Consider the following 142994-nt stretch of genomic DNA (forward strand, 5'->3'; position numbering starts at 1 on the left):
GGGGCAGGGGGCTGCCCCCAGGGGTCCTGAGTCAGGGCTGGGCTGAGATGGGGGCTCCGGGGGATTGCTCTCTAGGGGCCCTAAATAATCTGGGAAATGGACAATTTCGGAAGAATAAGTCCTTCCCCAACACTCCCCATGGACAGAGCACTGGTGGGGGTCAGCATCATGGAAACCCGGCTTCTCCCCCGGCGCCCCCGCCCCACGTGAGCCCCCACATCGTGCATCTACTCCCCACTCACCTGGGCCTGCCTAAGCCCCCTCAAAACCGCTGGTTCTGTGACCTGCAATTCTCTCCTCCATCCCCTCCAGCACTTGCCAGGAAGCCTCGATCTCCCCTCCCTGAGCCCAGCCTGGCTGCCCCTTCCCCAGGGGTCTCCACCGTCTCCACCTCCCTCTAACCCGGCCAGTGTCAGGGGCTTCTGTCCCCCTGCCTCCCCTTCCACCAGACCCACCCACCCTTACTGACCCCAGGTGAAGGTCTGGGGGCATCACGCTAGACTCTGGACCCCTCCGGGGTTAGGATCAGGCTGGGGGGTGGGAGAAGAGGGAGAGGATGTTCCCTGGTCACTTTCAGGACTCCTTAATTCTCCAGACTGAGCCCACCCGCTTCCCCCAGGTGGTTTCCATGCTGTAGCCTTCCCGTGATGGGGTCTGTTCCCAAAGCAGCAAAGACCCTAACCTACCTTCTCTGATTCTGAGGCTAGGACCCCTGGCTGTTCGAGTGCTCCTTCTCTAGGCAGCCAGCAGTCTGCAAATGTACATGAAGTGCCCACTGTGTGCATCTGCACAAATGCAGGTAGTGCATACTGTGTGCATCCACAAAACTGCATGAAGAGCCTATTGTGTGTTGGTACAGGGCTAGCTAGAGTGGTGCGAAAAAGGTTGAAAGATTGATAGGGCCCAGGAGCTCCTATCCTAACAGGGGACACCTCATTGAAATGGTGTGTGTGTGTGTGTGTGTGTGTGTGTCCAGATAGAGAGAGCTGGAGGTTGTGGGAGGGGGCATCAATAGCCAGGGTGACTGGGAAAGACCTCCTGGATGATGGGGATCTTAGCTGATTGATCACTGCAAATTCCTCATCCTTCTTTCCCTCTCTGCAGCCTATGACTGTCTGTCTATCTCCCTCCTCACTCTCAGTTCTTCTCCCTGTCTGACCGACCCTTCTCCAGGTCCTGTGCCAGATTTTCATCCAGGTCACACCCACTCACTCTGTAACCAGGGATGCCCCACTCAGCTCTGCTTTGGGTCCCCTTTTCCTTCTTCTTCAGTTGGGGATCTCCTCCCCTCCCATGGATCACTGATCAAGTCTGTGCTCTTCCCTCCCTGCTGACCTCCTGTCTCAATCTCTTGGGGGCCTCTTAGACATCACCAACTGGATGTCCTAGAGCCATCTTAAACTCAACATTTCCAAGACTGAACTCATCATCTTTATCCCCCCCCTCCTCAGCAACCCTCCTCTCTTCTGAACTTCCCTACTACCACTCACACCCCCCTGTCCTCCAGGCTCACAGTCTAGGTGTCCTGCTTGACTCCTCACTCACTTATCTTTGCTGTTCCCCATACCCTGCCAACATCCAAGCTGTTGTCCCAACCTGGTGACTTCACCTCAGCAGCTTCTCTCTAAAATCCCTTTCTCTCCTCTGACTCAGGCCCCACCCTGGTACAGACCCTTATCATCTCATATCTGGACCATGGCAATAGCTGCTGGGAATGATTTCCTAAAACACAGATCTGACCATGTCAATCCCTACTTAACAAAATGCACTGGGCCCCTATTGCCTCCAGGAGCAAATACAAAATCTTCTGTTGGGCATCCAAAGCCAATTTTAGCCCCATCCACCTTTCCAGTCCTGTTACACTGCTTATACCACCCCATAATGTAGTTTGTGGTCCAGTGCTACTGGGCTCCTGGTTGCCCCTTACACAACATCCTCCATCTCCCAACTCCGGGCATTCCCTCTGGCCATCCCCCCTGTCTACTCTCCTCTTCATCCCCCATGCCTGGCTCTCCTCTTCATCCTCATACCTCCTGCCATCCCTGGTTTCTTTCAAGTCTCATCTAAAATCCCACCTTCTCCAGGAAGCCCTTCCCTGTCCCCCTTAATTCTAGGGCCTTTCTTATGTGGGTTATCCTGGGCTACAGCAAATGTTACATCAGAAATGCACAATAAAATCACTACATCCAAGACAGAGAATGCCCTCAAAATTGGCAAAAATGATGGAAGAGTTAACTATTGATACCTGATATTTTATTTTAAAATTCACAACCATAAAATAAGATGAGCTCATTCTGTTAAGTTTATAACATTTACTATTAAATATAATACATGCAATGTGCATATCCCCACTGAACACAGTCATAGCTTTTCTCCACTATGAATCATCTGATATAGAGAGATGATCTGTGAAGGTTTTCCCACTTTGAGTCAATATAGAACTTGTCCCAAGAATGAATTTTCTGATGTCTAATGAGCTCTGTACTCCATTTAAATGCCTTTCCTCATTCAGGACAGAGATGATATTTCCATCTATTATGAATTCCTGATGGGAAATAAGGAATGACTGTTGTTAGAAGGCTTTACCATACTGATTGCCTTCATAATGTTTCTCTCCAGTGTGGACTCTCTGATGTTTCGTAAGGCTCCAGCTCTGTGTAAAAGCCTTTCCACAATGATTACATTTATAAAGTTTTTCTCCAGTGTGAACTTCCTGGTATACAGAAAAATTGTAGGTATTTGTTAAAATCTTTCCACATGGATTACATTCATAGTTTCTCTTCAGTGTGGATTTTCTGATGATTAGCAAGATAGGAGCTGATTCTGAAAGCTTTTCCACACTGATTACATTCATAAGGTTTCTTTCCAGTGTGGATTTTCCGATGTCGAGCAAGATTGGAGCTGATTCTGAAAGCTTTTCCACACTGATTACATTCATAAGATTTGTCACTAGTGTGTATTTTCTGATGATTAGCAAAACTTGACCTGTATGTGAAGCTCTTTCCACATTGATTACATTCATAAGGTTTCTCTCCTGTGTGGATTCTCTGATGTGCAGCCAGACTGCTTCTGTATCTGAAAGGCTTTCCACATTTATCACATTCATAAGGTTTCTCTCCAGTGTGGATTTTCTGATGCTCAGCAATTCTTGACCTCTCTGTGAAGCTCTTTCCACACTGATTACATTTATAAGGTTTCTCTCCAGTGTGGATTTTCTGATGTGCAGCTAGATAGCATCTGCGTCTGAAAGCCTTTCCACATTTATCACATTCATAAGGTTTCTCTCCAGTGTGGATTTTCTGATGCTCAACAAGACTTGACCTCAGTGTGAAGCTCCTTCCACACTGATTACATTCATAAGGTTTCTCTCCGGTGTGGATTATCCGATGTCGAGCAAGATTGCACCTGTATCTGAAAGCCTTTCCACATTGATCACATTCATAAGGTTTCTCTCCACTGTGCATTTTCTGATGATTAGCAAGAGTTGACCTCCGTCTGAACCTCTTTCCACACTGATTACATTCATAAGGTTTCTCTCCAGTGTGGATTGTCTGATGTTCAGCTAGATCGCATCTGTGTCTGAAAGCCTTTCCACACTTATCACATTCACAAGGTTTCTCTCCATTGTTGATTTTCTGATGCTCAGCAATTCTTGATCTCTCTGTGAACCTCTTTCCACACTGATTACATTCATAAGGTTTCTCTCCAGTGTGGATTATCTGATGTTGAGCAAGATTGCATTTGTATCTTAAAGCCTTTCCACATTGATCACATTCATAAGGTTTCTCTCCAGTGTGGATTTTCTGATGATTAGCAAGAGTTGACCTCCGTCTGAACCTCTTTCCACACTGATTACATTCGTAAGGTTTCTCTCCAGTGTGGACTGTCTGATGTGCAGCTAGATTGCATCTGTGTCTGAAAGCCTTTCCACATTTAACACATTCATAAGGTTTCTCTCCAGTGTGGATTTTCTGATGATTAGCAAGAATTGACCTCTGTCTGAAGCTCTTTCCACACTGATTGCATTCATAAGGTTTCTCTCCACTGTGGATTCTCTGATGTGCAGCAAGACTGGACTTTTGTGTGAAAGTTTTTCTGCAATGGCTACATTCATAAAGTTTTTTTCCAGTACATCTTCTCTGATGTAAATCAAGGGTTGAGTTTTCACTGAAAGTTTTACCACATTCATGACACTCACAAGAATTCTCTCTAGTGTGAATTCTCTGAAGGCAAACAAGGGATGAGTGTTGCTTAAAGGCGTTACCACATTTACTACATCCATAACGTTGCTTTCCATTTAGAATTTTCTGGTGGTCAGTGAGCTTTGAATTATGACTCAAGGCCTTCTCACCCTCATTACAGATACCAAGCATTTCTCCAGCATGACTTTTCTGAGATCTAATTAGTTCTGAATTCAAGCTGAAGGTCTTCTCACATCCATAAGTTTGCACTTTAGGAAGCTTCTCATGAGACTCAACCACCTCTACTGGTTCAGTAAAGCACTCCCTATATTTATGATCCCGTGAACAGCAGTTCCCTGAGGTCATTTTCTTACACTGAATTAGGGCTGAACATTGTCTAAAACTCTTTCCATCTTGATCAAATGCACAGTGACTCTTTTGTTTTTTCTCCATCATGATATCAGAGCCCCAGACACCATTTTTCATGAATCTTTGCTGTCGTGATTCTTCTGAAGAAATGTTCAACTTGGCAGTAGCCTTCCTCATTTCAAGCCTTGTCTCTCCATCTGAAGCAAACAAAGAAATATATATAGTGACACATGCTCATATACACAAATACATCCTCTTCCCTCCATTGACACAAAGTAACTGATCTGTAATCTGTTTCCCTAGGGAAAAAGAAGTCCTCAGTCATTTGAAAGTGCTGTTAGTTCACATGCCCAGGATGATTTAATTGACAAAGAGCTTCACACACAATAATATTGGATACTCACAACAAGCCTGCCACACAGGCAGGACCAGCATGCTTATGACATTCCCAACTCAAGCCAAGAGCTCATGATGACAGAGTGGCCTGACCAACATCCCTGCAGCTGAGAACAAAACTCAAATCCTGTGATGGCGCATGCTCTGTTCACTGTTCTAGAAACTACTTTGTTATTGAATGTATACTTGTTTGCATTTATGACTGTGTGTACCAACCATGGTGTAAACAGCAGGGCCCAGTGGAAGCAGAGCGGCTGGCATGTCTGTAATACCATTTTAGAGATATTGCTGCACAAATACGAGTTAATGAACAGTATGAGAAATGTTCTGGCAACAGTTAATTTGTTGAGAGTAAAGACATTTTTGAAATGCAAATTTGGTTGGATTTTCTAAAGCTTTAATTCTTGCCACATTCTGGAGTTAATTTCATTGTGCTTAATAAAAATGGTGATGACCCGTTTACACTCAGCTGTTAGAAGAATGGTTCCTTTGGGAAGGCATCCCTAAGCTCCCTGATTGGAGGGAGTGGACCAGTATCTCACCCTGGAATAGAAGGCCACCATTACTAAGCACTAGACTAGGCAATGTTCCCCGATGCAGTCAGTGCCACCCTAGTCTCCTGGCAAGTATTTCTCTTCTTAACGACTGTTATCCCTCTATGCGATTGCCCTTCAGTAGCTGTGTCAGCATAGTTTGGGGATTCCCAGAGGTTAAGATTCTGGTTCTCTACATTGATGGTAGGAGCCATACTTTTGGTGCAAAGATGCCTTTAAGTACAGAAGTCTTAGATCTTTGCCTGAGGCTCAGACGAGGTACACAGCTCCTAGGAGCCAGTGGTAGGATTTGAATGCATGTCTTCTCCCAATCATGTCCAGTACTCTTCACACTCAGACAAGCAGCCTAAGTTTGGGGTGTGGAGCCCAGCCACGGGCACAGACGCTGCATAGTCAGCAGTGGGAGCCTCCAGCTCTGCAGGACACTGTGGGGAGGGGCCAGGAAATCTCTGGGGATGGTTCCTGAGACTCCTGTCTTCTCTCCCTGGTGGCTGTTACCTGCGGGTCTCCATGGGAACACCACCAATCAGCAAAGATCCTCTACTTCTGGAGACCTCCCAGAAGTAAGAACCCCACATTCCCAAGAGGCATGTGACTCCACAACCGCCCAGCCTCTTTGCAGGACCCCCACTGCATTTCCAATCCTTTCTTCAGGTGCCACTTGTTGACTACAGTTTTTTATTAGGTGATGGCTCCTCCTGTTCTTCTTTACTGACCAGTTCTGAGGCATTATCACACTCATTCTCTATAAATTTCATATGCGAAACTGGCAATAGTTCTGTTGCTATGTAGCAATTTTCAATATTATATCCAACATGTTGCATTCTGATCCATAGATTTGCCATTACTAGAATCCATACCAAATATTCATAGTATTTCATTACCTATCATGTCCATAGGCACAGTTTAATTTCCGCGGTGATCCCTTTCCCTTTTTCTATTCTCATGTCTAAGACCACCATGAATGCGAATTTTTCCTTTCATCTGTGGCATGCTATATTCCATGCTGGCCTATCACTCTTTTAGGATAACCATTATCTATTTTTTTAAATTTATCTTTGAATGCTTCTGCTCCTTGTAATAAATACAATTTTTAAAAAGTCTAAACCTTTCTAACCAAAAGCAGTAACTGCTGTACAGGGCCTTGGGTCTGTCATCCTCCTTTCAGGAAGTGGACACCATGCTTCACTATTCGTCCTATTGTAGCCTTAGCCCTTTGGTGGCTTATAAACCCTTTGGGGTTTCGGGTTGAAAATTCTTTCATGGAACATTTTTAGAGAAAATAATTGCCCAATATTGCTATAAATATTATGAGATAAAAATAGAAGACATTTTCCTCTTGTACAACAGGCATATTTATGTTTAAGTATGATAGTTTTCTTTCTGCAGTGATTCCAAACTATAGTGATCAGGCATCCAGTGACTGCACCAAACCCTGACCACTTCTAAGTGCAACATGTTCCTTCAGATTCTCAATCCAACAGCAAATTGTTTCCTAACACCCAGAAAGGTCTGAAATTCAAGTGCAAATGGATTCCCAGTGGATGGTCCCAGGCATGCACTTGTGGTCATTTGATTGCTGTCCCTACACTACAGTAGCCATTCCCAGGTTACCTTGTTTACCTTGATCTGGTGATGACCCTGCTGATAAGCTGAGTTTAAGCCAAGAGGTTGGCAGATCTCTTGATAACAGCCAAACATCCTTCCATAAGTGAGCCACCCACCCCCAGTCCCCCACTAGGTAAGCTTCCTTCCAAGCCAACTTCCTCTCTCAAGGCAATATAAATCTCTCTTAATATATATAGTTTTTCCCTGATAGGTTCTATGTGACTCAACATGGAATGTATCACAAGTGACAACTGGGCCAGAGTTCAAGACAGCAAGACATCCATGACTGAAATACCTGTGTACTTTTAGACTTGGGAACATGCCCCATTCCAAGGAAAAAAAAGGAACACATGTGGTCACATGGAGCTATTAATGGACAGGGAAGATCTTATATTCCTTTAACACTTCACACGGCTTAACACGTAGACGAGGTCATCTACACTAGGGGGTCTCCAACTCTTTTACTCTTACTTGCTACAAAATTCTGCATTCTGGATCTCAACTTCACTGGTCAATTGAAACACCTTTTTCCAAAGTGGCCACTGATCTCCTAATTGCTAAACCAAAGGCCCTTTTCTCAGTCCTCATCCTTCTTGACCTCTCAGCAGCTTCTGTCACCATCACTCACCCTCTTTCCCTCGATACTCCCTTTCTTCTAGCTTTTCGTGACACTCCTCTCTTTGGGTTCTCCTTCCACCATGAGCCAAACTAACCTCATTATCTTTCCCCCAACCCTCCCATCTTCCTACTTTCCTAACACTATCCAGGTCACCCTATCCATTGTCCAGACAAATAAAAGAGATGTCATCCACTGCTCACCATCTCTTGTGCTCATACCATCACCCTCCCTCCATCTTCAATCTCTTGGAAAGTCCTGTCGATCCCACCTTGGTATCATCTCTTACATACTTCTCCCCTTCTCTCCCAACACTGCCACGTTCTAGATTCAGACCCCAATTACCTCATACCTACAGTGTTGAAAAACCTCCCTGTTTGGTCTCACTGTCTTGAATCTCCCCCTCTCTCGAATCTGCCCCTCTCCTCCCTTTCCGGTCTTGTTTCATCTCATGTCCACTCCATATATACTATAATCTAGGAGCAAAGGCCTTCTTTTTATGCTTTGAACAGGACAAACCATTCCCAGTCTCCATGGGCTTTCCCTGGCTGCCTCTCATGCCTGCAATGCTCCCCTGGCTCCTCTGAAGCCTCATCTCAAGCCCACCCTCCACAATAAGGCTTTTCCAACCCTCCTCAGTCTAAGTGCCTTCACTCCCTTGACCAGCAAATTAACCTGTATATAGCCCTGTATAGGCCTCTGTCCATTGTCTTCCCCACTTGCCTGGGAGCTCTTTGAAAATAGGAGATGTCCCTTGCCTTGGTTTAAATCCTTGGAACTAACAGGAGGCCTGGCACATAGTAGGCACTTGATGGATGTTTGGTGACTTGAAAGTTTAGGAAACAGCCTGTAACAGATACTTTGTGGACACTTTCAGGAGAGCACCATGACCCAAAGTTCAAACAATGGATCTTATGGGATCATAGTTTTATCACTGGAATGGCCATGAAAGTGAAAGGCCATGGTATCCAACCCCTTCATTCACATATGGGAAAACTGAGGTTCAGTGACTTTATCAGTATCTTAATGCTAAAAAGTGTCTGAAAAAGAACTGCAAGCCAGGTCTTCCTGCCCCCAAGTCTAGCACTCCCTTCACTGTGACATGGAGCTACTCCTGATGACAGGCCTCACACACCTGCTTTCCTCTCACTCACCTGGACAAGAGGTTCTGGGGACTTCTTGCTCCAGCATCCATGGCGTATCCCCTTGTCCAAAATGGGAGATGAATCCTTCTCTGGGAGCTGAAAGTCCTGGGCATGGGATAAGGAAGGGAGGAGGATGGAGAGACACTGGTACCTTTGCTCTCTAGGGAAAGGGGACAGGAAGGGAGGGTCACAGGAGGTTCTCAGGACGTCACAGGAACCTCTGCCTTGATAGTTTCTGTTGGGAGCCATGGTTGGGGAGGGGAAGGAGGCCAATTTGGAAGCAGGAAATTCAGTTTTCTCTACTTCCTTCATAGAAGGAGGGCTGAACCCACAGATTCCATTATCTAGAAGTTAAGAGGCAGCTGGCAGTGCAGTGCAGAGAGGCTTTGTCCTGGATTCAAGAAGCTCTGAGTTCAAATTTAGTCTCCAACACTTATTAGCAAAGTTCCCAAGGCAAGTCACTTAACCTCTGCTTGCCTCAGTTTTCTCAACTCTGAAATGGGGATGATAATAGCATCTAAATCACAGGCTTGTTATGATGATCAAATTGAAATAATTTTTGGCACAATGCTGGCACATAGTAGGTATTCATAAATGCTTATATTCCCTTCCCTTCCCATAATTTGTGCTGGAATTCTGAAGATTTAGGAAAGAAACCCAAGGACACCTTTGCAATACCAGGCATCTGATGGTAAGGCCAGGAGCTGTGAGGCCCAAATTTATGTTTGTCAACAAGAAGAACCTTCCAAAGACCAGACCCAACCCAAAGGGGAAGAGGTTGCTTTGGGAGGAAGGGGCTTCCCTTCACTGTCCCTCTCCAAGGAAAAGCTGCCTCAGTAGAGATTAAGCAGACCTAATCCATGTTCAGGGAGAGGTCAGCCTAGGTAGAACCTCTCACTTCACTTCCAAGTCTGAGATTCTTCAACACTGGCTTGATCTTTGACCTCAGGCTGCCTAGAACCAGTAAGAACCAGTAACCTTCAAGGGCAAGAAGGAAACCCTCAGTTCCCTGCTACACACTGCTAAGACCTTTTATAGGAAACCAGGCAGCAGGAGGACCCTGTTGGCCTTTCAATCACTGAAAAATGCTCCAAACCCTGAACACTAGGGAGACCAGGAAGGCAGTTCCTTTGATGGTCAATTCATAGCTCCAGGGGAAGTGTCCTTACCCAGGGACAGCAGGTTCTGGGCATTCTCCACCATGACCTCCTTGTACAGCTCTTTCTGAGAAGGGTCCAAGAGGCCCCACTCCTCTGGGGTGAAGTCCACAGCCACATCCTGGAATGTCACCAACTCCTAAACCATCAAAAGCAACAGGACTTAGAGCTGAGAGACACTTCAGAATTGATCTAGTCCAACTGCCTGAATGCCTGAAGTAAGGTCTCATCCAGATGAAAGCAGAGAAACACCAATCACAATCTGGACTAAACTTAGCAGCATGAGACTGTTGCCAGCCAAGGGGAAAACAGCCATCAGTTGTTGTATGGAGGCTTGAGGTGGCTCTGGGTATGACATGTCAGGGCCAAAGCATCTCCTGCCTTTGCTGGATGGTTGCTTTCATTTATTAATGGCATATATTCATTCATTGTGGTATTTAGCGATAAAGAAATCAGTGACCAGGAAGGGTAAAGGAGGTTTTCTTCACTTATTATGAAGGTGATATTTTATTAACCAAGGTTAATAAGAAATGAGAAAGACACTGCCAGTTTCCTTATGAAAAATGAAGGGTGTCAAAAGACCCCTAAAACTCTGGAATTTGGGAGAACAAGAGTCAAGAGAATGGATCAGAGCAGACTGATAAACAGCACACAGGACAGCTTGGCCAGATCTGAAAATACTCCAACACATGGGATAGCTCATCCTTTTTCCAACATCTTCAATGTAGAACATGTGTTGGGCCAATGTGCTAGGAATCTCATACTCTTCCATCTCGTTTTCTTCCACTTCCATTATGCAGTGACCTGACTCACCTTTCTGGAGTTTCTATTATTTTGGCTAATTCTGTATCATGTAGATAAAATTCTTTTTACTTTTTTTTTCATCATTTTGCTATGTTCTTTAAAGCAACAGATTTATGCTTCATTTGGAATCTATATTTCACTTTTAACTTTCTTTACTTCCATTATGTGTTGGTGGAACAATTAGGGAATTTACAGACATTTCCCACTTTTGGAGATTCCTAAAAATTTCCTTTTCTCTATTCTCTTCAGTCCCTGCTCTTCCCCTCACAACATTTATTCCCATTGGGAGCTCTCACTGGAGGATGGCTGGGTTTTCCTGTTTGATAACTGGGTCCCTAACTCACTCCCAACAGAAACTTCCAAGCTTCTTTTCCTGCTTTTCCCAACTCCTTCCTTCTCCACCCTCTCATACTCATCCTTTACCACTGTGGGGTGGGGCCATGAACTTTCACTTAAGGAGAGAGCCCAGCTGGCCCATTTCATTTCTGACATGGCTACACCACTTTGGGACTTAATCAGACTGGCTTCCCCACAGGGCCCCAGTGTCTCGTACCTTCTCTCATCCCTTAGACTTTTCAGCTTCCTTTTCATGTTGTCTTCCCTCACTAGATTATAAGCTCCTTGAAGGCAGGGACTGTCTTTCACTTTCTAAATTTCATTTCTCAGACCTGAGCACTAGGCATGGCACACAGTTGGTGCTTAATAAATGGTGAATGCCTATTGACCACCCAACCACTCCCATTTCAGCCCTCCCTCCTTACTGTCCTTTCCCAACCAAAGCCATCCAAGCTGACCTCGCTCTGCTCCCACCTGCCTTTCCCACCTGTGAATTGTACCTTGCAACATCTCTCAAATGCACCCCCTTCTCTCCTCTGGTACTGCAGCCACCTGGGTACTGGCTCTCATGGGATCACCCTTGGACTGTTGCTATGGCCTGCTGCTGGTCAGCTAGTCTCAAGACTCTCCCAACTCCAATGCATCCCCCATTTGGTCAACAAAGGAATTTTCCTAAAACAGGTCTGATCCTGTGACTCCTCTACCAATAACCTCCAATGGCTCCCTACCACCTCCAGGATCAAGTACAAAATCTCCTGCATTCTAAGCCCACCATGACCTAGACATCATCTGGTATTCTAGTCTTCTGAAAGCTTTATTTCCTGCCACCTCCTCAGTGACCCAATGACACTGACCTCCTTGCCACTCCAGAACAAGACACTCCATCTGTCAGTTCAGAGCATTTTCTCTGGCTGTCTGGAGTTAGGAAGAAATGAGTCCAGATGCTGCCTCAGACACTAGGCCAGTGTAGAGCCTTCCCTCTCAGGATGCCCACCATCCACACTGCAGAGAGCTAGTTTGGACAAAGCTGCTGACATGTTGTCTCCCCCATTACATTGGGAGCTGCCTGAGGCCAGGGACTGGTTTTTCCTTCCTTCGTATCCACAGTAGTTTAGCACAGTGACCCTGGCCTTTCTAAATGCTTGTGTGCTTCACCCAAGAACAGGTAAATGGGAAGGATTCAGAGAGTCCTGGGAACATGTGTGTGAATGAAGCAGGAGGACATGAGCAGCACCAGGAGGACAATCTCTGCTCTGCTGACAGCACTGCCAAGGACCGGGGCTGGGGGAGCCTCCAGGGCTGTGCTCCAGGCCTGGCCAGGCAGGACTCAGGGTCAAGGGCTTTCCTGGATCTTCAGGGGCTACAAGGGAGAGGTGGGTTAAAAGAAACAAAGAGGAGGAGGAGAAGGGGTGTGTGTGTGTGTGTGTGTGTGTGTGTGTGTCCGTGTGTATGTGTACGTGTATGTGAGGCCTACGAAAAGAGAGCAAAGATACTGTGTCAAAGCAATAGAGACTAAAGAGTGAAGTGGACATCCCTATGGTGACTCAGTTGTAATAAAGATGAGCTTAAAATACAAACACAGGAAGGCAGCAATGTGGTGGTGGGGGGGGAAATCAATGTTCAAGATGCCAAAGGGCCAATGAATCAGATTAAAACACAGGAGAGAGCAGGGCAGGGTTGTTACTTCTGCATTCACCTTCATACCTACTTTGGTAAAGAAACAATCCGTAGGTGAGGTATTACCAGCCTCACAGACAATCCTCTGGGTCTCTGGAAATGGCCTCTTTGGCTGATGTTGGCCAAGTCTGAGGACAGAGTGCACTCACCTGGGCTGGGGGTCTGCAGCTCCCAGGGGCCATTCCCTCTGGTTCCAGGCTCCCTGCTTGGGCCAGGCCTTGGTCTTCTGCAGGTTGAGCTGGGGATGCTGAAGGATTCCAGGCAAGGTGAGGTCTTCCCTTTCTTGGCAGGATCCTGGCCCACAGGGATGTACAGAGGGTGGAGTCCTACAGGAATTACAAAAACTCTGTGCCTGCCCTCAGGAGACAGGCACCAACACAAGGAGGGGGAGAGGGAGAGAAGGGTCAGGTTTGGGAATCAAGATGGTCTAAACAGGAAGACTACTCCCCTGACATTCTCCTACCAGGAACCAAGAGGCAGAAGGGGCTTTTGGATCCCAGGTGGGAGGACCGCAGCCAAGAGCCTCAGTGGCCCCTAACCCACAGCTCTCCGTCCAACTGCTCCTCTGCCCTCCTGCCTCCCCTCTTCCCAACAAACACACAAACAGAATCTAAATTCTCCCTCAGTACAACTTCATGAATCTGATAACAGCTTCACTCATTCATCTGCATTGCCTAGGGGTCCTGTCTTGGCTTTTTCTCTGGGATGGAGCTGCCAGGAATGACCAGGGCAAGCCTGAGGTGGAAGACACAATCCTGTCTGGAATTCATTCACCTGGCAGGGTACCAGGACAGGGAAGGCTCTGGGACGCAGGATACTGTAACAAAGCTGGGAGGAGGAGAGGGGACATCTGAGGGACAGAAGGGTTCCAGGAGGGCAGCTGAGAATGGGAAAGAAGAATGACTGTGTCCTGGGTCTACTTGGGAGCTGGGGAGAGCTCCTGGACCCCCTTTGGAGCTTAGGCTTGGAGGCTGCTCATCTGGGTCCCTGGAGGGAAACTGGGGGCAGGGAACCAATGCCTAGGATCTCATAGGAAGCCAGCAGGAGAGCCCAGGTTCAGGTGAGGGAGGCCAGGCAGGAGCTTTGGTGCCTGGGTCCTAGGGAGGTCCTGGGGGATAGGAGGCAGGACTCCTGGGTGCTTACAGGGAGACACGGCTGCTGGGGGCACAACCGAATCTCTGAACAGGAGCTGGGGGCAGGGCGACAGGACACTGGGGTCCTGATAGGGAGACTGAAGGAGGTTCTCATGGGTCCCTATGGGAGAGGTCTAAAGGTCAGGCAAGTGTGACTCAGTGGTAAAGCTGGGGAAGGTGCCCAGGATGTTTGGGATGGGCTGGGGAGCCTGGACAGGAGGCAGAGGCTGGGAGCTTGCCAGGGAGCCGGCTTTGGGAGAGAGAAGGGCTCCTAGGAACCCTGGAGGACCCTGAGCTCGAGGTCACAAGGCGAGGAAAGGGCAGCCAGCAGAAGCCAAGGGCTGCATACCTTCCTGGCTCAGACTTACCTGGAGCCGCAGGCACAGAGCTGACTTCCGGTGGGCACAGGGACCTCAACTCCAAGGGAAGTAGGCAGTGAAGTCATAGATCCAAAGAAAGAAAGCAGCTCCATCTCAGCTCAACCAGCTCCTGTTTCCAGCCAGCCCACTCTGGGTGGGTCCTCACAGTCCCAGAGCCCCACCCCACCCTATCCTGCTGAGACCCCAGGATCTTCCTTTTCTTCCAGGCCCTCAGACCCTGCCTGCCTCTCCTCCCCAAGCCCTGCCCCCCATCACATGGAATGCTTTGGCCACTGCAATAACTTCTTTCCAGTCTAGACCCCTCCCAAGCCTCCACACTCCTCCCCAGGGCTCAAATTCCACCTGAGCCTCCACTCACCCAGCTGGTCCTCTGGGAGAGTCCCCCTCCTACAACCTACCTCTCTCCCCCTGCTCTGGTACTCAGACCCTCCTCCTTCTGAACAGAATCTCCTGCTCTTCTTCCAACTATTCTTCCAACTCTCTACCCCACCCCGACGGGCCGCTCGAGCGCGCGCGCGCGCGCACACACACACACACACACACACACACACACACACACACACACTCATCTTTTTCCAAACTGGGACACCCACACCCTCCCTCCTTCCTGACTCTCCCAACCATTCCCCTCCCCCACTAGGCAGTTGTCTCTTTCCTCCCTGCAGTCTGGACCCCAGTCTTGCCCACCTCGATTTAACAGTCTTCCCCAGCCTGGGAACATTTTGGATAGCCAGGGGGACCTTTCCCTCTGACTTGTTATTCTTCCCTAGGGGACATTCTCTTACTGAAAGACTTATGGATCCTGTGAGAGAGCTGAGGCCAGAAAGTCAGGGCCCCTGGGTCCCAGAGCAGGTATTACAGGTGCTTGTAAAATGGGCCCTTCTGCCTCTTCATATAAGCAGAGAGACATGTAAAAGCAGGAAAACAAAACCATTGCTTAAAGTTTATTCACCACTTATTAAAGCAATTGTATATGAAAAAGCATTAATCCAATGTTGAGATTTATAGACAATTATTAAAACATAAAGCCTGTATATCCTAGGTAAAAATAAAATAAAATAAAATAAATTCATCTCCGTATATTTATTGGACCTTCAGGAAGTTCAGGCCTTTGGGCTGCTTTTTAGTCTCGTGCTTTATTACCTTCAGGATCAAAGGTAAAGGGAGGTAGATATCACTCGGCAACTTGATGTTTACTTGACCTCGTGTCCCTAGTCCCAAAGAAACATCTGGAAGCCAATCTCATATATCCAGTTCTCAGGGAAAACAGTCTAATCCTGTTGCTTTTCTCAATGTGAAGTTTACTACTTCATTAAAATTGGAAGCAAAATTTTTACCTCAAATTGAAAACTTTTACATATTTATCCTATCACATCTTTGTCCTAGGCCTCCCACCCCACTCTCAGCCTTGTCCAGGGCAGATCTAGAGACATACATGTCCATATTTATGTATCTCATCAGATCATCTAGAAAAGAAGTGACGTTGTTCAGACCTGACGCTACACATAATGACATATATTTCAACGAGGCACTGGATGGCAAGCCTACTGACTCACTTTGCTAGTTGTTTAGGTTGGGAAATTGAAAGAAATGGTGACCACCGATTCAGAATAGTAAAATCAAAATAATAAGGCCTTGCATCACATTACAGCAACTCAGAGACATTTAAGTATTGCAACAATAAGACTCATTATTAAAAGAAACCAAAACATCTTTCCAATTCACCTGCCCTGGTTTTAGAAACTGAGCACGAAAGGAAGAGGGAGGAACGTGGCCGTAACAATGTCGACTGTCCCTTCAAGGGCACAAACTGATCTGAAGAGGATAGCGCTTCCTTAGCTCTGGTCACTTTGCAGGTAGATTTAACTTTATGAAGTAGCTAATCATGTAGAAAAGTTCCACACTATTCACAGGGCATCATTGAGAGACTCAGGATTAAGGAGATGGGAAAGATTCCTGTTCACAAGGGAAATAGCACAGTGGGGAGATGAGTCAAAACACCTCCTCCATTCTTTGTAAGGCTGTCTTCTCAACCTTCCCAGGTATAGAAAGAAACCTGTAGCAATTCTCAGATCATACTCACTTTGAGCAGCTTATTGTATTTCCTTTGAATGGTAGTTTACTGGTATGATGCTAATTCAGACAATTATACCTGAATTTAGAACTCAAAACTATACCAAATTATATAGTCCCAAGGAGTTTTTCCTCAAATAGTCAGTTTTACTAATCACGTGACGGCAAGGTACAGTGATGAATTTCTTTTCATTTTCTTGTAGTAGCACTTAATGAGGAAAACATTACTCTTGAGTCTTTAGTAAGTATATTCAAGATCTTAACTTTGCTCTTTCTTTCTAGTTTGTATCCAGCCTGGGGCAAATATCAATCCATAGAAGAGGGAAAAAAAACCCACTTTCTATAGTTACACACATGCCATGAATGCATGATTGCTCACTCAAAACCCAGAAAATCACAGGTCATTGAGTCTCCAGGGTATAGGTATACATATCTTAAGGTATTGCATATTAACCCCTAAAGCCAACATCTGGGGTATGTTGGAAATAAGGTGGCTCAAAGGTATAAGTTCAATACATATTATGCCAGTTTTAATTTTATGATTTTCATAATTAGTGGCCAAAGCAATCATCATCAAAATCACTTCTTTATTCTTAAGAAACTTCTTAGCCACTCCCAGCCCAATCCCCTCCACCTTCTCCAGAAATGGTTTCTACATGTAGTGAAGGTGAGAAGGCCTTCTTCACCCAGTGCTCAAAGCTCATTGGACATCAGAAAATTCACACTGGAAAGAAACTTTATGGATGGAATCAAAGTAATAAAGTCTTTGGGCAACAGTCATCCTTCATTGGTCATCAGAGAATTCATATTAGATTGAGCTCTTATCACTGCAATAAATGAAGAAAGGCATTCAAACGGATTACAGAGCTTCTTGTTGTGGTCAGTATGGCTCACTCTTTGTAATCACATTCGGAGTTTTCTTGGCAAAGAAACTGGAATGGTTTGCCCTTTCTTTCTCCAGCTCATTTTACAGATGAGGAAACTGAGGCAAATAGGGTCACATTGCTAGTAAATGCCTGAAGCTAGATTGGAACTCAGGTCTTCCTGACTCCAGGCTTGGCTCTCTATCTACTCTGTCACCCAGCTGCCCCACAGAGCTTGTTAGACAACAGAAAATTCGCTCTGGACACAATCTCTACATGGACTCAATGTGGGAAGGCCCTTAGCCAGAGATCATCTATTATCTACATCAGAACATTTATATTCATGAATGGGATTGTTGGGAACATGCCTTTTGCTGGAAGGAGGAGGTCACTGGACATTAGAATATTCATACTGGAAAGAGACCAGGTGAATGATAGACAAAAGAAAATGAGTATAAGAACCTTGATTCAACAAATCCAAAGACTTCAACTGGGAAGCCAGCATTTAGTAATCACTACAAAGTACTGAAAAAACTGGAAAGCAATCAGGCTGAAAGTAGGTATAGACCAGCATCTCACATAGACCAAGATCAGCTCTATCTGAATACATGCCTTAGACTGAGAAGCTCACCTCAAAGAGATGAGAGGAACCATGAAGAAGATACATTGTGCAATTATGGGGAAGGGAAGAGTTCATCCCCAAACAAAGGATAGAGGAGATCACAGAATATAAAATTAGGAATTTTGATCATATAAACATACCAATGCATCCAAAACTGAAAATAAAAATATGCCTTAGAGTCTGTCACTTCTCTCGCTAGAGGTGGGTAGCATTTTTCATCATGAGTACTTCATAAATGCCATTAACCTTTCTATTTATTTAAGTAGCTGAGGTTTTCATGGTTGATTCTTGTTGCAATATTGCTGTTACTGTGGATAATGTTCTCCTAGTTTTGTTTACTTCCTTTGCATCAGTACATATAAGTCTTCCTAGGTTCTTCTGAAACCATCCTGACTGTCCTTTCTTACAGCTGTAAAATTGAAAACTGAGTTTTAATTTTATTTTTAAGAGTTAAGCTGGCATGGCTTTAATAGTCTCCCACACATGTATAAGTCCAAACTCCTCGGCTTTGTAGCACTGTAATGCCAATCGTGGTAGCACACCCTAGGACTGCTGCTGTGAATAATTTTAAGGGTCTAATCGCATAGTATAATGAACTTTCTATTTATTCAGATACTAAACATTGTTTAATAAACCAAAGCATAACATTCATAGCAACATCCTTAAGCAAAACATATCATTTTCACTTTCTTTACACACACACACACACACACACACACACATTTATATGTGTATATTGTAACTCAGCAGATCATATGGCACATAGCATATAACATTGCTTTCTGTAACATTTCCCAAAATACCTGTTCATACTATCAGGGGGTCCTAGGCCAGGGTCTTCCCTAGCACAACAAATCCTTAAGGGGTAGCAGAAAATACCACACCATCCACCCCTAGGTCACAGTGACAACAATCTTCTTAATCAATACCAAGTGTCAAAGTAAAGTCCTGTTTCATCTTAACTCAAGGTTGACTTCCCAGTCTCATGGCTCTTCCTCTGTGGGCTGACCACTCCCAACTCTCCTCCGTATTCACATGTAGGCAGCTCTCTGCTCCTGCTCCTGCTCCATGTCTCAGCTCACAGGGACTACTCCACTCCAACCTCTCCCTGCTCCCGTCCAACAACAGGCGAAGCTTCTGCCTCTGGGAAAACAAAGCTTAACAGGGCAACATTCTACCAGCTCACTTTCCAAGTCCAGAGGTTCTATAACAGCTCAGTTCACTTTAACAGTTCTTAAAAGGAGCTTAAGCTAAGCCTGCTTCCTGTGGGCAGATTTCTGCCCACAGCTCTATTTGTTTTCAAAGTTCTGATGCTACTTCAGCTCTAATGGTGTATGCGTATTCCTATGTTACCCTATCCCATCGAGCATTTGTCCTTTTCCTTTTCTGTCATGTTAGCTGATCTGATGGGTATGAGGTGGCGACTCAGAATTGCCGTCATTTGCCGTTCTCTAATTCTTAGTGATTTAGAGCATTTTTTCATATGAGTATTGATGGTATTGATACCTTTGTAGTTTTCAAAGGAAGAAAGCCAAGTTATCAACAACCACATGAAAAAAAGTTGCATAATCACTAATCCAAGTCACTGATAATTAGAAAGATGATCAGATTGGCAAAGATGAGAGGAAAAGAAGAATGACAAATGTTGGCAGGCCTGGGGACTCTTAGCTATATTGATACTGTTAACGGAACAGTGAACTGGCCCCATCATTACTGTAAAAACAATCTGGTGCTATGCACAAATTCCTCAATTGTTCATAGTACTTGACCCAGGCACGCCTCTATTAAGCCTATGTGCAAGAAGATCAAAAAACCAAGTGTTCAATAATATTTTCAGTGGTTCTTTTTGTTGTAGCAAAGAACTGGAAAAAGGAGATATGATCTATGGCCATGATGGCTGAAGATTTTTTGAAATATTAATGGAATGGAATAGAATTTTACAAGAAGAAATTCTGATAAGGACAAGATAGAGAACCTTATTAAAATTCATATGGATTGAAGAGTGAACTGAGGAGAACCAGCAGAAGACAACATTGACTGGTAACATTACAAACACAAACAACTTCAACAACTGAAGAACTCAGACAAATAATGCAGTAGCCAATGAGGAGAGGTGCTTCCCACCCCCTGCAGAGAGGTGATAGGCTTCCTGCATACTCAGGTAGGCCTTCTTGGACATAGACACCTGGAAAATTTATTTTGTTGACTGTATATCTGTTACAAGGGTTTGGTATTATTATTTTTTTCATTTTCACCCAAGGGAAGCCAGGTCAGAAAGAGAAAATAACTTTGTTAATTTAAAAAGAAAATTAAGTTAAAAAAAACAAGTTCGAGAAAAACATGCTTCAAATCATAATTAGAAAAATGGAAAAGAACAACTTTAAGGTTCTGCTTGAAATGCTTGCAAACTGGCAAAAATGACAAGAAAAAATTAACAAGAATTAGAGGCTCTTTGGGGAAATAGGCACATTAATCCACTGTGGGGGAAGCTGGGAAACCCATTCAGTAAATGGTGACTCGGCGACAGCAATAGTGGGCACATTCCTCTAACGAACTCAAAGAAAGAGGAAAAAGACTCAACTATATGAAAATATTAAGAACAGCTCTTTTTGTTATGGTAAAGTACTGGAAACTGAGGCACGAGGTCCTTCAATAGGGGAATGACTGAATTAATGTTGATAAATGAATGGAATGGAGCATTAATGTGCCAGAAACAACAGGCAATCACAGTGAAACATGGGAAGATGTATGTGAACTGATGCAGAGTGAAGTGAGTAGAGGCAAAGAAGTAAGTGATAACAATACAGTGTAAAGACCAACAACCAGAAAGACATCACAACTCTGATTACTGTAATGGCCAAACATTCTCCCAGAGGACGTATCTGTGCTGTCTGCCTTCCTAAAAAGAGGTGATAGATTCAAGATGTAGAATAAAAAATACATTCAGGGGCATGAATAATGTGGTGGGGTTTTTTTGGGCTTGACAGTATTTCCTTTATGAAAATTTCATTTTTTTCTATTCCTTTCTGAGGAAGATTGGTGTTAGGGTGACTAGGAATAGAATTGCCCCTCTTCCCCAAAGCAAAAAAGAAAAGAAAGAAATTGATGGATATATAAATACAGGGTGTTTCTAAAATCTGGACACATAAGGCAAAAATGCATTTTTTCAAGAAATGAAATGATTGAATTTTTAACAACTTTTTATTTAATTGGAATATTAACAAATAACATCTTTAACTTCAAACAACATCACATGATTTCATATTCATATTCCAAGAGTGAATGTGCTAAAATCGATGGCAACGTGGAGTTATTGAGTTCTTGCATCGAGTTCACGCGAATCTTGCAGAGCGCATTAACCTTTGCAACACAAATGATGAAAATCATATTGAAGATACTATTTGTTAATATTTCAATTAAATAAAATGTTGAAAACTTCATTCCTTTCATTTTCATTCGTTTTAGGAACACCCTGTGAAACCCATTCAGTAAACTGTGACTCAGTGACAGCGATAATGGGCACATTCCTCTAAAGAACTCAAAGAAAGAGGAAAAAGACTCAACTATATGAACACATATGTGCACACATATGTATTGTGAGTGCACACACATATAAGCATACACACAGGTATACACTGTGTGTGCAGATACATATATACATATACGTACACACACATAAATGTAAACACACACAAACATACACACAGATTAGAAGAGAAGAGGATGGCCAAAGGAATCACCTCTGGAACAGAGGACAACTATGAAAGTGCCACATTGTTGGGGGTTTCTAGTTATCTAAAAATAAAAATCAAGCTATCCACGATGAAAATTGTTTCACGGGTAGTCCTTTCTGTTGCATTGTGTATATAGTGTTCTTTTGTTTATGTATTTCAAATTTTAAAAAATAAAATCTCGATGGCTTTCTTTTTGTAATTTTTGCCAATCTTCAAGGCCTGACCAGAAAGGTCAAAATTCTTTTAATATCCCTTTCTCTATTGCTTCTCTGGAACTTGTTTTCACATGTATTGGCAATGGCTCTCCATGCACATTGGTGTCAGTTCTCTCTAGATCTTGGATATAAATGACTTTCATTGATCTCATCTGACAATCATTTGATAGATTCTCCACTCTACAACTTCTTTTCCTATTTGATTTTCACTTATTTCATTCAAACCTTTTAACTTGTACATAGTTAGCATTATCTATTAACTAAAAAAAAAAAACCAAAACTTTGGATCAAGAATTCTCGCAGCCACAGCTGTGAAATACCTAAATGTGTTTTCTTCTCACACTGAAATGATTTTGTAAAATCGGCAAACGTCGCCCCTCCACTTCCCACCTGCCTCCAAGTGAGAAAGGAAAACCAAAGCCCAGGTATACACATTGTGAAACATTTTATACCATTTTATATCCAGGACCTGGGCTTCTTTGTTCTCTAAAGTTTGCTCAGGAAATACCCTTACCTCTGGCAACAAGGCCAGATTAGACTGACCTAAGGACATTCTTACCTCTGTTAGCCATTAAAGGGTGAGACCCTAACCCCAAGAGAGACTGCCTCGTTTAATATTCTACAGGTATATACTATGTTATGGAATACAGATGCTGGGCTGTAGTTTTAACTGACCTTTGTCAACATTCTTTACAATCCTATTTCATTAAGGGAAATCCTTGTCTTGTGTTTAAACATACATGGGGATCATAAAATTGAGTAACATGCTGAATTGTGATTGTTCTAAAAAAATATAAAAACCTGTTCACGTTTCTGTACAAGTCAGTCAGACTCTGGCTCACTCCACAATCATGTATGTCTGCTATGTTTAAAGGGAATGAAGGGATAAATAAATAATATGAATTTTTCTATCACCTAGCTCCGTTGTTTCCTTCAACCAAATTTTCAGGTTTAACAACATGGATGACCAAGGATGACCTTCCTGAGTCCTTCATCCCTACTGGGAGGTGGGTCCTCTACTAGGTCATTCCTCTCCTGGAGTCCTCACTGGTCACAGAGCTCCTCTGCCTTCCCGAGTCCTTCAGAAGCCTTTCTCATTCCCTATCATTGCCACTGTAGAAATTGTCCTGGTTCTGCTCACTTCTCTTTGCATCAGTTCAGAGGAATCTTCCCAGGATTCTCAGAACCGTCCCCTTCCTCCTTCCTTCTGAGTGGTATGGTGAAGCCCTCTCACGGAATCTGGATCTCTTTTCTGTGAGTTGAGTGGAATGAATGGGGGGTGCAGTCCTTTTGGCATGGCTCAGGGCTTCTGATTGACAGCTAAGCCTAAGTTTTGAGTTCCGTCCTGGCCAAATAAGGATAACAGTGGCTTTAAGAGTTTGGCGTTGGCTAGATTGTACCTGGGGTGGTAGACTTCCGCGTTTAGAGTGTAAGCCTGAACTCCACCAATGAGAGTAAAAGGCCAGGAATGGGGGCGGGGCTGTTTACCTTCGGGTATAAAGCCAAAGTTCTGCGCTCTGGCCTCTGCCTCTCCATGCCCGTTCTCTCCGGGTTTGGAGACCGCCCTTTCCCCGCGGGATCAGAATAAAATCACTTTCTACTTTCTATTTGAGTGTCTCTGGGTTCAATTTTAGGGGTTTAGTTTTTGTTCCACATACGCCCAACAGCACAATCGCGGTCCATCCTCGGTTCCACTATCTCTGCGCCACGTGGCTCCTCTTCCCCTTCTCCGGGCTCTGGGGGGGATGGCCCTCGGGGAGCTCAGGCCGGTTAAAGGTCACAGTCACAGGCCCTGGGCGCAGTGGTCTCCCCGAAGGCCCTCGGACGATGACGTCTCTGCTTCTTGACCCTTCCTTGGGGGGAGGAGGCTGTCTCCGGGGATCGGGAGCCGGAGCTGGGCTGAGGCGGGGGCTCCCCGTTATTGCTCCCCAGGGGGTCCTGAATAATCTGGGAAATGGACAATTTTGGAAGGAGACGTCCCCTCCCCCAACCGCCCCATCCCCTGGACAATCAGGCCCCTGAGGGGCAGGGAGGGGTGTGTGGGGGGAAGGCGTAGGGGATGACCTGGGGTCTCCAGGGAGCGCACCATGGAAGGGAGGCAGCTCTGGTAGCTTGGGGTCCAGAGGAGAAGGGGGCAGGGCTGGGCGGGGCGTGGCAACTCCCATCCAGGAACTTTCTGATGGCCCCGCCCTTTCCTCGCACAGCTTCCGCTTCTGGGCCTGCGCAGCCTCTGGACTACATTTCCCAGAAGGCCACGCAAGGCGCCACTTCCGCTTCCTCTGAATCCTCGCGCGAGGCCGCCTCTTGCTTTACTACTTGCTAACCCTCCGCAGCCTCTGGATCCTGGAGCCTTGAACCCCATCTCTTCCCCCCCGCACTCCCTGGTACTGGGAGTCCTAAGGCCCCCTCCCCCGCTTGCCCCTTGAACTTGGCCAACCAAGCTGCCTCCCCGACCCTGGGCCCCCTGGGAACCCTGGGAACCCTGTGGTTAAACCCCACCCCACCCCCCCCGACACCCTCAGCCACTCCGCGACCCTCCCTAACCTGCTTCGCCTTTCTGGAACCCAGGTGCCCCGCACCCCCCCGCCCCAATTTCCCCTCCCCTCAATTTCCAGTTGGGAGCCCCCGTCCCCTCCCCCACCCAGAGGACACGCCCTGCCTCTCCCCGCCCCCCCACCTACGGCTAGACAGTGGCAGTCCTGGCCCAACGTGAGCCCCCACATCGTGCCTCCCTTTCCCCCCTCGCCTGGCCCTGATTCAGCCCCCTCAAAGCCACTGGCTCTGCGACCCCCAGTTCTCTCCTCCAGCACCAGCGAGGAAGCCTTGATGTTCCCTCCCAGAGCCCGGCCTGGCTGCCCCTTCCCCAGGGATGGGGGCTGTTCCCATGGCCGCAGAGACCCCCACCTGCACTCTCTGATTAAGAGGCTGGGACCCCTGGCTGCTCACGTGCTCCTGCTGTAGGCAGTCAGCGGTCTGCAAAGGTGCGTCCGCAAAAGTGTATGTAGTGCCTACTGTGTGCTGGAGCGATGCCAAGAAGGCCAAAAGACTGCCCGGGCCCCGGAGCTCGCATTCTAACGGGACGCCTCATGGAAGTGGCGTGTGTGTCTGTGACTGCGGGGGCGGGTCATCGATAGCTGAAGTGACGGAAAGACCTCCCGGCGGGGGACCTGAGCTGAACCTACAGGGGGCCGAGGGGGGCAGGGCATTTTGGGGCTCTGCTCTCCCAGTCGCTAAGGGCTCATCGCTGCCTTTTCCTCATCCTTCTTGCCCTCTCTGCAGCCTGTGACCGTCTGTCCCCCTCCTCTCTCCGGTGTCTGACCCATCCTTCTCCAGGTCACACCCACTCACTCTTCGACCAGGGATGCCCCACCCTGCTCTGTTCTGGGTCTCCTTCTCCTCTTCTACTTCACCTGGGGATCTCATCATTAGTGTTATGGAGACAGACCACAGAATTAGGTGGTGAAGTCTAGGCCTGAAAATGACTCAAGGAGTTAAATTCACATTTATAGCTCTTACTCAAGTACAGTGTGCCAAAGCTGGCTTTATTTGTTTTTTTGGGGGGGGGCAGGGCAATTGGGGTTAAGTGACTTGCCCAAGGTCACACAGCTAGTACATGTGTCAAGTGTCTGAGACTGCATTTGAATTTAGGTCCTCCTGACTCCAGGGTCAGTGCTCTATTCACTGCGCCACCTAGCTGCCCCAAAGCTGTCTTTATTTGTAAAAGCTCAGTGGCTATTTTATGTATGTGTGAAAAGATGGACAACAGCATCCCAAACTAATTAGAGCTCTTATTTCAGAAGCCTACTGGGTCATAAGAAAAGGACCTGGAAAAAAAAGACTCAGATTGCTTTTAAAATGCATCAGTTGTGTGAATCTCCATGAGTTAATTATTGCATAAAGCTAACATTAGGTACCAGTGTGCCTCAATTATGCTACCAAGATCCATGATCTATTTTGCTGTCATTTGGCCAAAATAAAATATATAGGAAATCCAATGAATAACACCTTTGATCATAATAACCTATATTTCTATGTGGAAAAAAATCATAGAGGATATGGGTCCTTTCATTGTTAAGCAGTAAATAACATTTGCAGGTAGTTTAAAAAAAGAAAGAAAAACTATTGCCGAATGAAGTAGCAATTTAAACACAATCAGAATATGTTATGTTAATATGTGCTGAGGATTCTCAGATGTCCTATCCAGCTCTTCCCTCCCTGCTCACCTCCTGTCTCTATCTCTTGGGAGCCTCTTGGACATCTCCAACTGGATGTCCTGCAGCCACCTGAAACTCAACATGTCCAAGACTGAACTCATCATCTTTACCACTAACCCTCTTCTCTTTTGAACTTCCCTGTTAACACTACGCCACCCCCCAGTTCCCCCAGGCTCACAACTTAGGTGTCTTGCTTTACTCCTAGCTCACTTATCGTTGGCTGTTCCCACACCCCACCGACATCCAAACTGCTGTCCACACATGTTGACTCCACCTCAGCAGCATCTGTCTAATAGCAGCATCTGTCTAATATCCCCTGCTTTCCTCTGACTCACCTCCCGCCCTGGTGTAGACCCTCATCACCTCACAAATGGACCAGGGCAATAGCTGCTGGGAGATCCGCCTGCCTCCAGTCTCTCCCCGCTCCAGCCCATCCTCCATTCAGCTGCCAAAATGAATTTCTAAAAAGAAGATCTAACAATGTCACTCTACTACTCAGAAAGCTCCAGTGTCCCTCATTCCTTCCAGGAGCAAATACAAAATCTGTATGGCATTCAAAGCCCATTTTAGCCCCATCCACCTTTCTAGTCCTGTTGCACCTTACACTGCTCCATAATGTAGTTTTTGATCCAGTGAGACTGGGCTCCTGGCTGTTCCTCCTCACATAACATCCTCCATCTCCCACCTCCAGGAATTCCCTTTGGCCATCCCCCCTGCCTGGCTTTCCTCTTCATCCTCACATCTCCTGTCTTCTCTGGCTTCCTTCAAGGCTCAGCTAAAATCCCACCTTCTCCAGGAAACCCTTCCCTGTCCCCCTTAACTCTAGGACATTTCTTGTGTCGGTTATACTCAGTTATAGCAAATGTTACATCAGAAATGAACAATAAAACCATTATACTCAAAAGAGAGAGGATGCTTTCAAAATTGGCAAAAATGACAAAGATGAAACATTCATAAGATTTTTATTTCCAAATGTTTTTTCCCTCCTTCCCTCTTTCCCCTCCACCTTCCGCAAGACAGCATGCAATATTGATGGAGTCCCTGGGTGTCTGTGCTTGGACCCCAGTTCCAAAATCACATCTTTTCCTAGCCTCAAAATACTGTCCCTGGTAGTTTCTTTCTAGCAAAACAAGACAGCATGCCCCAGCAAAACAACTCACCTCTCTTCCTGATACAGTGGCCAGCTGCACCTATAGAATTTATTAATTCGAAGCAGCTGTGTACTGGCTGAACTGGCTGTATACTGGATCATAGAGATATTTACTACTCACTGACCTATCATATGCCTGCTAGACCTAGACATGTGTATGCTCCCTTACATTTATCTTGTCTGATAAGACATTGATGGGAGCAGCCTGGGTATTTCCCAGTTAGCCCTGACCAATTGACTTAGTGAAGTTTCAGGCCTAAAACCATGCTTCCATGTAGCCCCACTTTGGGCTATTTCCCAGTGAACCCTGGGTAAGATACCTGTGCAGTAGATACAAAAAGTTCATGTTCCTTTAAGAACTGACCACCCCTTAACCACTCCCTAATCCCACCCCAAAACAATTAATGTATTTGGCACATGTTTTACTAAAGAATAAACTATATAAACTTTACCTGCACCCCTGTAAAGTTGCAGGTTCCTTAAGAACTCTTTCCTGCTGAAAAGTGTAATAAATGTTTGCTACCTTCACTTAAAGAATGCTTGAGTTCACAAATTCATTCCAGATGGCCCCGACCCTCTTGTAACAACAGTTTGGCTAACAACTGCCGTAGGGATGTAAGACCCAACAAGACCAGCAACAAGAGCTGCCAGCAAAGGTTCTTTTGATCTGCTTTGCTAAGGAAAGAAACTTTAAGGGGTTAACAATCTCACTTAAATCCAACATACAAATATCATTCACTTAGTACAGGAGGAAAAGGCTGCATCCTGAACTTCAGAGCAAATACAAATTACAGAGACAATATAAACAGACCAAATCACAATTCAGTTACCAGAGAAGAACCAGTGGGTTTGGGTTAGCAAAGCTGGGGGGCAGTTACAACGGCTGGCCCAGAGTCACACACCACTCTTCCAGGGAGTGAGAGCCCCAAAGGAAAAACACCCACCTCTGAGTTTATGTACCCTGTTCAGGGTCAAAGGGCATCATAACATGCGATTCAAACCCATGTAAACTATGCTTTCCCTTGAGGTAAGGAGGTCATCAAAGACTCCTGATTTAATCAAAGAAACAAAGGCCAGACTCATCAAGGGATTTGATTAAATGAGTGCTCCAAAAGAGAAAACAATAAAAAAGCCCCACCTTAATTACTGTAACACCTCTCCAGTACTCAGGTACTTGAGGGGTACCCCCCCTCAACAACCCTGTCTGGAACTCCAGTCTTGGGGTTCCTGAACTTTGTCTTACTCTCGACAATATGATATAGGCTATATATGTACAATAATATTAAGCATATTTCCACATTAGTCGTGTGGAGAAAGAAGAATCAGAACAAAAGGGAAAAATCATGAGAAAGAAAATCTTATGAAAGTGAATATTGAAAACAATCTCCATGTAATTGAAAAAAATACTATTAAGAGGGAAAAAAAATTACATGTGTTTTCCTTTTCATGTAGGGAAGATCAGAAGGGGAGAAAATGAATGTTAATTTAATGTTAATTTAAAATTTAAATTTGACAAAATTTGGCTTTTTGAGGGACACTATTAATAGTGTAAAGACCAACAACTTAAAGATATTCCGACTCTGACTATTGTAATGACCAACCATTATCCCAGAGGAGTTATAAAGATCTGTGCTACCTGCTTTCCTAAAAAGAGGTGATAGATTCAAGATGTAGAATAAAAGTCCATTTGGGGACTTGAATAATGTTTTGGGGTTTGGTTCTTTTTTGGCTTGACTGTGTTTCTGATGGAATCCTAATAAAGCTGCCCCCAGCGCCAGTATTCTAACTTCCTTATGGGCCCCACTGAACAGCAGGCATGTCTTGATCTTACCACAAAATCTGGCTTTAACCACACCACTGGCCCCCAGACTCAATACAGCCACTGCCCCCAGATCCAATTCACATATTTGTACAGGTGTGTCCTTTTACTCAACCACAATCACATCATCATCAAAGAATTCAGAGTGAGACCATCTCTAATCCAAGTATAGGCATTTATTGAAATTGATGCCTCTCATGAAGTAGGCAAGTTGTTAAGACAATCCAGGCAATTTTATTGTGTAATGATGCTGATTATTAATTAGGATTATAGTTACTTCACTCTATACCAATGGCCTCTCTCAATGCCCAAAGACCCTGAGTAAGACCTCATAGGATCTTTCATAGTAAGATGACAGAGCAAAATCTCCAGCTCTGTTGAGTGTGTCTTCTTCTGATTGGCCAGATATTACATCATTACTATTCAGTTTGGTAGACATTTCAACAAGGAGTCTTGTTAAAAATCACTTTAGCTCCTCCTCATTACTTCCTGCTGGAGAGATTGGTGTAATCCTTCATGGGAGGATTAGTCTGAAGTCTTGGCTGTACTCTGTAATGAAAGTTTGGTTTGAATCCATTTGAATTTCAGGTAAATGGGTAGTGAGTGAGCTTACAAAGATAGACAACACAAGGGCAAAGATTCCATTCACAGTAGAATTGAGTTCTGAGTGAAGGTAAATACAAGGCAAAAGCTTGGCCTTTAGGCAAAATCTCTCCCTGAATGTTGTTATCATCTTTGTTTGTCATTCCTTTTCAAAGAGGACCAATGACATCACAGAGTGACTTAGAGACTCCTGTGTGGTTTGCATTGAAGTAAGGCAGAGCTGCACAGAGTTATCAGCCTCACTCTCCCAGAGTCGTCAAAGTCCAGTGCCAAGACAAAAGTCAAGATGACTGGCCATGGTCCTGGATGCAGTGGATGACCTTGGTGATTTTGATATCTGACCAAACTCTAACCACTCCACAGTACTTGCTTCAGCCACCTTCAGGACCAGTGGGACAATTTGTTCTTATCCATCCACTCCATGGGAGAAGTCTTCATGGGCTTGGGGTAATATCCCCTTAACTCAGCAACAGTTTGAGACCTGTCGGTTACCCTCAACATGGTTTAGTCCATCTGCCAAGATGATTTACCAGGGTGTGCCCTCTGCACATGCTACAGCTTCCTAAAGCCACAGGTGAGAGTTGAGTGTGAGGTAGATACCAAAGGTGAATAAACAGCCCTGAAAGGGGCTTGCTCACTCTCACACTAGGGGTGCTAGTCCTCCTTGAATACCCCATATATGCCTCCCAGAATATAGAGGAAGGTTAGCGCTACAACACTAGGAGTTTGGACTTACACAGGCTTGGGAGAATATTAATCCCATGCCGGCTTAAGTCTTAAAAGTGGAATGAAAATCTATTTTCAATTTTATTTTTGGAAGAAGTGCCATGAGCTTCTCAAAGTGAGCATGACCCAAGAATTGCTACAGGTTGCTGCCTGTACCTGGGAAGGCTGAGAAGACAGCCTTACAAAGGTAATGGAAGAATTGTTTTGACTCAGTTTCCCCATTGTGCTATTTCCCTTGTGAATAGGAATGTTTCCTATCTCATTCATCCTGAGTCAAGCAATGATACCCTGTGAACAATGTGGAATTTATCTACATGATTTGCTATTCCATAAAGTTAACCATGACTTGACTGGAATTGACCAGAGCTCAGGATGTTTTATCCTCTTCAGGTCAGTTTGTACTTTTGAAGGGACAGTCTTGATCTTGTTATAACCATCTCCATCCGTCTTCCTTTCATAACAAATTTCTAAAATCAGGGCAGCTGAATTGTAGAGGTGTTGTTTTTTTTTTTTAATGAGTCTCATTGTTGTAATACTTAAATATCTCTGAGTTGCTGTAATGTGATGTAAGTGTGAAAGATTTTATTGGTTTTATTTTACTATTCTGAATCGGTGGTCACCATTTCCTTCAATTTTGCAACCTAAGCAACTAGAAAAATGAGCCAGTAGCCCTGCCATCCAGCCCCTTATTGAGAGATAGGCCATTATGTGTAGCATTGTATCTGAACAGTCACCTCCTTTCTAGATGACCTGATGAGATACATAAATATAGACATCTATTTCTCGAGATCTGACCTCAATGAGGTTGAGGGTGGGGTGGGAGGCCTAGGACAAAGATGTAATAGAATAAATATGTAAAAGTTTTAAATTTTAGGTAAAAAGTTTAGTTTCCAATTTTAATGAAGTAGTAAACTTGACTTTGAGAAAAACAACAAGATTAGACTGTGTACCCAGACAATTGAATATATGAGATTGGCTTCCAGATGTTTCTGTTGACAATAGCTGCACATGGTCAAGTAAACATCAATTTCCTGAATGATATATGCTTACATTTTCTTTTGATCCTGAAGGCAACAAAGTACAAGACTATAAAGTAGACCGAAGTGCTGAACTTCCTGAATGACTATACAGAGATGAATGACGTTTTTGTAAATTTACTTATTTCTTTTTACCTGGGAGATACAGGTTTTGTTTATGTTTTTTTTTTCCTTTTTTTTTGGAGGGGGGAAGGTAAGGCAATTGAGGTTAAGTGACTTGCCCAAGGTCACATAGTTAGTAAGTGTTAAGTGTCTAAGGCTGGATTTGAACTCAGTTCCTCCTGACTCCAGGGCCAGTGCTCTATTCACTGCACCACCTAGCTGTCCCCTCCTTTATGTTTTAATAATTATCTATAAATTATCTATAAAATCTCAATGATAGCTTATCCACCTCGAAGAAGGAAGCATTTAATTCATCAAAAGTAAAGTACAAGCAAAGCTTAGAGAGATGCAGAATTCTTGGCTTGGTAAGAAGGCAGATGAAATTCAGTTTTAGGCACTTTTATGATGTCCTGCAGGCTATCGATAGGCCAAAGACCTATTGGAGCCACATTGATTAGTGATAAGGACATGATCCTAGAGAGATGGGATAAATACTTCCATAGTGTTCTCAACAGAGCTTCATTAATCAATGCTGAGGCCACTGACTGTTTACCTCAGGTTGAAGTTAATCCCTCCCTAGCTGAAGCTCCAAATGAAGAGGTTTTGAATGCCATTAGGCTCCCACTCTTGACAAAGCACCTGGTGCTGATTCTATTCCAGCTGAGATTTACAAGATTGCTCATACAAAAGCTGACTGATATTTTCCTGGTTATATGGCAAGAGGAGGTTATCCCCCAGGAGTTCAAGGATGCCTCCATTGTCCATCTCTATAAAGGTAAAGGAAAGAGATTGTCCTGTGACAATGACAGGGGGGTCTCTATGTTATTCATTGCTGGCAAGATTCTTGCCAGAGTCCTCCTTAATAGGCTGATCCTTCATGGTCATCTACCTGAGAGCCAGTGTGGCTTCAGAAAGGGCGGAGGAACAGTTGATACAGTGTTTGCTGCCCAGCTACTCTAGGAGAAATGCCAGGAGCGGAAGAAAGGTCTGTATACAACGTTCGTAGAGCTGACCAAGGCCTTTGATATTGTTAGTCATGAGGGCTTATGGAAAATTACGTCAATATTTGGTTGCCCAGAGAAGTTCACCAGCATTGTATGTCAATTTCATGATGGCGTGCTCGCCCAGGTTCCAGATAATGGACAGTCCCCTGGTGCCTGCCCATCACTGGTGGAGGGTAACAAGACTGTGTGCTCGCTCCCATGCTTTTTAACATGATGTTTTCAGCCATGTCGTCAAATGCCTTCAATGAGGATAAGCATGGCCTCAAGGTCAGCTACCACAGCGATGGTAAATTCTTCACCTTGAAAAGGCTACAAGCCAAGACCAAAGTGGAGAGACTGTTGGTGAATGATTTTCTGTTTGCAGATGATTGTGGACTCAATGCAGCCTCTGAAGCTGAGATGCAACAAAGTATGGATCGATTCTCTACTGCTTGTGCTAATTTTAGCCTAACAATTAACACCAAGAAAACACAGGTGCTCCGTCAGCCACCACCACACCATCCATACCTGGAACCATCAGTTACAGCAAATGGAGAAGTTTTAAATGCTGTGGATAAGTTCACTTACCTTGGTAGTGTACTCTCCAGGGATGCACACATGGATAATGAGGTTGATGCACACATTGCCAGAGCTAGCTCAGTGTTTGGGAGGCTCCAAAAGAAAGTATGGGAGAGAAGAGGTATTAGACTGACTACCAAAGTGAAGGTCCACAGAGCTGTGGTGCTGACCTCATTGTTGTATGCCTGTGAAACCTGGACAGTCTACCAGCGCCGTGCCAGGAAACTGAATCACTTCCATCTGAATTGTCTTAGGAAGATTCTGAAGATCACCTAGGGCAGGATAAGGTGCCAGGCACTGAGGTCCCCACTTGAACTAAACTTCCAAGCATTCAAACTCTGCTTCAGAGAGCACAACTCCGATGGGCTGGCCACATTGTTCGGCTTGACAAACAAGGCTATTTTATGGAGAACCCACACAGGGCAAGCGTTCACATTGTGGTCAGAAGAAGAGATACAAGGACACTCTCAAGGTCTCTCTCAAGAACTTTAGAATGGATTGTGTGACATGGGAGACATAGGCACAGGACCGCTCAGCATGGCATGCCCACATCAGAGAAGGTGCTCAAAGGAAACTCAGGATGGGCAAGTTTGGAGTATCCACCCCAAATGTTCACATGGACTATTTGTGCCCGACCTGTGGCAGAGTATTCTGAGCTAGTATTGGCCTGATCAGCCACAGTCCAACACACTAAATCTTGACTCAAGCATAGTGATGTCATTTGGTCCTCTTTGAGAATGAAAGACAACAACCAACCCACCATAAAATCTCAAATTGGATTAAGGCTTTTTTTCATATAAAATTGCTTTAATAAGTTGTGAATAAACTTTTAAATGATATTTTTTCCTACTTTAAAATGTCCCTCTGATAATGTGAAGAGACAGAAGGGGTCATTTTACAAGTACCTGTAATACCTGCTCTGGGACCCAGGTGTCCTGACTTCCCAGCCCTAGCTCTCCCAGAGGATCCAGTGAGAGGATGTCCCTTAGGGAAGATTAGGAAGGTAGAGGGAAAGGCCCCCCGGGCTGTGCAAATGTTTCCAGGTTGGAGGGCAAGTCTGGGGTCCAGACTGCAGGGAGGACAGGAACACCTGCCTGGTGGGGGAGGGAAATGGTTGGGAGAGTCATCTCTCTCATTGGGAGAGTCAGGGAGGGAGGGTCTGGGTGTCCCAGTGTAGCAGGGGAACAGCTGGAAGAAAACCAGGAGATTCTGCTCAGAAGGAGGAGGGTCTGAGGCCCCTAGCAGGGGGATGGAGGGAGATTGTGGGAAGGGGACTCTCCCAGACGACCAGCTGGGTGGGTGGAAGCCCAGGTGGAATTTGAGCCCTGGGGTGCAGTATGGAGGCTTGGGAGGAGTGCAGGGCTGTCCAAAATGCGGCAAGCGCATGCGGCCTGCAGTGTGATTTATGCCACCCGCCTACAAGCATAGAAATTTACATAAATGCTTTAGTAAACAAAGCCAAGCTATGGCAGAGCTCTCGCTGAAATGGCAAATCAAAATGTATTGTCTATTGTTTCAACAAAAACCGAAAAGGAGTTATTGCAGTGGCCAAAACATTCCATGTGATGGAGGGCAGGGCTTGTGGAGGAGAAGGAGGCAGGATTTGAGGTCCTGGCTCTGACAGCCATTGGAGGAAAAGGAAGATCCTGGGGTCTCAGCAGGATAGGGCGGGGCAGGGGCTCTGGGACTGGGAGGACCCGCCCAGAGTGGGATGGCTGGAAGCAGGAGCCAGTGGGGCTGAGATTGAGCTGCTTTCTTTCTTTGGAGCTGTGACTTCACTGCCCGCCCTTGGAGCTGAGATCTGCATTCCTACCGGAAGCCAGCTCTGTGCCTGCAGCTCCAGGTAGGTGTGAGCCAGGAAGCTATGCAGCCCTCGGCTTCTGCTGGCTACCCTTTCCTCCCCATGTGACTTCATGCTCAGGGTCCTTCAGGGCTGCTAGGAGCCCTCCTCTCCCAAAGCCGGCTCCCTGGCAAGCTCCCAGCCTCTGCGCTCTGTCCAGGCTCCCCAGCCCCTCCCAAACATCCTGGGCACCTTCCCCAGCTTTACCACTGAGTCACACTTGCCCGACCTTCAGACTTCCCCTTAGGGACCCAGGAGGACCTCCTTCAGCCTCCTTATCAGGACCCCAGTGTCCTGTCCCCCTGCCCCCAGCTCCCGTTCAGAGATTCGGTTTGCCCCCCCCCCCCCCCCCCAGCAGCCCTGTCTCCCTGTAAGGACCAAGGAGTCCTGCCTCCTCTCTCCCAGGACCTACCTAGGACCCGGCACCAAAGCTCCTGCCTGGCCTCCCTCACCTGGACCTGCGCTCTCCTGCTGGCTCCCTGTCAGATCCCAAGTATTGGTTCCCTGCTCCCAGTCTCCCTCCAGAGTCCCAGATGAGCAGCCTGCAAGCCTAAGCTCCAAAGAGGGTCCCAGGAGCTCTCCCCAGCTCCTAGGTGGACCCAGGACACAGTCATTCTTCTTTCCCAGGCTCAGTTGCCCTCCTGGAACCCTTCTGTCCCTCAGAAGTCCCCTCTCCTCCCCACCCAGTGTCGTTACAGTGTCCTGACTCCCAGAGCCTTCCCTGCCCTGGCCCCCTGCCAGGTGACTGAATCCCAGACAGGATTGTGTCTCCCACCTCAGGCTTGCCCTGGTCCTTCCTGGCAGCTCCATCCTGGAGCCCCCCCTGTTCTCAGATCAGGGCTGTCCAACCTTAGGTTTTTATTGAAACAATAGGCAATATATTTTGATTTGCCATTTTAGTGAGAGCTCTGCCGTAGCTAGGCTTCCTTTACTTAAGCGCTGATGTGAATTTCTATGCTTGTAGACGGGGTGGATAAATCGCGCTGTGCAGGCAGCGCAGGCAGCGTTTTGGACAGCCCTGCTTTTAGATCCAGCAGTCAGTCTGTTGTCTAGATTCTGCTGGGTGAGTTGGGGAGAGGGGAGGCAGGGAGGGCAGAACTCTGGCTCAGGAGCCATTGAGGCTCTGGCTGGTCTCCTCCCCGCTTCTGCCTCCTGGGTCTCTGTAGGAGGAGGGGGCAGGAGAGAATCAGTAAGAGGGGGAGGGGAGTAGTCTTCCTGTTCTGCCTACCTTCATTTCCAAGCCTGACCCTGCCTGTTTCCTCCCTCACTCAGCTGGTTGGAGTCTCTGCCTGGAGGGTAGGACCAGGGTCTATGTAATTCCTGTGCCCTCACCCTCTGTAAATATCTGTAGCCCAGCCTCCTGCCCAAAATGAGAAAGGAAGGACCTCTGCCCCGCTGGGATCCTTCAGCCTCCCCAGCTCAGCCTGCAGAGGACCAAGGACTGATCCAGGTTTGGAGCCTGGAGCCAGAGGGAATGGCCCCTGGGAGCTGCAGACCCCCAGCCCAGGTGAGTGCACTCTGTCCTCAGACTTGGCCAACATCAAGCCAAAGAGGCCATTTCCAGAGACCCAGAGGATTGTCTGTGAGGCTGGTAATACGTCACCTACGGATTGCTTCTGTGCAAAAACAGGCAGGATTTTGGAAAGGTTAGTAACAACACTGCCCTGCTCTCTCCTTCTGGGTTTTGAACTGATTCATTAGCACTTTGGCATCTAGTGCACTAACAGCCCCCTCCCCCAATGTCACCCCTTCCCAATCACTGTCCTCCCCTGTTTGTTCCCCTTTGTGATCCCTTACTCATAAGGATGACATGTCACTCCTTACTTTCTGTTCTCTAGGCATCATATCTTTGCTCTCTTCCTACATGCCTAGCAGCCCCCCTCCACCATTTAACTTTTCCCTCCTCCTCTGTTTCTTGTGGCCGAGTTCTCCCTTGTAGCCACTGAAGGTTCAGGAAAGCCCTTGACCCTGAGTCCTGCCTGGCCAGGCCTGGAGCAGAGCCCTGGAGGCTCCCCCAGCCCCGGTCCTTGGCAGTGCTGTCAGCAGAGCAGAGATTGTCCTCGTGGTGCTGTTCATGTCCTCCTGCTTCAGTAACACACATGTTCCCAGGCCTCTCTGAATCCTTCCCATTTACCTGTTCTTAGGTGAAGTCCACATGCATTTAGAAATGGTAGGGACTCTTTGCTAACCTCCTGGGGATACAAAGGAAGGAAAAACTGGTCCCTGGCCTCAGGGAGCTCCCAGTCTAATGGGGGAGACAACCTGTGAGCAGCTGTGCCAAACAAGCTCTCTACATTGTGGTGGGGGTCACCCTGAGAGGGAAGACTCAGTTCGGGGACCAGGAAAAGCTTGTTCTCAGAAGGTGAGATTTTAGCTGAGATATGAAGGAAGCCAGGAGGCCCAGGGGAGGGAGAGGACATTCCAATCATGAGACACAGCCATTGGGAAAGCCCAGAGTCAGGGGATGGAGGGTCTGGGTCAAGAATCAACCAGGAGGCCAATGTCCCTGGGTCAGAGAAGAGGAGGTGGGGAGTGGAATGGTGGCTGGTTTCATGGTGTCTGCTGTGTGCAGAGGCGTTCCAGGGCGGAGCCATGCAAGTACAGTATAAGTAATAAGTGTCTGAGTGTGAATTTGAACTCAAATCTTCCTGACTCCAACCCCAGGATTGTACCCACTGATTCACCAGCTTCCTCGAACTAGAGGTAGTCTTGCCCACACCCATTTCCCTCATTTCTACCACAACCCCCCCAAAAAAAAGAAAGAAAAAAGAGGGTCATTAAAGCATTTGTTAAAATTCCCCAGAGGGAAGAGAAGAACTTTGGGAAAGAGGCGTAGACAAGCCACATCTTTGAAGGGAATGTGTTAATACAATTAATACAGGGGAATATTTCCCCTGTTTGGGCTGTTCATGCGTACATAAGGAGGGGTTTGTTATCTTTTAGAGTTCAGTTTCTCAGGATGCATGGCCTTGGCAATGTCTAGTTTCCAGGTATTAGATACTAACTCCCAGAATAGCCTCCAGGATCCTCGATAGTAATTCCCAGAATCATAGTGAAGGACAGTCCTACTGAGGTTGGGCCATGAGATGTAGGGGTGACATAACTGATTTACTATGCTCTCACATAGTGATGATATTGCTAAGGTTAACCTGTGAGCTTAATGTTGGCAAGATGCCTTCTCTGTCTGTTGCCCTATAAAGCAAGTGGGCACTGGTCAGTGAGGGGGGAAACCACAGGTAATGCATAGAGGAATGCATGTACCTGCCTCAGCTGGCCCCCACTGAGGCATGGGGGGTCTCAGGGGGAGTGCACCAGCTGGGCCTGTCTTGATGGACCCCGTCGAGATATAGGGGTAATTACCAGCCCCTGCAAGAAAGGTGATTAGGGAATGCTGTAGGAGTTGAACTTCTGGGCAACCCTTGTGAGAAGACTAGACTAGAATAAAGCTGATTATTAACCCCTCTGAAACTGCCTGCCTGTCTGACCAGATAAAGAGTGAACCTGTTAGAGGTTGGAGTCTGAAAGCTCCAGTGTCTCCGGTGTGTTATCTGTGAAACATCATGACATTTAGAATAAATTAAAAAAAGTAAAGAATCCTTGGCTTCCTTCAAGACTCAGCTGGAATGATAGCTTTTCCAGGAAGCTTTTCTGATCCCCAACCAGCTAGTGCCTTCACCTGTGAGATTAACATCTGTCTCCTCTTAAGTGTCTTGTAGGCAGTGAGGTGGCCCAATGGTTAGGGAGCTGGGGCTAGAGTTAGGAAGAACTGAGTTCAGATGCTGCCTTAGACAGTTACCAGGCAGACAACCTGGACAAATCACTTAACCGCTGTCTGCCTCAGTTTCCTTATCTCTAAAAATGGGGATGATAACATCACTACCTCTCAAGGTTGTTGTGAGCCAAAATCATCAATCAGAGACAGTTACTAAGGGCCTACTATGTGCCAGGCACTGTGTTAGCCTCTGGGGATACAAAATGAGGCAAAAGACAGTCCCTGCCCTCCAGCTTACAATCGATGGGGGAGGCAGCATGCAAAGAGTATATACAATACAAAGCAAGCTCTATGCAGTATGCTTAGGAAATAATTAACAGTGGGAAGGCAGCATAATTGAGAGGGGGCAGGGAAGGCTTCCTGGAGGAGGTGGGATTTTAGTTGGGAGGTCAGTGATCTGAGTGGGAGAGGGAGAGCCAGATGTGGGGAACAGCAAGAGAATATGCTGGGAGGCAGCAGGGTCTTCTTCTTGGAGCCCCCAGGAGGCCGGTGTCACTGGACTGAAGAGTAGGTGTGGGAGACTGGAAGGTAGGAGGGGGCTGGGTTAGGAAGGGCTTTGAATGCCAAACTGAGCCTTTTGTATTTGATTGGAGGCAGTAGGGCCTGGCTGGTTGGGGTGACGTCATCAGACTGGCACTCTAGGGAGCTCACTTTAGTGGCTGAGGGAGGATGGACAGGAGAGGGTAGGGACATGAGGAGGGCAGACCCTGAGCAGCTGCTACAACAGTCCTGGGGTGAGTTGATGAGGACCCACCCTAGGGCAGGGGCAGGATCCAATGTCACATGTTCTGGAAACCTGGAAGGGCAATAGGAAGGCTAGCTATTCTTAAAGGTACTTGTTTCCTTCCCTGTAGTCTTCCTCACTGGGACCTTTTCCCTTTTGCCTTTGAATCCTGAGCCAAGCTTGGCCCTTAGTAAGCGGTCTATCCATGGTGCGCACTTCCTGGCGGGAGGCATCTTTCTCTTGTTCTCATACTTGATGAGCTGCCTCTTGAGGCCACCTGTGGCTCACAGCTGGAGAGTCGGAAGGGATCTCAGTGACATCTCCTCCTACCACACCCCAAGTGAGTCCCCACTAGGACTGAGACGTGGTCATGCAGCTTCTATGTGAAGACCTCCACAGGTGGGAGAGCTGCCTGCACCTTGTGAAGGAGCTCCTTCTACCTTGGGACAGCATTCACTATTGGGAGCTGTATGGTTTCAATTTCATTTAGTTTTTTCCCCCAGAAATTAAGCTTAAATTGGCCTCTTGACCTCACATGTTGTTCCTGGTCTTCCTCTCTGGGCACCAACCTAACAAATACATGTCCCTTCCTCTTGAGAATCACCACTTCCAATACTTGAGCGTGAGTTCCATGTGCTCTATTCTCCCAATAGAGTTTAAAACACAATGTAGAACAAGTTGGCCCTTTTTGTGGTCCTCAGATTCTCTCATTATTCTTAGACCATGACAAGCTCTTGTGTTTCTGACCCTGAATATACTAGACAGCTCCACACGCGTCATTATAGCCTCTGACTCCTGTTCTTGCTTCCATTTTCTGTCCATTTTCTTTCTCAGACTTATTTTGGTTGTCGAGTTCTCCTTCTGTTGATACTGGTCTCTTGAGATAACAGTGTTTTCTTCTTACTATTTTCCCTCGTGTCTTCAGGGCTAACTATTTGGACGTCCTTCGGTGCTCTTGGACTGACTTCCCCTCTAGGATTTGAGGACCTAGGGATCATATCTATTCTTTCTTTGAAACCTGCCTCCTCCCAATCAAGAGCCCATCCCCAGATTTCTCCTCTGTTCCTCAGTCTAGGAGGGGCTCATTGCTCGTCCCCAGGGGTCCCATCATTCCATGCTGGCAGCCAGTCCTTTCCCGGTAGTGACAGTCAGTTTCAGTTTGGTTCTTGTATGTTTTGAAAGGTGAAATTATCTTGAAGACTAGTCAAGACATCATTGGCTGCTAAGGGGGGGGGGTGGGGAGAATGAATGAAAGGAGTCAATAAGGCAAAGGCATAAGATATTTTGTTTGTGCCACGTGATACCCAGAGAGTGACCTCGAGCCTTCAATATAGCAATTAATTGGTAGCTCTTTTCCCCTTGACTGGAAACAGTCTCATACCGCTCAGTTCAGGCCAGGTTGGGGTTAATCTCTCAAGGATCCTCTTCAAATTTTCATCTGGATAACACTTTATTCCAGTCACTCAAGAAATAAACTAGACCTTTTCTTTTTTTTTTAAATTTTTTAAGATTGATTTTTTATTTTTAGTTTACAACACTCAGTTCCGCAAGTTTATGAGCTCCAGATTTTCTCCCCTTCCCTCTCCTCCCTAGATCTTTTCTTTTTCTTTACTCTCTCTTCAGTGGTCCCAGGAAACTTTTTTCCCATCCCAAATACATAGTCCCCAGTGGCATCTCACCAACTCTTTGTAACATACCACTTTTGTTTGTTCTGATGGGGAAGACTTTTCACTTTACCTTCTCTCTCTCCTGCAGAGATCCTCATGTATCTCTGATAGATGCCATAACTTCTCTGATTCCATAGGGAGAAGCAATTCCTAGTAGCATATTTCTCAGCTTTATTCCAGTTACAAATATAAGAAGCTCTCCTTAATATTGCATTTGGCTTTTCATGACTGTGGTGTCATCATTGACACACAAAAGGATTATGACCTTTGGTCAATACTTTCTTTATGCTTCGGTTTCCTCCTGTAAATTTCAGCTCTAAATCCTATGATTTGATGGTTTAGGAGTCGGTGACGTTCAAGGATGTGGCTGTGGACTTCACCCAGGAGGAGTGGGGCCTCTTGGACCATCCTCAGAAGGAGTTGTACAAGGAGGTCATGCTGGAGAATGCCTGGAACCTACGATCCCTGGGTAAGGACATTTCCCCTAGAGCTATGAATCTACCATCTAAGGAACTGCCTTCATTCTCTCCCCAGTGGGCAGGGTTTGGAGCATTTATCAATGAATGGAAAGGCCCAGAAACAGGGTCTTCCTGCTGCCTGATTTTCCTGTAAAAGGCCTTCGTAGTGTGTGATAAAAAGCTAGGAATTTCCTTTGTTGCTCTTTAAGCTGTCCCTTACTGGTTCTAGAGAGTGTGAGGTCAAAGATCAAACCAGTGTTGAAGAATCTCAGACTAATCTCAGAGGTTGTACCTAGTCTGACCTCTACCTGAACGTGAATTTGGTCTGTCAAATCTCTGAAAACTGCTGAGGCAGCTTTTCCTTGGAGAGGGGCTCTTCCACTTTGGGTAGGGTCTGATCTTTGGTAGGTTGTTCTTATTGACAAGCATAAATTTGGGTCTCACAGCTCCTGGCCTCGCCATCAGATTCCTGGTATAGCAAGTGTGTCCTTGGGCTTCCTTCGTACCTCCCCAGGATTCCATGGCAAATGGTGGGGAAAAAAGAGAAGAAGTATGTATATATGCTTACTATGTCCCAGGCACTGTGCTAAAAGCTTTTTTTTTTTTTAAACAAATATTATCTAATTTGATCCTTATAACAAGCCTGTGAGTTAAATGAAATTATTATCCTCATTTTACAGTTGAGGAAACTGAGGCAAGCAGAGGTTAAGTGACTGGCCTGGGGCACTGAGCTAATAAGTGTTTGAGGCCAGATGTGAACTCAGACCTTCCTGAATCTAGGACAAAGTCTGTCTGTACTGCACTGCCAGCTGCCCCTTAACTTCTAGATAATGGAATCTGTGGGTTCAGCCCATCCTTCTATGAAGGAAGTGGAGAAAACAAAATTTCCTGCTTCCAAATTGGCTGTCACATGATCTCCTTCCCCTTCCCCACCATGGTTCTCAACAGTAACTCTCATGGAAGAGGTTCTTGTGGTGTTCTGGGACCCTCCTGGGCCCCTCCTTTCCTGCCCCCTTTCTCTAGAGAGAGCTAAGTTACCAGTGTCTCTCCATCCTCCTCCCTTCCTTATCCAGGACTTCCAGCTCCCAGAGAAGGTTTGATCTCCCATTTTGGACAAGAGGAAGCACTGTGGATGCTAGAGCGAGAAGACCCCAGAACCTCCTGTCCAGGTGCGTGAGGGGAGAGCAGGTCTGTGAGGGCTGTTATCCAAGGGGTAGCTACATGTCACAGTGAAGGGAGTGCTAGACTCAGGGGCAGGAAGACCTGGCTTGCAGTTCTTTTTCAGACACTTTTTAGCAGTGGAGTCTTGGGAAAGTGAGTGACCCTCAGATTCTGTGGTGTGTTTAGCTGGGGCTTCAGAGAAGCCAGAGGGAGCATTCCAGGTGTGAGTGGCAGCCAGGGAAAGCCCATGGTGACTGGGGATGGTTTGTCCTGTTCAAGGCATAGAAAGGAGACCTTTGCTACTGGATTATATTATATGTGGAGTGGGCATGAGATGAAAGAAGACTGAAAAGGGAGGAGAGGGGCAGGTGAGGAAGGCCCCTAACTGCCCAACAGAGGACTTTTTATGTCATCCTGGTGCTAGGGAGCCACTGCCGTTTATTGAGGAGGCAGTGAGGTGGTCAGATGTGAGCTTTAGGAAAGTGAATTTAAAGCTGGTTAGAGCATTGACTGGTCTAGGGAGAGACTCGAGGTTTTTTCAATACCACATGGTATGAGTGTGAGAAATGGTGAGCAGTGGATGACATCTCTTTTATGAGTCTGGACAATAGGGAGGGTGACCTGAATAGTGTTAGGAAAGTAGGAAGATGGAGGGTTGGGGGCAAGATAATGAGGGTAGTATGAGACATGGTAGGAGCAGACCCCAGGGAGAGGAGTGTCACCAAAACTTAGAGGGAAGGGAGTATCAAGGGAAAGGGAGATGAGTGATGGGGTCAGAAGCTGCTGAGCGGTCAAGAAAGATGAGAACTGAGAAAGGGGCCTTTGGTTCAGCAATTAGGAGATCACTGGTAACAATTCTAATGTAAGTCAAGACATCGCCTTTGTGATGTTGTTGGTCCTCTTGGAGAATGGGGGACAAGCAACAAGAAGTAGTGTCTGCCTCCTGGGGACCCAACCTTCCAATCCAGTTTGGCGGTGCTCCTCATTTTTTTCATCCTCGTTCTCTTCCTCTGCCCTCTCCTTTTCCTTCTCCTTCTTGTGTTTCTACTTTACTTCTTCTCTTTCTCCCCCTTCTTTTATCACATATGGTCCCTCTGTCCATGTGGGCAAGTCATGTTCTTACATGTGAGTGTGTTGTCCAAAGGAATATGATTTTTGGTTGCTTATATTTTGTAAGATATCTTGGGGTTTGGGGGCTAATTTAAAAAAAAATTCATATTTATCTTTTTTCCCCTAAAAGCTTTGTCTTGCACAGTATTCATTTATGATTTCTTGAAATATAGCTCTGGAACAACAGACTTTCAAAGAGCCCATTGTGATTTAACTGGAGCTACTTGATCATTCCTTTAAACCCCAATCACTCTGGCTTTCACTGAACGTCCAACCACAGGTCCCAGACCACTGCTCCCCAGCTCATTGTTTGGGTTTTGATAGCTAGGAGTGAGCGGAAATAGCAATTGTTTTCTGTTCTGGCTAGAAACTCTCACAGTCTTCTCTTCCCAGATTGATTCTTGTGTGATGTCAAACTAGTCCGTCTTTTGTCACAATTCTTACCTAGCCCATAATAATTGAATGGGCATTGCCTCAGACAAACTGAGACCTAGGAAAAACTTGAGTTTAAAAAGGCCAAGTTCACCCAGTGCATCCTGGGCCATAGTCAGTCGTCTTGACTTTTGTCTTGCCACTGGACTCTGATGACTCTGGAAGAGAGAGGGAGGCTGCTGACTTTGTACATCTCTGCCTTACTTCAATTCACCTGCAAGTCAATACATCACCCTCTTGATGTCATTGGGCCTCTTCCAAGAATGAAGAATGAGCAACAACTAGAAACGACGAGCAGGATGCCCTCAGACAAACCTGGGAAGACCAACATGAAATGATGCAAAGGGAAGTGAGCAGAACCAGGAGCAAGGGCGATATTGTATGGTGATCACCTGTAAATGACCCAGCTATTCTCAGTAATATATGATCTAAGATAGTTCTGAAGGACTTAGGATGAAAAATGCACATCCACCTCCGGAGAAAGAACTGATGGAGTCTGAATGCACGTCAAAGCAGACTTTTTTTTTAACCTTTTTATTCTTGGAGTTTTCTTTTGCCTATGTTTTCTTTTACAACATGACTAATATGGAAATAGGTTTTGTGTGATTGCACGTGTACAACCTATGTCAATTTGCTTGCCTTCTTGATAAAGCAAGACAGGAGGGAAGGAGAAAATTTAGAACTCGAAGTTTCAAGACATAAATATTAAAAATTGTCTTAAGATATAATTGGGGGAAATAAAATATTAAATAATTTTAAAAAAATGTCTGAATTCAAATTAATTTTGTATAGTACATTTCTCATGCTGTCGTGTGGCATTGAGTCACACATGTTCAGCAGTACCTCTAAAATGATCCTACAGATGTGCCAAGTGTACTACTTCTACTGGGTACTTAAACTATTGTTTACACAATGCTCTGTCCTCTGGCTTACAAATACAAACAAATGAGTGTGTAATAATAAAATAGTTTTTTTGAAAAAGGAAGTGCAATGGAGAAAGGCTATCTATTATTGTAGAGAGAGCTCACCCAGTCAGAAAATTTGAATTTTAGTCTCAACAGTGGGAATGTAGGTCTTGTCACTCCTGCATTATGAGTTCATCGCCTGAGTTGGGAATGTATTAAGAATTCTGGTCTTGCCTCTGTTGCAGGATCCATTGTTATTGTATGAGAAGCTGTTTATAAATTAAATCATGCTGGGGATGTGAGCTAAAGGCATTTTCAAATGATTGATTCTGCCCACTTAAGTTTGAAGGCTCTTCCTCTTCGCTAGAGAAATAGATTATAAATCAGTTTACTTTCTGTCAGTGGAGGGAAGATTATGCATTTGTGTATATGTGTATGTGTCTGGAAATAACTAAATAAATAAATATGTGTTTCTTTGTTTCATTCAGATGAAGAGAGCAGGCTTGAAATGAGGGAGACTACTGGCAAGCTGAGCATTTCTGTGGAAGAATCACGACAGCAAAGATTCATGAATGATGGTCACTGTAACCTCAGTTTGAGAGAAATGTGTGAATCCGATATCAAGATTGAGAAAAAACAAAAGAGCCACTTGGAATTTTGTAAAGACGGAAAGAGTTTCAGAGAATGTTCAGTTCTAATTCACTGTGAGAAAGTGACTTCAGGGAATGACTGTTCTCAGGATAGTCAATGTAGGGAATGCTTTACTGAGCAGGTAGAGATTTTTGAGTCTCATGAGAAACCTCCTGAAGTGCAAACTTATCAATGTTATGAAAGCAAGATGGCCTTCAGCTTGAATTCAGACCTAACTGGACATCAGAAGAGTCATAGTGGAGACATAATTTTCATGGGTAATGAAGATGGAAAGGATTTCTGTCATAATTCAAAGTTCATTGATCAACAGAAGATTGACAATGGAGAGAAACATTATGGATCTAATGAATGTGGCAAAGCCCTTAAGCACCACTCATCTCTTATTCAACATCATAAATTTCAACATGGGAAGAATTCCAGACAGAGCTCTAGACTTGCTGAGCATCCGAGAATCCACACTGGAGAGAACCTTTACAAATGTAATCAGTGTGGAAACATTTTCACAAATGCATCCAATCTTGCTGTAGATCCCAGAATCCACACTGGAGAGAACCTTTATGAATGTAATCAATGTGGAAACATTTTCACAAATGCATCCAATCTTGCTGTAGATCCCAGAATCCACACTGGAGAGAAACCTTATGAATGTAATCAATGTGGAAAGACTTTTAGGTGCAGCTCCAGTCTTATTCTACACCAGAGAATCCACACTGGAGAAAAACCCTGTGAATGTCATCTATGTGGAAAGACTTTTAGATACAACTCCAGTCTTATTCTACATCAGAGAATCCACACTGGAGAAAAGCCTTATGAATGTAATCAGTGTGGAAAGGCTTTTAGACACCACTCTAGTCTTATTAATCATCAGAGAATCCACACTGGAGAGAACCTTTATGAATGTGATCAGTGTGGAAACACTTTCAGAAATGCATCCAGTCTTGCTGTACATCAGAGAAGCCACACTGGAGAGAAAACTTACAAGTGTAATCAATGTGGAAAGACTTTCAGATTTAGCTCCAGCTTTGCTGTACATCAGAGAATCCACACTGGAGAGAAACCTTATGAATGTAATCAATGTGGAAAGACTTTTAGGTGCAGCTCCAGTATTATTCTACATCAGAGAGTCCACAGTGGAGAAAAACCTTATGAATGTCATCTATGTGAAAAGACTTTTAGATGCAGCTCCAGTCTTATTCTACATCAGAGAATCCACACTGGAGAAAAACCTTATGAATGCGATCAATGCGGAAAGGCTTTTAGACACCGCTCTAGTCTTGTTAATCATCAGAGAATCCACACTGGAGAGAGACCTTATGAATGTGATCAATGTGAAAAGAGTTTCAGAAAGAGCTCTGATCTTGCTCAACATAAGAAAATCCACACTGGAGAGAAACCTTATGAATGTGATCAATGTGGAAAGACTTTCAGAGGGAGCTCCAATCTTGCTCAACATAAGAGAATCCACACGGGAGAGAAACCTTATGAATGTAATCAGTGTGGAAAGACTTTCAGATTCAACTTCAAACTTGTTTTACATCAGAGGATCCACACTGGAGAGAAACCTTATGAATGAAATCAATGTGATAAAACCTTCCAGCAACAGTCATCCCTTAATTTCCATCAAAGTATTCATACTAGATAGAAATCTTATCATTGTAATGAATGAGGTAATTCAAATAGAACGTAAACCTTGTTCAGTCATTTCAGGTGTGCCCAACTTTTCGTGACCCTATTTTTGGTTTTCTTGGCAGAGATAGTGGAGTGGTTTTTGCCAGTTCCTTCTCCAGCTTATTTTACAAATGAGGAAACAGAGGCAAACAAGGTTAAGTGACTTGTTCAGGGTCACACAGCTAGTAAGTGTCTGAGGTCAGCTTTGAATTCAGGTCCTCCTGACTCCAAGCCTGGCACCCTATCCTCTGTGCCAAATAACTGCCCTGATAACCCTTTTTAGACATCAGAAAACTTATTCTGGAGACAAGCTCTATATTGACTCAATGTGGTAATACCTTCAGTAGAGATTATCTCTTTCTTTGCATCAGAAGACTCATAATGAACATATATGAAGGTGCTGAATGAGGCCATGCCTTTTCATGTAAGAGGAAGGTACCTAGACATCAAAATACTCACGTTGGAGGGAAGGCTTATGAAAGCAGTGACTGTGGGAAAGCCTTGACAATGGAGTTCATACTTGATTGTACATTGGAGAATTTATGCAGGAGGTTGTAATAGCAATTTGGATTTGAAGATCTTTCCTACCTATTAATAGGCCATGTGACCTGCCTACATCACAGGAAGCCTAAGTCACATGTGGTGGGAGGAGCTTGCTGAGAGAAAAGGAAAGTGTCTCACAGGAAATGCTGAGAGAGCAGTTATGACAGTTAGAGCTGAGGGAAAGAGAGCTGACCTGTGATAGCTGTACTGTAAGTTTTGATTGTTTTGTGGGAAGGTGCCAGCAGGGGGAGAGAGATTTTGAGTTGGCAAGGCTCCATACTGCGATTATTATGTATTGAATTCTTTGTTGCTGTGATAGGTCGGGCAAATGGCTTATGGGATATGGTTCTCTGATGTCTGAATTATTTACCTCTTCTACCTTCTATGTGGAGAGTCTCATATACTTTGCAATACAGAACCACATAGGCATTTTGACATTATCATCTATATTGTTATTATTTCCTTACTGATACAGAGGTAAAACTTATGAATCTAATTAATGAGGGAAGACCTCTTCAGTGCAGATATAATTAGATGTCCTAGATTTCATACTGTGCATAAATCCTATAAATATAATGAATTTTTCTCTGAAATACTCTTGTTTATATTGATAATATTCTGTAGCATTCATATACCTTAATTTCATTGGCCATCCCCCAGTTGACTAACATTCACTTGTTTTTAATTCTTTGTTGACATAAAAAAATTCTGGTATAAATATTTTGGTAACAGTTGGACATTATTTCTGTAATGATTTCTTTCGGCTAGTGGGTGGCACAGTGGATAGCTGTTGTTGGGGCTGCAAGTCGTGATTTAAAATTCATTCTCTGATGCTAGCTTTGTGACACTGGGCAAGTCATTTAACTCATCACTTCCTCAGTTTTCTCCATCTGTAAAATGGGTATACTAGAAAGTAAAGCCAAGGTGGCAGAATAAAGGCAAGGTAATTCATAGACCAGAGCACAGGCCAGGAGAAGTAAACACACCTCTCCTTAGATCATACCACCTTGGAGGTGCTTAAAACTTAAAGAGCCCCAGAACTAGCTCTGGAAACAGCTGCACAAAAAAACCTAATGTTTGGGACAGTGCCCCCTTCACCCCAGGAGCAGAGCTGAACAAATTCTGGTATATGATTGTGGTGGAATACTATTGTGCTATAAGAAATGCCAAGCAGGATGCTCTCAGAAAAACCTGGGAAAGACTTACATGAACTGATGCAAAATGAAGTGAGCAGAACCAGAGCATTGTACACAGTAACAGCACTAGATGATCAGCTGTGGAGAGCTTTGCTCTTCTCAGCATTATAATGATCTAAGACAATTCGAAGGATTTGTGATGAAAAATGGTATCCATCTTTAGAGAAAGAACTGATGGGAGTCTGAATGCAGATCAAAGTATATCTTTTTGCTTTATTTTTCTTGCGGTTTGTTTTCTTGTCTGTTTGATTTCACAATGTGACTGGTATGGAAATATGTTTTGCATGACTGTACATGTATAACCTATTTCAAATTGTTTGCCTTCTAATTGAGGAGGGAGGGTTAGGAGAGAGGAGGCAAATTTGGAACTCAAAACTTTTAAAAATATTAAAAATTTATTTTTACATGTAATGGTGAAATTTTTTTTTTTAAATGTGTATACTAATAATACCTTCCTCTTAGGACTGGTTTGTCCTGTTCAAGGCATAGAAAGGAGACCTTTGCTACTGGATTATAGTATATGTGGAGGGGGAGTGAGATGAAAGAAGACTGGAAAGGGAAGAGAGTGGCAGGTAAGGAAGGCCCCTAACAGTCCGACAGAGGACTTTACATGTTATACTGGTGCTAGGGAGCCACTGCAGTTTATTGAAGAGGCAGTGACGTGGTCGGATGTGAGCTTTAGGGAGGTGAATTTGAAGCTGGGTAGAGTATTGACTGGTCTAGGGAAAGACTCGAGGCAGTGAGACCAAACATCAGGCTTTTGCAATACTGCAGATGTGAGGTAATTGGGGGTCTGACCCTAGAAGGTGGCAGTGTTGGGAGAGAAGAGGAAGGATAGTATATGTGAGAGATGTTACCAAGGTAGAATCAACAGCACTTTCCAAAAGGCTGATACTGGCATGAGGCACCTCGTAGCACAAAAGCCAGGGGACAGTTTGGGAGAGAACAGTGTTGAGGGAGAAAAAAACAGGGATGCAGGAGTCCCAAAACTAAGTTCCCAGTACCAGAGTTTCCAGACCGGGTCATTGATGGGGAGTACCCCTCAAGCACCTGAGTACTGGAGAGGTTTGGGGATGTCTGGAATGAATTCGCAGTCTCAACCATTCTTTAAGTCAAGGTGGTAAAGATTTATTGTTATGCTTTACAGCAGGCAAGAGTTCTTAGGGAACCTGCAACCTTATAGGGGTGCAGGGAGAGTTTTTATAAGAGATTTAGGGGTGAAACATGTGAATTGGGTGTTTTGGGGTGGGAATTAGGGAGTGGTTAACAGGTGGTCAGTTCTTAAAGGAACATGCACTTTTTGTATCTACTGCACAGGCTTATTACCCAGAGTTCACTGGGAAATAGTCCAAGGCAGGGTGCTAGGGGGTGTGGTTTTGACTGTGAAACTTCACTAAGTTAACTAGCAGTCAGGGCTGACTGGGTATATCTAGGTGGCTCTCATCAAATGTCTTGCTAGACAAAATAAATGTAAGAAAGTATACATTTGACTATATCTAGGATACATATCAGTAAGGTCAGTAAGTAGTAAATATTGTCACGACCCAGTGCACAGCCAATTATCAGTACACGGGGCTGCCTACTGTGAAAGGAGTAGAGATAAGTGTGTTGCTGGGGCATGCTGCCCTTGAGCTAGAGAGACAGTATTTTGAGGCTAGGGAGGGATGTGATTTTAGAACTGGATGTGGTTTTGGAATTGGGGTTCAGGTACAGGCACTCAAGCAGAGGCTGTTAGAATTAGGGCCCAAGCACAAGCACCCCATCAACAGGAGTTAAAAGAGGGTAAGTGAAGAACAGATGAGGGAAAAAAAAGGGTTATGGAGGAGAATGGAGAAGCATCTCCCTCTGACAAGAATTTAGGCCCATCAGCCTTGGGGAAAACTCCAACTGAGAGGGAAGTTTTTCTCCACTTTGGTTTTCTGTGGGGTGTTCTGGCTAACTGAGGAAGGAGATGGAGAGATAAGAGTGAAATTCCTCTCCCTCACATCTCTATAAATTCAGGGGCTTCAAAAATAGATGAAATTTGTGTCTCCAGACAACTGACTTTTTAAATGACAACACCAGTGAAAGATTTCAGGAAGCTGGTCACTGCAATGTCCAAGGAAGACTACCAAGGACCAAAGGTGAAACACATTTCCCACCTCTTGACAGGGAGGTGATGGCTCAGAAACTTAATGAAACCTTGATCTTCAGAGAAGACCAATGAGCAGATGTGCTCTGCTTGACTCTCATTGATCAGCTGGGAGAAGTTAATGACAGTGGGACAGAAGAAAGATCCCAGCTCTTCTGGCTTCTAGCATGTAGAGAGAGGAGGGCCAATTCCAACTTCTCTCCAGGTCCTGTTCTCACCAGCTCTATCTTCACAGACCTTTTCTCCCTTTAGTGACTTGCCCAAGGTCACACAGGGAGTAAGAGTCACAGGCCAGATTTAAAGCTAAGTCCTAGGACTCTAAGGCCAATGTCTTTTCAATTGTTATGAACCAGTTGAGGTGATCAGTTAAAGGTTTGTTTGCTTGCTTTTAAGAATGAGGGAGCCCGGGATTGATAAATGGTCAAAGGATATGAACAGGAAGTTTTCAGATGGAGAAATGAAAGCTGTCTATAGTCATATGAAAAAAAAGCTCTAAATCTATTGATTAGAGAAATGCCAATTAAGACAAAAAGAGATACCACCTCAGATTGGCTAACATGACAGAAAAGGGAAATGGTGGCTATTAGAGAAGATGTGGGGAAATTGGAACATTGATGCATTGTTGGTGGAACTGATTTAACCATTCTGGAGATCAATTTGGAACTATGCCCAAAGGGCTATAAAATTGTGCATACCCAGTAATACCACTTCTAGGGCTGTATCCCAAAGGATTGCTCATGGTTAGGCCAAGCTAATATAATAAAAATGACAATTTTACTTAAATTAATCTATCTATTCAGTGCCATACCAATTGAACTACCAAAAAATTATTTTACTGAGCTGGACAAAATAATAACAAAATTCATCTGGAAAATATCTAGGGTATTAATGAAAAGAAATGCTAGGGAAGGTGGCCTAGCCATACCAGATATTAAACTGTGCTACAGAGCAGCAGTCATCAAAACTACCTGGTACTGGCTAAGAAACAGAGGTGTGGATCAGTGGAATAGGATAGGTACACAAGATGGAGAAGTCAACGACTATAGCAATCTACTCTTTGATAAACCCAAAGAGGCCAGCTTCTGGGCTAAGAATTCACTATTTCACAAAAACTGTTGGGAAAATTGGAAAATGGTAGGATAGAAACTGGGCATAGACCAATATCTTACACCATATACCAAAATAAAGTCAAAATGGGTTCATGATTTAGGAGTAAAGGCTGCTACTATAAATAATTTGGGAGAGCAAGGAATAGTTTACTTATCAGATTTATGGAAAAGAAAAGAATTCATGACCCAACAAGAGATAGAGAGCATTACAAAATTCAAAATGGATAATTTTGATTATGTTAAATTGAAATGTTTTTGCACAAAAAAAGCCAATGCAACAAAAATTAGGAGAGAAGCAGAAAATTGGGAGAAAATCTTTACAACTAGTATCTCTGATAAAGGCCTCATATCGAAAATATACAGGGAACTGAGCCAAATATATAGGAATACAAGCCATTCCCCAATTGAGAAATGGTCAAAGGATATGAACAGGCAGTTTTCAGAAGAAGAAATTAAAGCTATCTATAGGCATATGAAAAAATGCTCTAAATCACTACTGATTAGAGAAATGCAAATCAAAACAACTCTTAGATACCACATCTCTCCTGTCAGATTGGCTAAAATAACAAAACAGGAAAATGATAAATGCTGGAAAGGATGTGGGAAAATTGGAACATTGTTACATTGCTGGTGGAGTTGTGAGCTGATCCAGCCATTTTGGAGAGCAATTTGGAACTATGCCCAAAGGGCTATAAAAATGTTCATACCCTTTGACTCAGCAATACCACTTCTAGGGTTGTATCCCAAAGAAATCACACAAGCGGGAAAAGGACCCATATGTACAAGGATATTTATAGCGGCTCTTTTTGTGGTAGCCAAGAATTGGAAATCAAAGGGTTGCCCATCAACTGGGGAATGGCTGAACAAGCTGTGGTATATGAAGGTAATGGAATACTACTGTGCCATAAGAAATGGGGATGATATGGACTTCATAACAACCTGGAAAAACCTACACGACATAATGCTGAGTGAGTGGAGCAGAGCCAGGAGAACATTGTACACAACCACAGATATATGGATTCCGTGAGGACCAACCCTGACAGACTTCGCTCCTCTCAGTAACACAAGATGCAGGCACAACTCCAAAGGACTCATGATGGAGAATGCTATCTACATTCAGAGAAAGAACTATGAAGTTTGAATGCAGATTGAGGCACACTTCATGCTCGCCTTTTTCTCTTCTCTTTTGTTTTTGTTTTTGGGTTTTTTTTTTTTGGTTCTGTTTCTTCTTTCTCATTATTCATTCCATTGGTCGTAATTCTTCTCTGCAACTTGACTAGTGTATAAATTAATTCAATGCGAAGTCATTCGTGGTAGTTATATGCGATTCCATGCTGTCTTGGGGAGGGAGGGGGGAGGGAGGAGAGAAAATCTGGAATTCAAAATTATGTAGAACCATCTGTTGTAAACTAAAAATAAAAATAAATTAATTAAAAAAAAAGAAAATTAAAAAAAAATTGTGCATACTCTTTGACCCAGCAATACTATGACTAGGTCTGTAGCCCAAAGAGATCATAGAAAGGGAAAAGGACCCACATGTACAAAAATATTTATAGCAGCTCTTTTTGTGGTGGCCAAGAATTGGAAATTGAGGGGATGCCCTGATGGGGTGATGGCTGAAGAAGTTGTGGTATATGAATGTAAGGAAACACTATTGTGTTATGAGGAAAGATGAGCAGGCTGATTTCAGAAAAGCCTGGAAAAATCTGATGCTGAGAGAAGTGAACAGAAGCAGGAGAATAGCAGCTTGTTCCATGATCAACTTTGACAAACTTGGTTTTTCTCAGCAATACAATGATCCAAGACAACTCCAAAAGACTCATGATAGAAAATACTAGCCATATCCAGAGAAAGAACTGTGGCATCAGAATGCAGATTGAAACATATTTTTCATCTTTTTTGTTATTTTTTCTTTCTCATTTTTCTCTTTTGTTCTGATTCTTCTTTCACAACATGACTAATGTGGATATGTTTAATATGACTGTACATGTATAACCTATATCATATTGCTTGCTGCCTTGGGAAGGGAAGAGGGGAGGGAGTGAGGGAGAAGAAAGTTTGGAACTCAAAATCTTATAAAAGTGAATGTTGAAAACTTTCTTTACATGTAATTGGGAAAAAAAATTAAAACACTTGAAAATTTCAGAAAAAGGATGAAGGAGCCTGGAAAGAATCAGAAGACTGTATGATTGTGTTTCGGCCTTCTCCACTAACCTCCTTGAAAAAGTCATATGCGATTTGGGGACCCCTGTTTCTTTTCCTCTCCCTCTCTTCTAAACTCTTTCTCATCTGGCTGCCATCATTCAACTGAAACTTTTCTCCACAGCTCCCAGTGATGTCTTTCATTGCTGGATCTCATGTGCTCTTGTCAATCCTCATCCTTCTTCCCTTGGCATTTCACAGTGTTGACTGCCTTCTGCTCCTGTATTTCATCCGCTCTCAGTTTTCTCCTTGCTCTCCTCCCATCTACCTGACTCCTTGATCATTTTTACTGCTTCCTCATGCATCTACTAACTACTGGTGTCTCCCAAAGCTCCACCCTGGACTCATTTCTCTTTTCTCTAAGCTCTCTCTCACATGGTGATCTCCTTGGCTCTCAGGGAGTCAATTCTCTCTATGCTGATGATTCTCAGTTTAATTTATCTAGCCCAAGTCTCTTTCCTCTTTCATGAGGCACCTAGACGACTTAGTGGATAGAGCAGGGGGCCTGGAATCAGGAAGACCTGAGTTCAAATCCTTAGATTTTTATTAGCTATGTGACTTTTAGCAACTCACTTCTCTTTGCCTTAATCTACTGGGGAAGGAAATGGACAGTATGATCCATGGGGTCACAAAGATTCAGACATCTTAAGCAACAACAAGTACCTTTCCTAATCTTAAATGCCTTCTAGGACACTTTAAACTGGTTGCCCTGGAGATAATTAGCTCATCTTTAAAGACTCTCTGCAGATACTTTCATCCTCCCTAACTAGTGGTTGGGCTAGGCATCACCAGCTGTTCTGGCCTCTTCTTTCTTCTGGCCTCTGGACTCCTCTGACTCTGGAGGAGTAAGGCAGATGACTTGGCACAGCTCTGCCTCACTTCAGTGGAATTCACACCCTAGTGACATCATTAGTTCTCATCAATCACAAAGGATGAATGAAATGTTAACCAGGCGAAGCCCACCCTTCAAAATGCGGAGAAGTCCAAGCTGAGTTGAAAGCAGAAAAGCTTTATTAGGAGGAAAATCAGACACTAGTGAAGTGGAACCTCAGTACAAAGTACAAATGAGCCCACAGCCTAGGAGAGGCAGGAGCAATTTATGCTTCAGAATCAGGAAGGGGAGGCTCAGTGAGGGGTTAGGGTAGGGAATGGACAGTCTTTCCCAGGAACAGGTGGGCCACAGAAGCAGAATGTTTTGCAGGAACTGTTGGCCACAAGGCTGGTTTAAGCCAAGTTGAGGCCCACAGCTCAGCAAGGTTGGGCTGCAAACACCAGCAAAGGCTTCTGGGAGGGAGCCAGAGTTTTGGCTCACTGCAGGCTCCTGATTGGCTCCTTACGGCAAACAGGCTAATTCTGCATCTGAAAAGGCAACTTATAGAAAACAGATATTAATCTCAGGGGCAATCTCACAAACAATGGCGGTTGTTGGGGTCTCGCCTATGATTATGAGTTGTCAGAGAAAAAGAACCAAGTTATGTCTCTGCTGCAAAACTCAACATATAACTACTATGTATAGACATTTAATCAAGACTTTTGAGAAATTGGGGAAGTGGGTGAAGAAGAGGAGGAGGAATTGAAGAAGAGGTTTCTGTTGTTTCCCAGTTCTTTCAGTCTTGTTAGATCTTCGTGACCCCATTTGGGGTTTTCTTGGCAAAAATACTGGAATAGTTTGCCATTTCCTTCTCCAGCTTGTTATACAGATGAGGAAACTGAGGCAAACAGGGTTAAGTGACTCGCCCAGGATCACACAGCTTTGACCTCAGGAAAATGAGGTTTCCTAACTCCAGGCCACGAGCTCTAACCATTGCACCACCAGGAGGATGAGTTGAAGGAGGAAGAGGAGGAGGAGCTGATCAAGAGAAAGTGAAGAAAGAAGAGAGAAGACTTTCTGGCCTCAACCTGAGCTTGCTTCAGTATTGAACACTCTCAGTGTGAGAGTTAGAGGAGGGAACTTACTTCTTAAAAGAAAAGAGACTGTTTTTTCCTCAATAGACCTTGAGTCAAACCACAGGATTCTAGCTCGTCACGCTTTCTGAATGTGTTTGACTGTCAGTTGTACACTAGACAGAGACAGGAAAGGGAAACAAACCAAAGAGCGGCTCACCGCTGGGGGAAGGGGACGAGAAGAGAGGCGGGGCCACATTTGATCCGTTAGTGGTTAAAGCTGGGGGCAGGCTAGCTGGTCTTGGCATAGGCGGATGCCGAGAGACTGAGCAGAGGCTTAGCCCTTCCTGGTCTTACAGGATTTCAGCCGCCAAATACAAACTCCATCCTGTACACCCAGGCGGCTGCAGAAGTTTTACTCTATCAAAGTTGATAACTCCCAGGCAGAGGAGGTCTCCAGGTGCCCAGAGCGCAGAGACAAAAAGACGACCTCCAGACCCAGACAGCCCCATTCTTTACAACGCTGTACACCCAAAGTCGTCCTACTCACTGAAATCGTGGGGTGTCAGACTAAAATGGGCCCCAGAAATCACCGAGTCCAGTTTCCTGACTTTCAGGATGAGCAAACGGAAACCTGGTGTGGTGAGCTGGCTTTCAGAGCACTGTGCACCCTGTTATCACCAGGACAGAGGGATCCGTGTGTCCGGCCGTCCCGCCGGCCGGCCAATAGACCCCAAGAGCAGCGGTAAGAGGCGCCTACGGTTGTTCAGGACTGACTCAGGGACAGCGGAGAAATTGGAGGAAGCTCCCGGGCCAGAGCCAGAGCGGGGAGAGGCTGCTTTCCAGGTCGCTTTCCTTCCCCACCTGTTCTGCCTGTTTCCGCACAGAATCCGCGTCCTGGAGGCGGCACGGCCTGAATCCCACCCGAGAGCCCGGAATTTGTCCCTCACTGGGGCCGGGGGTAGGATGAGGCTGCGACCGGGGCACAAGGCGATCTGAGGCCTCCGGCTGTACTAGCGACGAGTGGAGAAGAAGCCCAAGTTCAGCGGGTCCTATGAGCCTTAGGCGGAGACGGCCAAGTCCCGGAGGCAGAAGCAGATCCCCGACGCCTCCCAGTGGGGAAGGGACCCACGCCCTGCCGGAGCTCCAGGCCCCGCGTGCCTTCGGTTCTGGACGAGGTCCTCTTCCCGGCCCACGGATTTTGAACTTCACCAGCCACTGGGCAAACCGGGCTCTGAGCTCAGCAGATCCCAGCCGGTGCGGCGGCGCTCCTGTCGGAAATGTAGGAGTGGTGGTGGTGGTATGTGCTTCGGTAAGGGCCTCCTGGTATGGGCTTCAGGTCCCGGGTCCGAGAGCAGAGCTTCAAGGAGCCAGACTGGAGGCGGGACGATGCGGGGAGGTGAGAGAGCTGGGCGCTTTCTCGGAGCCAGGAGATGTACCCGGCAGCCGAAATGAGTATTTCTGACAGGAGCAAAGAGCGATGGAAGAAGAGATTCAGAAGAGGGGGCCTGTTGGGGCTGAGAGCCTGGAGGTGGCGAGTGAAGCCATTCCTGAAGGCGCCCGCCCCGCTGAACTCGGGATGGGGAGAAGACTGATGAGTGCGAGGTGAGCGGTCCCGACTGGGCAGTGGTTTCTAGGGAAAGAGACCCCCCAAGCCATTTTACTTTTGCTCTACTTGGGAATGTTGGGATCACTGGGAGGGGAGGTCGGGGAAAGAGTGAAGAGAAACTACTTCTGGGGAGGAATCCTGCATAGGCAGGGGAGACTGGGTCTGCAGGAATTGTGCCTTGGTACGATTGATCTTACAATGGAGTGAGGGGTGAGGGGGAATCTTTCCGAGAATCATCAGTCATCACACTGACTGCTTCCCAGGGCACCTGTGAGGGGGCAGACAGCTGGGGACAAATGGGGAAGCTCCCTAATCTAGGGGTGCTTGGGGGCTGGAGGACTTTGTCCATGGATCGAGAGCCTGGGGAAAATGAGCAGGAAGAAGCAGGGTGGCTGCCAGCAGTCTGCAGTCACTGCCACCATCCAAGGGCTGGGGGAGGGAGGGGCAGCTCTGGGGCTTGCCAAGGACCTAGAGGATGGAGCTCCTCCAATGCCCAGGAGCTCTCCTCATGGTCAGTGTAGCCCAAGAGCCCCCACCCAATGGAGAGCCAAGAGCTGGGGGAGGGGCAGCCCTGGGGCTTGCCAAGGATCCAGAGGATGGAGCTCCTCCTAATGCCCAGGAGCTCTCCTCCTGGTCAGTGTAACAGCTCCCACCCTATGGAGAGCCTGGATGGCAGCAGAAGTAATCAAGTAAGTACAGCCTGGGCCCTGCCCCTATGGGGCTTCCAGTCTTGTTAGAGTCACTCTAACATACAAGCTGCTGTAATACAGCAAATAGAAGTGTCCACAAAGTCCTCTTTGAAGCCTGGAGGATGGAACAATCATTTCCAAATGAGGTGGTGTGGCAAGCTATGTAGGAAGAGGTGGCATTTGTATTTGTTGAGCAGGGTCTAATAGGATGGACAGGATTTTTACCAATTTAGTAATGGAAGGGCATTCTGGGCAGAGGGAATGCTATGGACAAAGGTATAGAAGCAGGAAAGTTCAGGATATGGACTCAGAGGATGAAGATTGATTTTTTTTCCCATGGGGGTTGGAAATATTCTTCATTTATTAACAATTTGGATGGAAGGAAGCTAGGCAGCCTTGGGGACTTGTCTAAAGGGGAAATCAGCCACTTTCCCACCTCTGAGGGCAATTTTTTCCTCAGTGAAATGGATCTCTGCCCCTTACCCTAAGTATGAGGGAGGCATTGGCCCTTTTAGAAGAAAAGTCTTCCCGTTCCTCTACCCATGATGCCCTGGGTATCATCCAGGACACTGAACCTGTTACAGGGACTTTAGAGATAAAAACTCTTCTTTACAGTTAAGAAGATGAGGTCCAGAGAAGTGATGGGATTTGTCCATATCCTAACATTAGGAGCAGAAAGAGATTCTGCCCTGGGTCCTCTGCTTCTTCGTGGAGGGAAGGTGAATAGAACAGTTTGGCTGAAGTTGAGAGGCCTTGAAGGGCACTGGTTGGGAAATGAGGCTGGGAGGGCAGGCTGCTGTCAGATCATGGATAATGAGTCCTTAGCTGGACTCAGTAAATCAATAAGTTGGGCACAGTAAGTCATGTGAGCTGATCCTGGAGCTCTGCAGTGAAGCCTTCACCACAGTCAACTGGAATCCTAAGAGGGACAACTCATAGAATGGAGAAAGTCTAGGGGAGTAGACACAGTGTCTCTTTGTGTCCCAGGAGTGTTTTCTTCCTGGCCACAACTTTCTTACCTAAAGATCTTCATTCTTTTTAAACTGCCCTTCTCATTTTCCTCCTCTTTGCCTCTAGGATCAGGCTCTGCCAGCTGGCTCCTAACTCCCACCCCACTTACCCCATCTGGAAGTGTGCATGGGTGTCAGCTAGTCTCTTCTGAGGAAGCCAAGAAACATTTCCTGTTTATCATATTCACAGTCAGCTCCTCGACTGTGAATACTGGAATCAGTCATTCAGTTAATTAATGAGCATTTGCTACCTGCTAGGCTCTGTAGGTAAGGATCCCTGGGCCCCATGGTGGCTTAGAAAACCATATATTAGCATTATTTATGTTTTGTTGCATCTTTATTTTGTAAAATATTTCCCAGTTACATTTTAATGGGCTATATTTGACACTAGGTCTAGATCATTAAGATGTGAGGCTCAGTTCATCCAAAGGAGAAAGAGAAACTCTAGAATTCCTGACTTTTTTCATTCTCATTTTTTCTCCCTTTTCTTTTGCTGATCTTCGGTGAGGCAAAGTATTTCTTTCTTCCCTTCTTGTATTCCCTGGTCCAGGATGTGGACCTGAAAGTTTGGTTAAAGGAGGCAAACAGGCTAGGTGATGTGTAAATTCATGTTGTTCATTCCCTTAAAGCTAGCAGCATACATACATGTATGGAGCCAGACAAAATCTGACTGTCTGAACAGAAGAATGAGAAGGCTTAAATACGTTTTAGAACAGTCCCAACTTAGCATGTCCGTGTCACTCAAAATTTATGATCTTCATGTAGGCTTAACCATGATACAAGAAAAGGACTTTCCTAATTGAATAAATTGTAAATACAATAAGATGAGAGAGTTGACAAAGTGTCCATTGAAATTACAACCCAGGATCTCTGTGTTTAATTTACCATTAATATGCCATGACATAGTATTTGTCCATAGAATATTAAGATAAGAAAAAGTCCCATTATTCAAGATAATGTCTCCAGTTAAGGGTGTCATCCTTAATGGCCATGGACAGAAGAAAGAATGCCCTTAAGTCAGCCCCATCTGGCCTTGTTGACATAGGAAGATGTATTCTCTGAGTAAACTCAGAGAACAAAGAGGCTGCTAGAGCCAGGCTCTTCTTCTGGTTGATTAGTTCAGGCTCTGGCCCTTATTGAAGTTACTAAATTCATATTAAATGATTATCAAGGACAATAGTCCAATCAAATCCTAAAAATTAGGAAATGGTGGAAGGTCTTTTAGAAGAGGTGGTGTGTGATAGGACCAGGGGGTTCTAGTTTCCCCAAAACAAGGATTAGTTTTCCTGAGAAGGCAACAAAGATGTCTCTAAGATTTGATTAGCCTTTGTCTCCCTTGGAGTAGTTTCCTCATGACCTAAGGGCTCCTAAAGTCCCAGTCACAAGGAGTTCTGGCTCCTTCCACATGGCAGCTTTTTTGGAGTCACCACGCCTGTCCTGCTGACCAGACAAGGTTCCACCTGGACACGAGAGGAGCTCTGTTCAGTGATTACCATTTAAGATCATTTGAACCCCAATAAGGGCCAAAGCCTGAACTAATCAACCAGACCTGCTTTGCTTTGCTTTCCGAGTGAACTAAAAAATGCCCCTTTCCTGTGTCAGCAACTACGGGACCAGATGAGGCTGAGACCAGGAGCATTCTTCCTGTTTGTAACCACTAAAGGAGAGGGTGCCTGGGCCCAGAAGCTGTCTTGAATGATGGGACTTTTCTTATCTTGGTACCCTATGGACATATGCTATACAGAGGAAACACAGATATCCTGGGATTGTCATTTCAACTGACATTTTATCAATTGCCTTTTCTTATTATATTTACAACCTATTTGACTAAGAAACTTTCTTTCTCGTACTATGGTTAAAATCATGGAGGCTCTAATTTTTGAGTGACACAGACATCCTAAATCAGGATTGTTCTAAAATATATAAAAGACTTCTCAATCAGTCAGAGTTAGAGGTCTGACTCCATGTACATATCCATTAGCTTAAGAGAATAAGCAATAGGAATTTATATGTCACCTAGCCCGTTGGCCTCTTTTAAGCAAACTTCCAGGTCAACACCAGAAAAGTGTCACTGTGCCCGTGGTGCATCTCCCTGCTGTGTTAGGGCAAAGTTAATGTTTCTTTGATGTTCAGTGATTTGTGAGGGCCTCATTTCATCCCAACAGTGAGCCTGAACTATCAGCTAGCCCCTAACAAGAGGAGGGGACCAGATCCTGAATATCTTTGGGAAGCATAAGGACTCCAGGAAAGTACTGGAAAGGATGCAAAGACCAAAGGTTAATCCATTTCTTTGTCCCATTTCTTTCCCCTTTGACCATCTTTGGCCTCACTCAGAGTGGGTCTAGTGAACTGGGGTCCTGACAAACTCAAAGACCCAACAGCAACAAAGCTGTGGCTTCTTATCTGACTTAGTCACTGATGCCCAGTCTGCAGCTGACAGGAACCAGTTGGAGCTTTGATTTTTTGGTGTATTGGCAATCAAGATGGGCTCTTAGCACTTATTCAACCAAGTGCCCTTGAAGAGTTTGGCCTTTATTTCCTTGATTAAATTAGGAGTCCTTGATGACCTCCTTGCCTCAAGGGAAAGCCTAGTTTACATGGGTTTGAGTGACATGTTTGTGACATCAGAGGCTTTTAGACCACGTGGGTTTAAGTCGAATTTTTGTGACTCTTTTAGGTCAAGAGGGTGAGTCACATGTGTGACTCCCCTTTGACCCTGAACAAGATATATAAACCCAGAGGTTGGCTTTCTCTTTCGGAGCTCTGAGCCATTGCAGGAGTGGTGTGTGACTCTAGGCCAGCCGTTGTTATGAGCTCCCTGGCTTTGAAGAAAACCCAGATGTTGATGCTTCTTTGGTAACTATATATGGTGATTTTGTCAGACAGAAATCTATCTGTTGATTCATGTTTATTTGCTCTGTTTGTATTTGCTCTGAAGCTCAGGGTGCTGACTTTTCCCCCTGAGCTGAGTGGATGATATTTGTATGTTGGATTCAGGTAAGATTGTTAGTCCCTTAATGTTGCTTTCCTTAGTAAAGCAGATCAAAAGAACTTGTGCTGGCAGCTCTTGTTGTTGGACTTGTGTTGGTCTTTTGCCCCCACAGCAGCTGCTAGCCCAATGGTTGCTACATTGGTAATGTTGATGTATTTTATTTTGAACTTATGAAATAAAACAAGCATTTACATAACATAGTTGAATTTTAAAAAAAAGATGATTGCACGTGAAACTGCGAATCTATCATGTACAACTTGCTATTCCTAATAAATATATAATAAAGTTACCACGTAATTTTCTTTTTTCCCTTTTTTCTTCCCCTCCCCCAGCCCTAGAGCTGGATACTATTAGCCACAAATATGTGTATTGTGTGTGTGTGTGTGTGTAAAATCGTTCTTTCTTTGGATTCAGATAGCTTCTTCTTTCACAGGTCCTTTGTAGTTAATTCAGGTCCAACGTTTTTTTTAAAACAATATTGTTGTTAGCCTATACAACATTCTCTTGGTGCTCATTTCACTCTTCACTATTTCCTGCAAGTCTTGCTAGGTTTTCATCATTTCTTAGAGCACAGTGGTATTTCATAATAATCGTGGAACACAACTTGCTCAGCCATTCCCTAGTTGATGGGCATCCCCATGATTTCCAGTTCTTTGCCACCACAGAGAGCTGCTACATATATTTTAGAACACAGAGGTTCTTTTCCTTTTTCCCCCAATCATCTTTGGAAATAGACCTAGTAGTGGTCTTGCTGGGTCAAAGGGAATTGATTGGTTAGTAGTAATTGTCGCTCATACGTACATATGTAGTCATAGGTATGGGTGTATGTATACATGCACTCGTATATACAGAAAGTGCCTAAAGGCGCCTATCCCACAGTTGCATTTCCCTCGTCATTCTGATACATGGAAACTATTCTAGTTCTCAATATTGTTATAGTCTAAAGGATTCATCCTATATATGTTGAATGCTGATGTAGTTTATCTAAAAAGATCTGGCCAATATGGTGATATTGGTATGGTTAACTTGACCGAACATCAATACATCTACTTTTACCTAACGATGCATTCCCTGGCCATTTCCACTGCTGTCCCATCTACAGCCTAGATCAGGGCATCTTAACTTGTTTGTGTGTCATCTAGCAAAGCTTTGAATAAATGCCTTTTCAGAAAGCTAGTGTGGTTTTTGAAAATTTAATTGTCAAAGGAAGGCTTATATTTCAATCAGAAGTGAGTGCAAATGAAGATGTATTTTTTCCATCCAAGTTCACAGACTCCCCAGAAACTTTCATCATATCCCTAGGGGTCAGTGTACCTCAGGTGAAGAGCCCCTGACGTAGATAACTGTAACGTTGAAGCTGAAGCCCCCTTCTCACTGCGAAGTCTTTCCTGGCTATACCTGTGGCTGACCTAGCCTGCACTTCATAAGCTGCACTTAACCATGACCCTGTGTTGTTTACTGTTGCTCCATATGTGTATAATTTATTCCCCAGTGACCCAGAAAGCAGCTGAAGGACCCTCCATTTCCAGAATCTTCCTTCGATAACTTGTTATTTATCATTGTTCTACTGACTAATCAAGTTTTTAGTAATTATCCAGCAGATTTTACTTTCATAGAAAAATCCCAGAGATCAGAGGAATGGATTTGGGGGTTGGAGTCAAGAGCATTTATTGAGTCTCCTATGGACTCAGCACTGTCCTAAGCAGCTGGATCAGAGGGCCTCGGAGGCTCCCCCAGACTCTAGATCGATGATCCTGTGAAATCTCCAAGCTCGCTAGGAAGTCTGAAGGCTTCAGATGCTGGTTTGTCAGAGGACTGTGCCGGTGCCCCGCCCCCTCCCCCCCCCTTCACATGCACAATTTCGGAAGGGAGGATACTGTAATTCTGAATCATGTAATACCACGAATGTCCACTGGGTGGCAGGACTGCCCCTGCTTAGGAGATAAATGACAGAAGACTGCTTCACACTGGGAGGAATTCTTAGGGTTCTGAAGGGATGGGATGAAAGTCATCATTTCAGAGTATCATGATGCTTGAGTGACTGCTTGGAATTGGCAGAATCATGGGAATTAGCACTTGAAAGAGACAATAACAACAGCCTTATTTCTATAATAAGCCTTGCAAAGCACTTTGTAAATATGATCTCACACCCCCCTGGGAAGAGGGACTATTATGACACCCCCCCCCCACCTCTTACAGATAAGGAAACCTGGGGGAAAGGTTAAGTGACATACAGACCCACTTTCTGCTGCAAATGAGGAATGTGAGCCCAATTTCATCTCACATGGACGCCTGTGAAAACGAACTTCATCTGCTGGTTTAATGTTCCCCTAACTTTGGACAGGGCTGGGGGGTTGGTTTCAGACATGCCGTTGAGGTTCAGGGGCTGCAAGCACATGGCTGGGACACACAAGACATGCCTCCTCTCCCCTCCCATCCTGCTTATGGCTTTGTCAGAAGATTCCAGAGATACTTCCGGGGAGATCCCTGCTATAAACAGGGCATTCGGGAGAGGGAGAGCTGCAGAACGAGGTATCCACATTTAAGGGATTAACTGGAGGTACAGGAGGAGGGTTTCAGAGGCAGACCTCTACAGGTCTATCCAGGCCAGGCTTCATCCAGGGAGGCTGCCAGGATTGGGAGGCCCCATGGTCGAGTGGAAGACTCACCATCAAGTCCTAACTCTGGCTTTCACTGGGTGTGTGGCTCTGAGCACCTCGCTGAGCCTCTCTGCCTCAGTTTCTTCATCAGGAAAATGAGAATAACCTTTGCATAGTCAGTGATACTGAAGCTGATCAGAAGGCAGATCTCTTGCTTTGAGCCTATGAGCCACAGGGAGGCTGTTAGGAAAGGAAGAAAGCAAAGCCAAGGTCCTTACAGGGCAAGCTAAGGTTTGGGATGGGAAGGCCTTGGTTTGCCGACCCTGACCCCAGCACACATATATGGGACTTTAGAAGGATGGTGACCCAACAACTGTTCCCAATGGGCGGTCTCAACATGCTTCCAAGGGCCTGTGAGTGCTGAGTGGGCAGCAGCAAAGGCCAGGGAACTCCTGGATATGAACCAACCATAAGTGCAGGGGAAATCTGAATCACAGAACCTGAGAGCCATTTGGGCCATCACAGGTCAGCTAGTCTAACCAGTGATGTCAAACTCAAAGAGAAATTGGTTGTTGTTGTTCAGTCATTTTCAGTCGTGGCCAGCACTCTGTGACCCCACTTGGGGGTTTTCTTGGCAGAGACACCGGAGTGGTTTTCCATTTCCATCTGCAGCTTATTTTACAGATGAGTGAACTGAGGCAAACAGGTGAAGTGATTTGCCTAGGGTCACACAGCTAGTAAGTGTCTGAGGCCAGACTTGAACTCAGGAAGATGAGCCTTCCTGACTTTGGGCCCTGCACTCCATCCACTGCACAACCTGACTGCCCCCAAATAGAAATGGGAGCCACCGATCTGTACTTAAGGATCACTGTAGGCTTTTAAAATGAAATGTTATCTGCTTTTTTGTATTTTCACTTCTTTTTTAAAATATCTCCCAACTATTCTTTAACCTGCTTCCAAAGCATTCCAGAACACTGCAGCCAGGCAGCAGGCTGTGTATTTGACCCCTCTGCTCAAACCTACACCTGGAATCCACACTCTAACAAAGCCCATAGGATTTGTCCTCTCAATCCCTCCAAGGCAGGGGTGGGGGTGGGGTGGGGTGGGAGAGGTGGAGGGGGTGGGGAGTGGGGGGGGTGCGGGGAGTGCCCTAGAGCAGCCCCTCCTGCTTATGGACACCTATGATGGTGAAGAGGGGGATTTGGAAAGGTGGATATGGGGGGTGGGGTGGGGTGGTTACAGAGTTCGGAGATCAGGGCCAGAAAAGCAACTCCCATTCTATGAGAGATGTTTCACATTTCAGTGAACTAATTATTCACCAGAGATAGAAAAGCAGTATTTTTGTCTGCTCCTTGTAAGCCACTTCAGGACAGGCAGTCTTGTGAGAAGAGAAAAGGCAAGTCCTCTATGCACAACCCTGCACAACTGGATGACCAAGGCAAGAGGAAGCTTCTGGGCTCAGAAAGGAAGATCGTTCCAACTCCTCAAAGCTCTTTCTCTACTTCAACCCTAGCATCACCGAATCATGTGTGGCCATGGTATAAGGTGACTTCCACCCCAGGGGAGATCCTTCATCTACTTATTATCACAAAATCCCTCGTCTTTCCTGGGAGATGAATAGGGGCTCAGAGAGAGGCCTCGAACCTTCTGTTGCCAAAATGATGTCCTAGCTACTCAGTGTGGTATGAGCACCAGATGTCCCAGCAAGACCCCAGGATCTGACCTGGTGTATTTGTGGCCAATGTTTTCTCTTTATTATCACGTATCGGCTAGGAGACAATAGGGTCTCCGTCTCTGCCTGCTTCCACCACTGTGTGACTGCCTTCCTTAGATCACTTCATAACTGTAATGGGAAACTCCCACACGTAGGGATTTTAGAACAAGTGAGCAAAACTTGCATGGCCTCGGATGAGGAAAAGAAAATGTTCGATGCTAAGCTGAGATGGTGATTATAAGACGGGGGAGAAATATAATTAAAACATTCTTCTTTTTTGGAAAGAAAGACTAGGGCAGAACAAAAGAGGGAAAGGCAGATATTCCCAGCAGCATGGATCATTCCAAAGGGGAAAGGACAGTGGTGGAGGAGGGAAGTCATAGGTGAAGAGCAGTCAACTGGCTCTAACCATGCACAGGGTCAGACTCCAGGGAGGTAGGAGGGGGCAGGCACTTCTTTCTATTTAGAAACTAGATATTCCCTCCTTCATTAATTCCAAAGCGAAACCCTTCCCTTCTTCAGAGGGAAGATGAGCCCCCACCCTGGGCCAGTCTATAGACAAGGTGGTCACTCAGTGCAGTGGCCATCACCAACAGACATGGAGCCCAAGGCCCCAGACTGAGCCCTGAGCAAGGGCCACAGAAGCCCTTAGGGAGGCTCCTGTAACGAAAGAAAAGCAGGGACATGCATGCAAGATGGGGGAGGAGGAAAATGACAATAAAACAGAGAGAATTGGAACTCTCTGAAACTCAGTGCTAAGGGCTGGCCTATGGGCTTACCACCCAGCAGCTTGGCTCTGTCTGCAGCCCTGGAACAAGTCCCAACAGACCATGTCCACAAGTGCCAGAGCAGCACAAATCAAAGACAAATGTCTGCCCTCTCACCATGTATAATACACTGGCCCTCCCCCAGGCTCCTTCCCCTCTGGGCCCCTGGCCCACCTGCAGACTCAGTAGAGCAAATAAAAAGATTCTCAGACATCTCCAAACTTTCATTTATTTTCCCTTTCACATGGCTAGAACATCTCCACATTGTCATCCTATCCCCCACAACCCCCCACCCAAATGTGAAGCTCAGCCGAGATTCTGGAGAAGAGCTGAAGACTCAAGAACGTCATTCATTAGGCTGTTTTGGCAGTCAGGCAGAGATCCCAGAGGTCAGTTGTAACAACAATGTTGCTAGCAACTACTGTGGCTGTGTAAGACCAACAACACCAGCACACAGGAGGCTGCTAGCACAGGTTCTTTGATCTGCTTTTCTAAGGGAAGCAACTTTAAGGGGTTAACAGTCTCACTTTAATTAAACATACATATATGATTCACTTAGTTCAGGGGGAAAAGCCAACACCCTGAATTTCAGAAAGAATACACGCAGAAATTACAGAGACAATATAAACAGATAAACAGACAGATTTCTGTCTGACAAAATTACAACATACATAGTTACCAGAGAAGCACCAACATCTGGGTTTTTCAAAGTGGAGAGGAGGGCTCCTTAATAGCAGCTACCCAGAGTCTTGTCACCAATACTCTTTCAATGAGTGTGTCCCCAAAAGTGAACCGCTAACCTTCCAACACATATACTCTGCTCAGGGCTCTGAGGGCTCAGGGCCTACTTAGTATTTAGGGTGTGGGAAAGTTCTTCAATCACTTGTACCACTGTGGGGAGCCAGCTATGTCCTGTTTAGGCCTCTTAGACCTCTGCAAGGCAGGGTCAATTGAAAATGGGTCTATTCATGGCAAAGCCAGTTTTAGGATAAGAAGACTTGGCAAAGAAAACCTGCCTTTGTAGCTGACTGCCCACATGGGTGAGGACAGAAATGTCTCAGCCTGGTTATCTATATGCGAGAGAACATAAATGTTTCAATTTGGTTAGCCTTGAGGAAAAATAGTGCCCCACTCCTAGGAACAAGGAGATAAAAAACTTAATGCTTTATGGTACTTTTCTTTGAAGTCTGGATGACTCAGTAATTAACCTGTATAAAATACCGTCAGTAACTCCATTAAAATCAGCCTACAGCTTGACTATACGACTCGCCTAGCCCCATGTCTTTGTCTTTTTGTGTTCATTACTCCATCGGGTATTTCTGCCACTGCTGGCACATACCACATCATACACATTGTTTCTAATCAATGCCTCAGTGCTGAAAAGCACTCCAGAACAAAAAGGGGTCCACTTTACCTGCCTGATTCAAACAAAGGCAAGAGTCATTAAGGGCATTTGGTTGCCTTAGCACTCAAAAAGAGAAAACAGCAAAAAAAAACAGTCCTGCCCTGATTACCATTACATTAGTCCAACATCAGATGTGAAGGAGGGCTCATTCTCAAAGCCCTCTGGACCTCACTGCTGATTGTCTCCCTGAAGACTGAGACAGGCAGAAAGAAGAGGGGGTGGAGTGGGGGAGGAAGGCCTTAGAAAACAGGGGGAGGGCCCTGATGATGCTTCCCGCGGCTTGGGCCTGGGTCAGGGCCAGGGCCAGTAGAGTCCAGTGAGGATCCCAGGGGTCAACAGGAACAACACTCAAGGCTTGTTTTCTCTCTCATGTCCATCCCAGGCAATTCTCTCAAGCTGAAGAAGGAAAAACAAATTCAGGGGGATCCTCCAAGCCCCCTCTGGCCTCCAGCCTCTCATCATTCTGAAGGGCCTGCCTCACCACCCAGCCAATCCTCAGCCCAACCTCCCACATACCCTCCTCTTGGCTTGGCCCCCTTTACCCCAGCCCCTCTCTCCTTCCAGGCCCCCAGAGTCTCACCTCTGGCTGTGAGAGAGACATCTAACCGCTGTGCACTGTCATTGCCTGGAGACAAAGGAGAGAAACAACCCAGTCAGGGACATACATCCCAGAACCAGGGTATGGGAAGGAAAGGGGAAACCAAGGCTAGACTACTGGGCTAAGCCTCTCCTCTGCCTTCTCATTGCTCAGGTCCCTAAAATACCATGAACTGGCCCCTTCCTTCTACCCTCCATGTCTGCCCTTCACTTACTTGCAGCCGGAACATAATAAACTCCTTTTCTACCTGGAAAAGGAAAAAAAAATGTCCAGTGAGGAATCCAGGAGAGGACACCACACTAAGGTCTCACAAGTTCACTAGTTTGTCTTGGAAACACAAATAACAAGGACTGCAGCAAGATCCCCCACTCCAGTCCAGCCTCTAGATCCAAGAGAGAAAAGAGGCCCCCAAACGGGCACTTCCCCCCTTCCAAGCCTGCATCCAGGGGTTCCCAAGGCAGGTCTACAGCCCCCAGCTGGGGAGACACCCAGGCCCTCTGGCAGAGATCCCCACATTCATCTCTGATCTGAGTCTGAAGCAGATCCCCCACTCAGCCAGCCTGTTACACCTCTGCCAGGCATCCTCCAGAGAAATGGTTTCTATTTACAGATTTGTTCATCTGGAGTCTTGGGGCCCATCTGAGAGTCTCTTAGATGGGAAAGAGAGGACTTGGGGACAGAAAGACAAGTGGCCAGGTCAGTGGAAGCCAGGATCTCCACGATGTCTGCTCCCTAATGACCCCTTCCCAGTCCTGCCCACCTGAATTCTTCTTCCTCCGGATCCCAACTCCAGCAATGACTGCAGTGAGGAGCAGGAGGAGGCCAGCAGCAATGCCCCCCATGATGTACTCGGTGGATGAGGACTGTGGTTCTGAAATGGAAAAGAGAGGTGAGAGTCCCTGATAACTCTCTGGCCTGAGATTCACTAACCCCTCCCCCCTGCCCCCATAACTCCACCTTCTTCTGGGCCTTTGGGGGTTGGGGGAGATGCCTTTTCCCAGTCCCTCCTCACCATCCTTACCCCACTTCAGGGTGAGGGGCTCAGACAGCCCCTCGTGCTGAACTTGGCAGGTGTATTTCCCTTCCTGGCCCGGGGTCATCTGCACAGCTGCCCACTTCTGGAAGGTCCCATCTCCTGCGGGTCTGGTCTCAATGAACTCGGCATCCTGGAGCTGTTCTTCCCCATCCCTCAGCCAAGTCAGGAAGATCTCCGAGGGGTAAAAGTCCTGGACCCGGCACCTTAGGGTCACCTCTCCATGGGGGGCAATGTGGCGGGTCACTGGGCAGAGGGCGGTTCTGGAGGCAAAGGTCAGAGGCATTTCCAGGCTCTCCCTTTGCCCCTCCCCTCCAGGGGCCCACAATCCAGACCCTGGGGTACAAGGGGTAGGGGTGGGGGTCAGGGGCCGGGGCTGAGGCTGCAGGGGAGGCGGAGAAGGGCCGGCCGGGGCCTTGAGTGCCGAGCACACTCGGGAGCAGCTGGGCAGTACCTGTCTTCTGCAGCGCCTCCCTCGCCATCTCCAGGTACTTCAGCCACAGCACGCACTCGTCCTGCAGATAAACTTTACATTCTTCCACGATGCTCCTCTCAGACTCCATCTGGCGCTTGGAGTTCACAGCCTGGGGCACGGACGCGGTCCACGTGTAGGTGTCCATGTCCAAGGTGAGGTAGTCTTGCCCATCATAGGCGTATTGGTCAAACCCGCGCTTGAAGGTGAGTTCGGGCGACACCTCGCAGCCGTACAAGTTCTGGACTGTGTGGACCCCTGCCCCGTCCCCGGCCCCAGGTCAGCTGGGGCCCGACTTTCGCTGACTACGTCACCAGCCACCCACCTGGGACGGCCCGGAAGTGGCTCCTTCAGCTTCGGGAGCACCCCCTCCCGTGTCGCCAGTGGGAGCCACACGTGATCGTGGGACGGGTCGGACCCGGCCTCTCCCCCTCTCCGCCCCCCGCCCCCGTGTCCCCAGTGGGAGCCGCAGGTGACCGTGGGACGGCTCGGACCCGGCCTCTCCCCCTCTCCGCCCCCCCCCCCCGTGTCCCCAGTGGGAGCCGCAGGTGACCGTGGGACGGCTCGGACTCGGTCTCTCCCCCTCTCCGCCCCGCCCCGTGTCCCCAGTGGGAGCCGCAGGTGACCACGGCACGTGTCGGACCCGGCCTCTCCCCCTCTCCGCCCCCCGCCCCCGTGTCCCCAGTGGGAGCCGCAGGTGACCACGGCACGGGTCGGACCCGGCCTCTCCCCCTCTCCGCCCCCCCCCCCCGTGTCCCCAGTGGGAGCCGCAGGTGACCGTGGGACGGCTCGGACCCGGCCTCTCCCCCTCTCCGCTCCCCCCCCCCGTGTCCCCAGTGGGAGCCGCAGGACCGTGGCAGGGTCGGACTCGGCCTCCCCCCACGCGGTGGTCCGTGCCCCAACGTCACGCACCGCCCGAGCTGTGGTTGAAGTAGCCGCCCACGGTCCGAAGGTCCACTCGGTAAGTTTGTGCCCTGGCCTTGCTGCGCCGCGTCTCGCGGTCCCAGTAGTCGGGGTCCACGAGGCTCATCTGCTCCATCCACGGCGCCCGAGGCTCTAGCCTCTTACTCGCGCTGTCACTGTCGAAGCTCACGAACTGCTGATCGTCCACGTAGCCCACGGAGATGAACCGCGACTCCCCGAGCTCGGGCAGGGATACGGCGGTGTCGAAATACCTCAAGGAGTGAGAGCCTGAGACTTGGGGACGGGGACCCGCAATCAGACCGTACCCCCGTGGCCCCAGGTCTGCGACCAAACCCGGTGTGTGACCCCGGACTCCCAGCACCGCTGTCCGGAGATGCCTCCCCACCCGCGTTATCCCAGCCCCTCCGCCCCGACGCTGCTAGGGCGCGGCCCAGGGATGGAGTGATTTTCGAGATTATAGCTCTTTGACATCAGCCAAACGCCTTCACTAACAACCCAGGCCGATCCTAGCGCCCCTTTCCGGGATTTTGCACCCCTCCCGATCCCACATTTGGTCCGGGTTCTGGGTCCCCCACACTCCTCACCCTCAGCCCCCCACCTTGTGTCCTCACCTGCCCCTCCAGCCTCATCCCACCCCCCCACCATCCTCCGTGAAGCTCTTTAACAAGGTTGCTGCTGGTTCTCCATCCTTGCCCTTGGATGTCAGGGGGTCCCGGACAGCTCTGTCGCCCCCATTCTCCCTCTCGGCACCTCGGCCTCAACCCCCTCCACCTCAACCCCCAAACTAAGGGACCCACACCAAGACCGTCGCGCCCCCCGACCACCGCCAAAGCCCAGCTAAGGCGGGGGGCGGGGCAGGCTCCCGGTCCCGAGTCACACGCAGGCTTATTTATGGCTTCTGCCTTTCAGCACCACCTGGGCTGAAGCAGCAGCTTCCTTGGAAACCCCCCCGGGCTGATGTCGGGGGAGCTTTCTGTAGCAGAGGCGGCCGCTTAATACCATTCTCTCCTTACCTGCCCAGGTCTCTGGCAGGGCCAGGGTCCCCAGCAGAAGGAGGGAGCGCATATAGCTCTCCATGGTCCGCAGGCACTGAAGGCCGAGATCACTTTTCACTGGGTTCACAGGAGTACGCAGCCCTAACTTCTGGTTGGCTTCACAGAGGCTCTGCCGGCCAAGAGCAAATGGAAGACCCAAAACGTCATTGTGACTGGGCAGAATGAGAACTCACAGGTTTGGAGTCCAATAATCTGAAACCCCTGAGTGTCGCTTCCTCCCATCATCACTAGGGGAACGCCCTGCTCTTGTGCTCTCAGCTTGAACCGGAGAAAAAGAAGGTCCTAGCCCCCACCCCTCCCCTGCTGGCCTTCCAGCCCCCAGCCCTCCTCAGGGTGACCCCTTCCCCTCCTTAGAAGTTGAGAAGGAAATGTCCCCACCAAAATTGAGGGCGTCTGAGGACTGAAGAAATTTGAAGGCTGATTTGTGGAGGGATGCGTTGTCACCTCCGTTTTAATGACATCCATCCCAACTGTGACTCAGGCAAGTCTAGTACCCTCCCCCCCACACCTTGTAGATAAGTAAGCAAGAGACCCAAGAATAAAGAGACAAATTAAGAGTCCAGTAAATGGAATTTGAAATCATAAGACTTGTCTCACCATAAAAGGGGCCCCTACATGCTCCAGTGGATAGAGCCCAGGGCCTGGAATCAGGAAGACCTGAGTTCCAATACAGGCCTCAGACATTTACTAGCTGTGTGACTGTGGGCAAGTCACTTAACCCTGTTTGCCTCAGTTTCCTCATCTGAAAAATGAACTGGAGAAGGCAATGGCAAACTGCTCCAGTATCTCTGCCAAGAAAACCCCAAATGGGGTCACAAAGAGTCAGACCCAACTCAATAACAACCAGAGGAAAGAACTTAATTATCAAAATGGGGAGGAGGACTATTTCAGCATAAGGTTGGTTCTGAACTGCCGAAAGCATGAAAGTGTGAATTCCTAGTAACTTTTTTTCAGAAACAAAGAACCTGGGTGCACTTGTTAGGATTTTCTCTTTCTTGTCTCATCCCCCAGCTAAGAAACCATGGAACTTCACATTTTATGGAAAGCCTCAAGTCACCCCTGGAAAGGATCTTGGAGATAATCTCCTTCACTGTCCAGCTTAGGAAACTGAAGATCACTGATGTTGAGAGACCTCTCCAAGGTCATAAAGAGAAGAAGCAGCAAAACTGAGATGTGCCCCTCCATCTTCTCATTGCAAATTCAATGCTCTTTCCTCAACCCCGGGCTGGGCTGGAGAAAGTCCTGAATGAGCCTCCTCTGGGGAAGGACACCTGGACCCTCCAGAGCATGGTGGAGTCAGCACTATAGGGAAAGGCAAGGGAAGAGCCAGGTATTTCCCTTCCTTATCATTTCCTGCTACCAGACCCTTCAGACCAAGTCCTCTCCCATCTTTCTTCTTTTGATCCCAATGGAGCTTTAAAAAGTTCTTCTTAAAAATCCAACCCTTGTCCTTTTCCATTGTGCCTCCCTTCCCCATGTTGAGGGTGAAAAACCCAGGGATTCAGGAATCCCCAAACCAAAGTTCCCAGGACTGAAGTTCCCAGTTGAGAGGGAGTGCCCCTCAAGGACCCCAGTACTGGAGAAGGTTGGGGCCATCTGGAATGAATTCATAATCTCAACCATTCTTTAAGTCAAGGTGGCAAAGATTTATTGTTATGCTTTACAGTGGGCAAGAGTTCTTAGGGAACCAACAACCTTATAGGGGTGCAGGGAGAGCTTTTATAAGAGATTTAGGGGTAAACATGTCAATTAGGTGTTTTGGGGTGGGATTAGGGAGTGGTTAATGGGTGGTCAGTTCTTAAAGGAATATGCACTTTTTGTATCTACTGAGCAAGCGTATTACCCAGAGTTCACTGGGAAATACCCAAGGAGGGGGTGACCTGGAGGTGTGGTTTTGACTGTGAAACTTCACTAAGTTAACTAGCGGTTAGGGCTGACTGGGTATATCTAGGTGGCTTTCATCAAATGTCTTGTTAGACAAAATAAATGTAAGAGAATATGTATTTAACTATATCTAGGATACATATTAGTAGTGAATATTGTCATGACCCAGTGCACAGCCAATTATCGGTACACAGGGAGTAGATAGGCACAGCTGCCTACAGTATCAGGAAGGGAGATAAGTATTTTGCTAGGGCATGCTGCTCTGCTTTGCTAGAGAGAAACTTCTAGGGCCAATGCTTTGAAGCTAGGGAGAGATGTGATTTTAGAACTGGATGTGGTTTTGGAATTGGGGTTCAGGCACAGGCACCCAAGCAGAGGCTGTTAGAATCATAGTCCAAGCACAAGCACCCAAACATCCCATCACCCACAGCACAGCTGTCTGGTGCACTAGTTTTCTAGGGAAAATGTGGACAAGTCCCAAGATTTTTCCATCCTTTCAGTGACATCTCCCCTGTGAAAGATTAGGATGCAGCCTCCTCAGCTGCTGACACTGGCCTCTCTCCAAATCTTCCCTTTTCTCTCCCCCCACCCCAGATTCCTCTAAGCAGTAGTTCTGCAAGACCCTGCCTTGGTCAGGCCCATCTAAAGGATTTTGTTCAGTCTGGGGCACCACATTTAGAAAAGGGGTGGACAGTGTGTCCAGAGGAATGTGTCCAGGAAACAAAGATCTGAATGGTGAGGGGACCAGAGGACTTGCTATGGAAGGTTGAGGGAAGGAATTGGGATTGTTTCCCTAGGAGAAGAGAAGATACTGAGGGAATAAGATGGTTGTCTTCAAGTGTTTGAAGAATTGTTTGGAAATAGACTCGGTGAGTCCAAGAGGGTGCAACTAGGACCTGAGGGAACACTGCAGAAAGACTGATTTCATCTGAGAACTAGGTCTGTCCAGAAGTGCAATGGCACTTTCCTGGAAGTCATAGCTTCCCCCTCCTTGGAGGTCCTTAGGCAGAGACTCAGTGACTATGTGGTCAAGATAGAGAAGGGATTGTTGTTCAGATGGGAGCTGGAGTAGACGCCTAAGGTACCTGGGAGCTCTTAGTCTCTGATCTGAGTTATCAGCCCCATCAGCATCCATGCCTGCAAGGGAAAAGACCATTTTCTCTTCCCAGTCACTCAAATAGGAGAGGAGAAGTTAACCTCTGACCCAAAACATACATATTCCTCTTGCTTAATATGAGTTTTAATATAGCGTTAAGTCTGCAGGTTTCAGGGTAGAGAGGGTATGGAATTCAGAGACCTTAGCTTGTTAACTGGAGGGATGCAGGGAGCCATTGTAGACATTGTAGGCTTGGGGGGCTCTAGAGATGATGCTGCCCAAAAGAAAGCACTAAGAAGTAGAGTCCAGCAAGTGCTGAGAGATAGACAGAGACAAAGAGGAGGGAGGGAGACAGAGACAGAGAGACAGAGAGAGAGATTGAGAGAGAAGAGACAGAGAGCAGACAGAACCAGAGAGACACACAGAGAAAGACAGAGAGAGAGGGAGAGAGAGAGGGAGAGAAGGGGGGGGGGAGAGATGGAGGGACAGAGAGAGAGGGAGAGAGAGAGGGAGAGGGAGAGAGAGAGAGAGAGAGAGAGAGAGAGAGAGAGAGAGAGAGAGAGGGAGAGAGAGAGGGAGAGAGAGAGGGAGAGAGAGATGGAGAGGGAAGGAGAGAGAGAGGGAGAGAGAGATGGAGAGGGAAGGAGAGAGGGAGAGAGAGAGAGAGAGAGAGGGAGAGAGAGAGGGAGGGAGAGAGAGAGGGAGAGATAGAGAGGGAGGAGAGAGAGAGAGAGACAGAGAGAGAGAGAGATGATTGGGGGAGGAGCGAGGAGGGGGAGAGAGAGGAGACAGCCAAAGCCTTCTGACATGGAGGGCGACATCTGGAAAACAGCTGCCTAAGGAAGGAAGCTTGGGCTAGTCATTGCTTTGGCTCTAAGGAAAAGGATGGCAGGGACAGAGTCAGAGGGGAACCTAAAAGGGGCATCTTAGGCTAGACTCTGACAACTTCCAGGTGCTGAGGAGCAGCAGGAAAGGCTGCTCTCTGGAGCCATATACAGGGTTTAGTGGGAGTGAAGGACCAGGCTAACGCGTTAAGAATTCTAGGCTGTCCGGAAAAGAAAATGACCAATGTTGAGGGGCTGCAGGGAGACAGGCCCGTTGGTGCCCTTTGGGTGAAACTGAAAAGTAGTTTGGCACTGTGCCTCCCACGTGATTCTATAATGTGCGTTGCCCTTTTACCCAGCAGGATCACGTCTAGGTCTCCACCCCAAAGAGAGCAAAGAAAGAGGAAAAGGTTTAGATATAGATCTCTCTCTCTCTCTCTCTCTCCTCTCCCTCCCCCCACCCATGTCTCTCTCTCTCCCTCTTTCTCTGTCTCTCTTTGTCTCTGACTTTTTCTGTCTGTGTCTCTCTGTCTCTCCCTCTCTGTCTCTCTGTCTCTCTCTGTCTCTCCATATATATATGCATATACATATATAAATATGTATATATATACACACGTATACTAGAGAGCTTCCCAGATATAGCAAAATGCCATCAGGCTCATGTATTTTAATTGTCACCCCGTTTTTTGTAATGACAGAGAACTGAAGCTAAAGCAGTGTGCATACGTTTCAGAATGGCCACACATATTTTGGTGTGAATGATGATCAAGGAGATGGCTTTAGAGAAACCAGGGAAGCCTTGTATGAATTGATGCACAGTGAAATAAAGAGAACCAGGAGAATGATTTGCACCAGAACAACATTGTAAAAATAAACAATTTTGAAAACCTTCTGAATTCTGATAAACACAATGAGCAACCCTGATTCCAGAGGACCAACAATAGAGAATGCTATCCACCTCCAATGATGGACTAAATCTTCAGTATGAGACACATCTTTAGACATCTCCAATAGGGGAAAATTGTTTGCTTGACTTGTGTCTATTATAAGGGCTTTGGTTTTCTTTTTTATAAGGGGGCGGAAATGAGTGAGGGGAGGTGGGAGGGAGACAAACCAAATTCTTGATAAATGAAATAAGCTCTACTTTAAATTTTTAATTAAAAAGATCACTGAAATATAATTTAATTATTAAAGGACAAAGTCTATCACTAATTAAGAAAGGGGTTACATGGACTGGTCTACCATGGCCTTGTGAGGCACAAGAATCCCAGAATGTAAAGAGAGAGACTCTGGGAGGCTTTATGTGACTGACTAGGTCATATTGGCAGAGCTTTCCGAGAAAAAGAGATACAGAGAGCTCAAGAGCCCTGAAGACCTTCTCCATCTTGAGAGAGAAACATATGATATCTTCCTAAGCTCAGCAGCCAAGGACAGAAAGAACCAGTAAGATAGGAGGGATGGCTGTATTGCTTGGGCATCTCTACCCCTGCCTCTCCATCCTGGGCCACCAGTGAACATTTCATTCACTCCTCTGCACGTGGGGGCCAAATGCTACCTGGTGGAGTTTTGTTATACCTGGGAAGCTCTCCAGTCTTTCCCAGTGGAAAGAATTGGGAGGACGTATCCCGTAGAAACAATTGAGACTTGTACACAGCTTACTTGGGGGTGGGGGGCAGGAAAGAGAGGCAACTGGGGTTAACTGCTTGACTTACTTAAGGTCACACAGCTAGTAAGTGTCAAATGTCTGAGGCTGGATTTGAACTCAGGTCCTCTGGACTCCAGGGCCTGTGCTCTACCCACTTTGGCACCTAGCTGTCCCAAATAGGTTACTTTTAAGTAATATTAAAGGACAGACACTAATTCTTGGGCGCTTTGCTCCTTGATCTGTCCTCACAATGTCATGTTTCTTTCTTTGGATCTTCAGACATTTCATGATGACATTGTTCTGCTTTCCTCATTCCTCCTGCCAGGATACCCTCCAGCAACATCACTCTACTTGGCATCAGTCACACCTTGTGCTTATATTTTCAACCTGTTTTTCTACCTTAGTTTCCAAATGACTTAATTTCCTCATGTCCAGAAATTGCTCAGCCATTCCTAGCATTCAGTTACTACTGTTTTCAACGAATCCACCACAGAATCAGAGTTGGAAGTCACCTGAATAGTCAACTACATTTTGTCCAACCTGACCCCTCCCCCCGCAGCCTTTTAATGATTCTCTTCTTTTTTTTACCTAATTCTATTTTTCTGATAAATTCCTTCAATGATTTTTATTGTGTCTTGAGAAATAGCTAGCTTTTTTGGTTGCTGCTACTGCTTTTCCGGTTCATTTTTTCTCACTAGTCTGGGAGCCTCAGCTCTTCCCCCTCCTCCTTGTCCTCCTCCTCCTCCTCCTCCTGCCTGAACTCCTGCCAGCTCTGGCCTTCCTAGTAGCTGCTACTCTAGATTTGGGCCAGCAAGCCTTGCATCCCAATTCCTTTGATTCCAGAATAATGATTTCGCATTATGAGAGGCCTCTTCTTGTGTTTCACGTTTTCTCTCTTGAGAATTTCTGACACTTTTGCTTCTTTTGCCATTTTTGTTGCTGTTTCGATGACCATTTGTGGCATTGGATGGATTCTCTTGTGACTTCTTTTGGTGCCATTTTCCTGGAAGCCTCATTTATTAAGCTCTTCCAAATTGAGAAAGACTCCCAAAGAATTGAAAAGTTCTGAGTGTTTTACCACCACCATGTCAAATAAAGGCAATGAAGAAGAAAAAAACTCACTGTCAGCCACCCATCAGCCTGTTATCCCTTCTTTGCAAAATCATTATGTGAATAGTCTCTGCATGCCTCCAGGACAGATTCTACTAAAAATGGAGAAAAGGTGGGACATTGCAAAGTAGTTCCAAAGCGCATATCTTGGGTCAGGCAACTGACTGAAAAGTAGAGCATGTGAGGTCCCATCATATCAACTGCGAATAATTGTTTTAAAGCATTTGACTCAGTAGGACTAAATGTGCCCTTGAAAGCTCTCATCAAACAAGTTATCTCCCACCATACACTAAAAAGAGTCTTTGATAGACACTGTGGAGAAATTTCCCATGAAGTGCAGAGCACTGCCATGAAATGAAATCTGAAACAGAAACATTTGTTCACCCATCATCATATGAAGCAGACGTAGAGAGGGTTTCAGACATCATTCATGCCAAACCTTTTATAGGAAAGGAAACTGACTTTCTGTGAATAAAGTCATAGTAAATAAGAATGCCAAGGTCAGAACCCAGAACATTGGATTTCAAATGTTATTTATGTTCCACTGCGCCAACTGGTAAGTAGCATGGAGCATGTTATGCCTTGAATCCAAACAAAAGAATAATTCTTCCTGGATGGTAGGATTCTCCAATTCCTCCCATTTCCATATATCACACAAATTATCCCACATAAAAGAGGCATGAAAGAGCTATTATAATGGAGGGAATGATGGGGGAGGGGATGGGCAAAGCTTAAACCTTATTCTCATCAGAATTGGCTCAGAGAGGGAATAACATACACACTCAGTAGGATACAGAAATCTATCTTACCCTATAAGGAAGCAAAAAGGGACAGGGATAATAGAAAGGGGAAGGGGACTGATGAAAGGGAGGCTATAATAGGAAAGGCAGTGATCAGAAGTAAAACACCTATGAGGAGGGAAGGGGAGTGGGTAAGAGAGGGGAATAAACAAGCAAAAAATAGCATGGAGAGAAATACACAGTTATCATAACTATAAATGTGAGTAGGATGAACTCATCCATAAAATGGAAGTAGATAGCAGAATGGATTAAAAACCAGAATCCTGCAGTATGTTGTTAAAAAGAAACACATTTGAAGCAGAGAGATGCACACAGGATAAAGGCAAGGACCTGGAGCAGAATCTATTTTGCTTCAGCTGAAGCAAAGAAAGCAGGGATAGCAATCATAATCTCAGAAAAGGCAAAAGCAAAAATGGATCTAATTAAAAGAGACAAAGAAGGAAATCATATCTTCTTGAAAGGTACCATAGACAACGAAGTCATATCAATAGTAAACATAAATGCACCAAATAGTATAGCATGAAACTTTTGAAGAAGTTGAATGAGTTATGGGAGGAAATAGATAAGAAACCTATACTAGCAAGGGACCTTGACTTTCCCCTCTCAAAACTAGATAAATCTAACCAAAAAATAAACAAGAAAAAAGTTAAGGAGGTGAATAAAATTCTGGAAAAGTTAGATATGATAGATCTCTGGAGAAAACTGAATGGGAGTAGAAAGGAATATACCCTTTTCTCAGCAGTATGTGACACCTAAACAAAAATTGACCATGTATTATGACATAAAAACTTCACAACCAAAAACAGAAAAGCAGAAAAAGTAAATGCATCCTTTTAAGATCATAATGCAATTAAAATTACATTCAGTAATGGACTATAGAAAGAGATATTAAAAATTAATTCAAATTAAATAATCTAATTCTAAAAAATAAGTGGGTCAAAGAACAAATCATTGATAATTTCATTAAAGAAAATGAAAACAATGAGATAACATACCAAAATTTATGGGATACAGCCAAAGTGGTACTTAGGGGAATATTTATATCTCTCATTGCATACATCAACAAAATAGAGAAAAAACAGATCAATGAATTAGGCATGGCACTTAAAAAAACTAGAAAAAGAACAAATTTAAAATCCCCAGATGAACATCAACTCAGAAATCCTGAAAATCAAAAGAGAGATTAATAAAATTGAAAGTAAGATAATCATTGAACTAATAAATAAAACAAGAATCTGGTTTTATGAAAAAGAAAACAATAAAATAGATAAACCATTGGTTAATTTGATTTAAAAAGGGAAAGAAGAAAATCAAATTACCACTATCAAAAATAAAAGGGGTGAACTCACCTCCAATGAAGAGGAAATTAAAATAATTGTTAGGTGATATTTTGCCCAATTATATGCCAAAAAATTTGACAATCTAAATGAAATGAATGAATGTCTACAAAAACATAAATTATCCAGATTAACAAAAGAAGAAATAAAATAAATAACCCAATCTTAGAAAAAGGAATTGAATGAGCCATCAATGAACTTCCTAAGAAAAAATTCCCAGGACCAGATGAATTCCTAAATGACTTCTACTGAACATTTAAAGAACAATTAGTGCCAATACTATGTAAACTGTTTGGAAAAATGGGATAAGAAGGAGTCCTACCAGATTCCTCTTACAACATGAATATGGTGCTGATATCCAAACCAAGAAGAACCAAAACAGAGAAAGAAAATTCTAATGAATATTGATGCAAAATTTTTATTTTTTTCTTTTTAAAAACTTTTTTATTTAGTATTTTATTTTCCCCAGTTACATGTAAAAACAATTTTAACATTTGTTTTTAAAATCTAGCGTTCTAAATTTTCTCCTTTCCTCCCTCCCCACCCTTACCTCTCATTCCAAAGGCAAGCAATTCTATATAGGTTATACATGTGTAGTCATGCAAAACATTTACATAATAGTCATATTGTGAAAGAAAACATAGACCAAAAAAAAACTCTCAGGAAAAATAAAGAAAGTTAAAAAAAGTATGCTTCAATTTGTACTCAGGCAACATCAGTTCTTTCTCTAGGGATGGATAGCATTTTTCATCCTGTCCTTCAGAGTTGTCTTGGATGATTGCTTTGCTTTACTTTGCACACTTTGCATCAGCTCACACAAGTCCCTCCAGGCTTTTCCAAGAGCATGCTGCTCCTCATTTCCCAAAACAAAAAAGGATTCTGTCACAATTACATACCACAACTTGTTTGGCTATTCCCCAGTTGATGGGCATCCCCTCAATTACCAATTCTTTGACACAAGAAAAGAGCTGCTATAAATATTTTGTACATATAGGTCCCTTTCCTGGTTTTTTCTTTTAATCTCTTTTGGGATACATACTTAGTAGTGGTGTTGTTAGGTCGAAGGGTACTCGTGGTTTTATTTGAAAAGTTCCGAATTGCTCTACAGGATGGTTGGATCAGTTTGTAACTCTGCCAACAGTGCGTCAATGCCCCATTTTTCCCACATCCCCTCCACCATTTGTCATTTACCTTTTCTGTCCTATTAGTCAGTCTAATAGGTATGAGGTAGTACCTCAGAATTATTTTCTTTTTTTAAAATTTATTTATTTAATATTTTTAGTTTTCAGCATTGATTTCCACAAGAGTTTGAGTTACAAATTTTCTCCCCATTTCTACCCTCCCCCCCACTCCAAGATGGCATATATTCTGATTGCCCCATTCCCCAGTCAGCCTTCCCATCTGTCACCCCACTCCCCCCCATCCCTTTTTCCCTTACTTTCTTGTAGGGCAAGACAGATTTCTATGCTCCATTGCCTGTGTATCTTATTTCCCAGTTGCATGCAAAAACTTTTTTTTTGAACATCTGCTTTTAAAACTTTGAGTTCCAAATTCTCTCCCCTCTTCCCTCCCCACCCACCCTCCCTAAGAAGGCAAGCAATTCAACATAGGCCACATGCATATCATTATGCAAAACTCTTCCACAATACTCATGTTGTGAAAGGCTAACTGTATTTTGCTCTTTCCTTTCCTATCTCCCTTTGTTCAATTTTCTCCCTTGACCCTGTCCCTTTTCAAAAGTGTTTGCTTTTGATTACCTCCTCCCCCATCTGCCCTCCCTTCTATCATCCCCACTTTTTATCACCTTCTTCCTTCTTTCCTGTGGGGTAAGATACCCAATTGAGTGTGTATGTTATTCCCTCCTCAGGTCAAATCCGATGAGAGCAAGATTCACTCATTTGCCCTCACCTGCCCCCTCTTCCCTTCCTACAGAACTGCTTCTTCTTGCCACTTTTATGTGAGATAATTTACCCCATTCTATCTCTCCCTTTCTCCCTCTCTCAATATATTCTTCTCTCATCCCTTAATTGATTTTATTTTTTTAGATACCATCCCTTCATATTCAACTCACCCTATGCCCTCTGTCTATATATATGTATATTCCCTTCAGCTGCCCTAATACCGAGGTCTCATGGATTATACACATCATCTTTCCATGTAGGAATGTAAGCAAAACAGTTCAACTTTAGTAATTCCCTTATGATTTCTCTTTCTTGTTTACCTTTTCATGCTTCTCTTGATTCTTGTGTTTGAAAGTCAAATTTTCCATTCAGCTATGGTCTTTTCACTGAGAAAGCTTGAGAGTCCTGTATTTTATTGAAAGTCCATATTTTGCCTTGGAGCATGATACTCAGTTTTGCTGGGTAGGTGATTCTTGGTTTAATCCTAGCTCCATTGACATCTGGAATATCATATTCCAAGCCCTTCAATCCCTTAATGTAGAAGCTGCTAGATCTTGTATTATCCTGATTGTGTTTCCACAATACTCAAATTGTTTTTTTCTGGCTGCTTGCAGTATTTTCTCCTTGATCTGGATGCTCTGGAATTTGGCAACAATGTTCCTAGGAGTTTTCTTTTGGGGATCTTTTTTTCAAGAAGCGATCGGTGGATTCTTTCAATTTCTATCTTACCCTCTGGTTCTAGAATATCAGGGCAGTTCTCCTTGATAATTTTTTGAAAGATAATATCTAGGGTCTTTTTTTGATCATGGCTTTCAGGTAGTCCAATAATTTTTAAATTATCTCTCCTGGATTTATTTTGCAAGTCAGTGGTTTTGCCAATGAGATATTTCACATTGCCTTCCATTTTTTCATTCCTTTGATTCTGTTTTATAATGGCTTGATTTCTCATAAAGTCACTAGCTTCCACTTGCTCCAATCTGATTTTGAAGGTAGTATTTTCTTCAGTGGTCTTTTGGGCCTCCTTTTCCATTTGGCTAATTCTGCCTTTCAAGGCATTCTTCTCCTCATTGGCTTTTTGGAGCTCTTTTGCCAGCTTGAGGGGCTGCGCTGTTGTTTTCAGAGCTATTTCTACACAGCAAGCTCTGCCACACCAGTGCTACTCCTCCCCCAAGAACTGCCAACCCAGACTGCGACTCAGATCTTAAGCAGGCTCTGCACTCCTGCTCTGATCCACCACTTAATTCCTCCCACCAGGTGGGCTTGGGGCTGGAAACAACTGCAGCTGTAGTTCTGTAGCTGCACCACCTCTGCCACTCCTGGGGTGGTGGCTGAGCCACGAGCTCCTTTCACTCTGTCCACTGCAGTTTTTTCCCACTAACCTTCTCTGTTGTCTTTGGTGTTTGTGGCTTGAGAAGTCTGGTAACTGCCACAGCTCCCTGATTCAGGATGCTAGGGCCCGTTCCGCCGGCCTGCCGGTCTGGTTGGTCTGGGCGCAGCCCACGCTGGGCTCTGCTCCACTATGCTCCCAGCTCCATGCGATAGACCCTTCCCTGTGAACATCCAGGCTGTCCTGGGCTGGAGCCCTGCTTCCCTCTGCTACTTCATGGGTTCTGCCCCAGAATTATTTTCATTTGCATTTCTCTAATCAATAGTTAGAGCATTTTTTTTCATATGGTTGTAGATAGTTACTTTGTTTGAAAACTGTTGCTACATTTTGATCATTTATCAATTGGGGAATGGCTCTTATTGTTATAAATTTGACTCAGTGCTCTATTTGTTTGAGAAATGAGGCCTTTATCAGAGAAATTTGCTTCAAATTTTTTTTCAGTTACTATTGCTAAATATATTTCCCTCCATCCTATTCTCCCCACTTGTTTATTCTATTCCCTCTCTCCTTTCACCCTGTCCCTTCTCAAAAGTTTTTTGTTTCTGACTACCCCCTCCCCAAATCTGCCTTCCCTTCTATCCTCCCCCCCTCCCCATTTTCTTGTCTCCTTCCCCTTCTACTTTCCTTTAGGGTAAGATAGATTTCTATACCCAACTGAGTGGGTATGTTATTCCCTCTTTGAGCCGATTCTGATAAGAGTAAGGTTCACTCATTTTTCCTCACCTCCCTGGTCTTCTCCTCCACCATAAAAGCTTTTTATTGCCTCTTTTATGTGAGATAATTTATCCCATTCTACCTCTCCCTTTCTCTTTCTCCCAGTTCATTCCTCTCTCACCCCTTAATTTTATTTTCTAGATATCATCCTATCATATTCAACTCACACCTGTGCCCTCTATCTGTAAATACTCCTTCTACCTACCCTAATAATGAGAAAGGTCTTATGAGTTACACATATCATCTTCTCATGTAGGAATCAAACAGTCCCTTATGATTTCCCTTTCCTGTGTACTTTTTTATGCTTCTGTTGAGTCTGATATTTGAAAATCAAATTTTCTATTCAACTCTGGTCATTTTGTCAAGAATGCTTGAAAGTCTTCTATTTCATTGAATATCCATTTTTCCTCCTAAAGGATTATACTCAGTTGTGCCGGGTAGGTGATTCTTGGTTATTATCCTAACTCCTTTGTCCTCTGGAATATCATATTCCAAGCCCTCCAATCCTTTCATGTAGAAGTGCTAAATCTTGTGTTATCCTGATTATGTTTCCACAGTACTTGAATTATTTCTTTCTGGCTGCTTGCAGTATTTTATTTTTGACCTAGTAACTCTGGAATTTGGCTACAATATTCCTAGGAGGTTTCCTTTTGGGATCTCTTTCTAGAGGTAATGGTGGATTCTTTCAATTTCTATTTTCCCCTCTGGTTCTAGAATATCAGGGCAGTTTTCCTTGACAATTTCTTGAAAAATGATGTCTAGGCTCTTTTTTTTTTTTGATCATGGCTTCCAGGTAGTCCAATCATTTTTAAATTGTCTGTCCTGGATCTATTTTCCAGTTCAGCTGTTTTTCCAATGAGATATTTGTCATTGTCTTCTATTTTTTTCATTCTTTTGGTTTTGTTTTATTGTTTCTTGATTTCTCATAAAGTCGTTGGCTTCCATTTGCTCTAAGGAGCTAATTAATTAACTTTTAGTTTTGAACATTCATTTCCATAAGACTTTGAGATCTAAATTTTCTTCCCCTCCCTCCCCTCCTCCCTAAGATGGTGTCCAATCTGAAATAGGCTCTACATATACATTCATATTAAGCATATTTTCACATTAGTCATGTTGTAAAGAAGAATTAGAACCAATGAGAGGAACCATGACAAAGAAACAAAACAACAAAAAAGAGCAAATAGTATACTTTGATCTGCATTCAGACTCAATACTTCTTTTTCTGGATGTGGATAGCATTTTCCATCATGAGTCTTTTGGAGTTGTCTTAGATCCTTGCATTGCTGAGAAGAGCCAAGTCTAACAAAGTTACTCATCGCACAATGTTGCTGTTACTGTGTACTATATTCTTCTGGTTCTGCTCCCTTCACTCAGCATCAGTTCATTTGTCTTTCCAAGTTTTTCTGAAGTCCACCTGCTGATCATTTCTTATAGAACAATAGTATTACATCACAATCATATGCCACAACTTGTTCATCCATTCCTCAATGGATGGACATTCCCTTAATTTCCAGTTCTTGGCCGCCACAAAAAGAGCTGTTATATTTTTCTCTCTGTGTGTGTGTGTGTGTGTGTGTGTGTGTCTGTGTGTGTCTGTGTGTATTTGTATATATATACACATATACATACATATATACATACATATGCGTATATATACATACATAAATATACATACATATATATGTATATATTGGTACATGTGAGTCCCTTTCCCATTTTTGTGATCGTTTTGGGATACAGACCTAGTAGTGGTATTGCTGGGTCAAAAAGTTTGCATGATTTTAATAGCCCTTTGGTCATAGTTCCAAATCGCTATCCAGAATGGTTGGGTGAGTTCACAATTCCACCACCAACAATACATTAATGTCCCAATTTTCCCATATCATCTCCACCATTTATCATTTTCCTGTTTTGTCATGTTAGCCAATTTGATAAGTGTGATGTGATACCTCAGATGTGTTTTGATTTGCATTTCTCTAATCAATAGTGATTTAGAGCATTTTCTTCATATGATTATAAATAGCTTTAATTTCTTCATCTGACAACTTCCTGTTCATATCCTCTGACCATTTATCAATTGGGAAATGACTTGTATTCTTATAAATTTGACTCAATTCTCTATTAGAGAAATGAGGCCTTTATCAGAAACACTGGCTGTAAAAATGGTTTCCCAACTTTCTGCTTCCCTTCTAATCTTTGTTGCATTGGCTTTGTTTGTGCAAAAACTTTTTAATTTAATGTAATCAAAATTATCTATTTTCCATTTCATAATGTTTTCAATCTTGTTTAGTCATAAATTCTTCTGTTCTCTGTAAATGTGACAGGTAAACTATTCCTTGCTGTCCTAGTTTGCTTATAGTATCAGTCTTTATATCTAAATCATGAACCCATTTTGACTTTATCTTAGTATACACGGTCTAAGACCTTGGTATATGCCTAGTTTCTGCCATATTTTTTTCCAGTTTTCCCAGCAGTTTTTGTTAAATAGTGAATTCTTATCCCAGAATCTGGGGTCTTTGGGTTTATCAAACAGTAGATTACTATAAGTCATTGACTACTGTGTTCTTGTGTACCTAACCTATTTCAGTGATCCATCACACTTTTTCTTAGCTAGTACCAAGTAGTTTTGATGACTGCTGCTTTATAATACAATTTAAGAGCTGGTACAGCTAGGCCACCTTCCCTTGCATTTCTTTTTATTAACTGTCTTGATATTCTGGACTTATTTTTCTTCCAGATGAATTTTGTTATGATTTTTTTCTAGCTCTATAAAATAAATTTTCAGTAGTTTGATTGGTATGGCACTGAATAAGTAAATTAATTTAGGTAGAATTGTCATTTTTGTTATATTAGCTTGGTCTACCCATGAGTAACTGATGTTTTTCCAATTATTTAGATCTGACTTTATTTGTGAGAAAAGTGTTTTGTAATTGTGTTCATATAGTTCCTGGGTTTCTTTTGGCTGGTAGACTCCCAAATATTTTATAATGTCTACAGGAACTTTAAATAGAATTTCCCTTTCTATCTTTTGATATTGGGATTCATTAGTAATGTATAGAAATGTGGATAGTTTATGTGGGTTTATTTTAAATCCTTCAACTTTGCTAAATTTGTTTACTATTTCAAGTAGTTTTTTTACTTACTTTTCTAGGATTCTCTAAGTATATCATCACATCATCTGCAAAGAGTGATAGCTTTGTTTCTTCTTTGCCTATTCTAATTCCTTCAATTTCTTTTTCTTCTCTTAATCCTCAAGCTAATGTTTCTAGTACCATATTGAATAACAGCGGTGATAATGGACATCCTTGTTTCACCCCTGATCTTATTGGAAATGTTTCTAACTTATCCCATTATATATAATGCTTGCTGGCAGTTTTGGATAGATGCTACTTGTCATTTTAAGGAAGATTCCATTTAAGGAATTTTATTTTCTTCACTGAGCTTTTGTACGTCCTTTTCCATTTGGCCAATTCTACTTTTCAAGGAGTTTTTTATTTAGTGAATTTTTGTGCCTCTTTTTTTCCATTTGACCAATTCTGCTTTTCAAGACATTCTTCTCCTCATTGGCTTTTTGGACCTCTTTTACCATTTGGCCTAGTCTGCTTTTTACTATGTTACTTTCTTCAGTACTTTTTGTGTCTCCTTTACCAAGCTATTGACTTGTTTTTCATGATTTTCTTGCATCACTATCATTTCTTTTCCCAATTTTTCCTTTACTTCTATTACTTGATTTTCAAAATCCTTTTTGAGCTCTTCCATGGCCTGAGACCAATTCATATTTTTCTTGGAGGCTTTAGATTTAGGAACCTTAGGAGGACTTTGTTATCTTCCTCTGAGTGTGTGTTTTGATCTTCCTTGTCACTTTTTATAGTCAGAATTTTTTCCATTATTTGCTCATTTTTCCAGCCTATTATTTGACTTTTAACTCTTTGCTAAAATAGGATTCTTCTTTCAGGGCAGAGGGTGCATTGTCTTAAGCTTCCAGGGTTTTGGGCAGCTCTTTTCAGATATACTTCTAGGGACTTGTAAGTTTTCAGTTCTTCCAAGGTGATATGACCTAAGGAGAGTTGTTTACTCCTCTCTTGGTCTGTGCTCTGGTCTGTGGGTGACCACAAACACTCTTTTCTGCCATGGGACTGTGAGGAGGCATAGCAACAATCTGCTAGCACCTGCTATAGGGGTGTAAGACCTACCAACAACCAGCACACAGAAAGCTGCCAACATGAGTTCTTTGATCTGCTTTACTAAGGAAAGTAACTTTAAGGGGTTAACAATCTCAGTTTAATCAAACATACAAATATCATTCATAGTTTGGGGGAAAAGATCAGCCCCCTGAACTTCAAGGTAAATACAAACAGAAATTACAAACATCAACAGACAGACCTTGTCTGATTCAAATCACAATTCATAGTCACCAGAGAAACACCAATATCTGGGTTGCAAAGCTGGGGGGCAGTTTGCAGCTTGCCCAGAGTCTCAACACTCCTTCTCTGAGTGTGCCCCAAAAGTCAAACACCAAGGTCTCCTCAATTATAACTTGTTTAGAGTCCTCAGGACTCTGACCTCACCCAGGCTGGGTGTGGTAAAGTCCCCCATCCCCAGTATCCTATCATATACAAATCAATGACTCTCAATTTTCTTAGTGCTGAGAAATACTCCAAGACAAAAAGATCCCACTTTATCTGCCCCATTCAAATAAAGGCCAGAATCATTAAAGGCACTTAAGAGAATAACAGCAAAAAGTCCCACCTTAATTACTATTACAGGAGGGTCCCCTCTCCACTTCTGCCACAAGGTCTGCTGGGCTAGTGCTCCTCCTCTCCCTGAAACTGTCACCCAGGCATGCCTGGGGCATGTGTGGGGCATGTGAGCAAGTGAAGGAAGAGTGAATTCCTACCAGGATAGGGCTGGGCACATGGATGCAGAAATCTATTCCTCTACCCCGCTACCTGTCTGCCTGTCTCCTTCCACCCTGCACAGGCCAGCTCTCTGACTCATTAGAAAGTTTTCATTGAATGAGTGAATAGTGGTTCAAACATACCCTAGCCGGATGACTACTCTTCTGCTTTGTGCTTAGTGTCCCATATACAACCCTAAAACAGATAGACAGCCTTGTGCCTGTACTGGGACTTGAGGCCCTTGTGACATTTAGGAATGCAGAGGTGAAACATCCTCCTGTGGCTCTGTCCTGGACCCTAGGGTGGGAGGTGTGGGGGAGAGATTCAGAGTGGGGAGGGGATGAAAGTAGGGATGGGAACAAGAGCCCACGGGGTCTGAGGGAAGGTCCCTGAGATGGGGTGGGGGTGGGTTCACTCCTGGAACTCTGATTTTCTTCTCCTGGCCTCTCTCTCCATCATGTCTGGAGTCCAGAAGGGATCCGTTATTTTGGAGGTGGCTAGCTTGAGTCAGGATATTCAGGGTCCAAGCCGATAAGGACCACTGGGTGAACTGGGGACAACAATATGCCCAACAGCTGACAACCAAACTCCAGCAAGGATCCCACCCACCCATTTCTGAGACACACAGAGTTCCACTTTCTACTTCTGTGGACTCCTCACCTCTGGGTCCTCTCTACCCCACCAAACCCAAGTCTGGTGTGAGTGTGTTTTGAGAGAGGCTGAGGTCTGAGCAAGAGCAAGACCTTCCAGCTTTTAGCCCTGGCTACACACTGAGGAATGGGAGACCCCTGAACACACACTCCCCATCCCTTAGAAGCCACACCCACAACCCCCTCAACCACACCCTGAAGGCCGGGCTCCTCTGCTCGAAACTCGCCCGGATAAGTAAGGTCAGCCCCTCTGTCTCTTTGGGTGGCAGTGCCATGGGAGGTGGGAGGCAGAAGAGGGACTCAATTGCCCCGCAGTCCTCTAACACTCCACCCCCTGGCTTTGGGGCACCGGCCCCCAGATTGGAATCAGGAGCTGATACAGAACAAGGATGACCCCCCTCCCCACCCGCCACCCCCTAATGCCTCATGCAGAAAGTTTTTTGGTGCCTTGGAATAGGAAAGCACAACCCCAAAGTTGCCCCCTCCCCACCCCTTCCCAGCCCTTCCCATCAATGGACCCCTTGCTCTGGCTGGGTTGGACACTGAGGCCTCTTCCTCACCGCCACAACCCCCACTCTGTCCTCTGGTGTGCTCTCCCGAGGTCAGTGCTGAGCTCTGTCTTGGATAATGGCAGGACTGAAACCTGGAAAGGCCAGGGGTTGGGGGAGGGGGGGAGAGGGGAGCCTCCTATGGTCCTTGTGAGGAGAAACTTGGGGTCTATGGATGGGTTTCTGTGTGTGTGGCTGGGTGCAGGGGTGCAGGGCACAGCTTCTTCTCCCTTCTCCTTTAGAAATATCCTTCTCAACAAAGTCAGCTACCCCCTCAACTGGTCAGTGCTAATTCGGTCAAGTACCTTCCAGCTCTGCTCCCCTTCCTTGCAGAGGCAGACCACGCCCCTCCCACCCCCTCAACAAGAAATGCCCTGTAAATTATACTAATTTTTATAAAATTTTGATTACTTTTTGTTCCATTTTGAGTTCCGATTTCCATGTGTATTCCTCCCTCCTAACTGTGCATTAGAGGCCAATATATATTTATATATACATACATATGCATGTGTGTATGTATGTATGTATCGTCAGCCATATACCAAAGGTTTGGTCCAAAGAAACAAACAGAATCAGTTTCCCCCTTAACCCAAGGTTTGTTTAAGAACAAATAGAATCAGGCTGTACACGTGCTATAACATGCTTATTTATTCTCATTAAGCCAGAGAATCAGACATTGCATGGGAGTCAGAAAAGAATTCTGACCTCAGAGGTAAACAAACCAAAGGAGACTCTTTATACACTTGGAGCAATCCCGACTCAGGATGCCTGTGTCAACCAAAATTATAGTCTCTTTATGTGTTTAAACATAATAAGAGAGAGGAATTTCTTAATGGGATAGATTGCAAATATGCAAAGAGAATGTCAAGGTGTCAATTGAAATTATAGATCCAGGATGTCATGTTTCTTTTATCATTAATATGATACAATATAACATAACATAAGTCCCATTATTCAAGATAGTGTCTGGTTCAAGGAGTCCTGCCCTTGGCATTCATAAACAGAAGAATGCTCCTGGTCAGCTTCATCTGGTCTTATAGTTGCTGACACAGGAAGGGCCATTTTGAGTTCACTCAGAGAGCAAAGTAAAGCAAGTCTGTTATGCCAGAGCACATGAGGCATCATGGAAGGCGCAGCTCAAAGTGGGCCACAATGCCTCTCCTGATTGGCTAGTCCAGGTTTTACGTGTTTCTCAGATGATGGAGAGCCCAAAGTGGTTCATAGTGTGTGTGTATCTACATATACCTACATATGTGCATATATGTGGAGAGAGAACATGTAATATGTACACCCATATGGGAGTTCTTTCTCTGGAGGGGGATGGCATTTTTCATTCATAAGTCATTCACAATTGATTTGAATATTGATATTATTTCAAATAGCTTAGTCATTCATAGGTAGTATTTGAATAATATTGCTGTTCCTTTATAGAATGTGAGAGAGATGATTCATTAAGGACCCCTACTCAAATTCTAGTCAGTATTAGTTCATTATGATTCTATAAAGAGTATTGATTGTTGTTACATAGTTATTATGTAGTGCATATCTAGTCAATAACCTGATAATAGGTATAAAAATAAACAATGTATTAATCCGTACTCTGTATAAGTCCCATAGGAATATCAATTCTAATGGGGGAGCACATCCATCTTGTGACCCCATAGTCAGAGGAAATCTTCCTTGTTTCACCCAAACCGTGACCCTGCTAACTTGTTTATTTTAGCTTATGTGTCCTATTCAACTGATGACACTCTGTATTTTGTGCAGTGGCTTTAGAATGTCTAGGTAAGAAATCTTGTGTTAAACCCTATAAAAATAGGACACTGGAAGGAGGGGGCATTCGAGAGGCTCAGGAAGATCTGAAGTCCACTTCATTAGAGAGGACCATGGACCCTTTAATCAAGTGCCACTGGCTCAAAGCTCTGCCTCAGTCTCTTTGATCATAGTTGGACAATTTTAATCCCAACAGATATTCTCTTGGCTCTACTCATTTCACTCTACATGCCCTAGAGATTTTGTTTCAATAGTCAATGACAGGAGTTTCCTATTTTCAGGGGACAAATCACCTGGAGGGACATAGGAGGTTGGGTTCCCTCATCTCTCTTTCTCATCCAGCCCCTACCCTGACCCTGTCTGCATGGCAGAGGCGAGTATACTGAAACTACCTTGCCCCCAGGAAACCAATGCATACATGAGTAGTGTTGTCATAACAAGTTGCAAAGGGTGCCTGTTTCCCTGTATTTTCCTTCTCTCTCCTCCATCCTTTCTCCCTATTTCCCTCATCCCATCCTGTACAGATTTCAGGCAGCAGGAGTCTAATACCCTCAGCCCACACATACAAAAACCCTGAGACCTGGGTGACTTGGCCCCACCCCACCTGCCCCTAGATGTCACAGGGAAGCACTTTGGTTTCTTTTTGCCTCCTTCCTTTCAGTTGAGTATTCTGATGACTGTGAAAACGTGTCCAGCCCCTCACCCTAGGTAGTGTGTTCTGTTAGAGGCTTTTCAAAATGTGTGTGTGTGTGTGTGTGTATTTGTGTGTCCCCATCCTTGCTTTCTGTGCCATTTCACTCCTGCCTTTTTTTCTTCGGTATGGTTAATCCTCTACCACTTTACCTGTGGTTAAAGATAGGCGTGAGATCTCGGTGACCTGCCTGAGACCTTATCAGGTAAGTGGGATCTATCCCTTGATAGGTCACTCTTTTGGATGATGCTGATGATGGCTCTCCTTAAGAGGATGGCTAGGATTTTCTTCCTCAGAATGGGAGCTGCTTGGCCAGGCTTGGAAAATGACAGGTGGACAGGTGGACAGGTGGACAAGCCCTGGCTGGCTTGGCTACCTGGCCCCTCCTTAGCCTCTGTCTGCCTGCCTGGCTCCATACCTCCCCACCTTCTTTGTCTCTCTGCATGCCTGCCTGCCTTCCTGACTGACAGCCCACCTGCCCTTCCCAGCCACCCTGAGTCCCCAAATGGCACTGGGAATTCCCCCTCTGCCCCTCATCCAGACATTCAACAATCTCCTTTTCATTCTGTCCCTAGGTCTTCTGCACCACTCTTCACCATGTCCCAGCCAGGCCTGGTAAGGAGTTCAGTGGGTGTGTGGCTGGATGGTTCCATATACCAGGGCACACCCTTGTGTAGATGGATAGATGGATTTTGGGATTGGGGAACAGCCTGCCCACCCAAGGCCCATCCCTGGTCTTCAGGGCTCCTTCCTCTCCTTCTGATTTATTCCCATCTAGAGGTGAGTAGCAGCAGCAGCAGTGGCAACAGCAAGGCAGCTCTCTGTTGCCTGCCCTGGCCCTCTGCCTGCAAGGCATGAGGGTGTGGGGGTGTTGTGAGGGTACCAATGATGTCAGGTGGATGGAAAAGATTTCTTTACCTTCTCTTTCTTTTTTCCTTCCTTCTTCCTCATCTCCTCTAATCCTTCTCTTTCTCCCTCCCTTCCTGTTTCCTCCTCCCCTCTGCCTGCCTAGGAAGGAGGAAAGGGTTAGGGGGCATTAATTAATTAATCTCCCCAGGGGACTTCTTTTCTCTCATTCTCTTGGGTGACCCAGTACTATTCTTTGAGCCCAGGCTAGGCCTTCAAATGTTGCTCCTGGTTACAGGGAGGGGAACAAAGGGCCAGCTGCTTGGAATGAATGGATAGAAGGAGGGTTGAGTGAATGGTTTTTTGACTTAGAAAGATAGCACACATAGGCTTTGCTTCTCTTTTGAGCTCTGTCTCATCCCTTCCAAGAAAGGGAGCAGCAGGCTGGCTGGGTTGGTGGGTACTTCATGCTGTTCCCTGGCAAAACATCCTCAGGTTACCATATCATACCTATCAGATTGGTTAACATGACAAAACAGGAGAATGATAAATGTTGGAGATATTGGGACAATTGGAACACTAACGCATTGTTGGTGGAGTTGTGAACTCATCCAACCATTCTGGAGCACATTTTGGAACTCGGCCCAAAGGGCTATAAAACTGTGCATACTCTTTGACCCAACAATACCACTGCTAGGTCTGTATCCCAAAGAGATCATAAAAAAGGGAAAAGGTCCCATATGTACAAAAGTATTTATAGCAAGTCCTTTTGTGGTGGCCAAGAATTGGAAATTGAGGGGATGCCAATCCATTGGGGAATGGCTGAACAAGTTGTGGCATATGATTGTGATGTGATATTATTGTTCCATAAGAAATGATGAGCAGGCAGATTTCAGAAAAACTTTGACAGACTTATATGAACTGATGCCGAGCAAAGTGAGCAGAACCAGGAGAACATAGTACACAGTAACAGTAACATTGTGCGATGACTGACCTTGATAGACTTAGCTCTTCTCAGCAATGCAAGGGTCTAACACAACTCCAAAAGACCCATGATAGAAAATGCCATCCACATCCCGAGAAAAAGCTTTGGAGTCTGAATGCAGATAGAAGCATCCTATTTGCTCTCCTTTTCTCTTGTTTTGTTTTGTTTCTTCTTTCCTGTAGTACCTCCCATTAGTTCTAATTCTTCTTTACAACATAACTAATGTGAAAATATGTTTAATATGAATGTATATCTAGGGCCTGTATCAGACTGCATGTTGTCTTGAGGTAGGAGAAACAAGGGAGGGGGAGAAAATTTGGAACTCAAAATCTTATGGAAGTGAATGTTGAAAACTTAAAATGAATAAGTAAATTTTTTTTTTTAAAAATTCAAAAATGATGAGCAGGTGGAGCTCAGGAAACCCAGAAAAGATTTACATGAACTGATGCTTAGTGAAGTGAACAGAACCAGAACATTGTCCACAGTAACGGCAACATTGTGCAATGACTAACTTTGATAGACAACTCTTTCCAGCAATACAAGGATCTAAGACAGTTCCAAAAGACTCATGATGGAAAATAATGTTCACATCCAGAAAAAGAACTATGGAGTCTGAATGTCGATTGAAGAATACTGTTTTCTCTTTTTTTATTTCTTCTTTCTCGTATTTTTCCCTTTGGTTCTAATTTGTCTTTGCAACATGACTAACGTGGAAATATGCTTAATATGATTGTACATGTATATCCTATATCAGATTGCATGCCATCTTCAGGGAGGGAGGGAAAAGGAAAGGGAAGAAAATTTAGAACTCAAAATCTTATAGAAGTCAATGTTCAAAACTAAAAATAAATGAAAATTTTTTTGGGAAGAAAGGAAATCAGTTCAGGAAAAATGTTTAATTCTAATTTTTCCATCAAGGGGAAGATAGTTGAAGTATACTAATCCAAATGAACACTCTTAAGAAGGAAGAGAAATGAAGGAAACCTTGGAAAAGAACAGAGGACCTCACCATGGAAAGCAAAAAGTTCCATTCCTGGGTGCTGAAAGCGTTTCTAGATGCTATGTTGAGCCTTGCGAAGCACTTCACAAATATTATCTCACTCTATCCTCACAACAGCCCTGGGAGATCAGTGCCATTAAAAATAAGACAGACAGAGGTGGTGACTTGTTCAGGGTCATCAAGCTGGGGAGTGTCCTAGGTCAGATCAGACTAAGTCTTCCTGTCTCTAGTCCAATACTTCATCCACTGGGTCATCCAGCATTCTGCTGATTCTCCCAGAACTAACTTTACAAGTATTACCAATGATCTAGAAGACCAGAGTGGGGGCACAGGTTGGGGTTTCTTCACTGTTACCCACTGAATTACAGAATGCAAATGAGCAGAACAGATGTGCTTGGTTGGTTTACAAAGGAGGTTTCTGAGAATATGATTTGGATTTCTAGATAAAGAATTACAAAGAGGTATTGGTTGGTTGGTTGTCCTTCATTCTCGAAGAGGACCAAACTGACATCACTATGCAAAAGTCATTTCAACGTGTCCAACTGTGTCTGATCAGGCCTATACAAGCTCAGAATGCTCTACCACAGGTCAGGCACAAATAGTCCATGTGAACATTTAGGGTGGATACTCTAAATTTGTGCATCCAGCCATTCCTTTGAGCTGTTTCGATTTTGCTTTGCTCATAGAGCACACAGCACCTTCTCCGATGTGGGAACGCCATGCTGAGAGGTCTTGTGCCAGAGGTCATGTGAGAGGTCTTCCACGTCACACAATCAATTCCGAAGTTTTTAAGAGAGACCTTGAGAGTGTCCTTGTATTTTCCTTCTGACCACCATGTGAACGCTTGCCCTGTGAGAGTTCTCCATGAAATAATCTTTTTGGCAAGAGTACATTTTGCATTTGAACAACATGGACAGTGCATTGGAGTTGGGCTTTCTGCAGTAGGGTTTGAATGCTTGGCAGTTTAGTTCAAGTAAGGACCTCAGTGTCTGGTACCTTATCCTACTAGGTGATCTTCAGGACCTTCCTAAGACAATTCAAATGGAAATGATTCAGTTTCCTGGCATGGCATTGGTAGACTGTTCAGGTTTTACAGGCATATGATAATGAGGTCAGCACAACAGCTCTGTAGACTTTCAGTTTGGTAGTATAAAAACAATGTTGCTTACAGCTGTTGTGGGGATGTAAGACCAACAGCATCAGCACACAGGAGGGCTGCTAGCACAGATTCTTTGATCTGCTTTTCTAAAGGAAAGCAACTTTAAAGGGGTCAACAATTTTACTTTAATTAGACATATGTATACCATTCATTTAGTTCAGGGGAAAAGTCAGCACCCTGAACTTCAGAGCAAATAGAAACAGACTTTACAAGCAGAAACTATATAAACAGAGCAAATAACACAAATCAGCAGACAGGGCTTCTAGCTGTCTGTCCATAGCAATAGATACATAGTTAGTAACCAGAAAGAGAAGCACCAACATCTGGGTTTTCAAAGCTGGAGGGCTCCTCAACAGCTACCCAGAGTCTCATCTGGCTACATCACATGAATACTCTTCCCACAAATGAGCCCCAAAGCAAAATGGTAACCTCTGAGTATATATACCCTTCTTCAGGGTCGGAGGGCATCACAACCCTTGTGACCCAGACTCATGTGACTTAGGCTTCCATGTGACTTAAGCAGGTCACCTAGGCCTATTAATGGATAAGAAAGATCTTCCCATCAAGCAAAAAAATACATTAACAATACAGGTAGTCAATCTAATACTTCTTCTCTCCCACACTTTCCTTTGGAGCCTCCCAAACACTGAAGCAGCTCTGGTAATGTGTGTGTCAGCCTCATTATCAACGTAAATACACTGAACAAAGGCTAAGATTCTATTTTCTATATGACATGTTTCATTTAAAAGGACCTCAAAGTAAAAGGATGGGAAGGGAGAAGAATGTGTATATTCTCCCTTTCCCCAAGTTACAACAGTTAAACAGAGTTGTGAACAAGATGGACAAAGAGCAGAAGTTCACAAGACAGCATCCACAAAGGAGCCAGTCATTGAACCCAGAGTGTCAAATATCTACAAAAATAATATCCAAAGTTTACACAACAAACAAGGAGAATTAGAGGACGTGATGCCAGGAGGTGAAACGGACCTCACCCTCAAGGATAATATTGACACTTGGTGAGATGAAACCCACAACTAGACCATGGGCTGCTGAATTGAAACCCAGGACTAGATAGTTTTACATGATTTAAAAAAAAGTGGAATAGGCAAAAGAAGGAGGCCTAGCTCTCTATATTAAAAGCTAATCTGATACAATCAAGCAAATGGACAGGGAGAGAAGTGCATTGGGCAATGTTTAGCTAAAGTCAAAGGAGGGGTGCTGTCATCATGAGAGGGGTGTGTTGTGGCTCCCTCACTTGCCTGGAACCCAAAGATGTCAGAGGAGCCACTCTTAGCGAGATATGGGCCTGACACCTCCTGCAGTCCTCCTCCCCTTCTGGCTCAACTTCAGTGACCAGATGACATTTAAGGTGACTTCCCGCTGTCAATATATGATCTAATATCTCTTGGGAGGTTAGTGCCCTCGTCAGGGTTAGAGGGCTTTGGGTGAATTTGGGCTGGTGTTGATTCTTTAAGGCAGGGGTCTACATACATAATCCTTTGGTTTTCCTTTGCAAAAGAGCTTACTTAGATGTAGTAATAAAACCATACTATAGAATCTAGAGTCATTCATTTTGTGAGAACTGATTGAGAGGAATATTTATGGAAGATGACTGACGCCTGGTGATTCAGGAATGTTTATAGGCAGGGGGATTTTGCTGAGGAAAAGCATGATACTAATCACTGAATCTACATTATCATGTGACTTTTTTGTGAGAATAGCAGCAAAGGTTTTAATAATGAGTTATGCATTAGAAAGTAGGAAGTTTTTTGTAAAATAAAAATGATGTTTGGGACTGGTAAAAGACAAAGGGGATTATTCATTTTCTGAGACGATCATCTTTTTTACAGAGAACTTTTTATAATTTTTTAAGTATTCCTTTTTAAAAAATGATATCTCCCCCTGAGTTTAACATAGCTATGGGAATGCTTCTAAGCTGTGACTGTCTTGAGCTAGGTTTTTCTTGGTTTCTGCACAGTGAACAGAAGACAGGAGCAATATTTGTATTTTGTCCTAGACTTGGAAAACCATCAGGAAGAAGAACTTCAGAATACTGAAAATGTTATTGCTGGTTTTGTGGTTTGCTTTTTTATACATCTGTGATATATTGATTTACGCCAGCAGATTTCATAAAACAGCTTTTAATCATCCATTATGATTTTTCCTTTTTTTTCCCCCAAGCACGATCAATTTATTGGCAACACTACCAATCACCGATAAATGAGGTCTTTAAGCTCCTTGGCAAGCCAAAAGACCACAAGGTGACTGAGCTAGCCTGTTTATAGTTTTACTGGGAAGCACACATCAAAGAACAGAGCGCACCATAGATGGAAAACAATATTATTGGTTACAAAGTCAGAAAATCATAGGCAGCAAACCAAACATGATTAGCTGGACATTTGGGGCTAGCAACAATCCTTCTTTCCATCCTGCTGTCAGGAAAGGCTGATTGATAGAGTCCATCTGCTTGTTAATGGAACAAACTTCTTTGACACGGAGTGATTCACAGAAAAGCTAAACTTCTGAATCTAAGAGATAATATATTTCCGCTAATTGTCTAAGGACTGCCAGTAATGTAAAGACAACAGGCTTCTTTCAATTAAAAGTGACTTACAAGGAAATTGAATTCATAAACTTAAGATAACAGGTTTCTTTTAATTAAAGTGTTTAAAAGGGAAATGGAACTTTTTTATATTCACATTTTAAAAAAATTAATATTTTATATTCCCCCAATCACATGTAAAAACAATGTTTAGTATTCTTTTAAAAAATTTTTGAGTTGCAAATTCTCTCCCTCTATCCCTCCCCTTCTCCCCAGAGCTGCTGGTTTTCTTCTTCGTCCTTTTTTGTCTTTGGGATGGCTCCACTTGAAGGGGAGATGGCAAAGAGGAGAGGTCTGGCAGGAATGCATATTTAGGGGACTAATGGAACTTCAGATCAAGAACCAGGGAAACCAGGCAGTGACTCCTACAATGGGAATGGAGAGCATTGGAAAAGGGAAACTGAGGCCATGAACCTCATAATATAATTTATAAATTATGAAACATCCAGGGAGCACCCACTGTGGCTCTGGGGGTTGGCATGGGGGGATGGGACAGGTTCCCTGGTTCAAATGCATCTGTGCTGCACTTAAAAGAAGGCATCAGTGGACTAGGAAGAGAGGGAGGCAGAAAGGGCATTACAGGAATCTGGAATAAGGTGGATAGAGGGAGGGGAGGAAGCATGGATACAGCACCTACTGTGTGCCAAAGCTAAATGCTTTACAATTATTGTCTCATTGGATCCTCATAACCACCCTGGGAGGGATGTACTGTTGGGAGTTCCATTTTACAGCTGAGGAAACAGAGACAGACAGGGATAGAGGTACTTGTCCAGAGTCACACATCTAGGCAGTGTCTGAGGCTGGATTTGAACTCAGGTCTTCTTCTACGGCATCACGAGCTGCCCCAATGATGACACCAAAATGAAGAGTCCAGAAAGGCTGAAATATGACTCATCTGGAGGAAGGTAGGAAGGTGAGCCCAGGTCAGAGGGAGTCTCAAATGCCGGGCTTGGGCTCCTTTCTTTTCTGGGGAAGTGGTCCCCAGGAGAGTGACGCCCAAAGGCAGATCTCAGAACTGAGCTGGCTCTGTCCAGGAGGGCCCAGGTGGAGGCGAAAGTCAATGACTCGATGTCCAGCCAGGGTTCAAATTCTGCCTCCGACATTTATGACTTGGGTGACCTTGGCCTATTCCCTTCAATTTTCTGGGGCTCAGTTTCCCTCTCTGTAAAATGAGGGGGCTGGGCTTGAGAACCTCTGGGGTCACTGCCAGGTCTAGATTTGATCCCATTACTGCCCGAATGGATGGACTCAGCTCCTTCTGCCCCCGACTGCTCCCTCCCGGCCACCACTGACCCCCAACCTTCAGGCTGGAAGAGACAGTGAAATTCGGGTCGGTAAGTCTGGGGTCCAGACTGCAGGGAGGTCAAGGACACATACCTGGTGGGGTGAGGGATATGGGGGAGAGAAATGTCTGGGAGAGTCAGGAGGGAGGGAGGGTCTGGGTGTCGTAGTTTGGAAGCAGATGAGTGTGGGGGGAATAGCTGGAAGAAGACCAGGAGATTCTGCTCAGGAGGAGGGTCTGAGTCCCAGAGGAGAGGGAAGGAGGGAGGTTGTGGAAGCAGGACTCTCCCAGCTGGCCATCCTGGTGGGTGGGGACCCTAGTGGAATTTGAGCCCCGGGGTGGAGTGTTGAGGCCTGGGAGGGGTCTAGGGCAGGAGAGGGCTCATCCCAGTGGCCAAGGCATTCCATGTGACAGAGGGCAGGGCTTGGGGAGGCGAGGGAGGCAGGGTCTAAGGCCCTGGCTCTGGGAGCCATTGGAGGAAAGGGAGATACTGGGGTATCTGCTGGACTGGCAGGGGGTGGGCTGATTGGAAGCAGGAGCCCTCAGAGCTAAGATCAAGCTGCCTTCTTCCTTTGGAGCTGAAATCACTGCCCGCGCTAGGAGGTGAGATCGCTCTGCTTTCCGGAAGCCAGCCATGTGCCTGCAGCTCCAGGTAGGTCTGAGCCAGGAAGCTATGCAGCCCTCGGCTTCTGCTGGCTGCCTTTTCCTTGGGGTTTTATCCTCCATGTCTGACCTCATGCTGAGTGTCTTCCAGGCCACCAGGGGTCCTGCTCCCTCCCAAGGCTGGCTCCCCATTCGTGCCCCTTGGCCAGGCTCCCCAGCCCCTCCCAAATGTCCTGGGGCACCTTCCCCAGCTTTACCACTGAGTCACACTTGCCCGACCTTCAGCCCTCCCCCATAGGGACCCAGGAGGACCTCCTTCAGCCTCTCTATCAGGACCCCAGTGTCTTGTCCCCCTGCCCCCAGCTCCCGTTCAGAGATTCGGTTGTCCCCCCAGCATCAGTGGCTCCCTGCAAGGACCCAGGAGTCCTGCCTCCTCTCCCCCAGGACCTCCCTAGGATCTGGCACCAAAGTCCCTGCCTGGCCTCCCTCACCTGGACCTGCGCTCTCCTATTGGCTCCCTATCAGATCCCAGGCATTGGTTCCTTGCCTCCAGTTTCCCTCCAGGGACCCAGATGAGCAGCCTCCAAGCCTAAGCTCCAAAGAGGGTCCCAGGAACTCTCCCCAGCTCCTAAGTAGATCCAGGACACAGTCATTCTTCCCCAGGCTCAGCTGCCCTTCTGGAACCCTTCTGTCATCCAGATGTCCCCTCTACTCCCCCGTGTTACAGTGTCCTGTCTCCTCCTTACCCAGGCCTCCTCCCCTGCCTGCACTGTTTTCTGAGCCCTCAGGCACCTGCCAGGTGACTAAATACCAGACAGGATTGTGTCTCCCACCTCTGGCTTGCCCTGGTCATTCCTGGTAGCTCCATCCTGGAGCCCTCCCTGTCCTCAAGCAGTCAGTCTGTTGTCTAGATTCTGTTTGGGTGTTTGTTGGAGAGAGGGGAAGCAGGGAGGGCAGAGGAGCAGTTGGAGGGAGAGCTCTGATTCAGGAGCCATTGAGGCTCCGGCTGGTCTCCTCCCACCTGGGATCCCAAAGCCCCTTCTGCCTCTTGGTTCTTGGTAGGAGAATGGGGGAGGGGAGTAGTCTTCCAGTTTAGACCATCTTGATTCCTAAACCTGACCTTCTGCTGCCTCTCTCCCTCCATAGGTTGGCATCTCTCCCCTGAGGGCAGGTGCAGAGTCTTTGTAATTCCTGTGGGACTCCACCCTCTGTAAATCTCTGTAGGGCAGGCTCCTGCCCAGAAGGTGAAGGGAAAGACCTCATGCCCCCTGGAATCCTTCAGCCTCCACAGCTCACCCTGCCAAGCACCTAGGCCTGGCCCAAGCAGGGAGCCTGGAGCCAGAGGGAATGGCCCCTGGGAGCTGCAGACCCCCAGCCCAGGTGAGTGCACTCTGTCCTCAGACTTGGCCAACATCAGCTAAAGAGGCCATTTCCAGAGACCCAGAGGATTGTCTGTGAGGCTGGTAATACCTCACCTATGGATTGTTTCTTTACAAAAGTAGGTATGAAGTTGAATACAGGAGTAACAACACTGCCCTGCTCTCTCCTTCTGGGTTTTGAACTGATTCAAGGCACTTTGGCATCTCATGCACTAACAACCGCACTCCCCCAATGTCCTCCCTCATTCACTGCCTGACAAGGACACTACTTCACTCATCCTTCTGCACTCCTCAGGGATCATGTCTTTGCTCTCTTTTTGTAGGGCTAGCCTTTGCAAGTGCACACACACACACACACACACACACATACCTTCTCCCCTTCCTCTTTGTTTCTTTTAATCCATGTCTAGCCCCTGAAGGTCCAGAATCCTGCCTGGCCAGGCCTGGAGCAGAGCCCTGGAGGCTCCCCCAGCCCTGGTCCTTGGCAGTGCTGTCAGCAGAGCAGAGATTGTCTTCCTGGTGCTGTTCATGTCCTCCTGCCTCAGTCACACACATCTTCCCAGGTCTCTCTGAACCCTTCCCATTTACCTGTTCTTAGGTGAAGTCCACAAGCATTTAGAAAGGGCAGGGACAGTGTGCTAACTTACTGTGAATACAAAGGAAGGAAAAACTGGTCCCTGGCCTCAAGGAGCTCCCTGTCTAATGGGGGAGGCAACCTGTGAGCAGCTGTGCCAAACAAGCTCTCTACATTATGAGTGGGGGGCATCCTGAGAGTGAAGGCTTAGGCAATTTGGGGACCTAGAAAAGCTTGTTTTCAGAAGGTAGGATTTTAGCAGAAAAGTAAAGGAAGCCAGGAGGCTCAGGTGAGGGGGAGGACATTCCAAGCATGAGAGACAGCCATTGGGAAGGCATGAGGTCAGGGGATGGAGGGTCTTGGTCAAGAATCAGCCAGGAGGCCAGTGTCCATGAATCAAAGAGGAAGTGGAGTGGAGAAGGTGGGAGAAGAAGGGGTTGGGGCTGGTCATGTGGCATCTGCTGTGTGCAGGGAGCCCCTAACATATTGTCTCATTTGGTCCTGTTGTGAGAATTGTCAGGGTCCTTGCTAGGGACAGCCTGGATAAGGCAGCACAGGATGCAACCAGACAGATACGCTGTGGTTTTGGAGTCCACTTGAGAGTGACCCATACCATCAGAAAGGCATGGACACCAGTGGTTAGAGAGCTGGGTCTGGAGTTAGGAAGAACTGAGTTCAGACGCTGCCCTGAACCAAAAGATGGAGTGTCTTCTTCTGGAATAATAAGGAGGCCAGTGTCATTGGGTCAATGAGGAGGTGGCAGGAAATACAGCTTTCAGAAGACTGGAATACCAGGTGATGTCTAGGTCATGGTGGGCTTTGAATGCAGGAGAATTTGTACTTGATCCTGGAGGTGGCAGGGAGCCATTGGAGGTTATTGAGGAGAGGAGTCACAGGATCAGACCTGTGATTTAGGAAAATTCCTTTGTTGACCAAATGGGGGATGCATTGGAGTTGGGAGAGTCTTGAGGATGGCTGACCAGCAGCAGGCCATAGCAACAGTCCAAGGGTGATCCCATGAGAGCCAGTACCCAGGTGGTTGCAGTATCAGAGGAGAGAAGGGGGTGCATTTGAGAGATGTTGCAGGGCATAATTCACAGGCCTTGGCAGCAGATTGGGTAAGAGGGAAGAGAAGTGGGAGTTGAGAAGGAGGCATAGGTTGGTGGATCATGATGCTGCCTTTGGCAGTGAAAAGGAAGGTAAGCAGTTCTCTTGTGGACACGATGAGTTTAAGGCACTGGACATCATGTTGGATACGTCTGAAAGGAGGCTGGGAGCAGAGCTAGGTCAGCTTGAATGGCTTTGGCTGTGAAAGGGCAGTAAGGAGGGAGGGCTGAAGTGGGAGTGAGTGGGAGGTCAGCAGTGTGGTGAATGAAAGTGAAGTGACTGGGGAACCAAGGTTCGATCTCCTGAGCACCTCGATTTATTAAGCTATCCAGCCAATCCAATCCAGCCGACAAACGGGGCCAGACCTCCTCCCCTTAGGCCTGAATACAGGGGGAGACAGATGATCATACAATAAAACAACGAATCAGATAAGGCCAATTAGTTAAAAGGAAACAACACATATTAGAGAATCCGATTTGGAGTTGGATGAAAAATTAGGAACTTTCCAAGCTGAGACTGGCAGACCAAAGAGGTGAAATTGCCTGAAATCAGAAAAGGGAGTCTCCACCTCCCCGTTACCTGTGAACAAAGGAACATGGAAGCAACAACTAATTGAGAATGGGGTTGCTTGAGATGTACAGTTGTGAGAAAACTCATCTCATCAATCTCTGGGTCTGACTGGGTTTCTGGGCAGCACAACCGAGGTCCCTGGTTACGGATCTCCAAGCAGTGGGTAAAGGCGCGTGGCTAGGCTCAAACAATTCAATAGGGTTCTCTCCCAATTTGCACAACTGAATCAAGGTTTTTTCACAAACAGAAGTTGGACTAGACCCATAACTGAATAGAAAGGAAAATGAACTATTTCCAGAATTGCATCACATGATGGAGTCAGTGTGTTTCACTCAGGTCCCACAATTAACCACTTGCTGTCCTAATCCCCTCAATTCCCTCAATAGTCAGTATTTATTAAGCATGAACTATGTGCCAGGCCAATCAAATGGAGAAGAAAACAGACAAAGTGAAGTTGATGGGACAAGATCCCAGACACTGAGGCCCTGTGGAGAAGCCAGTTAGATTAAGTCCCAAAGTGGTGCAGCCATGTCAGAAATGAGATGGGCCAGCAGGGCTCTCTCCTTAAGTGAAAGTTCATGGCTCCTCTCTCTAATCAGAGAGGCAGAGGGTAGAGATGAGGTACATTAACAAGACCGATGAGATGGTCCAGGATGAGGAAGTTATCTCAATAACAAGCTTCTTGGTGCATGGTAGAGAGGTCAGTCAGAGAAGTCCCAAAGGTAGGGCCACCATGTGAGAAGTGAGGGGATGTGTGAGCTGAGCTCTCTCCTTAAATGGAGATTTAGAAGTCATGGTTCCAGCCTGTGGATGTGGGAGGATGGGGAAGGAAGGAAGTTGGCAATGTCTTTCTTATGGATTAGACAAAACCAGAATCTTGGTTAATAAAAATATGACCTTTCTAGTAAATGAAAGAACCTTCTTTCTCCTTCTTGGTTACTCATTCCTTTATAACTAAATAATCACAAAGAATGAATATGTGCCATTAACATAATGAAAGCAATCATAAAGCAAAGACTGGAGACACTTTGGAGACACCTCATACCTGCAGCCACCTGAAGCCCTCAATATAACAAGGACTCTTTTCCCCTTCACTGGAAGTAGTCTCATACTGCTTAGTTCAGTCCAGGTTGTGATTAATGTCTCTCAAGAATCCTTTTTTATGTTCTCATCTAGATAAGACTTTGTTATGCTCTCTTCAGTGATCACAGGAAACTCCCTCCCCCCTGCCCCCACCTGAGTTTTAGACAACACCTTCTGGCATCTCACCAACTCTTCATGGAATTGTCTTTATGACATATCACTTGTGCCTATTCTGATGAGGAAGAAATTTCACATCACCTCTCTTTCTCCTCCAGAGACCCTCATGTATCTCTGAGAGATAACAGAACTTCTCTGATACCATAGGGAGAAGCAATTCCTAGTAACACATATCTCTATTTTATTCCAACTGCTAGCATAAAAAGCTTTTCTCAACATACCATTGAGGTTTCCATGACTTCGTTCTGAATAGTGGCTCTGGCACTCATCAAGGGTGTGACCTTTGGCCACATCTCTTCTCTGGGCTTCAGTTTCTTCCTAGAAATTGATGAACATTGGACCAGATGAATTCTGAAGTCTTTGTCAGTCTAAGTCTTGTGACATTTGATGGTTTAGGAGCTGGTGACATTCCAGGATGTGGCTGTCGACTTCACCCCAGAGGAGTGGGGCCTCTTGGACCCTTCTCAGAAAGAGCTGTACAAGGAGGTCATGCTGGAGAATGCCCAGAGCCTGCTGTTCCTGGGTAAGGACACTTCCCCTGGAGCTATGAATTGACCATCAAAGGAACTGCCTTCCTGGTCTCCCTAGTGTTCAGGGTTTGGAGCATTTTTCAGTGATTGAAAGGCCAAAATGTAGCTCTCTTGTGTCCAAGAGACAGGGTCCTCCTGCTGCCTGGTTTCCTATAAAAGGTCTTAGCAGTGTGTAGCAGGGAGCTGAGGGTTTCCTTTCTTGCCCCTGAAGGTTACTGGTTCTTACTGGTTCTAGGCAGCCTGAGGTCAAAGATCAAGCCAGTGTTGAAGAATCTCAGACTTGGAAGTGATGTCAGAAGTTGTACCTAGTCTGACCTCTCCTTGAACATGGATTAGGTCTGCCAAATCTCTGAAAACTACTGAGGCAGCTTTTTCCTTGGAGAGGGGCAGTGAAGGGAAGCCCCTTCCTCCCAAAGCAACCTCTTCCCCTTTGGGTAGGGTCTGGTCTTTGGAAGGTTCTTCTTGTTGACAAACACAAATTTGGGCCTCACAGCTCCTGGCCTTACCATCAGATGCCTGGTATTGCAAAGGTGTCCTTGGGTTTCTTTCCTAAATCCTCAGAATTCCAGCACAAATGATGGGAAGAGAAGGGAAGGGAATATAAGCATTTATGTATACCTACTATGTGCCAGCATTGTGTCAAAAAATCTTATTTAATTTGATCCTCATAACAAGCCTGTGACTTGGATGATATTATCATCCCCATTTCAGAGTTGAGGAAACTGAGGCAAATAGTGGTTAAGTGATTGGCCTTGGGAACTTTGCTAATAGGTGTTGGAGACCAAATTTGAACTCAGAGCTTCCTGAATCCAGGACAAAGTCTCTCTGCACTGTACTGCCAGCTGCCTCTTAACTTCCAGATAATGGAATCTGTGGGTTCAGTCCATCCTTTTATGAAGGAAGTGGAGAAAACAGAATTTCCTGCTTCCAAATTGGCCTGCACATGATCTCCTTCCCATTCCCCACCATGGCTCCCAACAGTAACTATCATGGCAGAGGTTCTTTTGGTATCCTGGGAACCCTCCTGTGACCCTCCTTTCCTGTCCCCTTTCCCCAGAGAGAGCTAAGTTACCAGTGTCTCTCCATCCTCCTCCCTTCCTTATTCCATGCCTAGGACTTCCAGCTCCCAGAGAAGGTTTGATCTCCCATTTAGGACAAGGGGAAGCAATGTGGATGTTGGAGCAAAAAGACCCCAGAACCTCCTGTCCAGGTGAGTGAGGGGAGAGTGGGTCAGTGAGGGCTGTTATCACAAGGGGTAGCTACATGTCACAGTGAAGGGAATGCTACACTCCAGCACAGGAAGACCTGGCATGCAGTTCTTTTTCAGACACTTTTTAGCAGTAATATCCTGAGAAAGTCATTGAACCTCAGTTTCCCCATCTGTGAAATGAAGGGGTTGGACTCCACAGCCTTTCACTTCTGTTCCAGTGATAAAACTATGATCCCATAAGATCCATTATTTGGAACATTGGGTCATGGAACTCTCCTGAAGTTATCTAGAAAGGCTCTAGTTTGTCTGATACAGGCTGTTTACTAGACTATCTTCAAGTCTGCAAGCATTTCTTAAGTGCCTACTTTGTGGCAGGCCTTCTGCTAAGTGCTGGGGATTCGAAGAATGGCAAAGGACATCCCCTGCTCTCAAGGAGCTCCCAGACAACATGGACAGAGCCATGTAAAACATACTAGATACAGGTTAATTTGGAGCTGGTCAAGGAATGGAAGACACTTAGATTAAGGAGAGTTGGAAAAAGCCTTATTGTGGAGGATGGGCTTGAGCTGGGGCTTCAGAGAAGCCAGGGGGAGTATTCCAGGCATAAGAGGCAGCCAGGGAAAGCCCATGGAAACTGGGGATGGTTTGTCCTGTTCAACCATAGAAAGGAGGCCTTTGCTTCTGCATTATACTATATGTGGGGTGGGCGTGAGATGAAAGAAGACTGGAAAAGGAGGAAAGGGGCAGAGGAAGAAAGTTCCTAACAGTCCAATGCAGCACTTTATATGTCATCCTGGCACTAGGGAGCCATTGCAGTTCATTGAGAAGGCAGTGACATGGCCACATGTGAGCTTTAGGAAGTTGAATTTGACAGCTCCATAGAGCATTGACTGGGCTAGGGAGAGACTTGAGGCACTGAGACCAAATAGCAGGCTTTTTCATCACTGTAGGTGTGAGGTAGTTGGGCTCTGAACCTAGAAGGTGGCAGTGTTGGGTGAGAAGGGGAGATGTATGTGAGAGATGATACCAAGGTGGAATCAACAGGACATTCCAAGAGATTGAAGATGGATGGACGGCAATGATATGAGCATGAGAGATGGTGAGCAGTGGATGACATCTCTTTTATGAGTCTGGACAATGGGGAGGGTGACCTGGATAGTGTTAGAAAAGTAGGAAGATGGGAGAGTTGGGGGAAAGATAACGAGGTTAGTTTGGAACATGGTAGGAGGAGAACCCAAAGAGAAGAGTGTCACCAAAACCTAGAAGAAAGGGAGTATGAAGGAAAAGGGGATGAGTGATGGTGTCAAAAGCTGCTGAGAGGTCAGGAAGGATGAGGACTGAGTAAAGGACCTTTGGTTTAGCAATAAGGAGATCACTGGCCACTTTAGAGGGAGGTGTTTCAATTGACCAGTGAAGTTGGGAACCAGAATGCAAAGTTTTATAGAAAGTAAGGGGAAAGGAGTTGGAGAACCCAAGTGTAGGTGGCCATGTTTAGGTGTTTAGCCATGAAAGGGAAGAGACATAGGATTATATCTACTGGAGATGGATGGATAAAGTGAGCGTTGTTTGAAGCCCAAGGAGAAATGGTTTCCTTTGTGGCAGTAGGAAAGGAGCCAATAAAAAGGAAAAGATTGAAAATTTGTGTGAAAATGGAGATGGTAGAGTAGGGAATATGCTGGAGGAGTAGATGGGATGGAATGGGATCACTGGGGCATGTTTGCCTTGTCAATCAGGAGGGGGCCCTCTTCCTGAGAGAAAAGGATAAAGGAGGAAAAGAAGGCATCTGTTTCTGTGAGATAAGGAGAATTCTTGGTCAATGTTCAATTGCTTCAGTGAAAGATGAAGCCAAGTTCTCAGCTGAGAGGATTGGTGGGAGTAAGCCATGTGGAAGGGTTTGAGAGGAATGAAAAGATTTGGTATGGTGAGTGGGAATGGGAGTCAGGGAGATGTCAGAGGATTGCCTTGTCCCAGTCAGGGCCCAGCTGAGAGAATGTTACCAAAATTTGTAGTGGACCCAGGTAACCTGGTTTCATGGTTTTCTCTCTTTTCATTCAGCAGCACATGAGTAGTTCCAATGACCAGTGTCTTACCTTAATCCAAGGCTGAGGCTTGCATAAGTCATCAACCCAAATTCCTTTCATGATCTTTATGGTCCAGTCTTTGTCTCCATTCTTGGAGAATCATTGGCCAGATCCATGTAAGTGACTGCTAGGGAGATCGAGGTAGAGATTCCCAGGTGTCCCAGAGCAGGACACCCTCCAGCAACTTTTGGGATCACCAGTACTGGGTCTGCTCAGGTCCCATCCACATTAGAAATAGACAAAGGTAACTCCTTGTGGGTTAAAAGGTGAAAGAAGGAGGCAGAAGGCAGGACTGAGGCCAGAACCTGCATGTGACCAAAAGGGAGAGACTAGATTCCAGGGATTGTGGTAGAGGTCGGGGCCTTTAATGGGCCTGGGCCAAGATAGTCTATCACTAAACGTTTCTTAAGTGCCTACTATGTTCTAGGCAACGTGCTAAGCTGTGGGGATACAAAGAAAGGCAAAAGCCCATCCCTGTTAAGGTGTTTACAATCCAGTATGGAAAATGGAGATGGTTTGAGAAGAAGCAACAGATCACAAGCCTCAGTCTTAGCTGATCCAGGGAAAAGAGGGTATTTTGGTGAGGAAACACATGAAATTCAGCAGGGACTTAAATATATGCAAGCAGAGACATTGGCAATTCACAAAGGAGAGCAGAGCTGAGGAGAAGATAGTGAAAACAATAATAATAGCCAACAATTACATAGAGCCTCATCTGTGCCCAGACTTTACAAGTATTGTTTGATTTGATCATTGTGAGAATCCTAGGAAGTAGGTGGTATTATCATCCCCATTTTACAGATAAGGAAACTGAGGCAAATGGCCACACTGTGACTTGTCCAGGGTCACATTGTTAGTAAGTTTCTGATCTGGAATTTGGGTCTTCTTGCTTTCAGACCCCACCCTCTATCTATTGTACCACCAGCTGTATTTTGGTTTATAAGCAGAATGCAGTGAAATTGTTCCTTCAGACGTGAATGAGGTGGGAAATGGCAGGAGAATTTTATGAGTTATCTTGCTGAGAGTCGGGAATGTCTGGTTTTTGGCTCTATGCAGTCAACAAAATGAACAACGTGGATTGTGAGGTGTTATAGGAAAGGTGTTTTTCTACTGACCAGTGGTAAGTATTGTATTAAATGCTAAATGTAATGGGTTTTTTTTTCTAACAATGTTTATATGTAAAAAAAGAAAACAAGGTACTTTTCTAAGGAAAGAATCTCTTCAGATATAACTGCCTTCTTTCTACCACTGGCACACGGGCTCTGCTCTCACATAAACTCTTCTAGATGACTGACCCATGGTGCCAACGAATTCCTTTGGAAAGCTGCTCGATGGAAGAGTGTTAACTTAAGTACAGGACAAATCCAAATCAGAAAATAGCCGTAAGACTGTAGTGAGGACCAATATAAAGACTGTTTTTGTAGAATGGTTGTGATGGTCCATGTTGGTGTCATGGCTTCCAAAAAGCCTGCCATCTGTGCAAGTATTTGTAACACCTGGATCTAGTGGTGACCCTGCTGATGATATCTGCTTACAAGGTCACCTGGAAATGGCTACTGTAGTGTGGTGACAGCAATCAAATGACCACAAGTGCATACCTGGGACCATCCACTGGGAATCAATTTGCACTTGAATTTCAGACCTTTCTGGCTCTTGGGAAACAATTTGCTGTTGGATTGAAAATCTGAAGGAACATGTTGCACTTAGAAGTGGTCAGGGTTTGGTGTAATCACTGGGTGCCTGATCACTGTAGTTTGGAATCACTGCAGAAAGAAAACTATTATACTTAAACATATGTATGCCTGTTGTCCAAGAGGAAAATGTCTTCTATTTTTATCTTAGAATATTTATAACAAAACGGGGCAATTGTTTCCTCTTCAAGGTTCCATTAAAGAATATTTAGCTCAAACCCCATAGACCATTATGATGAAGACCCAAAGGGTTTTCAGCCACCAAAAAGCGAAGGCTTCAATAGGACCAATAGTGAAGCGTGCTGTCCACTTCCTGAGAGAAGGATGACAGAATCAGGGCCCTTTATGAGAGTTACTGCTTTTGGATAAGAAATGTTTAGATTTTTAAATTTTTTAGATTTTTTGGTCAGGCCACTCTGTCATCATGAGCTCCTGGCTTGAGTTGGGAATGTCATAAGCATGCTGGTCCTGCCTGTGTGGCAGACTTGTTGTGAGTATCCAATATTATTGTGTGTCAAGCTCTTTGTCAATTAAATCATCCTGGGCATGGGAACTAACGGCACTTTCAAATGACTGAGGACTTCTTTTTCCCTAGGGAAACAGATTACAGATCAGTTACTTTGTGTCAATGGAGGGAAGAGGATGTATTTGTGTATATGAGTATGTGTCACTATATATATTTCTTTGTTTTCTTCAGATGGAGAGACAAGGCTTGACATGAGGAAGGCTACTGCCAAGTTGAACATTTCTTCAGAAGAATCACGACAGCAAAGATCCATAAAACCTGGTTCCTGTGACTCAGATATCACGATGGAGAAAAAACAAAAGAGTCACTGTGCAATTCATCAAGATGGAAAGAGTGTCAGACAATGTTCAGCCCTAATTCAGTGTAAGAAAATGACCTCAGGGGACTGCTGTTCACAGGATCATAAATATAGGGAGTGCTTTACTGAACCAGTAGAGGTAGTTGAGTCTCATGACAAGCTTCCTAAAGTGCAAACTTATGGATGTGAGAAGACCTTCAGCTTGAATTCAGAACTAATTAGATCTCAGAACAGCCATACTGGAGGAATGCTTGGTATCTGTAATGTAGGTGAGAAGGACCTCAGTCATAATTCAGAACTCACTGACCACCAGAAAATTCAAAATGGAAAGCAACATTATGGATGTAATGAATGTGGTAAAGCCTTTAAGCTACAGTCATCCCTTATTTTCCTTCAGAGAATTCATACTAGAGAGAATTCTCATGAGTGTCATGAATGTGGTAAAGTTTGCAGTGAAAACTCATACCCTAAGTTACATTACAGAAGACACACTGGAAAGAAGCTTTACGAATGTAATCATTGCAGAAAAACTTTCAGACAAAAGTCCAGTCTTGCTGAACATCAGAGAATCCACACTGGAGAGAAACCTTATGAATGTGTTAAATGTGGAAAGGCTTTCAGACACAGCTCTAGCCTTGCTGAACATCAGAGAATCCACACTGGAGAGAAACCTTATGAATGTAATCAATGTGGAAAGAGCTTCAGACAGAGCTCCAATCTTGCTGAACACAAGAGAATCCACACTGGAGAAAAACCTTATGAATGTAATCAATGTAGAAAGAGTTTCAGACACAGCTCAAGTCTTGCTAATCATCAGAAAATCCACACTGGTGAGAAACCTTATGAATGTCATCAGTGTGAAAAAGCTTTCAGATGCAACTCCAAACTTGCTCTACATAAGAGAATCCACACTGGAGAGAAACTTTATGAGTGTAATCAGTGTGGAAAGACTTTCACAAACACCTCCCATCTTGCTCTACACCAGAGAGTTCACACTGGAGAGAAACCTTATGAATGTGATAAATGTGGAAAGGCTTTCACACAGAGCTCGAGCCTTGCTAAACATCAGAGAATCCACACTGGAGAGAAACCTTATAAATGTAATCAATGTGGAAAGAATTTCAGACAGAGCTCCAATCTTGCTGAACACAAGAGAATCCACACTGGAGAGAAACCTTATGAGTGTAATCAATGTGGAAAGGCTTTCAGCTTCAACTCCAAACTTGCTCTACATCAGAGGATCCACACTGGTGAGAAACCTTATGAATGTGATCAATGTGGAAAAGCTTTCAGACTCAGCTCCCATCTTGTTCTCCATCAGAGAATCCACACTGGAGAGAAACCTTATGAATGCAACAAGTGTGGTAAAACCTTCCGACAACAGTCATCCCTTATCTCCCATCGGAGAATTCATAATAGATAGAAATCTCATCACTGTCCTGAATGAGGAAAGGCATTCAAATGGAGTATAGAGCTCATTAGACATCAGAAGATTCATTCTGGGGCCAAATTCTATATCGACTCAATGTTAGGAGGCCTCCTCTTTCCCAAAAGCCTGTCCCCTGGCAAGCTCCCTGCCACTGCCTTCTGTCCAGGGTCCCCAGCCCCTCCCAAACGTCCTGGGGCACCTTCCCCAGCTTTACCACTGACTCACACTTGCCCGACCTTGAGACCTCCCCTTAGGGACCCAGGAGAACCTCCTTCAGCTTCCCTATCAGGACCCAAGTGTCCTGTCCCCCTGCCCCCAGCTCCCATACAGAGATTGTGTTGTCCCACCAGCTGTGCTGGCTCCCTGTAAGGACCTGGAGTCCTGCCTCCTCCAGCCAGGACCTCCTCAGGCACCAAAGCCCCTTCGTGGCCTCCCTTACCTGGACCTGTGTTCTCCTGTGTTACACCTGAAAATGTGGTTGAAGAAAGCAAGAGAGCTAGGTGATAGAAAAATTCATGTTGTTTATTATTTTCCCATAAAGCATAGCTAAGCTAGCTTACTTAATTGTCAATCCCAATTGTCAATCAGCAAAAGCCTGCCATCCTCCAGTGAGAGCCCCTACTGTGAATAAATGCTATGAAGTACGTACAACGAGTCAGAGCATAAGCTCTGTCTGTCTGAACAAAGCAATGAGAAAACTTGTATACATTATTTTAGCAGACCCAGCAAGCCTGTGTTACCTCACCTTTATGGCCCCCATGTATGTTTAACCATGATACAAGAAGAGGATTTTCCTTCATGGAATAGGATTTGTAAAGAATGTTGACAAAGGTCAGTTAATATTAAGCGAGGTAATCTCTCTTGGGGTTAGGGTAATGTCCTTAGGTCAGTCTAATCTCGTCTTGTTGACAGAGGTAAGGGTATTTCCTGAGCAAACTTTTAGAGAGAACAAAGAAGCCCAGGTCCTGGATCTTCATCCAGTTACTCATTAATTCAGGCTCTGGGTCTAGTTGAAATTAAAAATGATATAAAATAGTATAATATTTTTCACACACTTCACTCACTAGTCTCTATTTCTTAGATACTGTATCTTTGCTCTCTTTTTACAGGCCACACACACACACACACACACACACAGAACTTCTCCCCCTGATCTTTGTTTCTTTTAACCCGCCTCTCCTTTATAGTCCCTGAAGGTCCAGGAAAGGCCTTGACTCTGAGCCTTGCCTGGCCAGGCCTGGAGCAGAGCCCTGGAGGCTCCCCCAGACCTAGTCATTGGTAGTGCTGTCAGCAGAGCAGAGGTTGTTCTCCTGGTGCTGCTCATGTCCTCCTGCCTCAATCACACAGGTCTTCCCTGGTTTCTCTGAATCCTTCACATTTACCTGTTCTTATGTGATATCCGTAAGTATTTAGAAAGGGCAGGGTCACTGTTCTAACCTACTGTGGATACAAAGGAAGGAAAAACCAGTTGCTGGCCTCAGGGAGTTCCCAGTCCAATGGCGGAGGCAACATGTCAGCAGCTTTGTCCGAAAAAGCTCTCTACAGTGTGGATGGGGGGCACCCTAAGACGTAAGGCTCTATACTGGCCTAGTGTCTGAGGCAGCATCTGGACTCATTTCTTCCTAACTCCAGACAGCCAGAGAAAATGCTCTGAACTGACAGATGGAGTGTCTTCTTCTGGAGGAGCAAGGAGGCCAATGTCATGGGTCACTGAGGAGGTACTCATGTGGTTTCAGTATTAGAGGAGAGAAGGGGTGCATTTGGAAGATGTTGCAAGGTGCAATTCACAGGTCTGAAAGGCATCTGGGAGCAGAGCTAGGTCAGCTTGGATGGCTTTGGTTGGCAAAGGTCAGTCAGTCAGGAGGGCTGAAATGGGAGTGGTTGGGTGGTCAGTAGTCTTTCAGCATTTATTAAGCACCTACAGTGTGCCATTCCCAGTGCTGAGGGCTGGGAAATGAAATAAAAGAAGTGAAAGACAGTCCCTGCCCTCAAGGAGCTTATAATCTAGTGAGGGAAGACAACATACAAGAGGAAGCTGAAAAGTCTAGGGGATGAGAGAAGGTCCCAGACACTGGGGCCCTGTGGGGAAGCCAGTCTCATTAAGTCCCAGAGTGGTGTGGTCATGTCAGAAATGAGATGGGCTAGCTGGGCTCTCTCCTTAAGTAAAAGTTCATGGCCCAACGCCACAGTGGTAAAGGATGAGTGTGGGAGGGTGGAGAAGTAAGGAGTAGAGAAGAAAAGAAAAGAAGCCTGGAAGTTTCTGTTGGGAGTGAGTTAGGGACCCAATTGTCAATCAGCAAAAGCCTGCCATCCTCCAGTGAGAGCCCCTACTGTGAATAAATGCTATGAAGTGAAGGGCAGGGACTGAAGAAGCTAGTGAAAAGGAAATTCTTAGGAATCTCCCAAAGTGGGAAATGTCTATAAATTCCCTAATTGTTCAGCACACACATAATGGAAGTAAAGAAAGTTAAAATGGAAATATAGATTCCAAATAAATTATAAATCTGTTCTTTTAAAAAACATAGCAAAATGATAAAAAAAAACAAAAAAGAATTTTATCGGCATGATAGAGAATGAGCCAAAATAATACAAACTCAAGAAAGGTGAGTCAGGTCACTGCATAATGGAAATGGAAGAAAAGGAGACAGAAGAGTATGAGATTCCTAGCACATTGGCCCAATACATGTTCTACATTGAAGAGATTGGAAAAAAGGATGAGCTATCCCATGTATTAGTGTATCTTCAGAACTGGCCAAGCTGTCCTGTGCTGTTCATCAGTCTGCTCTGATCCATTCTCTTGACCCTCGTTCTCCCAAATTCCAGAGTTTGGGGGATCTATTAATACCCTTCATTTCTCATAAGGAAACTGGCAGTGTCTTTCTCATTTCTCATTAACCGTGGTGAACAAAATATCACATTCATAGTAAGTGAAGAAAACCTCCTTTCCCCTTCCTGGTTACTGATTCCTTTATCACTAAATATCACAATGAATGAATATATGCCATTAACAAATGAAAGCAACCATTGAGCAAAGGCAGGAGATGCTTTGGCCCTGACACATCATACCCGGAGCCACCTCAAGCCTCCATACAACAACTGATGGCTGTTTTCCCCTAGGCTGGCAACAGTCTCATGCTGCTAAGTTTAGTCCAGATTGTGATTGGTGTTTCTCTGCTTTCATCTGGATGAGAACTTACTTCAGGCACTCAGGCAGCTGGACTAGATCAATTCTGAAGTGTCTCTCAGCTCTAAGTCCTGTGGCTTTTGATGGTTTAGGGGTTGGTGACATTCCAGGAGTGGGGCCTCTTGGACCCTTCTCAGGAAGAGCTGTACAAGGAGGTCATGGTGGAGAATGCCCAGAACCTGCTGTCCCTGGGTAAGGACACTTCCTCTGGAGCTATGAATTGACCATCAAAGGAACTGCCTTCATTGTCTCCCTAGTGTTCAGGGTTTGTAGCATTTACTAGTGATTTGAAGGCCAATGTGTAGCTCTCTTGTGTCCAAGAGACAGAGTCCTCCTGTTGCCTGGTTTCCTATAAATGGTCTTAGCCACGTGTAGCAGGGAGCTGAGGGTTTCCTTTCTTGCCCCTGAAGGTTACTGGTTCTAGGCAGCCTGAGGTCAAAGATCAAGCCAATGTTGAAGAATATCAGACTTGGAAGCAATATCAGGTTGTACCTAGGCTGACCTCTCCCTGAACATGGATTAGGTCTGCCTAATCTCTACTGAGGCAGCTTTTCCTTGGAGAGGGGCAGTGAAAGGAAGCCCCTTCCTCCCAAAGCAGCCTCTTCCCCTTTGAGTTGGATGTGGTCTTTGGAAGGTTCTTCTTGTTGACAAGCAAAAATTTGGGCCTCACAGCACCTGGCCTTACCATCAGATGCCTGGTATAGCAAACATGTCCTTGGTTTTCCTTCCTAAATCCTCAGAATTCTAGCACAAATAGTGGGAAAAAAGGGAAGGGAGTATAAGCATTTATGTATACCTACTATGTGCCAGCATTGTGCCAAAAAGTGTTTTTTAATTTGATCATCATAACAAGCCTGTGATTTAGATGCTATTATCATCCCCATTTCACAGTTGAGGAAATTGAGGCAAGCAAAGGTTAAGTAACTTGCATTGGGAACTTTGCTAATAAGTGTTGGAGACGAGATTTGAACTCAGAGCTTCCTGAATCCAGGACAAAGTCTCTCTGCACTGCGCTGCTAGCTGCCTCTTAACTTCTAGATAATGGAATCTGTGGGTTCAGCTCATCCTTTTATGAAGGAAGTGGAGAAAACAGAATTTCCTGCTTCCAAATTGGCTGTCACATGATCTCCCTCCCATTCCCCTCCATGGTTCCCCACAATAACTATCATGGAAGAGGTTCTTGTGGCATCCTGGGATCGTCCTTTTCTGCCCCCTTTTCCTCAAGAGATTTAAATTACCAGTGTCTGTCCATCCTCCTCCCATCCTTATCCCATGCCCAGGACTTCCAGCTCCCAGAGAAGATTTGATCTCCCATTTAGGACAAGGGGAAGCACTATGGATGCTTGAGCGAGAAGACCCCAGAACCTCCTGTCCAGGTGAGTGAGGGGAGAGCAGGTCTGTGAGGGCTGTTATCACAAAGGGTAACTACATGTCAGAATGAAGGGAGTGCTAGACTTGGGGGCAGGAAGACCTGGCTTGCAGTTCTTTATCAGACACTTTTTAGCAGTAATATCCTGAGAAAGTCACTGAACCTTAGTTTCCCCATGTGTGAAATGAAGGGGTTGGATACCATGGCTTTTCACTACCATTCCAGTGATAAAACTATGAACCCCTAAGATCCATAGTTTGAACTTTGGGTCATGAAGCTCTCCTGAAGGTATTCAGAAAGTGTCTGTTACAGGCTATTTCCTAAGCTTTCAAGTCAGCAAGCATTCATTAAGTGCCTACTATGTGCCAGGCATCCTGCTTGGTTCCAAGGATTTAAACCAAGGCAAGGGACATCCCCTCTTTTCCAGGAGCTCCTAGGCAAGTGGGGAAGACACAAAGAAAGAGCCATATTCAGACCTACATCCAGGTTAATTTAAAGCTGGTCAAGGGAGGGAAGGCACTTAGATAAAGGAGGGTAGGAAAAGCCTTTTTGTGGGAGGTGGGCTTGAGATGAGGTTTCAGAGAAGCTGGGGGAGCATTCCAGGCATGAGAGGCAGTCTGGGAAAGCCCATGTAGCCAGGAGATGGTTTGTCTTGTTCAAAGCATAAAAAGAAGGCCTTTGCTACTGGATTATAGTATATATGGAGTGGACATGAGATGAAACAAGACCAGAAAGGGAGGAGAGGGGCAGATTCAAGAGAGAGAGAGATTCAAGACAGTGAAACCAAACAGCAGAGTTTTTCAACACTAGGTATGAGGTAACTGGGGTCTGAATCTAGAAGGTGGAAGTGTTGGGAGAGAAGGGGAGATGTATGTGAGAGATGATACCAAGGTGGAATCGACAGGACTTTCCAAAAGATTGAAGATGGAGGGAGGGTGATGGTATGAGCATGAGAGATGGTGAGCAGTGGTTGACGTCTTTTGTATTTGTCTGGACAATGGATAGGGTGACCTGGATAGTGATAGGAAAGTAGGAAGGTGGAAGGGTTGGGGGAAAGATAATGAGGTTAGTTTGAGACATAGTAGGAGGAGAACCCAAAGAGAAGAGTGTCACCGAAACCTAGAAGAAAGGGAGTATCAAGGGAAAGAGGATGAGTGATTGTGACAGAAGCTGCTGAGAGGTCAAGAAGGATGAGGACTGAGAAAAGGGCCTTTGGTTTAGCAATTAGATCACCGGTCACTTTGGAGGGAGGTGTTTCAATTGACCAGTGGCGTTGAGAGCCACAATGCAGAATTTTGTAGCAAGTAAGAGTAAAGGAGTTGGAAACGTCAAGTGTAGATGGCCATGTCCAGGTCTTTAACCATGTGAAGGGTTAAAAGAATATGAGATCTTCCCTGTACATTAATAGCTCCATATGACCACATGTGTTCCCTTTTTTTCCTTAGAAAGGTGCATGTTCCCAAGTCTAAAGGCACACAGATATTTCAGTCAAGGATGTCTTGGTCCTTTGAACTCTGGCCCAGTTGACACTTGTGATACATGCCATGTTGAGTCACATAGAACCTATCAGGGAAAAACTATATATATTAAGAGAGGTTTATGTTGCCTTGAGAGAGTAAGTTTGCTTGGGAGGAAGCTTGCTTATTGTGGGACTGGGGGTAGGTGGCTCACTTACAGAAATATGTTTGACTGTTATCAAGAGACCTGCCAACCCCTTGGCTTAAACTCAAATGTTGGTGCTCTCTCTATCTGGTAATGTATAGAGAGAGGAGACCTCTGATACCAACCCTTGTGAGAGCACTGGAACACTGGGACCTCTGGTAGAGAGGGGACCTCTGATACCAACCTTTGTGACAACACTTTAACACTGGACTAGAATAAAATACTAAAGGAAAGTATGGGGTTTAGTGAGACTGGGATAGTTGTCTGTTGTTTTCCCATTATTGTATTATTTTGCTGTGCCCAGAGCCCAAATCGGAGCAGCCCCTGTCTGGTTGCAGTTGGGGGAGGATGAGCTGTCCCAGAGTTGGGGTGGTGCAGTACAGAGACAGAAGCTGGAGGCAGGTGCACGTAGAGCCTGCTGTGCCTGAATCCAGGCAGGAGCAGGGACAGTTTAGAGTACAGCAGTCCCTTCCCCTGTGAGGTGGGACATGGAGCAGGAGCAGATAGCTGCCTGCCTGTGAACCCAGGCAGGAGCCAGGCATGGGTGGCCCCTGGACCTGCAGGAGGAGGAACCCTAGAACTTCTTACTTAGCCAAGACGTGAGATGGAGGCTTTGCAGCAGGGCAGGAGCAGTGAGCTTACTTTTCTGCCACACCACCCTGGGATGAGTTGGGACCCAAGGGGTGGAATTGTCTATGGTGGGATGGGGGAACTGCTGTGCCCCCTTGTGACTCACCATGTTGGCTTTGTTGCTCAACCACCCCTCAGGTCTTGGAGGTTGAGGCTGGAGGAGTGTAGGGACTTGAACTCTTTGGCTTATTCAGGTATGTGTGTACCTGACAGTGACAGGTGGGAGCCTGCAACAGCAGTGTTGGGAGAAGGACACACCCCCAAGAGGACTGTACTTGGATACTTTGTTTTGAACTGAGGGGATTGTGATCTACTGTCACCTAGGGGTGGAGTGTGCTGTGTTCTCTGCTGCCACTGAGGATGTCCTGTGTTAGGGAAGACCCTGGCCTGGAATCCTCTGATTGTATAAATAAGGATAAGGTGGGGGGTATGCTATATTATGTTATATACTTTGTTTCTGTTTAAGGTCATATGACCACCCTGGTGACAAGTTATGTTGTTATCAACTGGGAATGCTTTAGTTCCTTCAGTATGATTTTGTTTTGAGTAAATAGAGAGTTCCTTATATTTTGTAGTTCAGCCCTAAATTAATATGTATATATTCACAGCAGCAGCCCTCAAGTGTGCTGTGTTGATTGGTGTTACACCATGAAAGGGAAGAGACAATAGGATTATGGGTACTGGAGATGGATGGATAAAGTGAGGAGTGTTTGAGGCCAGAGGTGAAATGGTTTCATTTGTTGCAGTAGGAAAGGAGCCAATAGAAAGGAAAAGACTGAAAATTTGTGAGAAAATTGAGGTGGTAGATTAGGGAATGTGCTGGAGGAGCAGATAGGAGGGAATGGGATCATTGGGGCATGTTTGCCTTGTCAATCAAGAGGGCCCTCTTCATGAGAGAAAAGGATAAAGGAGGAAAAGAAGGCATCTGGTTTATGTGAGATAAGGAGAGTTCTTGGTCAGTGTCTAATTGTGTCAGTGAAATATGAAGCCATCTTCTCAACTGAGAGGGTTGGTAGGAGCAAGCCATATGGGATGGTTTGGGAGGAATGGAAAGATCTGGTGTGGTGAGTGGTAATGGGAGTCAGAGAGATGACACAGGATTCAATTGTGTTTTCCCAGTCAGAACCTGGTAAGGAGGATGTTACCAAAATTTGTAGTGGACCCAGGCAACCTGGTTCCTTGGTTTTCTACCTTTTTATTCAGCAGCACATGAGTAGGACCAATGACTAGTGTCTTACCTAGAAGTAATCCAAGGTTGAGGCTTGTGTAAGTCATCAACCCAAATTCCTTTCATGATCTTTATGGTCCAGTCTTTGTCTCCATTCTTGGAGAATCATTGGCCAGATCCATGTAAGTGACTGCTACCCTCAGTTTAGGGAGAAGGCAGATAGAGACTCCCAGGTGTCCCAGAGCAGGACACCCTCCAGCAGCCTTTGGATCTCCAGTATTGGGTCTGCTCAGGTCCTATTTGCATTATAACCAGACAAAAGTAATTCCTTGTAGGTTATAAGGTGAAAGAAGGAGACAGAAGACAGGACTGAGGCCAGAACCTGCATGTGACCAAAGGGGAGAGACTAGATTCCAGGGATTGTGGTAGAGGTCAGGGCCTTTTATGGGCCTGGGCCAAGATAGCCCATCAATAAACATTCCTTAAGTGCCTGCTATGTTCTAGGCACTGTGCCAAGCTCTGGGGATACAAAGAAAGGCAAAAGCCCATCCCTATTAAGGAGTTTACAATCTAGTATGGAAAATGGAGATGGTTTGAGAGGAAGCAACAGATCACAAGCCTCAGTCTTAGCTGATCCTGCGAAAAGAGGGTATTTTGGTGAGGAAACACATGAAATTCAGCAGGGACTTAAATAAATGCAAGCAGAGACATTGGCAATTCACAAAGGAGAGCAGAGCTGAGGAGAAGATAGTGAAAACAATAATAATAGCCAACAATTACGTGGAGCCTCATCTGTGCCCAGACTTTACAAGTATTGTTTGATTTGATCATTGTGAGAATCCTAGGAAGTAGGTGGTATCATCATCCCCATTTTACAGATAAGGAAACTGAGGCAAATGGCCGCACTGTGACTTGTCCAGGGTCACATTGTTAGTAAGTTTCTGATCTGGAATTTGGGTCTTCTTGACTTCAGGCCCCACCCTCTATCTGTTGTGCCACCAGCTGCATTTTGGTTTATAAGCAGAATGCAGTGAAATTGTTCCTTCAGACGTGAATGAGGTGGGAAATGGCAGGAGAATTTTATGAGTTATCTTGCTGAGAGTTGGGAATGTTTGGTTTTTGGCTCTATGCAGTCAACAAAATGAACAACATGGATTGTGAGGTGCTACAGGAAAGGTGTTTTACTACTGGCCAATGATAAGTATTGTATTAAATGCTAAATGTACCTGAAGGTCAATTGCATGGATTGGTTTTGTTTTTTTTTTTCAACAACATTTATGTGTAAAAAAAAAACAAAGAACTTTTCCAAGGAAAGAATCTCTTCAGATATAACTGCCTTCTTTCTACCACTGGCACACTGGCTCTGCTCTCACATAAACTCTGCTGGGTGACTGACCCATGGTGCCAACGAATTCCTTTGGAAAGCTGCTCGATGGAAAAGTATTAACATACATAAGTACAGGACAAATCCTAATCAGAAAATAGCTGTAAGACTGTAGTGAGGACCAATATAAGGACTGTTTTTGTAGAACAGTAGTCATGGTCCATGATTGTTTCAAGATCACTTGTAAGGCATTCATGGCTTCCAAAAAGCCTGCCATCTGTGCAAGTATTTGTAACACCTGGATCTAGTGGTGACCCTGCTGATGATATCTGCTTACAAGGTCACCTGGAAATGGCTACTGTAGTGTAGTGACAGCAATCAGATGACCACAAGTGCATGCCTGGGACCATCCACTGGGAATCAATTTGCACTTGAATTTCAGACCTTTCTGGCTCTTGGGAAACAATTTGATGTTGGATTGAGAATCTGAAGGAACATGTTGCACTTAGAAGTGGTCAGGGTTTGGTGCAGTCACTGGATGCCTGATCACTATAGTTTGGAATCACTGCAGAAAGAAAACTATTATACTTAAACATATGTGTGCCTGTAGTCCAAGAGGAAAATGTCTCCTATTTTTATCTCATAGTATTTATAACAATATTGGGCAATTATTTTCTCTAAAAAGATTCCATGAAAGAATTTTTAGCTCAAACCCCTTTATTTGATGAAGACCCAAAGGGTTTATCAGTCACCAACAGGCTAAGGCTACAATAGCACCAACTGAGAAGCATGCTGTCCACTTCCTGAAAGGAAAATGACATACCCAAGACCCTGTATAAGAGTTACTGCTTTCAGATAGCGAAGGTTTAGATTTTTTAAAAATTGTATTTATTACAAGCATTTGGAGCTTTTTTAAAATTGAGGAGCAGAGTATTCACAGATAAATTTAAAAAAATAGATAATGAGGAGCGATGGGTCAGAATGGAATACAGCAAGCCTCAGATGAATGGAAAAGTCAGCATTCTTGATGTGGTCTGAAACATGAGAACAGAAAAAGTAAAGGGATCACTGGTGAAATTAAACTGTGCCTATGAATGTGATAGGTAATGAAATAATATAAATATTTAGTATATATTCTAGAAATGGCAAATCTAGGGATCAGAATGCAACATAACAAAAGTTGGACAATGCATTAGAACTACTCAATAGAGAAAAAGAGGAGGAGCCATCACCTAATAAAAAAGTGTAGTCAACAAGTGGCACCTGAAGAAAGGATTGGAAGTGCAGTGGAGGTCCTGCATAGGGGTGGGGACAGGAAAGAGGTTGGGTGTGTGTGGGGTCACATGCTTCTTGAGAATGTGGGATTTTTGCTTCTGGGAGGTCTCCAGAGGTAGAGGATCCCAGCTGGTTGGCGGTATTGCCATGGAAACCAGCAGTTAACAGCCAAGAGGGAGAGAAGACAAGGGTCTTGGGAACCATCCCCAGAGATTTTCTGCCCCCTCCCCACAGTGTCCTGCAGAACTGGAGGCTCTGCTGCTGGATATGAAGCATCTGTATCCATGGGTGGGCTGCACACCCCAAACTTAGGCTGCATGTCTGAGTGTGAAGAGTACTGGACATGATTGGGAGAAGACATGCATTCAAATCCTACCACTGTCTCCCAGGAGCTGTGTACCTTGTCTGAGCCTCAGGCAAAGATCTAAGACTTCTGTACTTAAAGGCATCTTTGCACCAAAAGTATGGCTCCTACCATCAATGTAGAGAACCAGAATCTTAACCTCTGGGAATCCCCAAACTATGCTGACACAGCTACTGAAGGGCAATCACATAGAGGGATAACAGTCGTTAAGAAGAGAAATACTTGCCAGGAGACTAGGGTGGCACTGACTGCATCGGGGAACATTGCCTGGTCTAGTGCTTAGTAATGGTGGCCTTCTATTCCAGGGTGAGATACTGGTCCACTCCCTCCAATCAGGGAGCTTAGGGATGCGTTCCCAAAGGAACCATTCTTCTAACAGCTGAGTGCACACTGGTCAGCCCCATTTCTATTAAGCACAATGAAATTAACTCCAGAATGTGGCAAGAATTAAATCCTTAGAAAATCCAACCAAATTTGCATTTCAAAACTGTCTGAACTCAAACAAATTAATTCTTTACAATACATTCCTCATACTGTTCATTAACTCATAGTTGTGCAGCAATACCTCAAATGACTGAGGACTTCTTTTTCTCTACGTAAACAGATTACAAATCAGTTACTTTGTGTCAATGGAGGGAAGAGGATGTATTTGTGTATATGAGTATGTGTTACTATATATATTTCTTTGTTTTCTTCAGATGGAGGGACAAAGCTTGAAATGAGGAAGGCTACTGCCAAGTTGAACATTTCTTCAGAAGAATCATCACGGCAAAGATTCATGAAAAATGGTGTCTGGGGCTCTGATATCATGATGGAGAAAAAACAAAAGAGTCACTGTGCAATTCATCAAGATGGAAAGAGTTTCAGACAATGTTCGGCCCTAATTCAGTGTAAGAAAATGACCTCAGGGGACTGCTGTTCACAGGATCATAAATATAGGGAGTGCTTTACAGAACCACTAAAGGTGGTTGAGTCTCATGAGAAGCTTCCTAAAGTGCAAACTTATGGATGTGAGAAGACCTTCAGCTTGAATTCAGAACTAATTAGATCTCAGAAAAGTCATACTGGAGAAATGCTTGGTATCTGTAATGAGGGTGAGAAGGCCTTGAGTCATAATTCAAAGCTCACTGACCACCAGAAAATTCAAAATGGAAAGCAACATTATGGTTGTATTAAATGTGGTAAAGCCTTTAAGCGACACTCATCCCTTATTTCCCATCAGAGAATTCATACTAGAGAGAATTCTCATGAGTGTCATGAATGTGGTAAAACGTTCAGTGAAAACTCATCCCTTCTTTTACAACAGAGAAGACACACTGGAAAGAAACTTTATGAATGTAATCATTGCAGAAAAACTGTCAGACAAAAGTCTGGGATTGCAGAATGTCAGGAAATCCACACTGGAGAGAAATCTTATGAATGTAACCAATGTGGAAAGAATTTCAGACAGATCTCCAATCTTACTAAACATCAGAGAATCCACACTGGAGAGAAACTATGAATGTAATCCATGTGGAAAGATTTGAACAAATACGTACAATTTTGCTGTATATCAGCAAGTTCACGCTGGAGAAAAACCTCATAAATGTAATCATTGTGGAAAGGCTTTTACACAGAGCTGGAGCCTTACTAAACATCAGAGAATCCACACTGTAAAGAAACCTTATGAATGCAATCAGTGGGTAAAGCCTTCCAACAACAGTCCCATTGGAGAATTCCTAATAGATAGAAATCTCATCACTGTCCTGAATGAGGAAAGGCATTAAAATGGAGTATAGAGCTCATTATACATCAGAAGATTCATTCTGGGGCCAAGTTCTATATTGACTCAAGGTGGGAAAACGTTCAGAGATCATCTCTTTATATCAGATGATTCATAGTAGAGAAGAGGTATGAGTGTGCTCAATGGGGACATTTACATTGCATGTATTATATTTAATAGTAAATGTTATAGGAAACAATAGAATGGGCTCATTTTTTATTTCATGGTTGTGAATTTTAAAATAAAAAATCTATTACCAATAGTTTCCTCTTCCACCATTTTTGCCAATTTTGAAGGCATTCTCTCTCTTGGACATAATGATTTTATTGTTCATTTTCTGATGTAACATTTGCTATAACTGAGGATAACCCACATAAGAAATGCCCTAGAATTAAGGGGGACAAGGAAGGGCTTCCTGGAGAAGGTGGGATTTTAGCTGAGACTTGAAGGAAACAGGGGAGGACAGGAGGTATGAGGATGAAGAGGAGAGTCTGGCAGGGGGGATGACCAGGGGGAATGTCTGGAGTTGGGAGATGGAGGATATTGTGTGAGGAACAACCAGGAGCCCAGTAGCACTGGATCAAACACTCCATTATGGGGTGGCACAAGCAGTGTAACAGGACTGGAAAGGTGGATGGGGCTAAAATGGGATTTGGAGGCCCAACGGAAGATTTTGTATTTGCTCCTAGAGGCAATAGGGGGCCAGTGCAGTTTGTTGAGTAGGGGTTGACATGGTCAGATCTGTGCTTTAGAAATCATTCCCAGTAACCATTGCCATGGTCCAGATGTGAGGTGATGAGGGTCTGCACTAGGGTGGGGGCTGAGTCAGAGGAGAGAAAGGGATTTTAGAGAGAAGCTGCTGAGGTGAAGTCACCAGGCTGGGACAACAGCTTGGATGTTGGGGGGGGTGTGGGGAACAGCCAAAGATAAGGGAGTGAGGAGTCAAGCAGGACAACTAGGTTGTGCACTTGTGAGACTGGGGTGGGGGGAGGGCGGGTAATAGGGAAGTTCAGAAAAGGGGAGGGTTGTTGGGAGGTGGGGTAAAGATGATGAGTTCAGTCTTGGAGATGTTGAGTTTAAGATGGCTGCAGGACATCCAGTTGGTGATGTCCAAGAGGCCCCCAAGAGATTGAGACAGGAGGGAAGAGCTGGATAAGGAGATCTGAGAATCCTCAGCACAGAGATGATCAGTGACCCATGGAATGAGAGGAGATCCCCAACTGAAGAAGAGGGAGAAGAAGACCCAGAGCAGAGCTGAGTGGAGCACCCCTGGTCACGGAGTGAGTGGGTGTGACCTGAATGAAGATCAGGCAGAGGACCTGGAGAAGGACAGGTCAGAAAAGGGACAGAACTGAGAGAGGAGGGGGATAGACAGTCATAGGCTGCAGAGAGGGAAAGAAGGTTGAGGAATTGGCAGTGATGAGCCCTTAGTGACCTGGGAGAGTCCCAAGAATGTGCTGCCACCCCTTGGCTCTGATGAACATTTTATCTCAAATTTCTCCTTGCAGTTAGACTCAGAGTCTGAACTGATTTAACCAGAAGAAAAGCCTGATTCTAACAGTGTCTTCATTCTCTGGTTAAACTCAGAATTCCTCTGTCTTATGTCAACAAGCCCAGATGGAGCATTCCTTCCTCTGTTCATGGCCATTAAGGATGAGACCTTTAGCCCTGAGGAATTATCTTGAATTATGTGACTTTTCCTTATCTTAATATTTTATAGGCATATACTATATTATGGAATGTTAATGGTAAATTAAACAGAGATCCTGGGTTGTAATTCCAATTAACACTTTGTAAATACAATAAGTCAGGATAGTTGACAATCTATTCCATTAAGGAAAATCTTTGTCTTGTATCATGGTTAAACATACATGGGGGTCATAAAGGTGATGTGACACAGGCTTGCTGAGTCTGTTCAGACAGTCAGAACTTATGCTCTGGCTCCATGTACTCTCCGCTAGCTTAAGGGAACAAACAATATGGATTCTTCTATCACCTAGCTTGTTTGCCTCCTTTCAGCAAACTTTCAGGTTAACAGCTCCCTGTAGGAATCAACTCAGGTCCTCCTCCAGGAGGTGTTTCCCAGTCACACCAGCTATTGATGCCCTATTCCCATAACCTCTAGCCCTCTCTATCTAGACACACTCGCATACACACACAAACCCCATTTCTGTGAGGTATCCCCTGTTACAATGGGAACTCCTGGGACCAGGCAATCTTTTAGCCTCTTTGGAATCACTCTAGCTTAGCCATGTACCAACGCATGGTAGGCACTTCACGCACTTTTGTGGATGCACCCAGTAGGCACTACATGCACTTTTGCAGATGAACACAGTAGGCTCTTCATGCACCTTTGCAGACTGCTGGCTACCTAGAGGAAGCACGTGAGCAGCCAGGGTTCCTAGCTTCAGAATCAGAGAAGGTAGGTCAGGGTCTTTGCTGCTTTGGGAACAGTCCCCACCCAGGGGAAGGCTCTAGGATGGAATCCACCTGGGGGAAGCAGGTGGGCTCAGTCTGGAGAACTAAGGATTCCTAAAAGTGACCAGGGAATGTCCTCTCCCTCTTTTCCCACCCCCAGCCTGCTCCTAACTCCGGTGGGGACCAGAGTCCAGCCTGATGTCCCCAGACCTCATCAGGGGTCTGTAAGGGGGGGAGGGTCTGGTAGAAGGCGGGGCAGGAGGACAGAAACCCCAGACACTGGCCTAGTCAGAGGGAGGTGGAGACAGTGGAGACTCCTGGGGAAGGGGCAGTCGGGCCAGGGTCAGGGAGGGGAGATCAAGGGTTCCTCGCAGGTGCTGAAGAGATGGAGAAGAGAATTGGGGGTTGCAGAACCAGCGGCTTTGAGGGGGCTGAAGCAGGGTCAGGTGGGCAGGAGAGGATGCACGATGTGGGGGCCTACATTGGGGCAGGACTGCCTTGGTCTAGCCCTGGGGGCAGGGGAGAAGCCAGGCGTCCAGCATTCCTCCCCCCTCTTCCCCCTCCACAACCCCTCCAGTGGTCTGATTTTAGATGGGGTGTGTTGGGGGAGGTTACATCACCTTCTGAAATTTCCTGGATGATTCAGAGGCCCCAGGGGAGTGGTTACGGAAGCCCCTGTCTCAGTCCAGCCCCCTCCCCCAAGGAAAGGTCAAGAAGCAGAGACATCCATGTCTGAGTGCCTTGGGGAGACCATGGTGCCTGGGGCCTAAGACGGTGACCTTTATTGCAGCCTTAGCTCCGCGGGCCCATCCCCCAAAGAACCAAGAGAAGAGGAAGAGGAGCCACGTGGCGCGGAAATATTGGAACCCAGGATGGACCACCATTGTGCTGTTGGGAGGAAGGAGGAAGGGAATGGTCGTGAGAATCCTGCGAAGATTCCTCAGAACTGATGCAAAAGGAAGTGAGCAGAACAGTGGTGATGATAGGGAATGAGAAAGGCTTCTGAAGGAAGCGGAAAGGCAGAGGAGCCCCGTGACCAGTGTGGACTCCAGGGGAGGAATGATGCAATACAGGGCCCGCCTCCCCATAAGGATGAAGGACTCAGGAAGGGTGTTGTTGGTCATCCATGTTTATACATGAGCTTTGGTTTTCCTTTCTCTCTCACTTGGAGGCAGGTGTGAAGTGGAGGGGCGAGGTTTGCCCATTTTACAAAATCATTTCAGGGCGAGAAGAAATCACACTTAGGTATTTCACAACTGTGGCTGGGAGAATTCTTGATCCAAAGTTGTTGGTTTTTTAAATTAGTAGATAATACTATGTACAAGTTAAAAGCTTTGAATAAAATAAATGAAAATCAAATAGGAAAAGAAATTGTAGAGTGGAGAATCTATCAAATGATTGTCAGATGAGATCAATGAAAGTCATTTATATCCAAGATCTAGAGAGAACTGACACCAATGTGCATGGAGAACCATTGCCAGTACATGTGAAAACAAGTTCCAAAGAGGCGATAGGGAAAGGGATATTAAAAGAATTTTGACATTTCGGGTCAGGCCTTGAAGATTAGCCAAAATCACAGAAAGAAAGCCATTGAGATTTTATTTTTTAAAATGTTGAAATGCATAAACAAAAGCACACTTTATACACACAGTGCAACAGAAAGGACTGCCCGTGAAACGATTTGTATTATGGATAGCTTGATTTTTATTTTTAGGTAAGTGAAAACCCCCAACGATGTGGCACTTTCATAGTTGGCCTTTGTTTCAAAGGTGATTCCTTTGGCCTTCCTGTTCTCTTCCAATCTGTGTGTATGTATGTGTGCTTATACAAGTATATATATGCACACTCACACAATACATGTATAATACACATGTGGATAGATACACACACATGTGTACATATATATATATATGTACACATGTGTATGTGTGTGTGTATCTATCCAATTCACCTTTTCTTTTTTTCTTTGGGGAGGAGGGGCAATTCTATTCCTAGCCCCCCTCACACTGTAATCCTCCTCAGAAATGAATAGGAAAAAAATACAATTTTCATCATGGAAATGTAGTCAAGCAAAAATCAAACAAACCCCACAGTCATGCCCCAAATGCACTTTTTATTCTGCTTCTTGGATCCATCACCTGAGAGGCTGAGAACCTGAAGGAACATGTTGCACTTGGAAGTGGTCAAAGTTTGATGTAATCACTGCATGAATTTGAAAAGCATTGTATGCCTGATCATGAGAATTTGGAATTACTGCAGAAAAACCACTGTGCTTGAAATTAGTATATCTTTGTTGTTCTAAAGGAAAATATTGCTGTATTTACATGTATTTTATTGATAAATAGATTTATATATTTGTCATATATTTATAAAACATTAACACATTTTATACTCCTATAATAAATAAATTTATACAATTAAATAAAATTATGTTTACATTTATTTTATTTACTTAAACATATGTATAAATAAATTGGGTGACTATTTCCTGCTTCAAGTTCCATTAAAGAATTTTTAGCTCAAGCCCCTTAGGCCATTATTGTGGAGACCCAAAGGGCTACAATAGGACCAATAGTGAAGCATGCTGTCCACTTCCTGAGAGAAGGATGACAGACTCAGAAAGTCCCAAATTGTTGTACATGGGAAAGAAATGGATTTAAAAAATCATGTTCATTGCAAGGATTCTGGTTTTTCTTTTATTTTCCCCATTGGGGAGCAGAAGTATTCAAAGATAAAATTTTAAAAAAGAAATAGATAGTGGGTCTCCTAAAAAAAATGATAGATGAGACCAGAATATACCATTCCTCAGGTGAATACACAAAATAAGGCTCACATTTTGTAACAACAATCTACTAGCAGCCACTGTGGCTGTGTAAGACCAATAACAGCAGCATATAGAAGGGCTGCTAACACAGGTTCTTAGATCTGCTTTTCTAAGGAAAGCAACTTTAAGGGGTTAACCATCTCAGTTTAATTAAACATACATATATCAATCACTTAGTTCAGGGGGATAAGATCAGCCCCCTGAACTTCAAGGCAAATACAACTAGAAATTACAAACATCAATGAACAGACCTTGTCTGATTCAAATCACAATTCAGAGTTATCAGAGAATCACCAACATCTATCTGGGTTACAAAGCCAAGGGGCAGTTACGGCTTGCCCAGAGTCTCAACATTCCTTCCATGAGTGTGCCCCTAAACTCAAACACCAAGTTCCCCTCAATTATGTCTTGTTTGGAGCCCTGAGGGCTCTGAGCTCACCCAGGCTGGGTGTGTGAAAGTTCCCCATCCCCAGTATCACATCATGTACAAGTCAATGACTCCTGATTGCCTCAGTAATGACAAATACTCCAAGACAAAGACAGCAAAAGGTTTCCCACTAATTTAAACAAAGGGGAGACTTGATAGTCTCTGACCAGAATGGCCTTTGTTTTCTTTGGGTGGCTCAGTTTATCTCATTGGGCCTTGCTGGGTGCTGGGCCTGCTGCTCCTCTTCCGGGGCAGGAAGCCCAGAGACCTATGTCTGGGAGCAGAGAACTTCCTGTGTGATGAGTCATGGGGCTGGCTGAGGGGAGGTGTTGACTCTAGAACCATGCCCTATTGGGTGTTAACCTAGGGGAAGGGGCCAACTCAAGAACCAATCGGCCCTGATCATTCAGGTGGCACTTGATGATGTCAAAAACTCTATAAGAGGGGAGAAGACAGCTTGAAGATCCTCTTTTCCTTTTCCGGTTGGTGCGGGAGCAGTGGCGAGCGTGAATCTGGGCCAGTCCGAGTTCTCGGGCTGAACCTAGATGTTGGTAACTATGAATTGTATTGGGTCTATCTGTTCATATTTGTAATTTGGTTGTATTTTGTTTTGAAGTTCGGGGTGCTGGTTCTTGTCCCCCGAACTAAATGAATGTTCTGAACCTCAGGGTGCTGGCTTTTTCCCCCAAAGTAAGTGAATGAATTTGTATTTGGTCTGTCTCTTGATGCTTGTCTGTATGCTCCCCTGAACTAACTGAATGCTAACTGAATGCTGGCTTTTTCCCCTGAACTAAATGAATGTTGTCTGTATGCTGCCTGAATGCTGGATTAAAGTAAGCTGGTCAACCTCTTCACCATGCTTTCCTTGTTTAAGCAGATAAAAAGAACCTGTGCTTTCCTGGCGTGCCGGCAGCCTCCTGGCAGTGCTGGCTGTGGGGGTGGATCTTATGCCCCCACAGAAGCTGCTAGCTGGATTGTTAAAACATAGTCTTAGAATCCCAAAAGGGAAGAACAGGGAAAAGTCTGATTGCCTTAACACAGTTATGTGGTCTTAGACAAGAGAACAGAAGAGAGAAAATAAAAGGGATCACCAGGGAAATTAACTATGTATATAGGCCTGATGGGTAATGAAACAGTGAATATCTAGTCTATGAGCCACAAGTGGCAGATCTGTGGATCTAAAGATCATATATGCAACATTGGACACAAAGTTGAAAATTACTCTAGAACAGCTATTAAGCTTAGCTTATGATTTATAAACAAGGACTGTGATAAGTCACCAAAATGGATCAATAAAGAGGAACAGGAAGAACTCCAACCCCATGAAAAGTACAAACAACAAGTGACATTAGGAGGTCCTGTGCAGTGCAGTGGAGCTCCTTTTGAGCGGTGCAGAAGCTGGCTTTTGGGGGTCACAGGACACCTGGGACTGTGGGCATTTTTCTCCAAAGTCTTTAGTGGTTGGGCATGTTGCTGTATAGACCAGTAAGTAAGAAGCCACCTGTAGAAGATGACAAGCATCTCAGAGACCACTTGTCAAGATTTTCTGTATCTCCCCCCCACTCTGAAGTGTTCTGCACAGCAGGAAGGACACTCACCTCCCTCATGGCTGGGCTGTACACCCCGCCCTTGGGCTGCTTGTCTAAGTACTGAGAGTATTGGACGTGATTAGAACAAGACATGCATTCAAATCCTGCCACTGGCTTTGTACCTTATAGTTAAAGGATTCCTCATAACAAAACAATGGCACCTACCAGAGTCTTAAACTCTGGGAATCCCCCAACTATGCTGACACAGCCACTGAAGGGCAATGGCATAGAGGGCTATACAGTCATGAAGAAGGGAAATAATCACCAGAAGACTAGGCTGGAGCTGATTGTGTCAGGGTTCATTGTCCAGTCCTGGCACATGGCAACGGTCACCTTCTATTCCACAGTGAGATACTGGTCCACTCCCTACAATCAGGGAACTTAATGATGCCTTCACAAGAAACTATTTTTCAAACACCTGAGTACAAATTGGCAATCATCATTTTTAGTAAGCAGAATGAATTTAACTATAGGATGTGAAAAGCAGTATAGCTTTTAACAGTCCAAAAAAATTGTATTTTACAAATGTCTGGACTCAAATGGCATTTTCTAGTGTATTTCTCATACTATTCATTGGGCTTAAACTCATACTTCTACAGCAGTGTCTCTAAAATGACATTACAGACATGCCAAATGTCCTACTGCCACTGGGTACTTGTTTAAATGACTGCTTACATAATGGTCTATATACAAGCTCACAAATACAAACAAATAAGCATGTCATAATACAATAGGTTTTCTTTTTTTTAAAAAAAAAGTACAATAGAGAAACACCATCTAGTTCTGTGGACAGAGCATGCCCAGTCACAGGGTTTGAATTCCAGTCTCAGCTACGGGGATGTTGATTAGGTCACTCAGCCATTCTGACCTCATGGCCTGAGCTGGGCATGTAATGAGAATGATGGTTTTCCCTGTATTGTAGCTTTGTTATGAGAATTGTTGTAAGTGAAACTCTTTGTAAATTAAATCATCCTGGGCATGTGAGCTAAAGGTACTTTCAAATGATTGATTCTGCACATTTAAGTTTGAAGACTCTTCTTCCCAAGGGAATAGATTACAAATCAGTTACTTTCTGGCAATGGAGGAAAGAGGATATATCTGTGTATACATGTATGTGCCCACAAATAAATAAATATGTTTCTTTGTTTCCTTCAGATGGAGAGACCAGGCTTGAAATCAGTGAGACTGCTTCAGAGCTGGGCATTTCTGTGGGCGATTCACAACAACCGAGATTCATGAATGACGGCCTCTGTGACTTCAGTTTGAGAGAATTCTGTGAATCTCATATTGAGATCAAGAACAAACAAAAGAATCACTTTGAATTTGAGAAAGATGGAAAAAGTTTCAGACAAAGTTCAGTCCTAATTCCTTCTGCAAAGGACCTCAGGGAATGGCTGTTCACAAGATCATAAATATAGAGAAAGCTTTACTGCACAGGTGGAGCTTGCTGAGTCTCATGGGAAACCTTTGGAAGTGCAGACTTTCCAATGTAATGAATGTCAGATGCCCTTCAGCTTGAATTCAGAGCTCATTAGACATCAGAAAAGTCATCCCAGAGAAATGCTTTATACATGTAATGAAGGTAAGAAGGCCTTCACTCATAATTTGAAGCTCATTGACCACCAGAAAATTCGAAGTGGAGAGAAACTTTATGGATGTAGTGAATGTGGTAAATCCTTTAAGCAACAGTTATCGCTTATTCACCATCAAAAATTTCATACTAGTGAAAAGCTACATAGATGTGGGCAATGTGGACAGTCCTTCAAGCGACACTCATCCCTTACTTCCCATCAGAGAATTCATACTAGAAGGAAATCTCGTGACTGTCATGAATGTGATAAAACTTTCAGTGAAAACTTCTCTTGTGTCAGAGAAGTCACATTGTAGAGAAAATCTTCTTGCAAGCAGTGTGGTAAGACTTCCATGGATAGGTGCAATCTTGCTTCAAATCAGAGAATCCATATTGGAGAGAAACATTATGAATATAATCAACATGGAAAGACTTTCAGATATAGTTCTTGTCTTCTTAAACATCACTGAATCCACACTGGAGCAAAACCTTATAAATGTGTTCAGTGTGAAAAGACTTTCAAATGGAGTTCCAATCTTTCTGTAAGTCAGACAATCCACACTGGAGAGAAACCTTATTACTGAAGTCAGTGAGGAAAGAGTTTCAGACAGAGGTCTACTCTTGCTAATCATCACAGAATCCACACTGGAGAAAATCCATATAAATGCAGTCAATGTGAAAAGACTTTCACTCAGAGTTCTATTCTTTCTCTACATCAGAGAATCCACACTGGAGAGCAAACTTACATATGAAATCAGTGTAGAAAAAATTTCACAAACACATCCAGTCTTGCTGAACATCAGAGAATCCGCACTGGAGAGAGACCTTATTAATATAGTCGATGTGGAAAATATTTCAGACAGTGCTCCAGTCTTACTGAACATCAGAGAATCTACACTGGAGAGAAACCTTATGGATGTCATAAATGTGGGAAGACTTTCGGATACACCTGGGTGAGACATTCGAATATGGGAAAATCTCAGAATTTTATGATCATTAGGGCTTTTAGAAGGTGATTACTCAAAGGTCATGGGTATGAGTCTACTGTGTTCAGATGATCTCAGAAGAAGAATGGAAGAATAAGAAAGGGGATGCACTGAGAAATGGGGGAAGGGAGAAGAAAAATTGGGGAAATTAAGTCATGTAAAAAGAAATGTTCAAGGAAGACTTTACAATGGAAAGAAAATTGTACCGGTTCAAGGTGGGAAGTTATATCTGTAACTATATATGTGTGTGTGTGTACACACATGGACAAATAGGAGGGGAAAGGGCTAAACACATAGTGAGGGCAAGAGGGAGTGTATATTCAGGGAAGTTAGGGTTAATGATCAGAAATAAAGCAGACTTTTGAAGAGTGGACAGGGTAAAAAAGAAGAATACATAGAATAAGATGGAGGGAAATGCACACTTATAATTGTGAAGGTGATGAACTCAACTAGAAAATGAAAAAGGTTATCCAAATAGATTAGAAACCAGAATCCAACAATATGTTGTTTATGAGACACACTTCAAACAGAAAGATATGCAGACTTCTAATAGCAGTCTAGAGAAGAATTGATTGTGCTTCAGCCAAAGAAAAAAGGGCATGGGTAGCAATCCTGATCCCAGACAAAGAAAAAGCAAAAATACCACTAATTAAAAGAGTTAGATTGGGTGGCACAAGGGATAGAGTGCTGGGCCTGAATTCAGAAAGACTCCTCTTCCTGAGTTCAAATCTATCCTCAGACACTACTAGCTGTGTGACCCTGGTTGTAAGAAATGGGAGGAGGAGTTTTGTTTCCACAGAACTAAAGGTGTGCTTCCCGCCCTCTCCCACCCCAGCTTTAGTAGAGACCAGGCCTCAAGGTCGGTCAGGTGAGAGGTCAGAGGCTTGTACGATGTGCATGCTTTTTGAGAAGGCAGTCTGGGGAATTAGAGAAGCCAAACCCTCTTGAACCAGTTCAAGCTTATCTAGGGTCTGGTCTTGGTCAAGAATCCAGGCCTACTGATTTGCATAATTTGCTATGTTAAAGAGGGAAAGTAGGGGAAGTAAAAGAATATAGTTTAATCCTAAACTAAGACAAGGAGAATCTGATTAACTTCACTTTTGCTTCTGTATTCTTATTTATATAAACTGTATAACCTAGGAAAACTATGTAAAAAATAAAGATTGTAAACTAACCATAACTCTAGCAGGAGTGGAGGGAATGGTTACCCCTGATCCTGCAGCTGTATCAGTGTGAGTGTTCCCATGAGCACTACACCCGCTCTCTCGAGGAGCGTAATAAAATGCCTTCCTCTGCCCGCTCTGGTCTTGAGTTCTTTGGGTGAGAATGGGCAAATCACATGGATTTTCCTAAGGTCAAGTGAAGGGAAGCAATAGGCAGTGGAAGCTCGCCGGGCTTACTCCTGGATCTTGTCTTGGGGTGTCCTGTGATCCCACTCCCGGATCTTGTCTTGGGGTGTCCTGTGATCCCCACTGTGGTGTTAAGAGGGCTACCACTCTGGATTCCCTTGGGGAACCCTGCAGTCTGCACAGCCTTCTTAAGGGGACATCACTTGGGACTTCCGGCCCTGTCTCGGGAGCCTTGTGATAGGGGCCATCACTTGGGTCCTCCTTAGGGTCTGACCCCTAGGAGGCCCTGTGATCCCCACAGATTAAGGGGTGGCTACCACTTGGTCTTTCTCTGAGAATCCTGTGGTCTGTATAGCCTTCCCTAGGGATTATCACAGGGTTCTTCCCCAGGACTTTGGCCCTGCCTAGGAAGTCCAATGATCCCCAAAGCTGCGTGGTCTCACAAATTGGGGAAGTTCAGTGATCCCCAAAACCATGTTTCTTACACCGGTCAAGTCACTTGACCCTGTTTGCCTCAGTTTCTAATGTGTAAAATGAGCTGGAGAAGGAACTAGCAAACCACTCCCGTATCTTTGCCAAGAAATCCCCAAATAGAGTCAGGAAGAGCCAGACATGATTGAAACAACAGAACAACAACAGAAAGAGACAATAATAACATGTCCATTCTGTTAAAAGGTATCGTATTAAGTGAATAACAAAACTGGACGTGCCTGTATGAAATGACAAAGCATGGAGGCTCAGGTTTGTTTTTTGGTTTTTTTTGGTAATTTTTTTATTTAGAACTAAAATACAAAATGAGGAAAGAAAAAAATGGCCATGTACACAGCAGACCATAAAGAGGATTCCATATAAACCAATACATTTCCATTTCAAGGAAACCTATATAATAAATAATATACTTTGTTTTCAAAGTTGCCCAGCCTTTCTTTGCTTTCTTCCTGGTTTTCTTTTGTTCTGTGCTGTGCATTTTTGCTTTATTTTTTTCCTCCCTTCCCCCACCCTAAAAAGGCTCCAATTAAAGCATGGATGTGCATAGACATACATAAACATATCTATAAACAAACACATGCACACATATGTAAGATCATACTCTGCTTATTTCCCATTATCTGTTTCCCTGAAGGTGGATAGCAGCTTCCTTCAATAGTCCAAGTCTTTCCATGTATTTCTAAATCGACCAGCTGAACATTTCCTACACCACAGCCATATTCCTACTATCCATACTATCCATATCTGATCCATACTATCTGAAAGATTGTCTATGGAAGTTTCCCCCCAATTTCTTGCATTCCTTCTGTTCTTTGCTACATAGGTTTCATTCATAGAAAAAAATTTTAGTTTAACATAAATTTAACCATTTTATCCTTCAACAGCGCTCTCACCTTGTAAGACAGTTTAAGGTCTGATACTGCTGAATCTCTTTCCTCTACATCTTTCGCCCCTGGTTTCTTTGAAGTTCCTGACCTTTTGTTCTTCCAAATGAATTTTATTATTGTTTTTTCTTACTCGTTAAAATATTTTTTAGTAATTTAATTGGGATGACATTGAATAAATAGATTAGTTAGATAAAAGTGGTATTTTTAAAATTACATTGGTTTTACCTACCCATGAACAATCAATTTTACTTCATTTATTTAGACCTGAGTTTATTTTTATAAAGAGTGGTTTATATTTATGTTCATAATGTTCCTGTGTCTGTTTTGGCAGGTATACCCTCAGAATTTTATACTACCTAGGTATTTTAAATGGTCTAAAACAATGCTGAATAATATTGCTGACACATCATATAGTTTCTCTATTTTTCACTTTTGATTAAATGCATTTTAACTTTCACTTTGTCTGAGATCATGATTACTATCCCTGCTTTTTTTACATACTAAATGCTACTCTTGCCCTTTCTTTCATCTTTGTGTGTTTCTCTGATTTTTATAATGTCTCCTGGAAGCAACATACTGTTGAATTCAAATATCCATTTCCATTTTATGGGTAAATTCATTCCATTCCTAGTCCAGGCTACAATTACTTGGGTATTTTCCTCCTTCCTAGCTTTCCTTAGTAGACTCACCCTTATTTACCCTATCCCTCCTCACTGCTCTGCTTCACTTCTATTCGTCACAGTTACACTGATGGTGTTTAGGCTCCAGGATTAACAGTTCAGAAACAGAGTCTCTGGTTTAAAAAAAGGAAGGGCTTAGTGATCTCATCAAAAGATAGCACTAGAAGCAGTATCCAGCTGCTCCTGGCAAAGCACACAATTGTTGGTCTTGGGCATCAACAAGTATTGAAGAGGCTGTATGCAGTTTAGGAGAAATAATGAGTGCCAGCAGACAAAATAGAAACTGAGGGAAGCAGGGCTCCAGCCTGGATGGTCGCTGGGTAAGGTCTATCTCACGGAGCTTGGAGGAGAGCCCAGCATGGACTGTGCCACGACCAACCAGACCGGGAGCTGGGCAGAACAGGCCCCAGCGCCCTGAATCAGTGAGCTGTGTCAGTTACCAGACTTCTCAACCCACAAACACCAAGGATGAGAGAAGGTTAGTGGCAAAAGCTGCAGGGATAGAGTGAAAGGAGTTTGAGGTTTCGGCCACAATTGATCATCTGACGTGTCTGGAGACACAGTTTCAGAAATACTTCCCTTCAAACTTTGATTCTAATGAACTAAGTTGGGTTCATAAACCATACTCAATTGAAATAAAAACCAATCATCTGCCATTTAAAGTTCAAGAAGATTTTACAGAGTTAGCAAGTGACACAGATTGAAAACTTGAGATTCCTAAAAAAAAAAAAATCATTAAATGAATTTTGACTTGGGATTAGGACAGAAATTCCAACAATTTCTGAAATGGCCCTAAAAACATACTTCTGCCATTTTGTACTATGTATTTATGCAAAGTGTCATTCTCAGCATTGGTGATTATAAAATCAAAATGATGGGGATGGGATCTGAACCCCCAAAAGGAAAAGACCATGTCTTTGTGATCTGGACCCCAAAAAGGAAAAACACCTGGACTTTCCCAAGTGGCTGAGGTCTCTGGCTTTCACCTGGGGCAGTCAGCCCTTCCCACTTAATTGACTGCCCTTTCATTGTCTCTGCCTGGCCCCAGCCTAGACCACCACTCCTTTAATTCCATCTAGACCCCTTCTCTGTTCCCACAGTCTTCTGTATAAAAGATCCATCTTGCCTCCATGAAAATGCTCAGATTCCTTAAGAGTCTGGCCAATATGGCAGATTTTTAGAATCACCCTCTATAGGGGTTTTAATAAACCTTGTGTTTCTTTGGCTGAAAGAAGGCTTGGGTCAAATTC

At 44.7% G+C, this 142994-nt stretch overlaps 4 protein-coding genes and 2 pseudogenes across 4 annotated transcripts; 3 read left to right on the plus strand and 3 right to left on the minus strand.

Annotated features, from left to right (window-relative positions):
• Positions 1-401, plus strand: part of LOC118835593 — a 6637-nt pseudogene extending 6236 nt beyond the window's left edge.
• Positions 402-2233: 1832 nt separating this feature from the next.
• LOC118839959 (zinc finger protein 665-like) lies at positions 2234-14614 on the minus strand. Its single transcript, XM_036747473.1, has 5 exons — positions 14345-14614; positions 12993-13169; positions 10039-10165; positions 8879-9029; positions 2234-4747 (listed from the first exon to the last, which is right to left on the minus strand). Exons 3-5 carry the CDS (start codon positions 10144-10146, stop codon positions 2769-2771), a joined length of 2238 nt encoding a protein of 745 aa, XP_036603368.1. The 5' UTR covers positions 10147-10165; positions 12993-13169; positions 14345-14614; the 3' UTR covers positions 2234-2768.
• An 8943-nt stretch (positions 14615-23557) lies between these two features.
• LOC118835600 (translation initiation factor IF-2-like) lies at positions 23558-25286 on the minus strand. The gene is made up of 3 exons (XM_036742794.1): positions 25212-25286; positions 24640-24836; positions 23558-24098 (listed from the first exon to the last, which is right to left on the minus strand). Exons 1-3 carry the CDS (start codon positions 25284-25286, stop codon positions 23558-23560), a joined length of 813 nt encoding a protein of 270 aa, XP_036598689.1.
• A 9496-nt stretch (positions 25287-34782) lies between these two features.
• On the plus strand, positions 34783-49614 carry LOC118839960 (zinc finger protein 883-like). The gene is made up of 5 exons (XM_036747474.1): positions 34783-34919; positions 35322-36423; positions 41422-41548; positions 42611-42706; positions 45634-49614. The coding sequence occupies exons 2-5, from the start codon at positions 36286-36288 to the stop codon at positions 47367-47369; spliced, it is 2097 nt and encodes a 698-aa protein (XP_036603369.1). The 5' UTR covers positions 34783-34919; positions 35322-36285; the 3' UTR covers positions 47370-49614.
• Positions 49615-70119: 20505 nt separating this feature from the next.
• On the minus strand, positions 70120-73419 carry LOC118839962 (annotated as a pseudogene).
• A 29647-nt stretch (positions 73420-103066) lies between these two features.
• Positions 103067-116445, plus strand: LOC118839961 (zinc finger protein 883-like). Its single transcript, XM_036747475.1, has 5 exons — positions 103067-103181; positions 104279-104512; positions 108419-108545; positions 109667-109762; positions 114232-116445. The coding sequence occupies exons 2-5, from the start codon at positions 104480-104482 to the stop codon at positions 115779-115781; spliced, it is 1806 nt and encodes a 601-aa protein (XP_036603370.1). The 5' UTR covers positions 103067-103181; positions 104279-104479; the 3' UTR covers positions 115782-116445.
• Positions 116446-142994: the final 26549 nt, after the last annotated feature.

This window comes from Trichosurus vulpecula, chromosome 2 (genome assembly GCF_011100635.1).
Source record: "Trichosurus vulpecula isolate mTriVul1 chromosome 2, mTriVul1.pri, whole genome shotgun sequence".
NCBI classification, from domain to species: Eukaryota; Metazoa; Chordata; class Mammalia; order Diprotodontia; family Phalangeridae; genus Trichosurus; species Trichosurus vulpecula.

What these genes read in the sequence shown, in the direction of transcription:
- LOC118839959 (XM_036747473.1), bottom strand. Translation starts at nt 10,146, where the DNA reads ATGTGGCTGTGGACTTCACCCCAGAGGAGTGGGGCCTCTTGGACCCTT. An exon ending in CCAGAACCTGCTGTCCCTGG is followed by an intron (nt 9,030 to 10,038) that starts GTAAGGACACTT and finishes CCCTTTCCCTAG; the next exon opens with AGAGCAAAGGTACCAGTGTC. An exon ending in CCCCAGAACCTCTTGTCCAG is followed by an intron (nt 4,748 to 8,878) that starts GTGAGTGAGAGG and finishes TGTTTGCTTCAG; the next exon opens with ATGGAGAGACAAGGCTTGAA.
- LOC118835600 (XM_036742794.1), bottom strand. Translation starts at nt 25,286, where the DNA reads ATGAGATCCCCAGGTGAAGTAGAAGAGGAGAAGGAGACCCAGAACAGA. An exon ending in GGGGCATCCCTGGTCGAAGA is followed by an intron (nt 24,837 to 25,211) that starts GTGAGTGGGTGT and finishes GCACCTTTGCAG; the next exon opens with ACCGCTGACTGCCTACAGCA. An exon ending in AACTGGGGGTCGCAGAGCCA is followed by an intron (nt 24,099 to 24,639) that starts GTGGCTTTGAGG and finishes TGGGAAATGTAG; the next exon opens with TCCAGAGGCTGCGCAGGCCC.
- LOC118839961 (XM_036747475.1), top strand. Translation starts at nt 104,480, where the DNA reads ATGGCCCCTGGGAGCTGCAGACCCCCAGCCCAG. An exon ending in CCAGAGCCTGCTGTTCCTGG is followed by an intron (nt 108,546 to 109,666) that starts GTAAGGACACTT and finishes TTCCATGCCTAG; the next exon opens with GACTTCCAGCTCCCAGAGAA. An exon ending in CCCCAGAACCTCCTGTCCAG is followed by an intron (nt 109,763 to 114,231) that starts GTGAGTGAGGGG and finishes TGTTTTCTTCAG; the next exon opens with ATGGAGAGACAAGGCTTGAC.
- LOC118839960 (XM_036747474.1), top strand. Translation starts at nt 36,286, where the DNA reads ATGAGAAAGGAAGGACCTCTGCCCCGCTGGGATCCTTCAGCCTCCCCA. An exon ending in GCTGCAGACCCCCAGCCCAG is followed by an intron (nt 36,424 to 41,421) that starts GTGAGTGCACTC and finishes TTGATGGTTTAG; the next exon opens with GAGTCGGTGACGTTCAAGGA. An exon ending in CCCCAGAACCTCCTGTCCAG is followed by an intron (nt 42,707 to 45,633) that starts GTGCGTGAGGGG and finishes TGTTTCATTCAG; the next exon opens with ATGAAGAGAGCAGGCTTGAA.